The sequence below is a fragment of the Lachnellula hyalina genome (genome assembly GCF_007821495.1).
Source record: "Lachnellula hyalina strain CBS 185.66 chromosome Unknown contig00086, whole genome shotgun sequence".
In the NCBI taxonomy this organism is placed as follows: Eukaryota; Fungi; Ascomycota; class Leotiomycetes; order Helotiales; family Lachnaceae; genus Lachnellula; species Lachnellula hyalina.
The window spans coordinates 1-127,784 of record NW_022157200.1 but is presented as its reverse complement, the minus strand read 5'-3'; the positions used below and the strand labels follow the sequence as shown (position 1 = coordinate 127,784).

At 48.2% G+C, this 127,784-nt stretch overlaps 42 protein-coding genes across 42 annotated transcripts; 19 read left to right on the top strand and 23 right to left on the bottom strand.

The window, feature by feature from the left end:
• Positions 1-507, top strand: SPAC644.09 (Pyridoxal phosphate homeostasis protein; the record flags this gene model as incomplete). Its single annotated transcript, XM_031150291.1, has 1 exon — positions 1-507. A coding segment is annotated over one exon (507 nt), but the record flags the coding sequence as incomplete, so codon positions are not given.
• Positions 508-7,491: 6,984 nt separating this feature from the next.
• On the bottom strand, positions 7,492-9,844 carry LHYA1_G005342 (uncharacterized protein; the record flags this gene model as incomplete). Its single annotated transcript, XM_031150290.1, has 2 exons — positions 7,492-9,312; positions 9,392-9,844. 2 exons carry the CDS (start codon positions 9,842-9,844, stop codon positions 7,492-7,494), a joined length of 2,274 nt encoding a protein of 757 aa, XP_031004544.1.
• A 4,998-nt stretch (positions 9,845-14,842) lies between these two features.
• Positions 14,843-16,407, bottom strand: aac (ADP,ATP carrier protein; the record flags this gene model as incomplete). The annotated part of the gene is made up of 5 exons (XM_031150289.1): positions 14,843-15,391; positions 15,447-15,692; positions 15,886-15,962; positions 16,080-16,105; positions 16,367-16,407. The coding sequence occupies 5 exons, from the start codon at positions 16,405-16,407 to the stop codon at positions 14,843-14,845; spliced, it is 939 nt and encodes a 312-aa protein (XP_031004543.1).
• Positions 16,408-17,878: 1,471 nt separating this feature from the next.
• rps-5 (40S ribosomal protein) lies at positions 17,879-18,691 on the bottom strand (the record flags this gene model as incomplete). Its single annotated transcript, XM_031150288.1, has 3 exons — positions 17,879-18,196; positions 18,243-18,426; positions 18,495-18,691. The coding sequence occupies 3 exons, from the start codon at positions 18,689-18,691 to the stop codon at positions 17,879-17,881; spliced, it is 699 nt and encodes a 232-aa protein (XP_031004542.1).
• A 253-nt stretch (positions 18,692-18,944) lies between these two features.
• On the top strand, positions 18,945-20,013 carry rps-25 (40S ribosomal protein; the record flags this gene model as incomplete). The annotated part of the gene is made up of 4 exons (XM_031150287.1): positions 18,945-18,975; positions 19,161-19,282; positions 19,507-19,717; positions 19,766-20,013. The coding sequence occupies 4 exons, from the start codon at positions 18,945-18,947 to the stop codon at positions 20,011-20,013; spliced, it is 612 nt and encodes a 203-aa protein (XP_031004522.1).
• Positions 20,014-20,569: 556 nt separating this feature from the next.
• dap1 (Cytochrome P450 regulator) lies at positions 20,570-21,583 on the top strand (the record flags this gene model as incomplete). The annotated part of the gene is made up of 3 exons (XM_031150286.1): positions 20,570-20,869; positions 20,971-21,258; positions 21,368-21,583. Coding segments are annotated over 3 exons (804 nt in total), but the record flags the coding sequence as incomplete, so codon positions are not given.
• A 498-nt stretch (positions 21,584-22,081) lies between these two features.
• LHYA1_G005337 (putative GPI-anchored cupredoxin) lies at positions 22,082-22,940 on the bottom strand (the record flags this gene model as incomplete). Its single annotated transcript, XM_031150285.1, has 3 exons — positions 22,082-22,400; positions 22,481-22,823; positions 22,889-22,940. 3 exons carry the CDS (start codon positions 22,938-22,940, stop codon positions 22,082-22,084), a joined length of 714 nt encoding a protein of 237 aa, XP_031004530.1.
• A 1,280-nt stretch (positions 22,941-24,220) lies between these two features.
• On the bottom strand, positions 24,221-25,273 carry LHYA1_G005336 (putative oxidoreductase; the record flags this gene model as incomplete). Its single annotated transcript, XM_031150284.1, has 5 exons — positions 24,221-24,447; positions 24,487-24,803; positions 24,863-24,969; positions 25,023-25,181; positions 25,232-25,273. 5 exons carry the CDS (start codon positions 25,271-25,273, stop codon positions 24,221-24,223), a joined length of 852 nt encoding a protein of 283 aa, XP_031004531.1.
• A 2,993-nt stretch (positions 25,274-28,266) lies between these two features.
• pip_2 (Proline iminopeptidase) lies at positions 28,267-29,737 on the top strand (the record flags this gene model as incomplete). The annotated part of the gene is made up of 2 exons (XM_031150283.1): positions 28,267-28,333; positions 28,395-29,737. Coding segments are annotated over 2 exons (1,410 nt in total), but the record flags the coding sequence as incomplete, so codon positions are not given.
• A 1,484-nt stretch (positions 29,738-31,221) lies between these two features.
• Positions 31,222-31,939, bottom strand: Cenpx (Centromere protein X; the record flags this gene model as incomplete). Its single annotated transcript, XM_031150282.1, has 2 exons — positions 31,222-31,269; positions 31,337-31,939. 2 exons carry the CDS (start codon positions 31,937-31,939, stop codon positions 31,222-31,224), a joined length of 651 nt encoding a protein of 216 aa, XP_031004529.1.
• A 1,461-nt stretch (positions 31,940-33,400) lies between these two features.
• Positions 33,401-35,141, bottom strand: LHYA1_G005333 (uncharacterized protein; the record flags this gene model as incomplete). Its single annotated transcript, XM_031150281.1, has 2 exons — positions 33,401-34,627; positions 34,677-35,141. Coding segments are annotated over 2 exons (1,692 nt in total), but the record flags the coding sequence as incomplete, so codon positions are not given.
• An 864-nt stretch (positions 35,142-36,005) lies between these two features.
• SAP2 (Candidapepsin-2) lies at positions 36,006-38,071 on the top strand (the record flags this gene model as incomplete). Its single annotated transcript, XM_031150280.1, has 3 exons — positions 36,006-36,133; positions 36,184-36,458; positions 36,510-38,071. 3 exons carry the CDS (start codon positions 36,006-36,008, stop codon positions 38,069-38,071), a joined length of 1,965 nt encoding a protein of 654 aa, XP_031004527.1.
• Positions 38,072-48,671: 10,600 nt separating this feature from the next.
• SNF4 (5'-AMP-activated protein kinase subunit gamma) lies at positions 48,672-50,168 on the bottom strand (the record flags this gene model as incomplete). Its single annotated transcript, XM_031150279.1, has 4 exons — positions 48,672-49,318; positions 49,375-49,524; positions 49,579-49,702; positions 49,986-50,168. The coding sequence occupies 4 exons, from the start codon at positions 50,166-50,168 to the stop codon at positions 48,672-48,674; spliced, it is 1,104 nt and encodes a 367-aa protein (XP_031004524.1).
• A 1,750-nt stretch (positions 50,169-51,918) lies between these two features.
• On the top strand, positions 51,919-54,035 carry vac8 (Vacuolar protein; the record flags this gene model as incomplete). Its single annotated transcript, XM_031150278.1, has 7 exons — positions 51,919-51,949; positions 52,005-52,090; positions 52,142-52,262; positions 52,450-52,563; positions 52,611-52,856; positions 52,906-53,655; positions 53,704-54,035. 7 exons carry the CDS (start codon positions 51,919-51,921, stop codon positions 54,033-54,035), a joined length of 1,680 nt encoding a protein of 559 aa, XP_031004525.1.
• A 408-nt stretch (positions 54,036-54,443) lies between these two features.
• On the bottom strand, positions 54,444-55,039 carry imp1 (Mitochondrial inner membrane protease subunit; the record flags this gene model as incomplete). Its single annotated transcript, XM_031150277.1, has 2 exons — positions 54,444-54,617; positions 54,698-55,039. 2 exons carry the CDS (start codon positions 55,037-55,039, stop codon positions 54,444-54,446), a joined length of 516 nt encoding a protein of 171 aa, XP_031004547.1.
• On the top strand, positions 55,013-56,104 carry infC (Translation initiation factor IF-3; the record flags this gene model as incomplete). Its single annotated transcript, XM_031150276.1, has 2 exons — positions 55,013-55,064; positions 55,281-56,104. The coding sequence occupies 2 exons, from the start codon at positions 55,013-55,015 to the stop codon at positions 56,102-56,104; spliced, it is 876 nt and encodes a 291-aa protein (XP_031004546.1).
• Positions 56,105-56,890: 786 nt separating this feature from the next.
• On the bottom strand, positions 56,891-57,307 carry LHYA1_G005327 (uncharacterized protein; the record flags this gene model as incomplete). The annotated part of the gene is made up of 2 exons (XM_031150275.1): positions 56,891-57,069; positions 57,172-57,307. The coding sequence occupies 2 exons, from the start codon at positions 57,305-57,307 to the stop codon at positions 56,891-56,893; spliced, it is 315 nt and encodes a 104-aa protein (XP_031004552.1).
• A 4,451-nt stretch (positions 57,308-61,758) lies between these two features.
• Positions 61,759-62,470, bottom strand: Exosc1 (Exosome complex component; the record flags this gene model as incomplete). Its single annotated transcript, XM_031150274.1, has 2 exons — positions 61,759-61,929; positions 61,991-62,470. The coding sequence occupies 2 exons, from the start codon at positions 62,468-62,470 to the stop codon at positions 61,759-61,761; spliced, it is 651 nt and encodes a 216-aa protein (XP_031004551.1).
• A 302-nt stretch (positions 62,471-62,772) lies between these two features.
• dak1_0 (Dihydroxyacetone kinase) lies at positions 62,773-64,600 on the top strand (the record flags this gene model as incomplete). Its single annotated transcript, XM_031150273.1, has 2 exons — positions 62,773-64,048; positions 64,101-64,600. The coding sequence occupies 2 exons, from the start codon at positions 62,773-62,775 to the stop codon at positions 64,598-64,600; spliced, it is 1,776 nt and encodes a 591-aa protein (XP_031004554.1).
• A 433-nt stretch (positions 64,601-65,033) lies between these two features.
• On the bottom strand, positions 65,034-65,682 carry smd2 (Small nuclear ribonucleoprotein Sm D2; the record flags this gene model as incomplete). Its single annotated transcript, XM_031150272.1, has 4 exons — positions 65,034-65,097; positions 65,236-65,493; positions 65,573-65,605; positions 65,663-65,682. 4 exons carry the CDS (start codon positions 65,680-65,682, stop codon positions 65,034-65,036), a joined length of 375 nt encoding a protein of 124 aa, XP_031004553.1.
• Positions 65,683-66,021: 339 nt separating this feature from the next.
• On the top strand, positions 66,022-67,516 carry hibch (3-hydroxyisobutyryl-CoA hydrolase, mitochondrial; the record flags this gene model as incomplete). Its single annotated transcript, XM_031150271.1, has 2 exons — positions 66,022-66,078; positions 66,134-67,516. The coding sequence occupies 2 exons, from the start codon at positions 66,022-66,024 to the stop codon at positions 67,514-67,516; spliced, it is 1,440 nt and encodes a 479-aa protein (XP_031004549.1).
• An 845-nt stretch (positions 67,517-68,361) lies between these two features.
• Positions 68,362-72,326, top strand: ams2 (CENP-A multicopy suppressor protein; the record flags this gene model as incomplete). The annotated part of the gene is made up of 4 exons (XM_031150270.1): positions 68,362-68,488; positions 68,550-69,137; positions 69,158-71,032; positions 71,083-72,326. 4 exons carry the CDS (start codon positions 68,362-68,364, stop codon positions 72,324-72,326), a joined length of 3,834 nt encoding a protein of 1,277 aa, XP_031004548.1.
• Positions 72,327-72,802: 476 nt separating this feature from the next.
• On the bottom strand, positions 72,803-73,212 carry ssb3 (Replication factor A protein; the record flags this gene model as incomplete). Its single annotated transcript, XM_031150269.1, has 2 exons — positions 72,803-72,870; positions 72,951-73,212. The coding sequence occupies 2 exons, from the start codon at positions 73,210-73,212 to the stop codon at positions 72,803-72,805; spliced, it is 330 nt and encodes a 109-aa protein (XP_031004563.1).
• Positions 73,213-74,399: 1,187 nt separating this feature from the next.
• yml6 (54S ribosomal protein, mitochondrial) lies at positions 74,400-75,383 on the bottom strand (the record flags this gene model as incomplete). Its single annotated transcript, XM_031150268.1, has 3 exons — positions 74,400-75,079; positions 75,132-75,252; positions 75,303-75,383. The coding sequence occupies 3 exons, from the start codon at positions 75,381-75,383 to the stop codon at positions 74,400-74,402; spliced, it is 882 nt and encodes a 293-aa protein (XP_031004550.1).
• Positions 75,384-75,542: 159 nt separating this feature from the next.
• Positions 75,543-76,871, top strand: MRPL35 (54S ribosomal protein, mitochondrial; the record flags this gene model as incomplete). Its single annotated transcript, XM_031150267.1, has 2 exons — positions 75,543-76,068; positions 76,117-76,871. The coding sequence occupies 2 exons, from the start codon at positions 75,543-75,545 to the stop codon at positions 76,869-76,871; spliced, it is 1,281 nt and encodes a 426-aa protein (XP_031004540.1).
• A 1,143-nt stretch (positions 76,872-78,014) lies between these two features.
• LHYA1_G005318 (putative sugar phosphate/phosphate translocator) lies at positions 78,015-79,125 on the bottom strand (the record flags this gene model as incomplete). The annotated part of the gene is made up of 3 exons (XM_031150266.1): positions 78,015-78,374; positions 78,502-78,909; positions 79,006-79,125. The coding sequence occupies 3 exons, from the start codon at positions 79,123-79,125 to the stop codon at positions 78,015-78,017; spliced, it is 888 nt and encodes a 295-aa protein (XP_031004541.1).
• A 999-nt stretch (positions 79,126-80,124) lies between these two features.
• LHYA1_G005317 (uncharacterized protein) lies at positions 80,125-82,436 on the bottom strand (the record flags this gene model as incomplete). The annotated part of the gene is made up of 2 exons (XM_031150265.1): positions 80,125-82,020; positions 82,095-82,436. The coding sequence occupies 2 exons, from the start codon at positions 82,434-82,436 to the stop codon at positions 80,125-80,127; spliced, it is 2,238 nt and encodes a 745-aa protein (XP_031004532.1).
• A 251-nt stretch (positions 82,437-82,687) lies between these two features.
• Positions 82,688-83,068, top strand: LHYA1_G005316 (uncharacterized protein; the record flags this gene model as incomplete). The annotated part of the gene is made up of 2 exons (XM_031150264.1): positions 82,688-82,721; positions 82,845-83,068. The coding sequence occupies 2 exons, from the start codon at positions 82,688-82,690 to the stop codon at positions 83,066-83,068; spliced, it is 258 nt and encodes an 85-aa protein (XP_031004533.1).
• Positions 83,069-83,741: 673 nt separating this feature from the next.
• tif224 (putative translation initiation factor eIF-2B subunit delta) lies at positions 83,742-88,007 on the bottom strand (the record flags this gene model as incomplete). The annotated part of the gene is made up of 2 exons (XM_031150263.1): positions 83,742-85,039; positions 85,781-88,007. The coding sequence occupies 2 exons, from the start codon at positions 88,005-88,007 to the stop codon at positions 83,742-83,744; spliced, it is 3,525 nt and encodes a 1,174-aa protein (XP_031004534.1).
• A 258-nt stretch (positions 88,008-88,265) lies between these two features.
• On the top strand, positions 88,266-88,845 carry LHYA1_G005314 (uncharacterized protein; the record flags this gene model as incomplete). The annotated part of the gene is made up of 2 exons (XM_031150262.1): positions 88,266-88,299; positions 88,349-88,845. The coding sequence occupies 2 exons, from the start codon at positions 88,266-88,268 to the stop codon at positions 88,843-88,845; spliced, it is 531 nt and encodes a 176-aa protein (XP_031004535.1).
• A 1,336-nt stretch (positions 88,846-90,181) lies between these two features.
• On the top strand, positions 90,182-91,579 carry LHYA1_G005313 (Uncharacterized protein; the record flags this gene model as incomplete). The annotated part of the gene is made up of 1 exon (XM_031150261.1): positions 90,182-91,579. One exon carries the CDS (start codon positions 90,182-90,184, stop codon positions 91,577-91,579), a length of 1,398 nt encoding a protein of 465 aa, XP_031004536.1.
• A 230-nt stretch (positions 91,580-91,809) lies between these two features.
• On the bottom strand, positions 91,810-93,969 carry pol12 (DNA polymerase alpha subunit B; the record flags this gene model as incomplete). Its single annotated transcript, XM_031150260.1, has 4 exons — positions 91,810-91,986; positions 92,065-93,385; positions 93,435-93,599; positions 93,647-93,969. The coding sequence occupies 4 exons, from the start codon at positions 93,967-93,969 to the stop codon at positions 91,810-91,812; spliced, it is 1,986 nt and encodes a 661-aa protein (XP_031004537.1).
• Positions 93,970-98,624: 4,655 nt separating this feature from the next.
• On the bottom strand, positions 98,625-100,384 carry HNM1_4 (Choline transport protein; the record flags this gene model as incomplete). Its single annotated transcript, XM_031150259.1, has 6 exons — positions 98,625-99,249; positions 99,273-99,353; positions 99,409-99,904; positions 99,954-100,033; positions 100,090-100,136; positions 100,187-100,384. The coding sequence occupies 6 exons, from the start codon at positions 100,382-100,384 to the stop codon at positions 98,625-98,627; spliced, it is 1,527 nt and encodes a 508-aa protein (XP_031004538.1).
• A 958-nt stretch (positions 100,385-101,342) lies between these two features.
• On the top strand, positions 101,343-102,826 carry YER152C_0 (Uncharacterized protein; the record flags this gene model as incomplete). The annotated part of the gene is made up of 2 exons (XM_031150258.1): positions 101,343-101,810; positions 101,891-102,826. The coding sequence occupies 2 exons, from the start codon at positions 101,343-101,345 to the stop codon at positions 102,824-102,826; spliced, it is 1,404 nt and encodes a 467-aa protein (XP_031004539.1).
• Positions 102,827-102,903: 77 nt separating this feature from the next.
• Positions 102,904-104,743, bottom strand: ARG81_0 (Arginine metabolism regulation protein II; the record flags this gene model as incomplete). The annotated part of the gene is made up of 3 exons (XM_031150257.1): positions 102,904-103,734; positions 103,788-104,686; positions 104,731-104,743. 3 exons carry the CDS (start codon positions 104,741-104,743, stop codon positions 102,904-102,906), a joined length of 1,743 nt encoding a protein of 580 aa, XP_031004562.1.
• Positions 104,744-105,993: 1,250 nt separating this feature from the next.
• Positions 105,994-110,260, bottom strand: LHYA1_G005308 (uncharacterized protein; the record flags this gene model as incomplete). The annotated part of the gene is made up of 4 exons (XM_031150256.1): positions 105,994-106,028; positions 106,086-109,862; positions 109,922-110,109; positions 110,187-110,260. The coding sequence occupies 4 exons, from the start codon at positions 110,258-110,260 to the stop codon at positions 105,994-105,996; spliced, it is 4,074 nt and encodes a 1,357-aa protein (XP_031004561.1).
• Positions 110,261-111,482: 1,222 nt separating this feature from the next.
• Positions 111,483-112,919, bottom strand: LHYA1_G005307 (uncharacterized protein; the record flags this gene model as incomplete). Its single annotated transcript, XM_031150255.1, is given in 3 exon segments — positions 111,483-111,685; positions 111,713-112,643; positions 112,662-112,919. The coding sequence occupies 3 exon segments, from the start codon at positions 112,917-112,919 to the stop codon at positions 111,483-111,485; spliced, it is 1,392 nt and encodes a 463-aa protein (XP_031004560.1).
• A 477-nt stretch (positions 112,920-113,396) lies between these two features.
• tom22 (Mitochondrial import receptor subunit) lies at positions 113,397-113,988 on the top strand (the record flags this gene model as incomplete). Its single annotated transcript, XM_031150254.1, has 3 exons — positions 113,397-113,484; positions 113,541-113,833; positions 113,905-113,988. 3 exons carry the CDS (start codon positions 113,397-113,399, stop codon positions 113,986-113,988), a joined length of 465 nt encoding a protein of 154 aa, XP_031004559.1.
• A 594-nt stretch (positions 113,989-114,582) lies between these two features.
• Positions 114,583-116,291, top strand: LHYA1_G005305 (UPF0187 protein; the record flags this gene model as incomplete). The annotated part of the gene is made up of 6 exons (XM_031150253.1): positions 114,583-114,710; positions 114,764-114,807; positions 114,858-114,955; positions 115,011-115,525; positions 115,575-115,688; positions 115,754-116,291. The coding sequence occupies 6 exons, from the start codon at positions 114,583-114,585 to the stop codon at positions 116,289-116,291; spliced, it is 1,437 nt and encodes a 478-aa protein (XP_031004558.1).
• A 340-nt stretch (positions 116,292-116,631) lies between these two features.
• Positions 116,632-118,076, top strand: TUF1 (Elongation factor Tu, mitochondrial; the record flags this gene model as incomplete). Its single annotated transcript, XM_031150252.1, has 3 exons — positions 116,632-116,812; positions 116,864-116,892; positions 116,943-118,076. The coding sequence occupies 3 exons, from the start codon at positions 116,632-116,634 to the stop codon at positions 118,074-118,076; spliced, it is 1,344 nt and encodes a 447-aa protein (XP_031004557.1).
• A 568-nt stretch (positions 118,077-118,644) lies between these two features.
• Positions 118,645-120,293, bottom strand: LHYA1_G005303 (uncharacterized protein; the record flags this gene model as incomplete). The annotated part of the gene is made up of 4 exons (XM_031150251.1): positions 118,645-118,902; positions 118,959-119,557; positions 119,616-119,718; positions 119,766-120,293. The coding sequence occupies 4 exons, from the start codon at positions 120,291-120,293 to the stop codon at positions 118,645-118,647; spliced, it is 1,488 nt and encodes a 495-aa protein (XP_031004556.1).
• Positions 120,294-121,198: 905 nt separating this feature from the next.
• On the top strand, positions 121,199-123,492 carry tap_1 (Tripeptidyl aminopeptidase; the record flags this gene model as incomplete). Its single annotated transcript, XM_031150250.1, has 4 exons — positions 121,199-121,447; positions 121,500-122,222; positions 122,273-122,812; positions 122,863-123,492. The coding sequence occupies 4 exons, from the start codon at positions 121,199-121,201 to the stop codon at positions 123,490-123,492; spliced, it is 2,142 nt and encodes a 713-aa protein (XP_031004555.1).
• Positions 123,493-127,784: the final 4,292 nt, after the last annotated feature.

Below are 127,784 nucleotides of genomic sequence, written 5' to 3'. Positions count from 1 at the left end.
CCAAACCTCCACACAGTCTCCTCAGTCGACTCCTCCAAAAAAGCAACCCAGTTAAACCTCGGCCGCTCTACCTTCCCCGCCTCGCCCCCCCTACACATCCACATCCAACTCAACACGTCCGGCGAAGCCTCGAAATCCGGCGTCGCCCCCGGCCCTGACACCAGCTCGCTAGCCCGACACATCGTGAACGAATGTCCGCATCTCAAGCTCGCGGGCCTCATGACCATCGGCGCTATTGCGAGGAGTAAGGCGACGGGGGAGGGGGAGGAGAATGAGGATTTTAGGGTCTTGAAAGAAGAGAGGGATAGGCTGGTAGAGGAACTGGGGTTGGGACGGGGAAGGGAGGGGGAAGGCGGATTGGAGTTGAGTATGGGTATGAGTGAGGATTTTGAGGGCGCGATTGCTATGGGGAGTGATGAGGTCAGGGTTGGGAGTACGATTTTTGGGACGAGGCCTGCGAAGGAGGATTTTAAGGTTAGTGGGGAGGGGAAGGAGGAGAAGGCGTAGTAGAGCGATGATAAGTGATGCGTGATGAAAGGGGTTTGATGTTTGCAAATTACATAACTGGCTCCCCTTTTGTCATTTCTTGCCCTAATCCCACTCTCTCTCAAAAGAATAGTATGCGTATGCTGGAATTCGAGCCTAAAGCTATCATCTGGTAGCAGTATTCACTAAATGCCAATATCTCGCTGGTCCGTGGCTAGAGAATGTTGAATGACAACTGTTATGGCACGGTAGTCTGTAGAGGACTTTTTGGCACTACCTGGTTTGGGGAAACTAGATGCGTGCGATGTTGTTGATGAAGAGATGGATGGGGAGAAGTGTTCATTGCCCTTGTCTACCTTGGGGCCTTTACATATGCTGACCTCTGGGACTTGGCCATGGATACTCTGGAGGCGGGCGGTCTATCGATGAATCCTTCTGCCACATTCGCTACCTTGAGTATGATTTGCCTCGCCGACCTCGCACACATTCTCTTAACAGCTACAAACTCCGTCCCAAAGCTGAACCACACATCATGTCCACCTCGGACGATGTGTCTCAAGTGGCGGGGAGTTTGGATGCCCTCCAAATCGACCAACCCATTGATCTCTACCAAACAATCCCTGAGCGTGTCAAATCATGCGTTTCCCTCAAGGTTGCCGCTTCCGACATTCCCGGGGCAGGGAGAGGAGTCTTTGTTCCTCAAGCTATTAAAGCGAGAGACTTGATTTTCAGCATTGCAAGCCTCTGATATGCATTGTCAATGACGGCGAGGAAGTGCTCTGCACCACTTGCGACAATTGCTTTGCCAACCGCTCTGATGGATTTCAAACGGTTTCAGACAATAACCTCCAGTTTTCGGCCTGTGCGGGTTGTGAAATACTACATTACTATAGCAAAGTACGTCATATTCATATATTGTAAAATTACCTCGACGAGTTTTGACTTGGCTGCGTGTAGGAATGCCAGGCCGAAGCTTGGGACAATCATCACAAATACGAGTGTGAGAGTATTGCGGAACTCAAATCCATAGCTATTGACGCAGATATTGGGGAGGATCCAAAGTACATCTCCACCCGTAGCTTCCGCTACGCACTACGTATCTTGTGTTTGCGAGCCAAGCAGATCTCAGACGAAGCCTGGGCTAAATTCTGCTCCTTAGAAACGCATGCTTTGCTCCAGTCACAGAAAAGCAATTATAGCATTTGGGCCAATAGTTGTGCAGAGACATTCATCGACTACAATATCACAGACCTTGGGGTGGAGGAAATCGTCTCCCTGATATATGCCGTACGTCTTCTTACTCGATGTCATTTTCGGTTTCTTAACAGGTTGGATTCAGATCAACAACAATGAGTTGAGCATGTCTCTCCCGATTCTCTGGAGAACACGCGCCTTTGACATTTACCAATACGACATCAGTGGGGGCTGCACACTCAAACCTTTTGCAGCACTGATAAACCACGCTTGCCAGCCGAACTGCTGGTGGGTTAATGAAGGCACCGAATTACGCGTCAGGGCTCTCAAAGATATACCAGCAGGCGGAGAGCTGACTTTCAACTATCTTTCCACAAATGCCTCCGAGTTCCATGCGCGCCGAGCAAGTCTGCAATACACCTGGAACTTCAACTGCACATGCTCCTTATGTTCTTCCGGTCCCGACCATCTCCAACCCGCAGAACCTTTACTAAGCGAATTGTCTCGGACCATCGACCAAGCAACCCCAGAATCCATCTTATGGACCCCGAAAGACAAGAAAGCGAAATTCTAGACTGCCATCCAATCCCTCGCAGCTACGAACCCAGGTCTCGGTGTCTGGCCCACGGAAAAGCTCTACGCGATTTTATGCGCTACTCGTATGTCTCTGCTCGATTACCCAGGGATTCTGAAAACATATCTCAAGATCTACTTTGACATCCAACCCGTCCCAAACCCCCCCGCTATGTCATACCAGCGCCTCGGCTCTCTGCGCATCTTCACTACTTTGGTCAGCACTAAACTCGCCGTTCACTTCCCAAAGAATGTCCAAAAACTCATGCCGTCCATCTACGTTCCCCTTAGGGAAAGCTGGTGAGAGATACTATTAAGTGCTGGGGTGAGGATTCGGAGGTCGCGAGATTTGAGCAGGTGGTATATGGGGAGTAGTTTGGCGGGGTGGAGGGCAAGGCTTTGGGTGAGATGAATAGGAGTGTGAAAAGGCAGTTTGGGAGGGATGTGAATAAGTTGCTGGAGTGGGCGGGGTTGAAGGCGAGGAAGGTTGAAGAGCTGGTTTGAGTGGACAGGGAACTCCTGAACGAACTGGAATGTGGGAGGAGTACTAGGCTACGTAGCACTGAGATCAGGCTTAAGACTCCTAATTCTGACCTAAGACTCATAAGCAAGTTCATCGGGAGTATCAACGACATGCTTCTTCATACCAAGAGGAAGCTGTTGAGCATGGGTATTGCACTTGACGAATGGGTGGGCTGGAGACCTGGTTCTGGCAGGAGGATAATGGAGGAACCTTGCAGATTGCATCGGAATAAAGACTGGCGCGTGGAAGGAAATATATGCTTTTCGACCTGTGGATGCATTGTGGTGGCAGGGGTTTCAACCAACCAAGACGGGGATGAGAAGAAATGCAACTCAAGGATCTAAAAGATGTACGTTATATATCCTCTGGCGTTTCCTTCATCTTGAGATTTCGGGGAGTTAGCTTTACTCTTAGGAATGCGGGTCTGCCCACTTTGGACAAATTTACAAACTGTCACTTCTAAATCAGGGACGACTTGAGAATTACTTCATAAAAAGCACTATTGTATGAGTACAGCTTTATATTACTGACTATTGTCCTGCATTATGTGATGATTTTCGTAAACAAATATAATATTTGCCTCCTAAAGTGCCTATGCTAATAATCCTTAAATGCTCCGACCTGTTCACAGTATAGTGTAAAGAGCTGAAACAAGCGAATCGATAACAAGTCTTTCCAAAGCCAAATACCCCAAGTAAAGAAAGTACATGTGTGTAGTAATAACCAAATGTTAATAGGGGGTGTAATCCACCCCATTGTCCCAAACTTCTGTATCGTAAGCGTAACTGTTCGGGTGAATATCGCCTAAAGGAAAACCTTTCGCATCAAAACCTTCCACTGTAGAGCCGTCCATGCTAGAACGGTCCATACCAGAATATCCGACAGAAAAACCTGGTGTAACATGTTTCTCTGTACTATGACTTGTTGTTTCAAATCTATCGTTCCTTCTTTCGGAATATTCTGTCGAAAAAGATCGGTCGGCGTCCGTCTGGCTCAGGCAATCCAAATCAAACACCACATTCTTTGAAACATGTTCATCATGCTCATTGAAATAGATGGCTCCCTTATTCAAAACATGATCCAAGACCTTAGCTTCCAAAAGAGCCTGAGTCTCCCCAAGTTCCCGGTTAACAATAGCGTAATGAATAAACGGGTCCTTTAGATTCATAACACTCCACGCATCCATGCCGCGAAAGCCGTCTGGTTGACTTTCATCCAAGAACCTCTTGGAAAAGTCAACTCGTTCCGCGTTATGACCGCCCTGTGCTTTATACCCATCCGGTCTATGTTTCGGCTCCGCGTATTCCCACACCCGAGGCATGATGTTCATGCTTCCGATAAGCAGGACATGCCATTTGATATCCCGATACACTTTCGCCTCTTCCATAACATGTGCGTGTAACTCGGCACGGAACTCGTGGCAAGTCTTCTCGACCGTGCCCATTTCCTGGATGACTTCTTCCTCGTAATTCATCCCTCTGAGCACCATCGGGTCGAGCGCAATGTATCTCTCGCGCTCCTCATCCATCCAAACATCAATAAACTGTTCGAGAACAGCACCACCTGCTTCCTGGGCCGCGATAACATCAACTGTTCTCGGGCCCTGGAAAACAAGATCGTGGAAGCCCTCGCGGCGCGGAACGTCCGGGAAGAAACAGTTCATGATCATCATGTTCCAGCTCTCGGTCTGGAGCTGAAGGACTAGGAATCGTCCCTCGACATCCCACTGTCGCTGGCCGGTACCCTCGGCCACAACGCAGGCGCTCCAGTCCTGGCGAACGAGCGTGCAGACACCGGCCCACTCGCTTGAGATTTCCTTTTTCGGCTGGTAGGAGGATGGTTTATAGACATAGCCATCGGCCTCGCGAAGCTCGTACTTGAAATGCTCGGCGGCAGCTCCTCGCAATGAGAAGAACACTTCGTAGTTTGGACCGTCGCCGGCGTCGACTGCGTTCTTGATCGCGGTCATGATCTTCTCATCGGATCGATGGATGCGCAGGTCTTGGAGGCAGATGATGGGCGGGTAGGCGTGGTCTCTGATGAAGTGCTTGAGAGGGGTTAAGCGGTCAACAGGGCCACGAGGTCGGCGAGGAGTGTTGATTAGGTGCCGGATGTTGTTCACGTGCCAGGTTACGACTTCGAATTTCTTGTCGCCTGGGGTCAAATAGCAGCGCTGCTCGAATTCTGGATCGTTGAGATTTTGCTCCTTGGAAGGGATGATCTTCTTTTTGAGGCTAGGCATTTTGTGTGCTGTAGGCAATACTTGCATCTATCTCTGCCCTGAATAGTCGTATGCTTTTTTAGGAGTAGTGACAATAGTCTGTGATGGCAGTTTAGTGTTGGTTATGTCAAGTGTTCTAGGGGGGGTGGGTTATTCGATGATTTAAATACGGAATCCGCTTTTGGCTGAAGGACGATGGAGGAGTGATTGGTCAGGATTCGGCTGCAGTTGCTTTGCGATCATTTGCCACTCGACCTGACCTGATAATGACGGAGCTAGAAAGGTTGTTCGCTAGCCAACGACTATATCAAATTGAAGTTTTCGGGTTGTTTGGTTATTGTTATATGCTAAGCGAGCAAAAAGGAGAGTGGAAAGGGGCTTAGTTGGCGTCGTTTGGCAAGTCGACCCGAATTCACACTTAGCTAGAGTTTTGTGAGACTTACTCGGAAGTAGTAATCTTTGCTCCTTCTTTGGGCAAGTCAAGGACGTCTAGCTTTCTAGACGGAAGTCCTATACTAATTATAGCTATATGTAAACAGATCAACAATAAATAAAGTGTTATATTCGCTTAGTGTATGTTATAAAGAACTCGTGTAAAATGAATCGAAGTTTGTTTACGTGGAAGGTCTAAGTGATAGTGAATAATGAGTATATATGACCTCTTATACGACGCCCTATCATGGAACAACCAGGAAAGGTGGTTCAATCGGATTCAATCCTGATAAAGAAGCAAGAGCCAAAGGAGCCTTAGCCTTTTCATATATGCTACACATCCTAGAAGAGCTAGTTTGACAAGCAGTTTATTTAATATTCTTCCAAAACTGATAATCAAATCATCTAGTAGCTCTACTAAGAGATGAACTAAAACATTTTACAGCGACTGGGATTTGTTATACCACTGAAAACTGCAGGATGGTTCTACAATAGCTTCTCTGCTATTATATTCGTCTGCCTCGTATTATATGCCTCACCTTAACTCTAGATTTATAAGTAGTAATACAGGAAGGTTAAGAGGCTGACAAGCTAGGATTTTCCGAGACTTAGTGAATTTTTAGGGGTGCTTCCCTTTAGGTAAAAGAATAATTGAAATATGATCCCGTGAAGCGGCCGACCTGTCTACACACGATTATGCAGATAAGCCTATGAAGTCACCATTTACTATTGAATTAATAAGTGTTAGTAAAGTCTCACGAGATTCATTAGCGATTAGTAGTTTTCGTCACTATGGGCTTTTCTGAACGCTTTCAGCGGTCTTGGTCTTTCCAAGGATAAAGACTCAAGGTAAATGTAATAATGTCTTAGTCAAAGGATGGGTGAGATGTCCTGGTCACGTAAACAAATATATCCTATCGTGCCGTCTATTAACAACCAAGCCTAAAGGGGCTGAACATATCGGCTCACCGGTTGAGAAAATTAGAAAGCACACCCCATCCCTTCCACAACCTTTCTACAAATCTCACCTAAGGCGGCTGCCCGAACGACCCATGAAATTGCCTATAGACTAGTCATCCAGACAACCCCCCCCCCCCCCCCCCCTCGAATTCTTCCATCCCTTGACTTAGTAACACTTTCTGCGCAACTAAAACAGTGGCAACAATTCATTTCAAAAGCCACTTCAAAAGCATATACAATTAAACTAAAATCGAGTCACCTGAGGTGACCCCCAAAGTCCTATTATTAATGCCACTTTTCGCAGGACATGCATCTACCTCCCTGTGATGCTTGAAGAATATAAGAGTTGATGAATTTTAGAATTCAAATTTTGATACACCAACATGCATATGACTTAACTCGTCGAGCAAAAAAAAAAACAGCAATTCCTTCCAGGTTGGAGATGAGCAGTCTAGGCATTGCAATGCAGCCATAGCTTCACAGCGTACCTTATACAGCAATACTTTCTACCTAATCACAAATACTATCCCAAACATTCCCATAAAGACCTTCACATTATCCCATCACATGCCCCCAATCTTAAATTCCAAATTCCAAAAATCAATACCATAATAACCTATACACCCCGCTCCAAGTACTTAGGCTGCTTTGATGTGCAGACGCCCTCTGCTCACTTCAAGCTGTCGCCACTCAAGGCCGTGAATGAATAATGAACGAATGTTCTTACCGACAACAATTGACCAGGACCCAGATCCCTCTTCAGAGTCGTATCACGCAAGAAGCAACTACGCGCTACTGGACGGAGGGTTTTGAAACTCAGTAGTTAATCTTGAGAGTATGTATGCAATGCAATGCAATAGGAAAATCACTGATGTTGTGTTATTATTGCTTCAATCTTGCAGTTGATAGGCAACTAAAGCCGTTCACCTGCGCTTTATAACGCTGGCTAACAGATGAGCTTGGGAAAATCACATTTCATGACGCGGTCACTTGCTCATATCTAGGGAACAGGAGGAAACGAGAGTTCCTCAACGATGATGTTCACCAAACCAAACACACTCCATCCGAAGGCTCAAGATAGACCAAAAATACTTTATCCCGCTCACAAATACAACCTCCCACCCCTCACCCTCTCAACCCCCCACTCCCTTCCATCCCCATCTCCACCCCAATCCCCCACCGCCATCCTCCCAACCGACACCGCGACCCCCGTGCCGACCCTCCACCCAGCAGCTACATCCCCCACATCCCCCAATTGAACCTTCAACGCCCTACAATCCCGACTTCTCGCCAACCCAGCACGCCGCACGCCTCCGCGGGGCATGGAGCTGAATTGCGATTCCCGCAGCAGGGAGGAGACGTAGGGCAGGTAATCGCGCGCGAGCGTGAGGCGGGAGAGGAGAGCGGCGGCGATGGCGGAGAGGAGAAGGATCGTGTTTGAGAGGAGGAAAATGAGGAGCCATGGGTAGGAGGTGGAGTATACTTGGATGAGCTGTGTGGTGTTAGCCGGGACTGTGATGGTTGGGCTTTTGACTTGGGATGCCAATTCTGCAGACGTTGTGGCGATCATCGTGGAGGGAGGAAGTGCGGAGCCTGTGAGGTAGGTCGTGGAGTTCTGAATGCTGCCTTGGAGATACGTGTTGAGGATTTGGGAAAGCCGGACGGAGAAATCTTCGAGTGGCACGTCGAGGAGTCGCGATTCTGTCGCTGGAGATGAGATGTATGAGGTTGCGGGAGTTATTGTGTTGCGCGACATCTGTGCGGATTCGATATATTTATTGTCAAGGGGTGAAATAATATAGTTTTGCATGGTGTCTACCCCAGAAAGCTTTGGTATGGAAAGGGGAAGAAGTTCCGAGAGACTGTTAACAATTGAGCTGAAGCTCAAAGAGGTAATTGTCGATGGGGTATGGAACAGCAAGGAGGGACGCTGGACGATAGTCGTGCAGGATTGATCGGTTGGTGTTTGGGTGCAAAAGATAGTAGATTCGATGTATGCTTGTGATGGTGTGCAGTAGATGGATGTGACATTATGAGCGCCTTCGAAGTCTTGGTAAAGTAGGAATCCTGGCAGCGTAGATGGCGCCGTGAGATTCGTCGGAAGGCAGTCGAGGCACTGGTCTGTAGTATTTTTCGATGAAGGGAGCAGTGACTCCAGATCCGTACCTAGATATCCGATTGCCCAAGCTGTGTCCGAGTTGATATTGACCCCACTTCGAAAGGGACCATAGGTGGATATTAAACCAGGATTGTAGAAGACACCTCCTTGTGTGGAATTGGGGGCATAAAGTCGAGTGACTGTGGAACTTCTGTTAGAACAAGCCAATTCCAAGTATGTGGACTCGACGTTGAATGTCGTATTACCGGCAGGGAGACTTGATATTGGAATTCCGAATAGGGATGCGTAGGTGAGAGAGTGATTGTTCTGTGGGACCTTTTGCCACCCATTTTCATCCTGAGGAATGCCAGAGAGGCTGGACAAAAGAGGAATTTTGACGTTTCCCCACAGATCCATGGCACTAGTCTTGACTGCTACAGGTGCAAGTAAAGCTGCACCAAACAGGCTTGCAAAACCAGGAAGCCAGGTGTTTTGAGGTTGAAGATCAGCGGAGTAAATTGCTTGCCGTGTACTAGCATACCCTACATTTGAAGAAGCAGAATTAAGTCTGTCGGTCGTAGACAACATTCGAAGTATACCCTGAGAACCTAAAGGAGACATACACCACAAAGCAATAAGCCCGAGACCGAGAAATGTCAAGGGCCATAGTTGTAGCTGGGTGACGATAGCCCCTATTACCGTTCGACTCCCCATCAAGCTTTCCAATTTTCCAAGAGTGCTTCCCCGCTCCAAGGTCCAAGAAGCGAGTTTGATGATAGCTCTTCCCACGATGAAGGAGAACAATAGGGGAAAGAGTGTAGCAGCCTTGAAAGAGTTAGAATTTTCATGCCGAATTAAAGGTGTAGAGGTTGGGCTTGTTGAACTGCTCGAAGAAACCACTCACGCATTTGATACATTGGTCCAAAGCATTCGAAGGGTGCAAGTCGACATTCTCCCCATCCATCACGATTACCACACCAGCGAGCACAAAGAATGGAATCGAAATCGCTATCAAGATCACATCCAGAACAAGCAATTTCACATGCTCCGTCCTATTCTTTCCAAGAGAGTCTGGTACACTGGCCCAATCAGGTACATGAATTGGCTTCTTCTTCTCCGTGTTCGGATTGTCAATAATTGGGGGAGCAAGGTTTTTATAATTTGCGGTGGCATCGTATTCGAATTGGCTCCTGGGACCTTGAAGTAATCCATGGATTTCTGTCAAAAGCCTCGAGTTCGTCCTTGTATGAGAATGTCCCCTGGCACTTGGATTCGGAGATCGAATTCCAACCGCCCTATCCGTAGTGACAGCCTCACCGATACCGTCCCCATCCCGGGGCACGCCTCGAAAGGCCATAAGTTATTACACTTGAACCGACGAGAGTTTCATAGTCATATTTCCATTCCAAAGAGAACCCAGGACAATAGAACGACTTCAGTAGCACCAATTGCAAAGCGATAGGGAAAGTCCCATCGAAGCATGATATTCATATAGGGCCTCATCGGAACGGAGGCATTGGGAGGTCCCAAGTAAGCATGATATGGGTGCTCAAAGTGTGTTGTGGTGGAAAGGGTAGCTCAAAGGTTAATCGATCTATTTTAGGACGCGTGGTCCAAGCGGGTGAGAATCGACACAGCGGGGGAGAAGCCGTTTCGCATAGACCACGGTTAAAATTCCACATTGCTCTCCCTCGCTTTGCATCTCCATGTCCAGCCAGCTGAAGCTTATCCGTAGTCAGACAAAGAGGGGTCGCATGTGGTGTGGCAGGGTATGGACCGTGTTGGTGGGACATGGAAGACAGCTGTCCAGCTTCGGGTGGAGTAATGCAACGCCACGGATTGAAGGTGTGCCTCGAGGTAAGTTTGCGATCTCAGCTGGTTAGACGTTGGGAGAATACCCATCACTGATTCGCTAGTTATTGTCAGTGAAACTGATGGCTGATGGTGGGAGGCAGTACGGTATCTCGGGATCGAAGATAGGAAACAAAACATAATACGGCGAAGCTGTTTGGCGCAGCCTGAGCCTGTTGGGGACATTTTCCACGATAGATATTGGAACTGTCTCGAGCTCCGAATATCGTGGATTATTCGAGGCTGGTGCTCGGCGTTCCATGCACGCGATGTCACAGGTTGCTTGAGGAAGAGGCGCGTTGAAGCGCGAAGGAAGGCACTACTCCCCATACGGCAGAACCAACGACACACCGTCCCTTTGCAGGTTTGAAAACTTCAAAACAAATAAAATCCTTTAGATGCAAATGCTGCACAGTCAAGCAAATCCATTCTGGTATATACGTAAGTTTGACCAAGCAACAACGCAGCGACGAATACTCCTGCAATGACTTGTTTGAGAAACTGTCAGAATACGAAGTCAACCAATCATTCAATACCCAGCCCCTTCCTGCAGTCCTTGCACCGGCAACACAATCCGACCTTCGTTCTAATCGTTTTGAACTTCTCTTGATCCGGGAAATCCGTGGGTTGCAATATCCTCAAGCCGTTGAGACAGCCTTTGGAGACCTCTTTCTCAAATGACTTACGCATTCCTTCATTGGGTAGAACTGTACCTATCGTTAACCGTCAAATATTACGAAGTGAAGCCGCCCAGGACAATGCCTCACGGACTCGCAATGTGGGAGTCTTACCTGCGTCAGCCTTTGCTTCCCATCCATGCAAATAACCACGAGCCACCGTCTGTCTCTCAAGTGCCGTCTGTACGAGTTGCACCGAATGTGACCCATCCAAGGACCCATCCCTAGTGATTGCCTCATCAAAAGCAGCATTGCAGCTACTGAGAAAGGTCGGAAGACTGCGATATTCGAGGATGGCAATATCAAGACCGAGTTGAAGAAAAGCCTTCTTGACTGAGAGAATTGTGGCCGGAGCGATCTGCATACCTTGTTTGAACACTAGCGCGTCAATAATTGCCTGTGCCTCGCTCTCTCCCAATTCGTTCGTGCCAAATAGGAAGGTATAAAGCTGTCGATGGACTTTGAACATGTTAGAGACGCTGCTGATTTCGATCCTGTACGCGTTGTTCAGCGTGCGGAGGTAGCCAGCTGTGTGTCGGCTCAATTCATCGCACATTACCCCAAACGATGTAAGTGAATTTGTTTCGGAAGTATACCTGGGCAGAAGCTGAGCTCCATTGACGATGTCCTCTGGCTTTTCCTCAGGCTTGATGCCAGATGTAGACCTCGAGACACTGAAGTTGGTAATAGCAAAGGTGAGCTCCTTGATCGTATCCTCTCTAGCTTTGAGAACAGCGGCCTCGAGCTCGACGCGTGCTTCTTCTTTTGCTTGGGCCAGAGCTGTATTGTATGTAATGCGATCGTCCTCCTGATTCTTCATGATGGTGTCGCTGAGCTCTTTGATCGCGAACTCCTTGCCTTTGTCGAAAGCTCCATCAACCTCCTTCTGTGCGTCCTCCTTGTTCTTCAGGCTGAGCGCGTTGAGGTGTTTGAGGGCGTCTTCGGCGGCGAGTATGTTGTTCTCAATCTTCGTGACTTCGCTTACCATGTTGTTTAAGGTGCCTGCAACTTGTTGAATGGCGCTGCCAGTGAGCTTGACATTGTCCTTGATCAAATGCAAGGCGTTGTCAACGTCCCTGATCTTGCTCTCCATGTCGAGGTCTACGTTGTCAGAAGGTTCAACTCAAGTCGGATGTACGGGAGCATACCGTTATTGGATTGCTCGAACTTCATCGTTGTGGTATGCGCGAGGTGTTCTGTTTGTGTGAATTGTTGCTGTCGAAGATGTTTAGGTGTGCGCGCGGAGCGAAGAGGAAGAAGAAGCTCTCTCGCTTACGGACAATACCACCAAGCAGTCAAGGAGAGTGAACTCTTAAGTGAATACCACACTCCAAAATTCTCTACTATGATTGGTTGATTCCGAAGAGGTTGAGAGGCAATGGCTAGCGGCGGACGTGAGCTCCAAATAGTTCTGTGAGACTTGGGTCTTTTGTATCTAAAAATATATTCTTATGGTGAACTGCGTGTCGTAATACTCAAGTGACTTTTCTGCTAGTCTCTTGAAGCCGTTCTGGAAAGAGTCGAGTAAGAGTGATACTCGAGAGCTCTTGCTTATCTCTGGGGCCAAGAAAGTGGCCTCTCTTGAGGGACATTGGTATGGCTGTAGTTGTGTGTTCCCGTTAGAGCTTTCTTATTGAAGTTCCCTTCGCTCGCTCCGCAGTCAGCTTGATGGTAAAGAATAGGAATGCTCTCAGTTTGGGCGGGGGCGGTTATGCTAGACATGTCCATGATCTCTTCACGATAGCTGGAATTCAGAGGGTTGTTCTAGAGTATAGTTTTGTTGGCAGAGGAAAGGCAATTCATGGGATGCCCTTATCAAATTTACTTGGCCCAAGGTCTCAGTTAGGAACTTTCATATTGTCACAGTGAGCTTCTAGGATCTTTGTGGTATTCGCATTAAAAGGGCCTGGAAAGAGCCTTGGTCTATGGAAGCGTTTCGATCTTGTTCAAGTGAGAAGTTTGGGATTTGCAAGAAACCATATTTCAAGTTCTCCTCTCTCAACTGTAGTCCATTCAAACTTACCGCCAACAATCCCCAAGTCAATCCTCGCCATAGAGTTCTCTTGCCCCACAAGGAAGGAAGTCTTAGATATTACAATCTAATTAACAGCAGCCCCCACTCGCTAACGGATACTCTTCCGCTATAGTACTATCTTCGTTAGCCATCAGGTGTCCGCCCCTATCAGAGACATGCGTGAATGAAAAGCCTAATACATAATAATTCATGCTTGTCATTCTTCCTTCTCCCTTTTCACATCCTGGAAAGTTGCACTTGCGGCTGAGCCGAAATCGAGAAACTCGTCTGCGAGAATCTAGGCAACCAGGTGTCAAGAGCGTTGTGTGACGAGCTAATCAGGTTTACGCGGATGAGTCATAGGAGTTCTATACACTAGGAGGAGAGCAAGCTAGAGTCTCGTAGAGAGTGCTGCGATATTGCCAATCACTCATCGGGGGCGTCTTAACGTAGATTTCCATTCACCTCACGATTGAATGGCATATCTGCATAAACCAAAATAAGCCAATAACCACTCAAAGTAAAAAAATAACTCAAAATAACCTAGTTGCTAGCAACTTCCCAATTAATTGCTAAAAACTAACACTCGAAGGCCCACCGTCCGGGAACAGACGCTAAACGATCAAACCTCCATAACCACTTGCACACATACTAGTCACTTTAACTTTCCTTGCCAAATCTCAAGTCGAACGGAGTAATTAGCTAGGCCTTAACCATCAAGGAGTCTAGAGTGATAGAGAGTCAGGCTCCAAGTACCATAGTCGGAGAGTTACTTGGAGGAGGATGTAGTCTGAGTTTAAGGTGCTATTAGGAGAAATCCGAACGTAAACTAAACTAGGCGAACCTTTCTTCTCTTTTGTTGACTCTAAACTTAGAAGGGTAATCATACTTTTCGTTTTTTGACTAGCGGGTTGCAGAAGCTAAGGAAGTATTTTTTAAATAGTTTGCTAAGTAAATATCTGTCGTTTGTTCTAATAGATCGCTAACGATATATGCTCATTTGTTTGATTTAGTAATATGTCATGCCTCTTCAAGAGGGGCTATGACACTAACCCATGAGATTTTGTGCTCCAGTACATTCATAAACCTTGTTCATTCCCGTCTGATACTTTTATCTAAAGAGTAACAAACTCCTAACAACACCTACAAGCACTCACCCGCATAACGAAGTACGATAGCTCCGCATTCCCAACTCCCGCCTTTCAGACATAGATACGCTACATCGCGAGACGAAAGAAGAAGAGGAAGAGATAATGGGGTTCATGTTTTCCGCAAAGAGAAGCCAGGAGAATTGGAGAGGCGTAGCGTCTGCAGAATAGAAGTGAGCGATTTGCGTTTGAGGGTTGTTTGTAAATAAGGTCGACAGTCATGGGAGGTTTCCTGATACAAGTACAAATGATAACTTTCCTTCTACCTAAGTATGTCTAAGCTCACGAGTCACGAGTCACAAAGAGAGTAAATAGATTGAATGTTTCCATTCCATTTTTATGACCACCCCCTTCCCATCTTCCATAATCTATCGACGTATGCATGAGAAAGACCAAGAGAAGAAAGAAGGAACCCAGCGAAGACGCAAGCCAGCAAGGAAGGCAAAGAGGAACACATCAGGGAATTGCCTGGTAATAAAGTACAGCAGCGACTTTGACAGAAGATCCAAAGTACAAACTGCAAGTTGCTCCAACACCATAAGCAATGGATGTTGGTTAACTTCTGCCTGCCGCGCCCACTTCCACCATCCACCACAGCGCTACACCACCACTAGCACAAATTACCCACCCCATCACCAATTTCTACAACTACACAAGAGAAGCATCTACTTGAAGGCCTTTCCGAACATAAGGACCTGCATTTGATCGTAGATGGACAGGACACCGGCACCGGCGACACCACGGAGAATGTTGGCTCCAGCACCCTTGAAGAGAGACTTGACACCCTCCTTGGCGATGATCTGGCGGGCAGCATCGAGGGAAGACTTGTACTTGACGGCCTCACCAGACGTCATCATCATACGACGACGGACGGTATCGAGAGGGTATGAGGCAATACCGGCACCGGTGGTGACACCCCATCCGAGAGCGAAGGAGGCAAGGAAGTTGCCCTCAAGAGGACCAACCAGGAGAACGGGCTTGATGGAATCGTAAAGACCGAAGTACAGACCACGGTAAACGACTATACCAAGAACGGAAGGACCGAAACCACGGTAAAGACCGGCGATACCATCGGTGGCAAGAGTCTTCTTGTAGACATCTAACAGGCCGTTGAATTGACGGTCACCACCAGTCTTTCCCTTGGCGTCGTTGGCGAGACGGGTACGGGCGTAGTCGAGGGAGTAGACGAACAGGAGGGAAGTAGCACCGGCAGCCTATTTATATTGTTAGGATTTGGGTTTCAGGTTGGGAGTATTCAGGGAAACTTACACCACCGGATGCCAAGTTACCGGCCATCCACTTGGCGTATCCATCACGCTCCTTCTTGAAAGCGAACATGGACTTGTAGGTGTCACGGAACGCAAAGTTCAGGGCTTGGGTAGGGAAGTATCGGATAACGTTGGCGGTGTTACCACGCCACAGCGAAACAACACCCTCGTTGGCAATGGTTCTCTTGAAGCAGTCTCCAATACCCTCGAACTTCCGGTCCAGACGGCCAGACTTCAACATCTCTTCCTGATATGGTATTAGTTTGTGTTACATTGAGCTGGCAGGACGATGGATAGGCAGATGTCAAGATGTGCAATGCAGATAAGATCTATCGTCATTCTACGCATGTGTTGACAATCTTGGCCAGGGGTTGGCCCAATGCGCATAACCGCAAAGGCTGAAAAAAAGATTGAAACGGAGTTAAGGGCTCTATACATACCTGATTTTGGATCAACAGCTTGACACGCTCAATGGGAGCTGCGGCAGTCTTTGAGACGGCGGCGGATACACCACCCACTGTTATCGCGGGTTAGCACTGCTGCACGTGAAATTCCCTCACAAGGCTTTTATCTATCGATGTCGATGGAATTCGACGGCGATAGCGATACGAAGTAGCAGCAGAGGTATACATACTCAAGAAGTCGATAACGAAAGGAGGACTGCGGGTGAGAACGTCAGCTTGATGATGCTAGAGGTTGGGTGGAAGACCGAGGAAAAATTGATCGCAGTGCCATTGAGTATCGACAAAGGTGTCAACTTTATGATAAAGCGCACAGCGCACATCTATGACATTGCAGGAGACCAATTGAGCTCCATTGATGCTGAATGGCGATGGCCAAACTTCGTATAGGAAGAGTTGGTCGCGATCATGATGATTCGGCTGCGAGGGAGGGAAGAGAAGAAAACAGGATTAAACGTACACGCCCATGACGGACTGCTTGACTGGAGGTTCGTTGCTCATGATTGCGACGGAGGATCAAACGATCTAGGACTGAGGGGAGATGTATGAAGTAGGAGACTTGAGGACTGGGGAGAGAAGAGAAGAGGATGTGATTGTGGATGTAGAAGTTGAAGAGATGCGAGGTCTCGACAAAGTTTTTGTATGCGGGAAAAGGGATCCTGGAGGAAATTTGAAGGCCAGCTTGAGCTAACGAGCCGAGATTCCCCGAGGCTATGGTCACGTGGTGTAATTTACGGTGCAAAGATGACGGAAAATGGAAACCCCAAAAGAGAGCAAATGCTTGATATTTCACATATATACATTTAAATTTCTATAGGAGATATGTACGATTAAATTGCTCAACTTTTAATAAATAGTTCTCTTTCTTCCCTCTTTTACTCTTTTTCTTCCAGCATACAAACCGTAGAAGCCGGTTCACGACTCGGTACAAACACCGATCGCCAAGACCAGGGGGTATCTCTGGCGGAGCAACGACTGTGGAAAGGGGATGGAAATTTTCAACCCTGTAAAACATTCAATATTTGAGGCTCTTGTATTTCAATTTGCAGGTGGATTCGGTCAATCCACCACATCTGTCAATCTGTGTACGCTACCGGTTTGCAAGACAAGCTCCGCATGTCCGGCTCAGCAAGGAAGCCGTGGCCTATTGGGTCAAGACAGCGACCTTTCACATTCTGTTCTATAATGTCCCTTTCGCTTTGAGAAAATGTATATTTTGACTTGACTCTTCAAGGAACCAATATAGTATGCTTTCTTCTTTTCCCTCTTTTTCCCCCTGGAATTAAGCCGTCTATTGAGAGCTCGGAACTAAGCAAAAAGACTTCAATTGTGCATTTTCCTTGCGAGTGTGTTTATTGTGCATACATAGAATAGATTTCACTCCACATTTGCAGTCGTCCCGGGTTTTCGGATATGACATTGAGACATTCTAGTCCATAGATAGGTATGGGTATGGGTAGGGTTGGGGCTTCATTCGCTGGTAACATTTGCATCTTGTTGGGTATCGGACCTGGGATCTCCCCTTTCTAAATAAGGTATTTAGGAAGCAGTTTCAATCTTCAATTGATTGTAGGAAATTCAAGTCTCAAGGCGGTTACAACACGTAAGCGAAAGTCGGATTGAACAAGCAAGTATAAAGATAGCCTGCACTGGGTGAAAACACTGTGAAGGGGATTTAGTAATTCAAGGGCAGAATGTGCGGTACGGAATGAGACAGTGAAGTTTGAACTGAGCAAATTCAGGTTTCTCAACCTTGCAAAACCCCAGGTTTCGGTTTGTCGGAAGCATCTCATCGGTTATCCGTAAGGAAGTTCCCAACGTTCAATACATCACATACACCAAACTCAGCATTCCAAACATACAATTTGTCAAGGGCATTTTGGATTCAATAGTCATTTATGTGACAAACGCAACCTTATCGCCCATCCAGCAAATCGAAACCCCATACCATGCAAAGAACCATAATAACCCTTTACCGATTGGACTTGGCCACACGCTCCAGCTCATCCTTCTTCTTGATGGCATACGAGTTACTGCTTCCCTTGGCAGCGTTGATCAACTCTTCCGCCAGGCACTCAGCAACAGACTTGACGTTTCGGAACGCAGCCTCACGGGCACCGATGGTGAGGAGAGCGATGGCTTGGTTGACACGGCGGAGAGGAGAGACATCGACGGCTTGACGACGGACGGTACCAGCTGAACCAATTCGGGTGGAATCTTCGCGGGGTCCGCAGTTGACGATGGCATCGACGGCGACTTGGATAGGGTTTTGGTCAGTCATGATGTGAATCTGCGGTTTGTTAGTTGTGTTCCTCCTGCTTGTAGGCTCAACATACAATCTCGAAGGAGTGGGCAACGATGCGGACTGCCATGAGCTTCTTTCCGTTGTTACGACCGTTCATCATCAGGGAGTTCGTAAGACGCTCGATGATGGGGCATTGTGCCTTGCGGAATCGCTTCTGTGCGTATCGACCGGCGGAGTGGGAGATGTAGACTGGGGCGCGGATTTGGATGTAGTCGCTGCGAAATGTTAGTCCTCCATCTGCCAATGCGCCATTCCCAGTATATGATTGTTATGGGATCCTTACGTCAAGGAGATATCACGGATTTCGACATCCTCGTAGCTCCTGTATTCTCTAGTTAGCAATTGTCCTTTTCCCCCGCGATTTATTTGTACGAACCACTTGTTGAAGAGCTTGACGCTGCCGATCTCAGCGGTCACCTCCTTTGGTAGTACTTCATATCCAGAAGGGGTAACTTCGACGGACTCTTCTGCTTCAGACATTTTGGCGGGATGTTGAGGCAAAGGAATGGATTGTCGGGTGTTCTCACGGAGTCTTCGAGATTTGAGGTTCGAATATTGGGCGCGCGGAAAAATCGATGTGCGAATGGATCGCAGCGCTAACGTCTGGTTGGTCAGACAAGCGAAAACCTTTGCACACTCTGAAAAGGCATCGCAGAACGACTCAACCTCCTTCTAAACTTCACGACACCACCCTCTACGAATAACGTCAAAGTAAATTCGTATCACCGCAGCCATGGCTCCAGCAAACACCGGAGCTAAGAAACGTAAGAATCCCCTCTGAGAATTTCCGACTCGATGTGGCACAAAGTTGAAGGTCTCAAGCGGGGCATTTTCCATGAAAATACCAAAAATATCCCCAGAACGTCAAAATTGAGCCTGCAGCAATGTTCACCCTAGTTGTATATCCAGAGAATCAAATAAATAGAAAGCTAACATTATTGTTCTACAGAAAAGAAGAAGGTTAGTCCCATCAACAGGTTTATCTCCAACCCGACCACATTTTTCTATAAAGCGCCGTCATCCAATCCGTTTCAATGCGATAATGATGATTGGGATGATGTTCTCCTCGAAGTGGGACATTCACAAATGATGGCTATAAGGCTCGGGGCGGGGTTTTTTGGGGGTGACCGTCTGTTTACAGATCCGGCACCGACTTCACCTTCAACTTTCCGCGAGTCGCCACATGGATGAGATTGAATCAGAATTATGGCCTTCATTACACAAAGCCTGCTAAGCAGTGGGCTTGATATTTCGGGAGGTGTTGCTTCTTCGGTGTCGGCTTTGATGGAATCTAGAAGCGCTTATCCTCCATCTTGTATCAACATTATGGAGGACAAGGATTTCAGAACATCAAGCACACATCCAGTAAAGGTCATTGCCAAGTAGCAGGCCTAGACTTAGAAGTCAATTACCGCAAAAGCTCTGAATTCATCTCCTATGCTTTCAAATACGGAACATCAATGCTAATTTGCGTTACAAACTGCAGTGGTCTAAGGGAAAGGGTTTGTCTACCTCGTTCTATATTTCATGGCTTCAAATCTAACACATATATAGTCAAGGACAAGGCCCAACACGCCGTCATCCTCGACAAAGCCACCTCCGACAAACTCTACAAAGATGTTCAATCATACCGTCTCATCACAGTTGCCACCCTTGTCGACAGATTGAAGATCAACGGCTCCCTCGCGCGGAGATGCCTGGCGGACTTGGAGGAGAAGGGACAAATCAAGAAGGTTGTTGGTCACAGCAAGTTGCAGATCTACAGTAAGTCTTTTCCCGTCACAAACTCTTTATTCCTGTAGATACTAACAGCGGTATAGCTCGTGAGATCACTGCGGAATAGGCTTTCAATCACCTGTTAAGATAACGATGTCATGACCACCTTACCTCGAGATCAACCATGGGGTAGATACGGCGAGTGAAGGGCATGGTATTGGGCATTTGCAATGGGCATGGGTCTTTCTCCGGTGTAGCATATCCAATCGAATTGCTTCTTGACGACACAAATTTTCTCGCATGCTTTTCTTGTGTGATACCGTGACTGTGATCATGACGGTGATACGTGAATCTAATGCAACCTTTCCTTTCACCATCTAAAGTGGTTCGACACGGAAACATTGGCATGGGACATGATTGGGCATTGAGATTTCTTTTAAAAAGAATTGTCAGCCTCTACATAACCCCACTCCACCCATCTCTTCTCCAGCAGATCCCCTCCTAAACAAGAAGCCCAAGATCCCGACTTCCAGAACCCCAATTTCGGTAGAGTTTACCCCTTCAAAAACAGGCTAAACGGAACCCTCAACCTCACCAATAACCACCAGCCTAAAGTAAACACCTACAACACCAGATCATAGCACATCTCCCTCTTCCCTCTTCCTCCTCTCTCCACCCATCCTCCACCTCCATCCGAAAATGCCAGATATACGCCAACGCAAACCAGCGCCCTCAAATGACAACGACAAACCCAAACCCATCCCCAAAGAAGTCCTCGAGAAAGAAGACGGCAGCGGCTTCCCGCTCCTCGATATCCTGCGCGCGCTCGTCTTCGTGCTGCTGGCTAGCTCGGCGCTGAGCTATTTCGTTACGGGGGAGAGCTTTTTCTGGGGTGTACAGAGACCGAAGTGGTCGAGGTTAGATGTCGTGAAGGCTTATATGGTAATCTCCCCCCTTCCCTTTCTCCCCTCGCCCCTTGATCCAAACTACAATTTCCAATTTCCAACTCCAATAATATCTTGCTAACCACGCCCACCACACAGGCCGGACCTAAACAGTACACAGACGCCGACCTCGCCTTGTACGACGGCACGAACCCCGAGCTCCCCATCCTCCTCGCCATCAACGGCACAATCTACGACGTCTCAGCAGGCCGCAAATTCTACGGCCCCGGTGGCAGCTACAGCTTCTTCGCGGGCGCGGACGCCAGTCGTGCGTTTGTGACGAATTGCTTTACGGAGGATCGGAATCCTGATCTCAGGGGTGCGGAATGGGCGTTTATACCGAGGGATGATGCCGAGGTTGATGGGCTGTATAAGAGTGGTGAACTGGTACGTTGCTACATTACATTACATTCCCTCCTTTGCGCGGGTTGTATATGTTTGCTTGCTTGCTTGCTTGCTTGATTGATAGATTATTTGCTAATACCAAACGCAATAGAAAAACATCAAGGCGCTCGAGAAACGCAACGCGAAGCTCGAAGTCCACAAAGCGCTGAAGCACTGGGTTGATTTCTTCGAGAACAGCCCGAAATATACGAAGATTGGACGCGTAAAGAGGGAGCCGGGGTGGGAGACCAAGGGGCCGTTGCAGACGCTGTGTGCGAAGGCTGAGGCGGCGAGGCCGAGTGCTAGGGCCAGGCCGGAGGGGAAGTGAGGGGATGGGTATTTGCTTAGAAGATAGATGTGGATGTTGACGTGGAAGAGGAGGCTATTACTTCATCTATATACCTAATTGTATCACCTTTACAGGAACGGATGGAAGTGGTTCTCGTGGAGATGGAATGGGAAGAGGGCTGGGGTTGTAAGAATATTGTGTTTCTATACATGTACGGATATGAAAAGGAAGAACGGAAAGGTACAGGCAGGCTGGCGCAGTGTAGGTAGAGCAAGAAATGTATATATGGCACGGCATCAGTATGCATGCATGGTATTCCAACGTCTAGGTAATCAATCTCCATCGCGTCATCAAGCGCGGATTTAATAATAACAAATCAACCAAAAACCAACCATGCTTCTCTTTTCCTCGCCCCAATATACGCAGATATCCCCAACTCTAGAATTACTACTCCCGCCCACATGTTGACACGCCCGAACTGTATATCACATATATGTATGCCATCTCCCCCCCTTTCTTTCCCTCCATCACTCACATCTAAAACAAAACCGCAAACCCCAGCGCAACCAACCCTCCCAACGACATGGCCTCCACGGACCTCGGTCTCATAGCGGTAGCAAACGACGTCCCGTTCTTTGTATTCGCCGCTGCTGCTGCGCTGGAAGAGCTGCTTGATGACGAGCTAGTCGAGGAGCCGGAACTAGAACCGGAATTGCTTGTTCCTGAGCTGGAGGAGGAAGAGGAGGATGAGGAGTTTACGCCTGAGACGCCGCCGGAGACTCCGCCGGGGGCGAGGTTGGCGGTTGCGGCTTTGGCGAGCGTGTTGTAGGCTGCTAGGGTGGAGTTTCCTGTTGCGCTGTGGGAGGGAGGATGTCAGGATTTGGGTTGTTATATTGGGAGAGATACAAGGTAGATGGGTGGGGAGGGATAACATACGCAACATTGATAACCATAGTCATGCCGCTCTGACAATGCTTCCCCTGACTACAATATAGCCAAATTGGCTTCGTATCATTGACCATGATGGTATACGTCGGCGTATTAGTATCAGCCGCCTTGACGGGCATGAAGCCAGAGTAGATGCCCGTCACGTTGCTGGTCTGGGAGATGGGCACGCAGGGCTTAGCAAAGGTCGATTGCGTGACCGTGTGGTTGTTGGGCGCGAATTGGAATTGTACCATGTCGCCCGCCGGGACCTTGATGTCGTTGGGCGCGAATGTTAGGGAGCCGTTGGCACTGCCGACTTTGACGACGTGGACTGTTGTTCCTGCTGTTTGGGCTGGTGGGGTTGTTAGATTTCTATCTATGTATGCTGAGGATGGTTTGGTAGGAGAGGGAGCTTACCCAAGGCGCCGGCAACGCTCATGGCGGCTAAAGCAACGGTGGTGAATTGCATTTTGAAGTATTGTTTTGTTTTTTTGGTAAAAGATCCAGATCTCAAATAACGAGTGTGAGGGTTAGGATTGAAAGTTGAAAGTTGAAAGTAACGGCGTCTAGCGCTTTGGTGTCGTACTGGCCGACAATTAAGGTATAAAGAATGAAGGTGTTTGAATGTTACTACTATGAGATAAAATCAAAGAAGAGAAAAATAAAACAAGTGGGAAAAGAGTAGGTCGGGAGGTTGGAATGAATGGAAGAGCCAAGAACATATGATCAGATGGGAGGCAGCGAAGGCATAAATAAGATGCAGCTCAGCTTGCATGATCTCCAAACTCTGAAGCCGCACCAGAGACCCTGTGCTGTTCCATCTCCCACACCAGGGAGGCAGGGACCAAATAGGGGAGAGTGGTACGGAGAACAGTACTGTGCTGTAGAATCGAAACGTGTTTTGACCCCGCGCCTCTCAAACGGCTCGTGGGCTTCCCGATCAGCTTGACCTGGTACTGAACCGCTTAGACGTGACATTGGACGAGCATGCAGCTCATCAGTCGGCGTTTGAACCTCCTTTCTGTTCTCCTGCGGCCTCAAGTTTGACCCTATTCTCATCGCACTGGCGCGTAGGCTCGGGATCACTTGAGCTGCTTCCTTCCCTCGCTTTCCAAGCAGAACAACAATCTCTTCGGATTCGCATAGCAGCAATTACAAGCATTGCGATAAATTCAAGCTCCTGCTCCATATTTCCCCAATAACCTTAATCTTCCGTCCCCTCCCCTCGCCATGCTGCCGTATGCTCGGATGTTCTCTTGACCGCATGAAGCGCTGTTCCGGCGAAGCGAGGTCGATGAAGCACCGAAGTGTGTCGTGCGCGACACCACTGGTTTCATGCACGGCTGGACCAAGCTAAAGCAACATTTCTCGTGACTTTGATGACAGCGCCGCAGCGGTAAGATTACTCTTGCAGTAAGCTTGTTTAGGAGGGTCGTGATTTTGCGGGCGATTGGATCTGCTTCGGGGATGGAGAAACCTTCACACAGCAGTTTCTGGATTACTGTACATTACAGGACCAAGATTATTTCGAGGTTAGCAGCAGGCAGTTGTTTGTTCTCGACGAATGAAGGCATCTCACAATACTCTACTCTCCAGTTCCTGTATCACGTGATAGGTTGGATATTCTTCCTCATGGGACATAGAGTCTGGCCATGGTGGATAGATTGCTAACGTTCTGATGCTACAGCTAAGTTGTAAGATACAACGGGAACGGGCCTCATAAGTAGCACTATTTCTCCTCCTCCCTCCTCAAAGCCACTGCTTATTCCCAAAATGAGATACCAGCTGACCACCATTAGCCTCCATCGTGGCCTTCTGAACGATATTCAACACATCGCGCGCCGAATCCCTAGGAGTAGCCCAGCCTTTAAACCCCGGCGCATAGCCAGCAAATTTCCCACCCATAGCTATATTCCTCTGCAAATCCTCAGGAGACACTGCCAACAATCTCCAATCAGCATACGCATTCTCGCGAGCTTCACAAAACAAACAGTGGAGCAATTAATTGTACGTACGGTTGTCATAATGCCCCGTATCAACACTACCAGGACACACACCCATGAAGATAATGCCCTCTTTCTTGAACTCGGCCTGGAACTTGGCATTCACCATGTTCATGGCCGCTTTGCTGATCGAGTACGGACCAGCCTCGAAGAGTCCGATTTCCAGTGTGAGTTTCTCATCAGACATGCCCGAGGAGATGGTTACGATTTTCTTGGCCTGGCCGTTTTTGATGAGGGGTAGAAAGATGTTGAAGAGGTGGATGTTGCCCACTACGTTTACTTGGAACAGCTGGTTCAGGTCCGCGTCTAGAGCTTTAGTATCTGAGCCCCTGTTGAGTGGACAGGAATTAGTGGAAAGGCATGTTTGGCTGGGTTGATGCGTACGTACAGTTCGCTGAGTGGAAGGAAACCAGAGTAGTCAGAGATGTATCCCGCATTGGCGATCAGGACATCGAGACTATCTCCAAGAAGCTTCTTGGTCTCGGTAAAAGCATTCTGATATAGTAAGTGAGAAACGTCTTCAATTTCCAAGATGAAGAGCAGCTTACTTTAATAGATTCCACGTCGGTGAGATCACCTTGCAGGACGAAGATGTTTTTTCTTCCTGGGAGCTCCGTGGTGATTTTACTTTCGGTCGCAGCCTTGTTGCGAACAATAGTAACTACAACATTGTTTGCATCTTCGGATAGTTGGTCAAGTAGCGCGAACTGGTTGATGTGATTAGCGAAGAAATCAAGGTGAGTTGAAAGTTCCTCACGCCGATTCCACGGGATGCTCCTGTGATGACGTATGAAGGCATGGTTATTCTGTGAAGAGTCTGGGAAGATGAAGCGGTTGAAAGAGGTACTGATGAGAGTTGTTGGTTGACCAGAGATATAACGCGGACTTCCAGATCATTTTATACACTTCTGCACCGCTCACTCTTGATTGAAAAGCATTCGGCAACTTTCTTCCATTTGTAATATTGGCATTCCATCGCTCTGCTAAGAGCATGTTCATCTCTGAAGATCCGAAGTTTAATGCTATTCAACCGTCGAGGCTTCTCGCGATTTCGCCGCATTATGCAGGCAAGGGTTGTGATTTTCCATTTCGGGCCTAGTTGCAATGCCGTACCGTGCCGTGTCACAACGCCGAATACTAGACTGGACAATGTCAGCATGGTCCGTCTTCTGGGGGGCTGATTAGTGAAAGGGTTTTGATGAGAGAGTTTACCTTGATCGAACGATGCAAGTAGGGATCTGTGATATTCCGTTTTGGGACTAGTTGTGATCTAGCATGCGAATGTCGAAGGCAGTACTGTATTGCTGCTACGGAGCGCTGTGTTCCCATAAATGGACTGTCGACAGCTTAAACAAATCTCTGGCTCTGTCGCTCTTGCTTCTGAAAGTTTCTTCCATCCATAATATGCTCCTCGCCACTTCCACACCCTCATCCCACCCCGAAATCCCCATTTGCACCATGGTGTCTTTGATCTGCACAATATACCATGAAAGATCATCATCCTCAGCAGCTAGACATGCAGTAAACAGCATCCACAAGCGTAGCTCTAGGAAAGCCGACCAGTCAACTGGGTTCTGAAGCAGAAGCTCTTTCACTCCATTTCGGTGCTGCTCGATCCCGCTCGGAACGACTGAGAATTTGTCTCTCAACAATGCAAACAGAGTAATGAAAGCTCGACGCATTGCTTCCCGTATTACTAGCTCTGGTGAAAGACCTTTCTTTAGCTCTTCAGTGTGTCGAGGCAATGATAAAAGTTGGTAAATAACTTTGTTGAATGTCCTGCCTATAAACATATCGTCTCTCCATATTTCAGCACTGATGGAAGCACGCTCATCAATGTGTTTCGACAGGCTTGCTGCTTGGCACATAAAGATAGTGATATCAGAAAGCTCTGGAAAAGCTACATTCCACTTTTGCAGAACATAGCTCGTTGGAGCTTTCTGCACAACTTGCGTGACGAGGTGGTGGGGTAAAGGGAAGCATGGCAAGCCATCAAATATAAAGGAGCCTGAAATATCGATCCTGAGATCTTAGTCAGAGACCGAGTTCTTGGCAATGGGGAATGGAGGTTGAGACCAGAAGGTAAGGAGAGTGATCGCTTCAGATGAATATAAAGTCTGAATCCCACCTCTTCGCTGAATGATCTTAACGAGACCACCCATATGGACCTTCCAGCGTGGGAGATCTTGCCCGAGAAACTTGACAATCAGTTAACACCCTTCTCAACACATGGGGAAATGTATCTAAGCTTTCTCACATCGTGATACGCAAATTCAAGAACGGATATGACGACCCCTTGGCTCAATCCGTCCACGGGCATCTGAAGTCTCTTCTGCAGTGACTGAATTGAATGGGTGTATAACGTGATAGATTCACGGCTCTCTTTAGGTTCCGAGGGATGATGCATTATGCTGAGTGCTCGCGATGCATTTGCGAGCGTGACAAAGAAGGCCGTGGTATCCAATTGCGCTATGCTCCACCAAAAGTCCAAGAGGGGACAGAAGTTTCCATCAGCTCCTTGGCGCACTTTGAATGTGATATGTCAGACACTGCCTTGTTCTATATTTGGTTCATTGATTCTGGTCTTGGGAGGAGGGGCAAAGAAGGAGAAGAATCAAAATGCATTCCTTACTGAAGTCGACGAGTTGTGAAATCCGATGATTCATATTAGACAGAGACGAAGGAATGAATCCATGATTGGTGTTAGTATAACGCAAGATATCAAACGAAGAAAGCCCGGCATTTAGTTGTGGATGCTCATATACTATTGGAGGGGTGTAATGCCCCACCTTCAGCTGCAACTGTTCAGGGCCAGCGTGAACATCAACGACTGGGAGGTCGAAAGTTAGCTTAAAATGCTTCAAATTCGAGGCATTAGCCCTGCGTCTTGCCTGCCGACGTATTGCTTTTTGTCTCGCTGGGTCTTTGATCTCATCTGGGTTCGTGATCGTTACAAATTGGAGGGCTTGGCGCGATTGCTTTATAGACATGCTAATCTTCTTGAGCCGTGTTTCTGTCTTTTTGGTATTCTGGGATTTGAAGAGTTTGAGAGTGTAAAAGATAATGGAAATAGATTCCCAAGGAGATTGTAAGATTTAGTTGTAAACGTTGAAGTCCTTGGTGGTTGGATGGTTTGTAATAGCGGGTGTGGCCGTGCAGTTGACCTCAGACAACACAGCCACAGCTCAGGGTACTTGCTCTTGCTTCCCAGGAATTTCCATGGTACTCTAAATATCAAATTTGAGATATGATATCAATGATTTCAGCTTCATCAGATATTTCTAATGATCTGTTAGTTGTTAGTCTAACTGTATTTCATCCAGTCCAAGTCAAACAATGTATCGGTACTTCGATTCAGTTTCCCATCCCACTTCACCAAGTGCTCCGCAACAACCTCCATCTTTTGATTGGCAGCGAGCAGACATCCCGTGAAAGTTTCGTCAATCGCAACGTGTGCTGCTGCCGTGAGAAGCCTAGGCTGTCTCACTGGTGCGCTTCATCATCTATTGCATTTTGCTATACCAGCTACATGTTACGTTTTGCTCCGTGTCACTGAGTGGGGGGATAATTGGACCACTACTCCCATAGGGCATGGGGACAATGAGGGATTTATGGACTCCGTTCCTCGCTCCAAGTTACCTAAATAAGAAGACGGAGTTGCTAATACGACCGGCCCATTTTCGCATTGCCGCCTCCGGATATACCTTCTTTGCATCATAAAAGAATATCATCACCGTACTTTGAATTCTGCCCAGATGATATATTGTTCTCATATACACTGACCTTCTAGTGAAAGATAACAAATCGACTATCATAACCATGGCAACCCTTCTCGATAGCAAATCCCATCTGATCCCCGGTCAGCATTATCAGTCTATCATTCCTCTTTACTTGAGAAGTTGTTAACTGAATTATACCAGGGAAACTCCAAGTCACCGAGCTCGTCTTTCAGGTGCCAAAAGATTACTCAAATCCTTCTCTGGGGACCCTACGAGTTTTTGCTCGTAGTGTAACCAAGCATGAACGACCCGCAGGATCTGTTAATGAAAAGGGGGAACCCCTGCAAAAGCCATGGCTTCTTTGGCTCCAAGGCGGTCCAGGGAAAGGATGCCAACCCCCCCAAGCATCCGGCATTACCAAACTCATTTTAGATCGGGGATACCAGATGCTCTATATGGACCAGCGAGGGACAGGGCTTAGCAGTCCAATAACCGCGGAAACTCTGGCGCTGCAGGGTGATACCCAAGAGCAAGCTGATTACCTCAAGCTATTCCGTGCTGATAGTATCGTTGCGGATTGTGAGGCAATACGGCATGTACTTACTCAGAATTACCCGGCTGAACTCAAGAAATGGAGCATCTGGGGGCAGAGCTTTGGCGGTTTTTGCGCCTTGACGTATCTTTCCAAATATCCTCAGGGTCTTCAAGAAGCGTTCATTTCTGCCGGCATGACGGCGATAGGAAAGGGACCAGATGAGGCATACGGAAAGGACTTCAAAAAGATGATAGAGCGAAACGAGGCGTACTATGAAAAGTTCCCGGAAGACATCGAAACCATCCATGATTTAGTAGCTCATATCGACTCCAAGGGTGGCTTGCAAATGCCAGCAGGCGGAGTTTTGACGGTACAGAGATTCCTGACACTCGGCATGGTGTTTGGCCTGTCCGGCGGATTTGACACAGTCCATGATATTGTGCTTCGCATGCGTTTGGAGCTTAGATCATTCAACTTGATCACTCGTCCGACATTGTCAAAAATCGAGGCGATTGGAGGCTACGATGACAATGTCATCCATTTCATTCTCCGCGAATCCATCTACAACCCCCGCGGACCTTCAAACTGGGCGGCTGAACGCGTCTCTACGTCCTTGGAGGAATACCGTTGGGTGCTTGACACGACCTCGGCGACAAAATCAAGCCGCAAGGCCCCATTATGCTTTGCTGGCGCAATGATATTCCCATTCATGTTCGAGACATTTGCCGAGCTCCGAAAGCTTCGCAAGGTAGCCGAGATCATTGCCCAGTACGGGGAATGGCCGGACTTGTTCGACGAGCGCCAACTCGCGAAGAATGAAGTTCCGGTGTACGCGGCTGTATATGTGGACGATGCACAGGTGAATTTCGAGTTGGCGCAAGAGTCTATAAAGAAGGTGAGGAACTGCAAGCAGTTTATTACGAATACCATGTATCACGATGCCGTTAGAACCAAGACAGAGCAGGTGGTTGAGGCGTTGTTCGCGTTGAGGGATGATGTGATGGATTGAAGAGAAGCTGGGAGATTGCCTAGCTCTACAGATTTACCAAGGTGGTCAGCGTTCCTGTCATCGCTGTTCTTGTTTTTTACGGACAAACAAGTACTTGGGTACATTTCACAGTGTTTATACATCAAATGCCATTTTGCGACTGCGGCTTATGACTGGACTGCTATGTGAATGTTTGAAGACCAGTGTTACTAACAAGATAGGATGTATATTGTACAATCGACTATAGTAGCAATGCTGTTTGGCCATTTCGAGGTTTGTGAACTTGTATATAGACCAGCATGCCATCCTTTACAGCATGGTAACTAAACATCCACTTTCTTCAAATTGCCTCTTCCCTCTCACATTTCTCCCAACTCCCCCAAACACGTCTTATCACTCTTCAAGAAATCTGGAAAGTATCAACACTCAACACTTTCGCCTGCTTCTACACCAGCAGAGTCTTAATATAAATTCCCGTGAAGATAAAAGCTGTGCCTCTAACTTCCAGACATGCACACATACAACCTCTATTGCAATTCCAAATCCCGTATATCAATCCCATATATTAGAACCAAGACATACCTACCTACCTACCTAAGAATCTCGAAACTGTCCGGGCATCCTCAATTATCATGTGAAGTCCTTGACAAGAATTCCCCAATCCGTACAAAGTATCCACCCACCACTCCCCATCCAGCCCACCCCCAAATCGTTTGTTGCACATCGCGACTCTCAAACCTATTCTCCTCATCCTCCCGTTTTCTCCCCATCCTCCTCTCTTTCAGCCATTGCATGTACATATTTCTAGTTTCGGCCTGAGCATGCATCCTCCTACCACGAGCTATCCACCACGGCCACGACCACCAACCACACCAAAAAAACATCCTTGCACTCCGCATCCCTCGAACCTATCCTCCTCATCCTCCTGCTTTTCAGCACATGTATATATGTCGTAGATGGGAGTTGGGAATGCCCTCAAAAGTAGCACTGGGATTTGCGAAGTGCAACAAAAGTTGGGGGGATGGCTGGATGGGGAAGGGGATATGGGATGAGAGGATATGAGATGATATTATGTATTCACTGGTGGGATGTTGGGGGGTCCGGCTTCTGCTTTGGACTTGAACAGTGGTGTTTGGGATTTTTTATTATTAGTAGATATAGGAAGGCGGTGACATACAAGTGCGTGCAGCAGTGCATGAATTCTCACTCGAGATGAATGCCTGGCAGAGATATTCATAAGCAGCTTTGCTTCCTAGTATTACTGCAGGAATCTGCACTTGAGGGTATCTATCAACAGTGCGGAAACGTCAACACATGACATGAACACCCCTGATCATACGTATCACCCAAAGCAATCCATATACATATCCCTGTAAGCTTTCCCGCCCACACCGTAAACATAACCCTCCAAATCCGTATACATGCGCCGTCCAAAGCAATCGTAAACTTGAGTGATGCCCATGCCCATTCCCTAATCAAACCCATCCATAACCCACCTCCCGTCTCTAGAAATCAAGCAAAAGCTGCGGCGCCAATTTCTCCAAATCCTCAACCTGAAAAAGCGACACATATTAGCAATCCCACTCCTTCCCTTCACCCTCCATCCCACTCAAAACTCACCTCAACGACTCCCCCCTCCCCCCTCCTCTCCGCCCCCGCCCACACACACCTAGCAACACCCTCCCTAACAAACGTCTCCATATACTTTCCCACCGCCGCATTCGCCCCTTTACTCATCCTCGTCCCTTCCTTGCGGAACATCTGATGCAATAATACACTCAACAAGTCCGGCGGTATTCCCTCCCTCCTCTCGTCTCCCTCCTCACCATCAGCATCTTCATCAATCCCCACTACATCCCTATTCCTCCCCCCATCCATATCCATATCCATATCCACTCCCTTACCACCACTCTGCCGTTTCTTGCTTTTCGGCACAACAGGTTGCGACGCAAACGGATCGTCGGATTCTTCTGCTGTTTGTGAGTGCGAGGGCGAGGCACTAGACGGATCGTCTGAGTCGGGGGACAGGGACGGGAGTCCGATATCGCGCGCACTGAGGCGTTTGGAGGTAGAGGATTTGGATTTCGAGATGCCGGTGGACGTTGTTTTTGCTTTCGATGTCGACGGGATCGATGTGCCGGATTTGCGTGGTCGGCCGTTGGACGGGGTTGTGCCTAAGCCTGATCCTGAGGGGCGAGGGGGTTTGAAGGGTTTGGGGGGCATGTTTGCAGCTTGTTGTCTGTAGCGAGCGCTTTGCAACACAAGGGCGTTGAGCAATTGATTTGTGCTGAGGTTGTGGAGTTTGACGTTGCATGTGGGTGATGTTTGGCGACGCGTTCGAGAGATGAGGCGCGACGCGACTTTCGCGGCTACACGTGATATTCCTATACTTTACAAACTGTGAGTTTTGGAATGATTCTGATATTTGTATACAAGTACGATCTAGAACTAAAATGTGGATATTCAGATTTATAAGGTAACTTGAGCGTCGTATGGTGGTATGTGAGACTCCATACCTCAACAAGAACAACCAGTAGAAAGCTTTCATACAATTATCCCCCCAGACTAAACCGACAATAAGAAATTGTACTTTGCTTCTTGATCTGACTGCACTAGGTTGCTGTCATATATTATACTCAGTCGAAAGCTACGAGGATATCCAGAAAAGTCACTCACAGTGAAGTAACTATCTACCCATGTGTGCTCGAAACCAGAGAAGCTAAGAGGAAGAGCTTTTGTGTTCTATAGTAGGCAGGAACAGAGGCAACATAAGTGCCAAGGGCCTCTATGTAGCATTGCCACCAAGTATTGTTATCCCCTTACTCTAACTTTCTTAGGACCGGTGAAACAATATATATGTATAGATTCTCTATAGGCAGATCAAACGGCAAGCGTCCTTCACGCAAGTAAAGAAAAATCGGCAAGTTATGCTAATAGATCAGATGACGCGGCTTCCACTTCTCCACTTGTTACTTTATTCAATATTTGCACCCGGCGGGGTAAGATGTATATATACTTCCAAGGGGAACATGAAACAACGCCAACAAATTATCAAGGAAGATATCTGCCTCATCTCATCAGGAACCTGAGAACTGCCAACTTCATTCACAACGATTACTTTACTGAAGTCTAGCAATGGAGTCGGTTACAAAAGCGTTTCACTACAAATACACAGCTGTTCCGTTCACACGAGGTAAGATTACTTTGCTGTCATCTGCAAAATTCGGTCAGAAGTACCAATGATATGGAATGTCAAGTCACTAGGTCAAGGAACTTGATACAACCTGAGAGAAAAAAAAGAATAATTTCGCAGTAGATCATGAGTAATTTCTGAATCGTAACAATAGAAGGAAGCTAAGAAAAACGTCAAGTCCACCCCCAGTGTGAACCAAGGCTTCTCGTAATGTCTGTAATTACTTTGGGATTCTGTGGAAGGGTCATTTATATATGCAAGAACCAACAAATCACGCGTGACGCAATGCTAGAAAACCGAAAATACTCAAACGATTCATATTATAAAGGCTAATTACACTCTAAACAAACGCATTTCATGATATACAGCTGTAACACGGCCCCGGATGAAAACGCCAGGTGCTATGCTGCTTTTTCCCGAAAAGAAACTCCCCGCCAGTCCCCTATCCAAAAATCCATTCGACGCAGGGAATAATCAAACGCACTTTTCGCTCATGCTCTGGCCTGACTCCTGCCGCGGGTGTTACCACTCCGAATAGCAGGTGCACTGATATCTCGACGAACTCCTCCCTCAACCATCTGCTTCCTCGGCGTCAGTGTTCCCTGTGCTAGGCTTCTTGCTCGGCCTCTGCGCTCGCGGATCTGTGCTAATGCTTCTTCGCGGGACATGGTCGGGCTCAGGGCCGGGTTCGAGGATATTGCCGGTAGGACTGTTTGGGGAGTGACGTCTACGGGGGAGGCGAGGGGGATGCGGGTTGTTGTTGTAATTGTCTGAATGACTGTGTGGTTTGATTCATCGTATTCCTCTGGTTCTTCTTTAATGGTTGGGCCTGGGCTCTCTGGCTCTTCTTCTGTGCTGTGGGCTGGGCCTTGGGGTGCATCAAATAGGGAGAGTAAAGAGGTGTTGCCGTCTGAGATCATGGATGGTCCAGGGGGCTCGCACGAAGGTGTTCTGGCGTAGCTTAACTGTGTTGGCTGAGGCTCAGGCTGCTCCAAGACTGGGATTGTCTTCTTTGCAGGTGAGATCCAAGGGGACTCCTCTGGTGGTGGAGAGACGGTTCTGAAGACTCCTTCGGCGGCTATGAATACTGTGCTCGGTCTGGATTTCTGGCTCGGCGCAGGCATGCGCTCCGTATTTCGCTCTTTTCTTGATGCGCAGCAGTTGAGACGGCACTCCATCTCCAAGAACTCAACCCGATCATGCGCCCGTTCTGCCCTCTGTTGCTCCCATTCCAATTGCATCCGGATCTCCTCGAGCTCCTCCTCACTGGCAGCCGACGATGTAATCGTAATAGGGTCCAGAGACTTCCTCTGCTTCTTCGGTGAAGCAAACTCATCGCCTTCGAATGACTTGGGCAATGGGATTCGTCCCTCGGCAGCAATTCTAGCAATCTCCTCGTTCTTTGCAATCGTCCTCAAGGCATCCCGTTCTTGCTCCACGAGCTTAACCTTCTCCTGCATTTGGGAGAGTTCTTCTTGGACGCCGACAAGCTGGTATCTCGCCGCGAAAGCCTCTTGCTCTCTCCTCGTGCTGCGCTCTTTCTCCTGCTCGTAATCCGCTTGCGCAGCCTTCATGAGGTTGCGAGACGACTTGAGCTCTTCCTGTAGCTTGACCATGACGGACTGTGACTTAAACGATTCCTTCCTAGCACGCCGGATCTCCTTCTCCCATAATGTTTGTGTATGCGCGTGGGTCTCTTTCGCTCGTCCGTAATTCTCCTGCGGAATCATCAGCAGCTGTCAATATGCGCCAGAAGGGCAAACGTACCATGACAGTCTCCAACCTCTCTCCTACCTTGCGTTCTCTCTCCTTTCCCTCCTCAATATGCCTCCTTAGGGATCTTGTCTCGTCTCTATATCTCCTCATCTCGCTCTCAGCCTCCTCCCGCCCCAACATTGCACGCTTGAGCGCCGCATCATTCGTTTTGCGCTCCAACTGCTTCCCTTGAAATGCCAAGGTATTGAACTGTGATATCTTGTCATGCACCGAGCTATCTCTCGAATGCGAGTGGCCCTTCACTTCAGAAAAGCGTATGCCGGCGGACTCTGAATCGGGCTCAAACATTGATATTGGGCGTTGCTGGTTGACGCGCTCGGGAGAGACTTGGTGGAGTGGTGTCCCGGGCGAGCCGGGGAACTTGTAGGACGTATCCATCTGTTTGGTCAAAGATGGAAGTAATAACAAGCTTGTATTATGAATTAAATGTAGTTTGATGGTGTTCAAGGTGCAGATTCTGGTGCAGTACGGATAAGGATTCGAATTGTGGTTGTATTGTGTTTACGGCCCCAATCGCTAGTGTCGCCTATGGTTACCATCGATAGTGCACGTGGGTGAAAATCTTCCCCTCTACGGTATCTACCTTCTTTGGTATTGTAAGAGGAGCCTCATTCTCTGAAATACTTATACAAGATTATATCTTCTCATTTTCTTCCTATAAAGCTGGCCAGGCTCATTGAATTGCACTGTCAAAGTGAAGTTGGGCTGGAAGTACCAGTCTACCCTCGGCAGCTTTAGACTACCCAATGGGGGCAATATTCTGTCTTCATGACCGGCACGCACTTTCTTCGCAGCAGTGTTTCTCTCTCTCTCTTCAGTGGCATCTCTACCGGCATCAGTCCTCTACCTGAACAGACTTGGACGGATCAACAGTCGGGCTTATCCTCATCCAGAACCGAAGATCATAAAAAGCCTGAATATGCGAATATGCCTCGGTTACAGACGTTGAAATGCTTGTTTGGCGAGGCGAACTGGGGTTGTGACTTCAACCGCACCATTTTCACTGGCTGCCAAGCTTTGAACTCTCAATTGCAAGAATTCTCTCCCCTGAGCAGACCAACGTCATTGCAACGGCTCTCCCAATGAAGCCGCATTGTCCTGCATTGTAACCTCCCAGTCAGGAATTGCGGTTCATGATCCGTCTGTTCCTGGCTTTTGATTGCTGCGTTTGGTAGGTCGTTAGTTCTTCTCTATGCTACTCTACTGTACCAGTACTTTATCAGTCTCCTCTTCTGTACTTTTTATGTCTTCTTCCACAGATCCAGGGCGACTTGTGATATGTCTTTCTTTTCTCCGCGCCGGCCAAGTAATTAATCAATCATGCGTACGCTACTAGAATGTGTTGCAATTTTCATTTCTCTGAAGATTGTTATTGCACAGGAGCCAGAATTGGTGAAGAGAAATAGTACGCTCTTAGCGCCTATCATCGCGGAGCCGAGTCAGCATTGGTAAGTCGCAGACCCAGAGGCATCTCCTAGAGATATTGATTGTTGCCCAGGGAAGGTGTTGATGGAAGCTGGTCTACATTCGAAATCCACGTTGGAACACCCGCGCAAACCGTTCGCGTATTACCAGCGACATCGTGGCAGGAAGTTTGGGTTATATACGGCGCAGCTGCCAATGTTTGCAATACTAGTGTAGGGGTTCCTTCAGACTGCAGTGATTCACGAGGTGTTTTTTACGATTCGTCGAAATCCTCATCATGGGAAAGCAATACACAGAATTTTCTCGGTCTGGATGAGGCGCAAGGCTACTCCGGGGAGGGGCAATATGGTATGCTCTGCGATTGATAACGTCGGTTGGCTGCTGTACTTATGATTGCAGGCTTTGATACGGTTGGCTTGGGCTACACAGCTTCCGATGGACCTGCCCTTAAACACCAAATTCTTTCTGAAATCGTTTCCGATACTTGGTGGTTTGGTATGCTGGGGCTTGGTTTTCAACCCACGAATTTCTCGACTTACGGCAACCCGCAGGACAGCTTCTCTGGTACGTTGTCGTCAAATGGCTCAATATCAAGTATGAGTTGGAGTTATACAGCTGGGGCATATTACCGGCTGAAAAGTGTTTACGGAAGCTTGATATTCGGTGGCTATGATGCGTCTAAATTTACGCCAAACGATGTTATATTCAACATGGCTCCCGATAACCTTCGAGATATCGTGGTCACAATTCGCTCAATAACGTCAACCACGGCTTCAGGGAATACTTCTTTGATGCTTACACCCCAATTGGCCCTCATCGACTCGGCCGTACCCGAAATATGGTTGCCCACAGAAGCATGCCAACAGTTTGAAAAAGCCTTTGGGCTTACCCTAGACCAAACAAGTCAACGATACCTTATCAACGCTTCCACCCACGCCAGTCTACAAAACCTGAACCCAAACATTACCTTCACACTAGCCAACCAAAAGACAGGCGGTCCAACGACCGACATTGTTCTTCCTTATGCTTCCTTCGACCTTAATCTCACAGCTCCTATCCTTACAAACAAGAGTTCCCTCTACTTTCCCCTCCGCCAAACAAATGAAGCTGGTTTATACACATTAGGACGGACCTTCCTTCAAGAAGCATACGTCACAACCCACTACAACAGCCGCACCTTCAATGTATCCCAATGCATATTCGACGAAAACGCCGAAGCCCACGTTGTAGCACTCCCTCCCGACCTTCCAACCCCCACATCCAGCTCCTCGCCCACAAACTCTAATATCTCCAAACACTCCAAGAAGAAAAACGTCTCCACCGGTACAATCATAGGTATCGTCCTCGGCTGTCTCCTAGGAATCGCCTGCGTCTCCCTAGTCGCGGCCCTAATCATCATCCGACGCCGCCGCAAGCTCAAAGCCACCAATCTCCATGTCCCCGGTCCAGACGTCGCCGAAATCGACACAGGAAAACGAATCGAGCATCCAGATTCCAGCGCATATTCCGCGCAAGCTTCTGCATACACAAGTGAAATCAGTGGGCAGGATGCCAAGGTTGAGATTCAGGGCAATCCGATAATGCATCCGCAGGAATTGGAAGCTGAGGTGCCGATCCCGTCGCGTAGGATCGAGAGTGAGGGAGTTGTTGGACCGAACGATGGCTCAAGAGGAGCTAATGTCAATAGTCTGAGCCCTGTAGCGGAACATGAACGGACGGCAGTAGATGGACATGGTTCTGAGGAGAGGGGACTGGGGGAAGAATATGAATATGGGCGTTCGAGAGATGCCGAGGATGACCATATTGTCAGTCCAAATTCTGATACGATGCCGAGTATAATGGAAAGGGGGAGGGGCGCGGCCGATACTAGGATCAGTAGTCCGAGCGCGAGTGAGGCCGGGACGTGGAGTCCGAGTACGCCGGTTGAGCGCAGGGGAAGTAGGTTTCACGAGCGTATATAAACGAGAAGAAGAGGCGCGTGTAATCAGGGTGAGGGCTTGGATTTGCAGAGATATATTCGAGGACTTCACGTACACGCTGATATCCATTGTTGCGGCTTGAAGGACTTGCTCTAATTTAATGTTTTATACACAGGACTCGGTTCAAAAGGAATGTTCGAGTGAACTTGATATATACATCCTCTTTTCGGTGTTTTTATAATGGAACATCGGCTTTTTGTTGACTTTCGTCTTGTATTCATTGGTCCAGTAGTCGGATAGCTCTAGTCTGAACTGCTGAGCAGGGATTGGCGTGGTGGGGAATTTGGGGTGTACAGTAGCAACTTCTCGGGGGGCGAGGAGGAGATGGCTGTCACTAATGTAGAGTGTGTAGAGTATATCTGGTCTAGTGAAGCTGCTTTGATATTCGTTTCCTTCAATTGAGATGATATTAATTTAATAAGTGAGAATGAATAACAAAGCATGTGTTTGTTAACTTACATGTAGGTCCATAGTTGATGGTACTGGTGGTTTCATTGATGTTTGGTCGAGTAAGTCACCTGACTAGAAAGGCTCACTCAATATTCCCCATACAGTCACTATGATGAGTATTCCTCTTGGGTACTTATAGGTGATTGGGCTTCTTTCTGAATGGAAGATGTAATAACTGTTGCGTCTTCTAATTTCTACCTTTTCATAGCGCTCATTTCATGTTTTGGTAACTTATATTTGAAATGGTCACGCCTGGTACAGTCTTCCAAGCTTTTAAGGAAAGAAGGGATAAGAAGAGGAATATTTCGTTTCCGGAAAAACACTAGCTTCCCGACCTGAAGGTATTAGTAGGTACGCTACGACTCCGAATGACTCGAGCGAGACTTCATAATCTAGATGCACTGCGCCACAACGCCACAGCTGCACGGTACCATTTCATTCCATGACACCTGCACAGACTGCGGGGCAGCCGCATGCAGGAGAAACTTTCTCCTGCAGGCGAGCCTCATGATTGACGATCTCTCCTAAAGGTCTCTTCACAGCGTGAAAAGATCCATTGAACTGATGGAAAGGTCAAGGCGGTCACAAGTTGCCATAAATTATTCTGTACAGACTGTATGGCTATTGGCATTGTAAAAGGCGGGGTCGTCACCTTGACCTGTCTTGTCACGTTCTTCGCACACAATAGTACTAAAGGCACCTACTACAGAATCTCGGCCTACCGGTACAAGTATTCTACTCTGCCTCCAACAGGTTTTGCTATGGTCAAACTCTAACAACCATGAGCTAAAGAGCTCGTGAGGAGACCGGACTGTTGACATCCAATATAGCTTAAGCCACACACGACATCATCGTTTACCGTCTACCCCTCCCTCTGCTACACTTGTTGATATATATTGACGTGGGACCACCCTTCTTTTCCATTTATTTCAATCACATCATACCTACAGACCATTCTACTATTCAAATCTAATTATACCCCACAAACCGTCATTTCGTCATCTACTTCATCATACCCACCTGCCCTCTCGTAGACTTTGTGAATACCTTCATATATAAGGACAGCTCAACCCCAAGCGTCTGCTTTGATATCTAAACATTGCAAGCTTGACATACAAACCTGGCAATTATGTTAAAACTCAAGAGCTTGATGTAAGTAAAAATAATCCAGTCCCAATCATCCACCAGCTCGAGGACCTTTCAATATACTGACATTTACCCAGCAGTTCACACAAAACCCACGATAAGACGACCATTGGCGCCAGTTCGTCAAGCAAAACCCATGGTTCCCAGTCCACCGGCACCGGACAGACTAAAAGCCCCACTGGCGGTCTTGCAGGTGAAGGATCACACCTGGGAAACGCCCGCGATACGACTGCGGGAAATGCGTCTCGTATCTCCGGTGCCTATCCATCAGGAACTGATAATACCACCGGCACTCAAGGTCTAGGCTCAAGCAATACAAGCTCTGGCTATGAAAACACACGTACTAGTGGTATATCCTCTGCAACAGGACTACATTCATCAAACGTCGCAAACAAAGTGGACCCACGAGTCGACTCCGGGAACCCAAAACTTGGGAACTCTGGAAGCTCTGCAATCTCAGGAACCCCAAGCACTGGTCTGGGCACCACAGGTACTGCAGGTGGTCTAGGAACTTCCAATACGAGTGGAATCTCGTCAGGCACTGGGCAAGGCTCTCAGTCCTCTCGCGAGAACGAGCGGAACTTCGGTTCGGATTCAGGTTACGCTGGGTCCGGATCAGGTCTGACTAGCACAAACCAGAGTTCTGGCCAACACTTAGGCCGTGATGCGGGTGTAGTTGGCACCCCTGGTGGAGTAGGGGAGGGAAACCTGGGTTCAAGCACTACACAAACTGGTCAAGGACTTACAGGTCAAAGTCTACCCTTTCGCTCAGGCTCTGGTGTGACTGGATCCAATCAAGTCTCTAGTCTTGGCCGAGATGCAACTGCCATCGGCGGAGTAAGTAGTGACATGGATTCCTTTTTACAATATACTGGCTTACATATCGAACAGCCACATACCACATCAGTCGCAAACCGTCTTGACCCTTCTGTCAACACACAAGATATCTCAAATGTTGGTCTTGAAGATTCCCACCACCATTCGTCGGTACACGGGGGCGGAGCAGAGGAGGCTGACAGACACCACGGAAGCGCACCATCATCCCCAGTCGGAGTTGCCTCAACTCCTGCCTACAACAGCCCCTCGGGTCATCAGCTTGGTGGAGATGCAGGTGTAGCAGGTGGCGTTGGTGGTGCAGCTTATGAGGCTGAAAAGCACCATAACAGCCACGAAACAGGCACTGGCACCAGCAACGGCCTTCCAACAGCATCAGGAAATCACGGCATTGGTACTGGAACGGGTACAGGAAATGCAGTTGCCGGTGAGACTGGACGCCAGGGCCTTGGCCACGGTGCTACTCCCCTCGATGAGAAGACTCGTGGATCGGATCTTGGAGACAAGCTCCACGGCGCTGATCGCAACAGAGGCGTTGCGGGAAGCTCCGGGTTCCCTAGTACTGAGGGGTACGGTTCTGGTACCTCCGGAACAGTTGGTGAGATGATATTCCCTGCAATAGAACTTGTTGCAAAAAATTAACTTCCCGCTCTATAGCAGGTCAACACTCTGGCGTCATTGGAGGCAGCCGCACTGCAGGACAGCAATCAGGTGGGGCCCAAGACTTTGCAGGCTCTGGTCAGGACTCCAACTTGAGAGACACCACCAGTAAAAACTCTAACCTCACAGGCATTGGTCAACAATCCGGCACCACCGGGAAAACACCCAACCACCAGCGAAAACAAAGCTTCAGCGACAGAATCCTCCACCCCCGACGTTCAGGTAGCTCAGGTACAGGTACCAGCGAGGCAGCGACGGGCCAAGAAGGCCACCGAAAACAAAGTCTCAGCGACAGAATCCTGCACCCGCGAGGCTCCGCTGTCAGCGAGGCAACGACCGACCAAGCAGGCCACAATGTCGGGAGCCATGGTACGAAATAGTGAGATGTGGTTATGTATGATTTGGGATTCGTTTGTTTTACTAGGGATTGGGTTTGGAGGGGTAAGGTATCAATTAGTTATTCTGTATGCGATGGACTTATGAATCTTTTTTTCTTTCTTTGAATATGGGTATGCCTGCCTGCTTGCTTTGTGAATATATGTTTCGTGACTGGTTGATATTTATGAGCAACACCCCACGAAATAAATCTCTCGTCTCCCGGAACATATAGTTCATAACATCTAGTATAATCCTTGTCTGATCCATCATTCTTCAGCCAAAAGAAGTTCCAAATCACCACTTTGACGAGCCCAGTGGCTGCCACGAACGAATACGAACCTCTGGAAGCTGACCCCCAAAGAAGGCCTTATTCAGTTCCATGAATGCCGCCATATGTTCCCGGAAAGCCTTCATGGCTTCGGCGTTATGAAGGCGACAACCTGGAAACTGGCACGGATGCCCTGGATTAGTAGGGGCCGGTTTTGGAAAATGTGTTGTGAGATATAGGACTCTCAGCCCCTTCAAGTACATCAGGCATTGGGCAACGAGGTAGTAAAATCCCCTCTCGGTCGGACCCCAAACCACCTGGCGGATTTCCAGTTGCCTGACATTGGAAAACCCATCTTCATATTCATCCAACCTCGGATAAGTCCACTGGTACTCGGCCCGGTCCATGCTCGTACTTATGGCATAGGATATGTAAGGCATGTCGCTGACGGGATCTAGACACAGGCGAGTACATGTATTTATGTAAGGCGGCCCTTTGTTATTCCATTCCAAAACTGTGTATTGCCGCAGTGTTTCCATGCGGCTTTCATGGTTGATTCTCAAGGTAATGGGGGCTTGCCTCTGTGGGATACGCACCGGTGAATTGTATTCCTTACACACACGATAGACCGGATTCACGTTGACAGAGGCCGGTGCGGGAAAGGCCAGCTTCCAGACCATCAATCTTAACTCCATGGGGAGTTTAGGGAAGCATGTGAAGGCGTTCGGGGTGTCGTATGCTTGAAGGGATAGGACCCGGGAAGGGTCTGGAAGCTCATATTCGAAGATGGCTTTCAACTCCACGGTTCGTGTATCTGGTGGTTGGGTGCTGAGATGAGAGGTTAGCAAGTCATCTAGTTTGTAGTCTTCAGAAATCGAAAAGAAAGGTCACCCACCAAAGCATACTGGTCTGCATATCTCATTCAAGCCTTGCCTTCGGAGGACAAGTGCTTGCACTGACAACGTCGAGAGTACGGATGTTGGAAGATTGGAATATGATGGCCGAAGTAAATTTGGAGAGCCAAGGTTGTTTTGTATGCAGAAATTCAATGCTAGTCTGTGTTATAGCAGCCTATATGTGAATTGGACTTGTTGCCATTACGTGGCACTTTCTCCCCAACAAACTGGAGGGGGGGATCAAAGGCTCATTTTATGCTGTAAGGGTGTAGGGTTCTGCAAGCTTGGAGACTGATAGCGAGTCAGAAGCATCCAACATAGTCATACTTGTTGGCAGGCGGTGATTTACTGCAGTACAGTGAAATCTGATCTGAGGGATCCTGTATAACATTTCACTCACCAAGAGGAGAACAAGGAGTGAATCACTGAACAAGAAAGATCTCACTAGGAATCACTGCTTATAAGCCTACTTGCTAAGACGCGTTGAGCAGTAGAATGAAATCAAACAATAAAGCATACTGACACGTGATACCTCCCCCTATTCCAACAACACCCACCTAAGTAACCATTACTATCAATGTTATTATCCTAATAATTCTCCTCACTCCGGCTCTTGGTGACTCAAACCATTCATTGTCTGGTCCCATAACGCAATGTACTCGCTTTCCGAATCCTTTCTCTCACGAATAACAGTCCCATTACTTTCCTCGGATTTCTCTCCCGACCCACCAGCACCATCCATGCCATGCATAACGTTGCATATTCTCTCCGAACCGTTGGAGGGATCATCATAATCGTCGCTGAATTGTAGCATGCTAGGTAGAATACCAATTAGTGGCCGATCCGAATTAGGCCTTGAATCGGCCAGAGCCTCGTAGAGCTGTTCTAGTTTATTCTCGGCAGCCTCGGCTCTCTTTTTCCATGTACGGAGCTCCTTTTTGGTATTCTTGAGCTCCTTACTGAGGGTATCGACATCCACACTATCTCTAGAAATCAAGTGTTGGTTCGATTGGTGTGATTTTTCGTTCTTCCGGGAAACATGACCCTGCAATGTCATAGATTGCGGGTGCAATCTCGGATTATAATGGCTCAGGATTGGGTCATTTTCTAGGGGTTGTGACGTGATTGAAAGGACTTGTTCAAGAGATTCGGGGTGCTGGAGGGGCGAATCTTGGGTTGCACCTATTGCTTGAGAAGGAATCTGAGATGCGGATCGAGCATATTGCTGATCCGAAGGACTCTCAGGCATGTCAAGATACCCATCAATACTCGGCGTACTAGAATTTGTAGAAGTCAGCCACGAGGCTTGAGCTCGCTGTGATCTCTGAGGACGCCCAGAAACAGAACGAGTAATGTTCAGCGGCTCAGGATGTAGACCTTCGGTAGAGTGTTCTCCTCGGCGAGTGCGCTGCGATGGATCAGCATGCTGCGCTTCTGGAGGACCCCCAGAAGCAATGTGACTTCCGCCAATCATCAATGTACTAGAAGGGCCATCATATAGACCATCCTGTGGCCCGTCTGCCTGAGGTGCAGGAGTGACGGATCTTAGGGGAACTGCAAATGGATTTGTTGCGTTTACAGTGAAAGAAGAAGTTCTGCTTGTTGACTCAAAAGACCTATCAACACGTCGAAGTGGGGTCGAATCGTGAATAGACGTTTTCAGAATCCGGCGTGGACTGGGATTTTTTGCAGTGCTCGACCTGGTTTCTACAATTGGCTTGCACCCAAACTGAATGTGTTTTTGGGCTTGAACGGTAGGAATCGATACCGGTGTATTATCCGATCTGGCGGACTTATGCGACTTTCCAGGCGAGGGGGTATTTCTCATATATTGAGCGACCATACTATTCCTGCGTGGCGACTGATTGCTTGGAGTGTTTGAAATTGTCGACTTTGCAAGAGACTTTGCTGGGGACGAAATAATTGTCGGTGGCGACTCCGGTTTATTGAATTTAGCTGCAAGAGCCTTGACACTACTACCTCGGGATCTGATAGCCGGTCTACTGAGAACATTTCTATGGGCTCTTGGTATCTTTGATGGAGATGATGTGCTGGGATCATCAGAGGGCATTTGTGAGCCTAAAATTGGACACACAGGAGCTTTAGAGTTATCAGCCGTTGTCATATGCATTAGAAATGAAGTCGTAGGGGGGCCTGTAGGAGTTTGTATAGCTGTAGGTATGGACGATGAAGTGGTCTGAACATTGTATGGATCACCACTTCCTGTTGAAGACTCTGAGTAAGTCAGGGCCGGTGCAGTTGAAGAAGACAGCTGTTGCTCATGAGAAATATGTGAGGCGGCATCCTTCTTGCTTGTAGATTTGCCTTCAGACTGCATTGTTTGCGCGACCGTGGCTTCAGAAGCACTATTTTCTTCTTGTTCGTGTTTGGAGTGATGATTCTTCTCGGCTGGTGATTCGTTCACGTTCGTTGAAGTTTCTTCGGATTTCATTGCTCGAGCAAGGGCAGCCAAAGAAGCCTCATCTTCTACATGTGAGATACTGGATAGAGGATCCTTATTGACAAGATGCTGAGGGTTTGCCCAATCATTTCGAGTTGTATCGCCATAAGTAGTTTTTGACAGCCTACGAACATCTGGAATCCGCAGCCCCGAAGGGATCTGGCCTGGCTCGCTGGCGGCAAATCGCTTGATTCGTGCAGACACCGTTCCCTCTGGGACAACTACAGTATCTTTACTGACTCTAGTGTCAGAATTTTGAGGTTGTAGGTTTGAACTCGGAGGTTTTGGAGGTTTAGCACTTTGTCCAGTTGGCGAATGGAAATAATCATCGTGGCCTCTTTGCGTATTCTGTGCCAAATGACTATGTTCCACAGTCTTCACTGGTGTCTCCGCCGACTTCCCGACGACCTTTCGAGCTGAAGCAGTCATCTGGTTTCGAATGATCACACCTAAGCTTTCACTAGACTTCTCGCTAGACTTCGAATGCTCTTTGTGCTGCTTGGTTAGGCTCTTAGGAGACTTTGTCAATTTACCCTTTTTGTGATGTGAAGAATCACTCTGAGTGTTTCCTACCGGTTTCTCGGGATTTCGAAAAGATGAGTTTTCTTTTATACGCTCGTTGTATGCGGGTGGAGTCTTGCTAAGTGGGAATGGCGGGGACGGAGGAGGGAGGAGGCTAATGATGCTCTCTATTGCGGTTGAGCTGACCGGATTAAACTTATTTTCTGTCCATCTCGCATGCTTCTCGGGACTGTCCACTGATTTTTCACTCAATCGTTCTTCAGCGGTGGGGGAAAGAGCACCCATGGTCTTTTGGCCTGAGAGTATTTGACTTGATTTGGGACATGGCCTCGATCGCTGCTTCCTGACCACCAGTGAATCATGCGGCGACTCCGTATTTGATCCATGACGGCTTTCGGTATTGTTACTGATGGTGACACTAACACCTGTTTGAAAACCCAAGGTTAGCGAAATAGACCAATGAGATTTACATTGAAGACTTACGACGAATGGGAGTTGGAGAATCACTTCTCTCCATTCTTCTGATAGGCGGATTTGAATCATCCCAGTCTGGTGGTTTTCGCAAAGAAAATGTATCCGAGGCCGACGGACGTAGAAAAGGTGGCTTGGGAATCTTGAACCCTACCGATCTGTGCCCTCCAATGACCCTTGAAGCACCAATGTTCTTGATATGTCGAACGACATCACGCCAGTGCGTAATGACCATTTCGGTAATGCTGTTTGCAACCTTAATCTTATCAACATGAGTATTAAAGTAAATCCCCTCGTCAATACTAGACGGCTTCTTGTGTTTTTCCTTGCGTGACTTTGGTGGACTAATTGGGAGCAAGACGAGTCCTCCATGTGGATTTGCTAGGTGCATAGAAGAATTCTCGAGTAATTCTCCAACGAGAAGGGGACCAAAAACGATGCCCAGGGCAGTATAGCCCATAAGGTCAGACGTAGGCAAGGGCCTCCCGCGTTCATTTTCTCGGCGGGTGGTCTCAGCTGCTCGACCAACCATACAGAGAAGTCCGAACACTGCGCATATCAGGTCTCGCCGGTATTGTGACCGTGAAGTTGATATGGCCAAGGCTATGAGCCTTGCTCGAACTTTGGTTTGCCTTGTTCTCATCAATTCGGGATCGCCTTGCAGTTGACTTTGGATTGCGACTAAGGCGTCAAAGAGCGCCAGTGAGCCCAGGATTCCGCCTGGTAGGCCAGAGAGGAACTTCTTGAAGGCCGATGCCACATCATGTACGTCGCATTTGATATGTCCCGGGATCGAAGGACAATGTACAGTGCCTGAGATTATATCGCCGTCGAAATCTTTGTTGCAATAATGGGCGTAAAGTGCGGCGACAACGCTGTGGGACCCTGGAATACGGAAGATACCTCTCGCAGAAGGTGCTAAACTGTGTTAGTATAAGTTCCACACATTAGATATTGTTGCCTCACCATGCTGAACGAGATACTGCGCTGTGGCACGGAAGCACGTCGGAACAGCCAAGCTCCCAGGCACGTACTCTGCAGGCAGATATAGCAGACTCAATCCGCAAAGCCGAACAAGTTCCTGCAAATCCTTGTCCTTCAAGGTATCTTTCTTCGCATATTTCAATCGTAGGGAGAGGTCACTTATACTGCGTCTGTGCTTTATGTGTCTTTCTGGCTTTGCGCTCTGGTTCGATGATGTTCTTCGGAGGACCTTTCTGGTGAACCAACTAGACTTCGCAGAGACATTAAAAGTATCGTCCTATCACATGTTTTTAGCGATGGGGGCTAGATGATAATTATTCTCCTTACATTGACATCGTGATCTTCTGGAACTATTGCCCGAATGCCATGCTATTCCGCAACGTCAGTATGGAACCAGAACGGTCTATAGAAAATAGTACCTTCTGCGCAAGCCGGTTGTATTCCGCAACAAAGAGCGTGCGATCTTCGATATCGTCGTGATCTGAAAGAATATCTCCTCCACTGGATGAGGTCCAAGTGTTGCTGCTTTGTAATTCTCTTCTAGATTGCTTCTCTTCGTTCGACCCATCATACTCCAACTGATTGCGTGGTACTTGAAGCTCGAGTGAATTACTGAAAATGCCTGCTAGTGATGCCTGCTTCCGTAAAGCCTTGGGTTGGTTCAGCAGCTCCTGGGCAATAACCATATCTTCAAAGGTGCCATCGAGAACGTTGTCTTGTGGAAGCGACGCTGACAATGTTGCTGATGATGAACGGGTAATAAGACCATGATGGAAGGATGGCATTTTGACGCGTCATTTACTTTAAATAACTTGTGAAGAAAGTTGACAAGTCGTTGGAGAAGTTGATTTTGAAAGGTCGGCGTCAACATACCCAGCTTTCGAGTTTCCTCAGGAAGGCGCTTTCCTCGACGGAACCTGCTAGTCCTACTATCACAACGCGCCATCCCGCATTTTATGTTTTACCATGGATGTTCTCGGCTGCAAAGATCAATGCAGTCATTCCAGGAAGCACTATTCATACCTAGGTAGCCTTTGACCTGCTCGAAGCTCAACGACCATCTAGCGACATCAGCATCCCATTCATCTGGAATTTGATACGGCATTCCGCATGGTGAAATTTTTGGTTTCCCATTGTGCAGAAGAGGCTGGAGATATCATAGACATCTTATGCGCAGAATGCCGCTGTTTTGCGATACTAGAGAACTATGTTATTAAGGCACGCATGATTGCAGCAGTATTGAAGCTTACCTGAAGCCCCGAGGATTAATGGAATGTACTGATTCCTTGCCCCAAATCATATGTCACTTTCTGTCTCACGTTAAAGTAGGACAGCAAAGGGTAAGGTGAAAAACGGCTTGATTTAAAATGAGGAACTTATTGGTATTATTGAAATCAAGACAACCCAAAATCTAACCGGACCTGGCATCATCCTATGCTCGAGTCTTCCTGACGCCAGATCGCTATGCAACGCCCCCAGTCATTATATTTTTCGTAATCCAACGATCCGTCCCTATTCATCCTCTGCGCCATGTAGAAGAACGTATTTCAAGATGTCCGAAAGAGATATCACGCCCTTCAAGCGGTTCTCCTCGTCAATTACAACCAATCGATGAACCCTAGATTTCCGAATAGTGTCGAAGAGCGAATCTAGTCTGTCATCCTCAGAACATGTGTAAATACCTGCAAAATCCTCTGCTCGCTTGGACAGAGCATCACCAACGCTTGTCCCGAGATCATCGTAGACGCCGCCCTTAATGATAGAAATCACATCAACAGCTTCAAAAACATTCAAGACGTGCTTTTCATCGTCAAGAATTGGCACGCTCGAGATGCTGTGGTCAACCATCATGTGGATCACGTCGATTACCGTGGTATCCATGTTTGCTGTCTGCAAGTGCCCGTATGTGCCAAGGCCGAGTTCCGAGACACTTTTCTTCAGCATCTCCGTCTCGACCACATTAACAGCTATGAACTTCAAGATTCTGTATTGTGTGATTACGCTGACAACCATCTCTCGTCCAGTCTCGTCGTCGATGTCTACGAGGGGGATACGTCGAGCTCGGGTCTTAAGCATTTGTGTACATGCTTCGTAAAGAGGGCGTGCGGGATGGACGGACAATGTCTCGAGTGGGAGAACATTGATAGCTTTCTCAACATCTACATCAATGTATTAGCCTAGTGCTTGTATGCTGTGTGCTATAATCCGGCTCTACCTCTCAAGCTGCTCAGGCGGAACTGATCTATCGCATTCAGCGCATCTGGATTTTGCCAGTAGTATTGTACAACGTTGATATAATCAGAGGTGGTTAGAAGGCCCGCGAAGCTCGAGGTGTGAGAATCCCATAGCGGAGCAGAGACGATTCCTACAAACAGTCCTTATCAGCACTCTGCGATCCAAGAGCGAGGAGGAGTATTACCATTTTGGAGGAGGATAGTGAGGCTCTTCTTCACGAGAAGATCGGTATTGAGAATAATTAAGCGGAAGGAGAGCGGGAGAACATCATAGCTGGTACGGATCTTGAGGAAATCTCGAATAGCTTTCTGTAAGATCAGAGTATGTCAGCCTTGTAAGTCTTTGCCCCTCCAAGCTTTAGAAGCTTATCAGTGCGATCACCGCATGTCTTGGGCCCGCGACAAGACAAGGTCCTTGTCTGAGTGAATGATTCCAGAGCTCTCAATCGGCTTTAGCTTTAAGCAAGGTGGGGTGAAGCATGCTTAGTCCTGTGAAAGCTCGTCGATCGTCCGTTCACAGATGGACATGAATCCCACGTCCCGGACCCGATATCGCGGCATATTATGCGCGTGGGGGAAGGGGTGCACTCACCAAGCCACTCAGCTGGTCCTTGTCCACGGCACTCAACGGTTTGTCCTTGTCCTGCATCGCGAGATTTGGGCCTCGGGGAAGAAGGAAAGTCGAAGGTTGGGCAATCAGTGACGACTCGTGACCAAGTATGACAGTTGGTGGATGAGGCCAAACTGGCCGAGGGTCTTCAGCCGTCTCAGACATGGATGCGAGGGGGGCTGAAGTCTGTGGCGCGAGACCTCGGGTTCTTTTGGGTTTGGATTTGAAGATTCACTATGTCCTTCCCGACTTCTGCAGAAGAAGAAGAAGAAGAAGAAGAAGAAGAAGAAGAAGAAGAAGAAGACAGTTCCAGCAGCTCAACGAATCGATTTAAGGAGCATGGGTAAGCTTTGCTTGGTAGGGTAGATGCGCGAACGCAGGGTCAAAATTTCTGGGGTTGAGGATTTAGAGGGAGGTGGGTACGGTACGTGGGGTTGGATTTCACGTGCATGACGAGCGAGTTACTAGGAAATTACCCCAAAATGTGGAGTTTATCGTTAACCGTACTGTACGGTCTGTACCTCGCATTTTTGGAGGGGAATTGAGGCGATCCATTTCTCCGTGCCGATATGAAGGATACGAAACAATACAACTAGTGCAATATATGGAGATAGGGAGACGTTTCAGGTGTATACGTTAATCAATAGATATGGTTACATATCCTGGATTATTACTTCCCTCCACCGTATTACTCGCCCAAGGACATTTTGTGTCTGGAGATTATGCATCCCATACATTTCATATATTTATACTAATCCGTTGTCTTGAGAATTCTTTGGAGATGTAGAGGGAAGAATACGCTACGCCTTGATTCATCACCTAGCCCTCTTTGTCCTTGTACCGTCTAACTCTATTATACCAACGTAATTGGGGGAGAACTTCGAAATGGAGAAAGGAAACCTCGAGCTTCACACGTTTGCCAAGAAACTGTTTGCTCTTTGGCACAACACAATCAATGTATAAGGTTGGGTAGATGCAATACGGTTCTATGTAAATAGAAGCGCCTCAAACAACACAATACGAAAAGCATCAAAGCTAAGCCTCGAATTACTCAAGGGAAGCCTGCAAGCATCACATGACAACATGACAATACGACGCCCCCCTCGGAGAATTCGTATATTGCCCTACTTGCCTCCTAATCCTTCCTGTGCTTCACGAGACAGCAAACAGCAAGATCGAGTAACCATGGTAGAGCAAAGTTCGGGCGGTAAATGTCTTGCTGGGGGCAGGCAGGCGAGCACGGCTTGCAGCATCTGTCGTGACAAACCCTCTAATTACTAATTACTAATTACTAATTACTATGTTCCTCTCCTTGCACAGAATGCGAAAGGATTCTTAGGCATTGAGGATTCGGGCACTCTTGAATTCCCTTTGGTGCTTTGGATGTCGCTTGACCACAGCCTATCCGTAAAGACATGCACGCACGCAAGTCTCCTGATACATCATCGCCCTCGAGTGAACAACAATGCATGTGATCATAACTGGAGTGAAGGTGTGGTGTTTTGGTAGAGAGAGACAGGGGCTCGAGGGGCTCAAAAATAAACGGCAAGCGAGAGATTGACATGGTTGCAGGGTTGCGTTGCTTGGCGACTTCCGCGCGCCGACTGCAACCCAAGCTACGGTATCTTCACTCAGCCAGGCAAGCTCGATCAATCCAAAGAGTTCACTCAACCGTTACCGCCATCATCTCCAACTTCCTTCACTTCCCTTTCCCTTCTTTTCCATTCACACCGCAGTGAATGGCCGTAGCGGCTCTACTTTCTGTGTTTGTATTACCACAGCCCTGTTGAAACCTCCGCTCCACCTGCCGGTCCTTGCTCTTGCTTTGCTTTGTTCAACCTCCGGCTCGCGTTCCAACAACAATTGACTTCGAAAAAGAGACACACCACCAGTCCTTCGGGACCAACATCTGGAGATGGGCGCCTGTGGATCTTCGTGTTGTGGAGGTATGCACTTGTTTTTTGGCCAGGTGTGGGAGGCTTTTGCTGATGTTGGATCCAGGCAAATCCCGCGATGGGTTATACGAACCAGTTCTGGCCGAGAGCGAGAGAGAAGCGGTGGCAGACTTGCTGCAATATCTAGAAAACGTATGCAGAGCTCCTTTAGCACACCATGCACCCTCACTGATGTCTTCATAGCGGGGCGAGACCGACTTCTTCTCTGGCGAACCCTTACAAGCCTTGAGCACCCTCGTGTTCTCCGATAACGTCGACCTACAACGCAGCGCAAGTTTGACATTTGCTGAAATCACCGAGAGAGGTACGTTTACAATTTTATGGATGGATAGTCATGTTTTTGGATCACGGCCAGGGTTGAGAACGATTTGGCTTCTGTTGAAATATTGTCTCCCTCAGCAGGCTACCCCGCCGAAATAATCAAGACAGACTGGCGACTGTCTAGTCGAGCTGGGCAGTGTCTGTTAATGACCGTACTGACACGCATATAGATGTCCGTGAAGTTGACCGTGATACCCTGGAACCCATTCTGTTCCTCCTACAAAGCCCGGATATCGAAGTACAGCGGGCAGCTAGCGCGGCACTCGGGAATCTCGCTGTAAACAGTACGTAAATATACCGCCGATAGGAAGCAATTGCTAACCCTTTCTAGCTGAGAACAAAGTCGCAATCGTACTTCTCGGTGGTCTAACACCCCTCATTCGCCAAATGATGTCCCCGAATGTCGAAGTCCAATGTAACGCGGTCGGCTGCATCACAAATTTAGCTACGCATGAAGACAACAAGGCAAAGATTGCGAGGTCAGGAGCATTGGGACCTCTGACTCGGTTGGCAAAGTCGAAGGATATGCGGGTGCAAAGGAATGCTACAGGAGCACTTTTGAATATGACACATTCTGGTGAGTGATCATGTCCGATTACCTCAATTTTGAGCTAAAAAGGTCGCAGATGAAAATCGACAACAACTTGTAAATGCCGGTGCTATACCGGTCCTTGTACAACTTCTCTCTTCTTCCGATGTGGACGTCCAATATTATTGCACAACTGCTCTGAGCAACATAGCCGTGGATGCGAACAACCGGAAGAAGCTTGCGCAGAGTGAGAATAGGCTCATCCAATCATTGGTCAATCTTATGGACTCGTCATCACCAAAGGTCCAATGCCAAGCTGCGCTGGCTCTACGAAACCTTGCCTCCGATGAGAAATACCAACTCGAGATAGTCCGCGCTCGTGGACTAGCTCCATTACTTCGACTTCTGCAATCATCATACTTGCCCCTTATACTCTCTGCAGTCGCCTGCATTCGCAACATCTCTATCCACCCTCTGAACGAATCACCAATTATCGATGCAGGCTTCTTAAAGCCATTGGTTGACCTCTTGGGTTCAACGGATAACGAGGAAATACAGTGCCATGCTATCTCAACACTGCGAAATCTAGCTGCCAGTTCCGATCGCAACAAGGCTCTTGTATTGGAAGCTGGGGCTGTCCAAAAGTGCAAGCAGCTAGTTCTCGATGTTCCCTTAAGCGTACAATCCGAAATGACTGCAGCTATCGCAGTATTGGCTCTGAGCGACGAGCTAAAGACTCACTTGTTAAACCTAGGTGTCTTTGACGTTCTTATTCCCTTGACCGACTCTCAAAGCATTGAGGTGCAGGGTAATAGTGCTGCTGCTCTCGGCAATCTTTCCTCGAAAGGTATGACTCCATAATCTTTCTCTGCTAATTTTACTAACCGGTTCGTAGTTGGCGATTATTCGATCTTCATTCAGGACTGGACAGAACCCAACGGAGGTATTCATGGTTACCTGAAGCGTTTCCTCGCCAGTGGAGATGCAACATTCCAGCACATTGCAATCTGGACCTTACTACAGCTCCTGGAATCCGAAGATAAGAAGTTAATTAATCTCATTGGGAAATCCGAGGAGATAGTACAAATGATCAAGACGATAGCAGATACGCAAATCGACTCTGACGATGACGGCGAGGAAGATGGCGAAGGAGAAGTTGTACAACTGGCTCAACGCTCTCTCCAACTACTCGGGCAAGGTTCCAAGACCTCGCACATTGAAGGATGAAATTGTCTGAAAATAGATGTTTCCTTAGTTTTGCATCTGGGTGTGGAATGGCAAGGTGTTTAGGCGTATACAGCCATGGATTCATTTTAGTAGCGAGCATTAGTGGAGTGATAGTTAGGGCGACCTTTTTATTTTATGGTTATGGCGAGGCATACGGGGGAACCGCCTTGTTTGCCATAGTTCCATACACATTTCTTTCCAGACGTTTTGAAACGTTCTCCTTGAACTTGATACGATTCATACAGAACTACACGTAGTATTCTTGTAATTAGATAGGAGTTTATGATATCCAACTAACTTCCACTTTGGAAGAGATAATCTCATAGTGACCCGTGGTGATGATAGAATACATTAAAATGTACATTTTTGTATACAGCTCTCGCAAACGCATACACCTAATGCACCCATCTAATACGTCTCCACCAGCCTCAACCCATCAGCCATCCACCTCCTCTCACTCCAAGGAAACACCTTAGCAACAACCTTCCCTTTAATAACTGCCATCGGCATGGGTCCAAAATGCCTCGAATCCCTCGAAGCCGACAAGTTATCCCCCACAACCCAACAGTGACCTTCAGGCACCTGTTCATCCACAATCAGCCCATATCCCTCGACGCTTCATCTTCAAACCCCACAAACAAAAAACAATAAAACAAACTCACCTGGAGCATCTTCTCCCCCCTCCCCGCCTCATCCTGCAAAACGACAAAATCCCCCTGCATCCCTACCACCCTCTTGATCACCTCCTCCCCAGCCACCACCACGCTATCAAACGACACCACGTCCCCGACCTTCACATCGCGGCCCCGCCGAAAATACCGCGATATCAACACGCTGTCGCCGAATACTTCGAGGGTGGGTAGCATGGAAGGCCCGCGCGTGGCCTTGAGCGTATAGATGTGTGTTAGGAAGAGGTGAGTGAAGAAGAAGGTTTTTAGCGTTGTGCTTAGGATGAGGAGGGGCGCGGATGCGTGGCGATGCTTGAGAAATTGGGGGAGGGGCATGGTTTGGTTTTGCTTGCGAGGGTTGGTGAGTGAGGTGGTGGGAGGTCACGGGAATGAGAGGGAGGGAGGTTCAGCCTTGTGGATGAGCTACCGTCTGTCGGTTGAGCTGGGCCGAGCGCTGCTTTGGCGAGAGGTGGACCTAGGCCAGGGGTGGAACTAAAAATCTCGAGTCTTGAATTGATGCTCCATGATACATAACAACACTACACGATATCCACAGCGAGACAACAAAACAAGACAGATAGAATGAGGCCGAAACACTTCTCCAGTACGGCAACAGCTCTGCACCGCGTCTTCATCGCGCCCATTGAGCTGCAACCGCGTCTCTTCCGCCCCATCCCCTTCCCCCCAACCCTCTCCCCCCAGATCCAGCGCCGAACCTACGCAGCCCCAAAGCCCAAACCTGCGGTTGAGAAATCCCGTCTACCCATCAACGAAGAAATCACCGCCAGGTTCATCACGGTCGTTAGCCCGGATGGCAAGCTCTCCGGGCCGCAAAATACGCGTTCCGTGCTCGCCGGACTGGATAAGAAGACCCACGTCCTGACCATGGTCAACGAGGGCTCTGAGGGCGGGCCGCCCCTCTGCAAGATCCTGAACCGCGCGGAGCTCTATGCGGCGGAGAAGGAGAAGAAGAAGAAGAAGCGGGATTCGGCCAAGGAGGGGAAGGTCAAGGAGCTCGAGATGAATTGGGAGATTGATAAGGGGGATGAGCGCACGAAGATGAAGAAGTTGGGGGAGTTTTTAGCGAAAGGCTGGAAGGTGGAGTATACGATTTCGAAGAAGAGGAGGGGGAGGCAGGCGGAGGAAGATGAGTGCGAGGCGCTGGTGAAGCGGTTGAGGGAAACGCTGGCGGAGGGGGGTTGGAAGGAGTATAAGCCTGCGGAGGGCAAGGTGGGTGGGGTATTAGTGATTTATTGTGAGGGGAAGAAGAGTAAGAGTACGGTGGAGAAGGAGAAGGGAACACAGATCCCATTGGATTCAGAGCCTCTTCAAGATGAGGAGACGATCCAGGACGAGGATGATACGGAAAAGTTGGCTGCGGTGGGCGGGACGGCGAAATAGGCTTATGAATACAGGTGTCAAAACTCCTGTTTATATGTATCTTTTCACGGATATACATATCTACATGGGACTATGTATAATAGGAAAATATAGCAGAGCTAGATTCGGAACGCTGTGCAGATAATACATGAAGCTTCTTGAATCGCTTTCAGAAATGCTCTTGGCCTTTATATTGCTCAGGCACCAGATTACTCCAGCCCCAATACAGCCAATGGCTTGCTTGTAATGCCATCCCCATTGCCAAGCGGCATTATTTCGCTTCTCTATGCCTTAATTCCTATCCTACAATGTTTTATGTACGGCCTTCTCTATAAAAAGGCCGCGGCTACTTCTTGAGGAAGTCTACCGCGGAAAATCGGACCCAATTGATAATGTGCTAGGTTGCGTGGGACATTGAAAATCGTGAAGCCTCGGGCCGCGGCCGGCTATTGCGACATGCAACAAATAAAACATTCTCCACTTTCCCATAAATGGGATTACTTAGTTGGGTAGAGCTTTATCTGCTTGCTAGTCTGCTCTATTTATGATTTGAGATTGGACTTTTGATTGGGTCAAGTGCTGGTATTTGCAATGCTATATCTGTTGAACAAGCGCACTTGAATCATCGTTTGAAGAGAGGAGATCATTTTACTATATTATATGCGATGCAAGTCCAAACGTGCCGGAATGAGTCCGACTTGTGCTTAGTCGTACTGTAGTCGTCAACGGCGTCATGAAGTAAATGCCACCTGATCTTATCCTACGAAAGACCGGAAATTTCGCTACTATCCTCGGTCTGTGCAGCGTTCAATCTACTGGTGTATTCAGCCACCGAAGAATTTTTGGAACTGCCAGCTGCCTCGAGGCATACACTGTTACGCCATTGACAGATTTCCGAGGAAAAGGATGGCTCATCTCCGCTTCAGTAAATGCATCGAGGATGGATTCATCTTCAATTTGGGAAAGTAAATTGTCGGCTTTGATGTCTGTAAGAAATTATCAGCAAAGTATTGGAAGGTTTCAACGCAGTAGTTGATCTCAAATTTAGATGTACACTTCTTAGGGGGTAATGGCGGATTTTCTCGCACCTGTATGAACAAGTTTACACTCTGTATGCAGGTAGTCTAGTGCCGAGAATAGTTGTATGAGGGAGATCTTAAAAAGTTCCTCTGTGAAGAGACCGTCCGGAAGGAGATATCTGATGTCCCTAAAGCTTTCCCACATTAGCTTTTGGACGAGACAGATGTGGTCACCACCAGGACGGGGTATTGTCAAGGTTTCTAAAGTGGTCCTGAGATTGGAAGAGCCAGAATGCGAGTAATTGCCTTTGGCCAAGCACTGACAAATTTGAAATTCTGCCTTTCGATCTCCGTCGTGGGTATAGACTTTCAGTGCGACGTGCCCATGCGCTCTAATTTGTTAGTCTTTGAATTATATGATGTGTCGGGTGGCGTGGGACATTAAAAGCTAGGAATGAGTGCCGCTTTCTAAATCCAGCACGAGGAAGCGTGAAGTGATAAAGAGTTTGAAGGTGCATATTTGGCAGGCATTTGATGGGGAAGGCTGTAAAGTTATATAGGAGTTAAAAAAAAACTTAAGTCTAAGAGCTTTATGTAACATCCTAAATCACAAACTCTGTTTTCGAGTTTGAAGCTGCCGCTGTTTCAAGGCCCCCAAAGGTAAATGTGTCAAAGAACCATATCCAGTGGGACGTTATAAGTTCGCCTTTTTTCCCCCCTGTGTTGCCCCTCAGCTTCTACTGCCATTTCAGCCTGCTGCCCAGAGTAAATATGCTGTTCAATCCAGCGACCATGTCCCCGAAAGTTTCATAGAGCTCAAAATGTGTGGACAGAAATCCCCATCATTCAACCAGCGGAGGAGCCTCCTTTTCAAATTAGAATCCGCGGGCAACTGGTTCCAATAGCCGATCGCTGGAATAATGCCATTCGCGTACCTCACCAGGTCTGCCAATAATCTTATAATATCCATGATGCGGCCCCTGCACCCAGGACAAGGGCGGAAACTCTGATGCTCGTTGTTACATGGAACCCGACAGAGACATTGGCCCGAAAATAGAGTTGCAACTATTCGTATCAAATCAATATTCCTCTCGCAGCATGAGGGGAGATATCGGCGCAACGTCCTGTCAAGAGCTCGATATCTATCTTCATAGTGACATTCCAGCAGTTCCAGGAACTCGAGTAGGTGATGACACGTATCGCGTGGATATATGCAGCACCAATCGGAAACACATATGTTCTCCTCATTCCAGAGCCGTCTTGATTCCCACTCCTTCATCTGAGACAGACGGTCTAGAGAGACGAATCTTATCAGAAGGTTCTTTGTAGGGCGGATAAATCCCCAAGCGCAAATCTCAAGCTCCTCCCAGGCTTCTAATAATTCATGACCCATCGCCGATAGCTGTGTAGGGGAAGAATACGACCATTTATCTGCCAATCCCCTTTCGCATATCTCCCACGCCTGAAACTCCCCTGGGTTCTGGTCAACTTCTCCAAGAAAGACGTCGAAGTTGTTCAGTGTATCGATGACGGTGATAGATTCTAACCCAGGAAACCTTAGAAGTGCGTGAGTCGAGGGCAGAGGTATCAATGTTCTTCTCCCCTCGTCGGTTCCAGCATCATTCTCATTATCCTCATTATCCTCGCCGTCATCCGTGGTTGTACTAGATGCCTATGTACAGAACTGATCAGCATCACTTGTCTTTAACTTCTAATTCGTGTCGTGAAAATGGACGATGCGAAGGATGAGTTCTCTACTCAACTTACACTCTCGCTACTTGAGTCGGACTCGTACATGGGGTCCGGCATATAGATGAGGTTTTTATAAAAAGCCAGGTTATGGTCTGATGCCAAGTGCTTGACTTTTTGGGTATCTTGAATACCAAGTGCCGTGAAAAGATACCCGGGATTGCAACACTCGACATTTCCGGCCCCAATATACAAGGTATCTATTTTGAAGTCGAAGTATATCAATGGTTCACAATTGTCGTCACCAAAAGCTAATTGATAATGCTTGAGGGCAAAATATCTTGCTTCCTGATTGAGGTGGAGCAGAACCGGGATTGGTGTTGTCGAACGGCAGACCCCAGTTCTACGGTTGAAGAGGATCTCTACAACGCGAGGTGGGATACAAAGGTTCCAAACCATAAGCCGGAGGTCGAAGGGAAGTTTGTTGAATAGTGTGAATCCTTGAATATGCGGGTTGGCAAGCTCTTGGGTACGTGGGGTATATGTCTCACAGAGCATATGGTGCATTCCGTTGGGGAGAGTTTTGTAGGGCGATCTGCTCTTTGCTATTCGAAGTATCAGCAATCCTTATTTTCCTGAGTAGATATTCAATGCCACAAGAGGGATGAAATTAAAAAGAAACTAACTAGTGGGAAGGCAAAGTCCACCATGTTTGGAAACCCATTTGGGCACAAATGGCTTACGCTCTCGAGGCGATGAATTTGCCATGGAGGAAATTTGGGTCTTTCTCAAAATGTAGATGCGTTTGATCCTTGAAGAACAACGTTGTCTCCCAAAAAAAAATGGGGATTGTCTGATAGAGAGAAATGTCGTGCTTTCCTCGAATTATCCTGGTGATGATGTGGGCTCAAGATGCTTAGTTGCTGTATTTTGAAATGAGTTTGTGGGTTTGAAATAGATAGGTTGGATGTAATGCAGTTTTGTATTATTCGCAAGCGTGTTCGCCGTTCCTTCTTTGGTAGCGAGGCGGATAGGGGGAGCGAGCCTCGCCTAATTTGTATTAGCTCCAAACGCAACTACAAGATACCTGGGTACCTAGGACAGAAAAAGAGGCACTACTTGTAATCAGCTTTTAGTGTACCATGTCACCTGTAGTATAAATGAGTGCTGCTTCTAGTACGAGGAAGGATAATGAAGAGTTTAAGGGTTTATAATTGGCGGGCCTTCCCCGGGGAAAGAGGCCTTAAAACACTATAGGAGTTCAGAAAGCTTCGAGTAAGACAAAGGGTTTATAGAGATGTGATTATGCGCGCTACTACAGGCTCATTGCAAGGTAGACTTGCAAGGTTTGTGCGAGACAACGGGCTAAATATTTGCTATTAGTGCTGTCCGAATACTGGACCACACCAAGGGCCTGCTTGGTAGCTTGCGTAGCGTATATGTAAATGCTGCCTCTCCTATGAAGACCCTGTATCTGGGGAGCTAGAGATTTTAGTTGGTGGGTGGTGCTGCTTTAGGTGATTTCCCGAGTATGTCTGTATCATGGTTTGGAAAGGGTCGTGCTCGGAGGTTGGGAATTTCGAGGCCATGAGCGAGGACTTGGCGATGATTGGGAGTATATGGGAATCCTAGGAAATCAAACTTCCCATGAGGTCTAGGACCGTTTGAGGTGGTATGTTGGGGGGTACAGGGTGCGGGGTGCGTCCTTCTTGTTCTGGGGTCAAGTCCCCACTCAACATTTTCTCCCTCCATATGGATAATAAGCCGAGGGGAATAACCCATACCGGTATATGTAAGTGTACTCCCAAAAGGCAAAAACTATATAAAGAAACGTCCCATAGTACGGCTGAATCTACTTGCGGACCAAGAAATAATAAAACATCAAGCGCGCGACAGTATTAGATAAATGCAAAAAAAAAAAAAAATTAGGTTAGGATACCCCTAAGCAAGCTTAACGATTAGATTTTTCAAAACCCTAAACCAGTACACCATTACACATTTGATGTATTTTGCGTTACGTTAATTCAATTATATATACCTACTACCTTACCCTCGGCCCGGCTGCTTGGTGAATAGACGGAGGACAACCAATCCGCGGCCGCTCTTTTTAGTAAAAGTGGTTTTTGACGCGAAGTGCAACAAAACATTCCAGTTTCCTCTCTAAGGCGTCTTTTTGTAATTCACTGTGAAGGAAAGCGCTGTGAGCCTGTGGATGACTATTTCCTCATGGATTGGGGGTTATGACCCAGTTATGGAAGCGCAGGTTTCTTTTTTGTCTCGATAGTGGATAGTGGAGTGACCTACCTAGTGCTGGCATGTATGGAATGTTTGTTCTTGCGGCGATATTGGCAATGGTCACCTAGATGTAATTTATGTTACTGATTTCTGTTGGGTGGAAAGAAAGGGTGCGGGAATTGTAACTCCCTTTAGATCACTACCTTAGGTATACCTGTCTACCTTCCGCAGCTTCAGCTTCGCGCTAGGACCTGTAGATCTTTCCCTCCTACTTAGTGGTTTGGCGTGGGCTAGATACGAGGCCCGCTGGCCTGAATCCAAAATGAGAAGTTGAGGATAAAATCTAAACACTTTAGGTAGCATCTGAATTATATCCAAAACTAGAATTTCGTGCAGAATACGTAATTGAGCACACTAGAAGACTTTGAAACCCATAGAAACAAAGCAGCAATACAAGCATTGAGAAACCCGCGGATTATTTGCAAATACTGAAAGAGGGAAGTCGTTATTATCCCAACTAGGGCACCTCAGAACAGATTTCGAGAATAAAAGCTGATGAAAAAGTCTCAAAGTGCCATCATACGAGTAGAAGGTGATACCTAACTCTAAGTGTCCGACCTTTCAGACCTAAAAAACCCTCACAACTATCAGTACAACGTGTGATATCCGACCATTCGACGTGGTATATTTCCCAGCCCCAACTCCATGCGCTATGCAATTTATAGTCTTCTATCAAAATGGTTTCGCAACCTTCCGGCTCTCACTTGCTCCCGTTTCAGGGTCCTTGTACTCTTTCCAGCTAACCGGATACATCGAATTGCCAGCCTCACTGGTCGCCATGATAACACCCAGATTATTGCTTGCTGTCGAAAGATAGTAATTGGATTGATCGCCCAGTGAGATCTACCAAGCATTAGCATCCACCACCACCTTTTAAATAAACAAAACCGTGAAAAAGACTTACCACAACAGCCCTCACAATATCCCCCGGCCTAAAACTCTCAAAAACCTTCACCTTATCCTTCTCCGTCGCCCTAACATCCTGCGCGCGTATCAAGCCCTGCCACTCCCCATCCAGCACCGTCTCACCCACAACCAATATCGCGACGCTCGCCTGTTTCGGCGTGATTCTCGTAACTCTACACAAGACCGTGCTGTTCACTTCAGGCAGAATCTCTTTCCCTTTACTTCCCCCATCTTTATCTTTCGCCGATGTTATGTCGCGCTCGATCGAGATGGTGGGCAGGGGTACTGGAGCTGCGGAGGTGATTTTCGTAGGGCGTTTCTGCGGACCTGCTGGTTTGGAGGGCGCGGTGGTGGTGATGGGTCCAAGGATTGAGGCGTACAGGGAGGCGTGGAGGATATGTGTGCCGGGGCCGGGGAGGTATTCAGAGATTGCTCCTAGGAGCTGGCCTGGGACGGCGATGGGGAGAATTTCAGACATTGTGCTTTGTGGTGGGGGAAGGGGGTCAATGAAGTACCTAGGTAGGTATTGGAGGTGGAGTGAGGTTGAAAAATAAAGTGAGCTTTTGGGGTAAACAAGGAAGGTTGGCCGATGTGGGGCACTACGGTTTGACAGCGGGGTAGCACGTGGGATTACAGTACATGCACATGCTGGCATGGCCTGACGCTCATGCATTATAACAGGAGACGCTGACGTTACTGATAATATAAAAAGACAAGTTAAGTCTGCAGTTTTCACATCTTCAATTCTCAATATTCTACCAACAAATACACACCGCCATCATGTCAGCCAAACACTTCATCAACGACCCCGCCCACTTACTCTCTTCAGCTCTCCAAGCACTTACCTTTACAAACCCCTCTATCGCCCTTGACGTCACCAACAAAATCATATACAGACGCCCCGGGTATGCTTCCCAAGTCTCCATCATTTCCGGTGGAGGAAGCGGCCATGAACCTAGTTTCGGAGCGTTTGTTGGGGATGGGTTACTCTCTGCAGCAGTCGCGGGGACGATCTTCGCTTCTCCGTCGGCAGAGCAAATCAGGAGAGCTATCATGTCACGAGTTGATGGCGAGAAGGGGATCTTGGTAACGGTTATGAATTATACGGGCGATGTGCTTAATTTCGGCATGGGGGTGGAAAAAGCCAAGGCGGCAGGACTACAAGTTGAGATGGTGGTAGTTGGTGACGATGTTGGGGTTGGAAGAAAAGCAGCTGGGAAGGTTGGACGGAGAGGAATCGCTGGAACAGTGCTGGTTCATAAGATTTCTGGTGCGTTGGCTGCACAGGGGGCGAGTTTGGAAGATGTGTATAAGGTGGCGAAGTTGACGGCGGATAATATTGTTAGTGTTGGGGCAAGTCTTGATCATGTCCACGTACCAGGAAGAGCATCCCCCGATCCGAATTCGGAGGAAGTTTTGGCGGATGAGGAGGTTGAGATTGGGATGGGCATTCATAATGAGCCGGGCAGTGGAAGGGCGAAGGTTGATCTTCCTGAGATGGTCAAGAGGATGCTTCTACAGATGCTCGACCAGAAAGACCAGGATCGTGCTTTTTTGAACGTCAATTCAAACGAAATTGTCTTATTGATCAACAACCTTGGAGGCGTCAGTGTCCTAGAGCTCGGAGGCATCACAGCAGAGGTTGTTAATCAACTGGAAAAGACCTACAACATCAAGCCTGTGCGAATCTTAGCCGGAACATACATGACAAGTCTTAACGGCCTCGGCTTCAGCATATCTATCCTTAACGTTGTTAACACGAATATTGGCGGACCAAGCATGTTGCAGCTACTAGATGCTCCATCCGAAGCAGCAGGCTGGGCAGCACCAATCCGGAAAGAGAGCTGGGAAGCAAAGTCGAGCCAAACAAGAGAAGATTCAGCTTCAAGTAGCGAGGAAACTAAGCCAAGTGGGCTGAAACTCAACCCCGAGACGATGAAGACGGTCTTAGTAGCAGCGTTAGAAAGAGTCATTGCAGCTGAGCCAGATGTTACAAAATACGATACGATTGTCGGTGATGGCGACTGTGGTATTGGCTTAAAGAGAGGCGCCGAAGGTTTGTTTCCTTCCCCAAATTGCAGTTGGCATTACTAACAGACTGAAAACAGCTGTTCTAAAACTGATCTCAGACACGAAGCTTTCCGGCGACGCAGTTCTCGATCTCTCCAAGATCATCTATGTTGTGGAGAACACAATGGACGGGACCTCAGGAGCACTCTACGCCATTTACCTCAACGCCCTAGTCCACTCACTCCGGCAAGCCTCAGCAGGAGACGCAACTCCCAAGGTCTGGGGTGCAGCACTAAAGCAGGCCTCAGAAGCTTTCTCCAAGTACACACCTGCACAGCCTGGAGACCGAACGCTGGTCGATGCGCTGCATCCATTTGTGGAGACTCTGAACAGCACTGGGGACGTGAAGAAGGCTGCAGAGGCTGCGAGGAAAGGTGCCGAGGGGACCAAGGGAATGAAGGCTAGTTTGGGCAGGACGGTTTACATTGGTGGATCGGGGTTTGAACAGGTGCCTGATCCTGGAGCCTGGGGACTCAGCGAGTTCTTCCTTGGGCTGGCTGAAATTAAAACGTCGGAGCCTGGATATGAGATGATTTGAGAGGTGAGTAGTTTCATGAGAAAATGATGAGCTTGTAGTATGACGAAAACTCTAGTGTAACAAATAATATGAGGCATGATTTACAGCGTTGTGGGACCTTCATACATCTTCTAGCAAAATGGACGACAAGGAAAGTATTCGGAACGAGAACTCAGATACATTCCCTCACATCAGAACAGAGAGCAATACGACGTTCATTACCCGCACAATTCCCTTGAATCACCAGGTCACCACTAGACACACGAAGCCGGGGGGCAGGTTTAGCTTTTATTCCGGCGTAGCTAGCAATCAAAACGTAGCTACTAGACTCTCTCGATCCATCACTCCCTGTAAAGCATCCCAGATTCATAGACAAAGTGATATTCTTATTCAACCACCAACTCTTTTCAACGCCGTTGTCTTTCTTGCCATTTATTTCCAGAGAAACCCACTGCTAACCCTCATAAACCTTCCAAGTTACCTCAAATCGACCGTTCAGCTCAGAAGTACCAAGATGACTGAATCACCTCTCAAGAACCTATTCACACCAAAGTCAGCCCAAATCCTCAACATTTCCCTTCACAGCAACACCCAAGAGTTCATATCCCCCATCTCAAACCCGATTTTCGTTTTCTGGGCAGTGTCGGTGTACTCACATCTTACTAATAAACCGATCCTTATTGACCGCCCTACCCTTCTTTCCCCCGCTTCCCCGCGGCGTCTCCGTCCACATCTCCTTCACATTCTCCAATACCATATTGCAATGCCGATCAAACGCCTTGACTCGCGCCAACAACTTCCTGTTGTTACGGCAGCTGATCAGCACTTGTGTGTGCGAGCGTACTGCGGTTTGCAGGATAGAGAGGGGCCCAGAAGTGAATTCGTGTTCTTCGAGTTGGGCGACTTCGAACTCGCTGTAGGGGTAGGGTTAGCTAGGTAGATTGGGGAAAGGAGGGGTGGTGGAATTGGAGGGGCGGGGAGGGCATGGCGTACGTGAGTTCGTTGCGGGGTTTGTTGAGAAGTTCGCTGGGATGAATATGTTAGCATTTGAGAGTGTATGCATTTATTGGGAGGGGAGCATACGTGATCTTTGCGTCCGCCATTTTGTCGTTGTCTTTGCGTTGTCCTTGACACGCGCGCTTCAACTTTTCGTGCAGCCTTCTACTCAAAAGTTAAGCTTGTCGTTATGCTACCTCACCTAACATGGTTTAGCGCCAACCTTAAATTCTCAAGTCTCAATTGAGCCTTACCGACTCAGGCCGAAACTTGACCCGAGGTCGACTGATAAAATAGCTTAAGCTCGGTATTTACTCCGCACTCTTTTGTATTACTCACCGCACCTTTTCTTTGGGGTCTTTTCTTGTACTTGATTCTTTTTCTTGATGTTTGCAAGGTCATTTGTGGGTAGAACGGCGGCGGTACGCTGTGCTTGTTCGAGAAAGATGCCGCTCACAGCTAAGGTTATGAATCCTGCTTTTACTGGCAGCACCAAAGCGAAGGTTCATGAGCTTCCTACTCTGAAACTGTCGTACCGGAAAACTGATGAACTGGCAGATGTCTACCTCAGAAGCACCCGAGCAGATCAAAGAGCTACCCGGCGACGAGAAAGAAGACGTGCTTTTCGATACCCTGTTCGGTCTGCGGACAATCGAGCTCAACCGGCCCACAGCACTGAACGCCCTTAACGGATCGATGGTGCGGAAGATCGTGCCCCGGTTGCAGGAATGGGCGAAATCGGATATGGCGAATGTGGTGGTCATCAAGGGGGCTGGCGAGAAGGCATTGTGTGCCGGTGGAGATGTGACAAGTCTCGCAAAGGACAATAAGCTTGGGGAAGAAGGACAGCAGCGGTCAATCGATTACTTTGCGCAGGAATACAAGCTCGATCACCTTATTGCTACATATACCAAGCCGTATGTTGCTATTATGGATGGGATTACGATGGGCGGAGGAGTTGGGTTGAGTCTGCATGCGCCGTTTAGGATAGCGACCGAGAAGACGCTTTTCGCTATGCCAGAGACTACGATTGGATTCTTCCCGGACGTGGGAGCTTCGTTTTTCTTGCCGCGGATGGCGGGCTCTACCGGGACGTATCTTGCTCTTACGAGTGAGAGGCTGAAGGGCGTTGATGTCTACTATGCTGGAGTTGCGACACATTACATCCACTCGACTTCCTTGCCTGCTCTGGAACGCCGTCTCGCTGAACTGAGGTTCAAGGATTACCATTCGTTGGATGAGCGGTTGGGCCTCATTGATTCTACCATTGAGGAATACACGACCGGGCTGCCACACGACCAGCCAATGCTTCTCAGTGGCCCATTACGAAAGTCTATCGATGCTTGTTTTAGCGCAGATACCGTCGAGGAGCTTATTAAAAGACTCAGCAAACAGGCGGCGAATAATAGGTCTAACGCACAATGGGCCGAAAAGACTCTCCTCGCTTTGAAGTTGCGATCACCAACGAGTCTACATGTGACATTTCAACAGATGAAGCTGGGTCGGAAATGGTCCATCAAGGAGGCTTTCCAGCGAGAACACCAAATTGCGTCCAAATTCATGCGTCATCCCGATTTCACCGAAGGAGTGCATGCGTTGCTCATCAGGAAAGATAAATCACCAGCTTGGGCGGAGCCATCCAAGCTCGAGGACGTGAAGGATCCTGCTGCTCTCACGACACCATTTTTCGAAGTCGAGGAAGGTAAAAGGTTGAAATTGCTTACCGAGGGAAACTATAATGAGTATCCTCATTGGCGTTTCGGCCTGCCCCATGAGAGCCAAATCGAGGAAGTCGTCAAGAAAGGAAGTAGGACTATTCCGGAGGTGGTAAGCTATTTTGTCAGGGAGAAGCGAGGCAAGCAAGGCGTAAAAGAAGTTGTGGAGGAAGTGTTGGCAAGACGTGCCTACTCTGCCGAGGGTGGCAAAGCTGCTTGGTTGTGATCGAGGGGCATTGATTGTACGATACTGTAGTAAAGTGGCAATACGGAGTATCGGATCTTGACGGAGATAGTCGATGTTGATATGTTGCCGGTCGCAAAAAGATAATATGAACAACTAAGGGGAAAGACATCATGTGATTTAAGGGGGTTTGAGGCATCAGTCTAAAGCGGGGCTGAGTCATGGGAAGCGGGGGATTATCCGTGTTATGCCTGCCGAAACTATATAAAGGGAAGCCGCCCCCGCCCGAATATGATTCATTTTCATCGAGCTGGTGTGCTGCCTTTTCGTTCTCACATCAAGATTCTGTTTACGGAAGACGAAAGCGACCTTTAGCGCCAATATAAAACGTGGTTGCCTCATTGCATCCTGAGGCATTAGCTAGCAAAGAACCTCGGCGCTAAAACGGGATACGCTAATCCGTTTGGCGATCCTCCCCTCCTGCGCGACGATTGGTCAATTTTGATCTTTAATCAACAGACATACAGACAACTCAGCAATCGTAAACGCCCTTACTTCGATACAACTAATCATTGTGTTTCGATCTTCCTTTAACAGGCCCTTTCAGCTTTAGTCCTCGGAAAGGGTAGAAACTCATTACAGTACAGTCTCTGGATCCATTCTTCTGCTGTCCCGTCGCGTAACCTGCGCGAAAACGCGAGGGCCATGTACATTTACTAGCTAGCCACCGCATTTCAAGGTTCTCTTTCACTTTGACCCTCTTTCAACGACTCCACCGCGCCAAACTTCCTTTCAATGACTTTACATATTTTTCCATAACAACGAAGGAGCTTCACGACATCTCTAAATCTTTCAATTCTGGCATTGCGGTCAGTGAAAGGCTCGCGATGTCGTCTCCAGCGGGGATGCCCCAGGGATTTGCTCCTCAATTGCCAAGTGCAGAGTCTCAAGGGTCTACGGCGAACATGAACAGCAGTGCTAATGAAGATGGGGTTTCCGTCAAACCGATGAGGCGTACGTGTTATCACTTGAAATAATGTGGAGGTCCAAGTACTAATCCATTCTAATTCTACAGTCAAAGTCCTATACACCTTCGACGACCAGAACAAGACCAATTGCTTGGCACGATGGCCTCCTGTTTTGCAGGTCCAAACTGTCGCCATGGACGAGACAACCTCAATCGGAGTCATCGAGCTAAAGACCTGTATACAAGCAATTGTTACTTGCAGTCCAGAGCTGGTAGCTAGACTAGGCCAGGACTACACCGTTTACGCGTACGATTACTCCGAATATGATAACCCTCTCGTGGGACAAGGCATGTTATCTTGGGCTCTAGCGGCAGCGTCTACATCCCCAGATGTGCCTGCTCACCAGTCGACCAAGCTTGTTACTGGACGCGTTTGCAAGAATATCATGGGGCTTTTTTCGAATGGTGTGAAGGAGACTTTGGAGGTCAAATTACGGCTTGTACCGGTTCCTACGGTGCTACAGAGCGAATATATCTCGACTATGGAGAAATATAGGGAGTTGAGCAAGGTCATGCCAGCCGGGTTTGACCCCAATGAATGGACCTCCTTCCTACAGTCGAATCCGAGTCTTGGTCAGCTGGCAAAGGCCACACCAGCACCAAATCAACCAACGCAAAGTCAAAGAGATGGTTCTAGTATGGATCTCTTCAATCAGCTTCTCAGTCCAAGTCTAGAGCAACAATCGAATCCGAACGTGTACGACCAACCCCCCAAATGGTGAATACAGGGAATGAGAGCCAAAATGAAAGTGCCGGGCCAGCCAAGAAGGGATCACGGCCTTCGTCGAGAGCTGCTGTCAAGAGGCCGAGAAAGCCGCGTCAGCCTAAAAACATTGTGTCAAAGGGTGGAAACACTTCTGGGTATGAAGAGGGTACAGATGGAGATGATGGGCCACAACCCAAGAAGAGGGCAAAAATCACCAAGACGGACTGGAATAGTAAATCAACCATCGGAGCAGCACCAGACTCCCTTCGAGTGGCCGCTAGCACTGCCGGATCCTTACGGCTCTTCAGACCTATTGCGATGAGCCCCGTACCCGGTGTAGGCAGCCATCTCCAGGAAATACCCCGAGCACCTACCCCAGTACCCAGAATGGCGAATCAGCACTCACATCGTGATCCTGATAAACCTCCCCCGCAGAGTTCTCTCCGCCGTAACTCATTTCTTGAGCATTCCCAAATAGAGGCGCCACGTCGGCATGTGTCGCCATATCCACCTCTCGAAAACCCAGAAGATCAACCTAGATATTCTATCGAATCGGCAAATGTTTCACCTGAACGAAACCCAAGCCCTTCGGATACGCCTCCTGATATCGGTTCCTCACCACCTGTAATGAGAACTAGAGCCCCTTCTATGCGATCTAGTCCGCCCTGTCCTTCTAGTCCTGTTCTACCTCAAATGCCACGAACGGACTCTGGATTCATGAGTGGATCGCTGGAAGACCTCTTTGGAGAAGATTACGGTGCGCCAATGCACCCTGTGAATGAAGACCTGCCTGGACATGCCGTTCCCGATTTCCATAAGCATCAAGCTCCTACCCAAATGGCACCGCATGAAGACTCTGGGTTCTTTATTGAATGGGAAGAGCCTGGTCCGATGGAGTTATTGCCTACTAAGATGCACATCCATCCTGCTCCAGTCCGGAAGTCTACACCCAAACCGAGAGCCTCGTCGAAAGCACCTAAACCTCGAGCTGGGAGCGTCATGTCAGAGGATGGACAGCAGTCTCTTCCGCCATTAAGAAAAGATAGCTGTGCTATCTCTCGTCCTCCATCGCAGCCGCAGCAGAATCCACAGCCCTCAGTTCTGTCTCGCCCAGTTTCTAGGGGCTCACAAACTAAAAGTCCCGCGCCGCAGCAGAGAGATCCTCGCCCAGACCAGGAACCCAGAATTCAATCTCGACCAGGCTCACGGGACTCTCAAGGCAAGACTCCAGTATTGCAGGATCGAACTTCTCAGCCACCTGAGTCTAAAGCCCTTGCCCAGAATCAAGACCAGGCTACTAAACCTCCTTCAGTGCCTCGAGCACGGGCCGGAAGAACAATGAGTCGTACAGCTTCGATGGGAAGCCTCCATCTTCCAATAGTTCCCGCAAGTGATCCAGCAATACCTCCCTCCGGACTTCAGCGGTCTCAAACATGGTCTGAAGCACCCATAACTTCCATGTCCGCAATAGCACAAACATACCTTCATGACCCTGCATCACAAGATACAGAGTACGACAAAGGTTCTCTGTCCAAAAAAGCGTCAATAAGGCATAAACTAGAGCAGGCAATTGCGAAAGGGGAAATGCCTCCATACTGCAGTAATTGTGGAGCAATCGAGACCCCCACCTGGCGGAAGGCTTGGTATCAGGAACATGACGGAAATCCTGGATATCACGATTATTCAGAAGCTGCAGGCAGGGTGACCTGTATCAACGTACTTAACCGCGATAGCGACGGAAAACCAACGTCTTACCAGCTCATCAAGAAGTCTTTAGGGAAGGATGACAGCGTCGAAGACTACAAAGAATTTCTTCTATGTAACCGTGAGTCTGAAGATCGCATATTATTAAAGATCAACACTGAAAATTTATAGCTTGCGGGATCTGGATGGCTAAATACAAAACACAACGGCCAGAATCGCAATGGGTCTCTTACCAACCCGTTCCAAGAAAGGGTGCAGACCCTCCCCCTAAAAGACAACGACCTCCCAAGAAATCACAACAGAACCCTAGTCATGGGATACTTACCTCGGAAGCCAATTTCCCCACATCAGACGCCAACTTCCCACAATCAGAAGCCAATTTTCCCCCTTCAGATGCGTACCAAGGACAAGGTGCTCCGACAGAGGGTAATTCTCCGACCGAAACGGAGATGCAGACAGAATCAATGGAGCTCTCTGCGGGCAACCACCGCCGGCGATCGACTAGTAATCAACCATTAAAACGAGCGTTGAAGGCAATGACATCTGATGCTGCCTCGGCTGCTTTGGCCCGAGCCATCCAATCGAGCCCGGGGAGATGGCATGGGACCCAACAAAGCCCGATTGATGTTGAAGATCAATTGGGATCTACTAGAAGATTACTCTTCCCGTCACCGAGAAAAGACGGGTCACCGAAAGTTTTGGGAGAGGTGATGACGAATGTCGTACAAATCGCTACTGATTTACGCCCATTGAACAAAGAAGCACTGGTAGCACTTATTGAGGCGACCGACAAGGAGAACTGTCCTCCGGGCATCGAGGTCGCCGATGCTGATGCTGAACTTCTAAGACTTTTTGAAGAGGAAGTTGCTCGACCATCGACGCCTACCCAGAAATCGCCACCAACAAATCCTTTCAAAACCCCGACCCGGAAGACCCCAAGCCACAGACCAATCACACGAAGCGTCTCAAAGTCCTCCCGCTCACAGAAATCGCCCAGAGAACTACTATTTGCACCCACCCCCTCCAAAACGCCCATTTCTCTCCGACGCTCACCGCGCTTTCAAAATAACTTCGAGTCTCCCTTCACAGCCCGACTAAACCAAATGATGTCGGAAACCAATCAATCTCCCTCGCGTGCACTCGAATTTAGCAGTCTCCCCAACCTACCGAACCTGATGGCCAATGGCACGGAAATGAATTTTAATCTGGAGGATTTCTTCTCGACGGATGTCCCGATGCCGAGTTCGCCGCCGAGGATTTTCCAGCTTTATGAGGACCCTATGGTGATGCAGGATATTGATTGGAGTGAGTTGGGAAATTATGATGGGGGTGAGGAGGGGGAGAATAATGGGGTTGTAGTTAAGAAAGAGCTGGAGAGCGAGGTGGAAGGTGCGGAGAAGACTGGGGAGTCTTGAAGTGTTGCAGAGGGCAACAGACAGCAATAGGAGGGCCATGTTTTTCATTGTATTGCATTCCATAGCGTGGTGTTGGATCTGTTTCTGGGTATATCAGGGCATCTTACAACATGGCGTCTGAGCATTTTAGGAGGCGAAGAACGAATTTCAGGCAAATGATAGCTATGATAGGAATGACCTATCTATAAGCAAATATCAAGAAGATATCAACAAGAAGCCTTGGTTATTATAACGTTAATTCTCGTGATTCATTCGTTTTGCAAGTGTTGTATGCCACCCTGCCTAGAAGCCCATATCATATCATAACACGCCCAACAAGTGGTCCACGTCCATTCTACAGCCAAAAGTTATCCATGCCATATCATCTTTATCCATCCAGCTCTCACATCATGTATGTGATATCCCATCGCGCGCCCACTAGACACATATTTTCTTCCCAATTCTCTCTCACACAAGCAAGCCACTCCGCCCTTCCTTCAGTCCGAGTAGAAGATCTCCTTATATCGATGCGTAGCATCGACCAGCGCCTCTGCAGCCGCAAAATCTACATCCCAATCAACATCAGCATTTGTCCTCCCATTTATCCCTTCTTCATCATCTCTCCAGTCAGTTACTTGAACTCACCAAACTCCCTCTCCGCCCCAAAATCCGTACTCTGCAGCACCCGCACACTCAAATCCCCCTGCACCTTCCCCACAATCTCCACCGCGTGTCCGACGCTCAAATGCGCATCCCGGTTCAGGATCGCTGTGACGGTGCCCTGCGCATCTATAGTTGCGGTTTCGCCGCGCAGTTGTGTGACCCGGCCTATGAGGCGGATGGTGCGGTTTTGGAAGGCGTCGAGATGTGGGGCTAGGATGCGGGGCGTGGAGGGGGTGTCTGCCATTTTATCAAGAAGGGGGGGTGTTGGTTTGTTTGGGAGGGGATGGTTGGTGGATGGGCTGGGAAGTGGAAGTGGAAGTGGAGGGGGGGAAGGCAGGAGAGGGGAAATATTCAGAGGAAGACGCGAAGGAGACGCGTCGTTGAGATTGGTCAGGTGCTCAATACGGTACGCTGGGAAGATAGGGGGTGCAGATTCAGGGTTAGCGAAGGCAGGGCGCGCATTAGTTGTTGCGGAAGCAGATTTCTAATTCTTCGAGGTTTTGCCTTCATGAAGATAGGTATATAGTATGTTGAAAGATCTCAATAAGGGGAGATGATTTTTTTTAGGAGGGGGGGGGGGATTCTGAGGTATTGTGAGCTTCTACCTATTCAAGCTCACCGAGGAAAGCTCTGAATGATTGGCCAGTGACTACAATTTATCGCTGATATAGGTAACAGTGTGGAAGAAAAAGAAGTTAACATGGATCGGAGTAAGCATCTAATTGATCTGCTTAAACAACCCTTAGGTAGTTGAATGACCTCAATTACAAACTTTGTCAGATATTCGATACTTGGCACATTAGCACCGAGCAAAAGGGCTAACTGGATGGTTTAGAATTCTCTTCTCTTCTCAATATTCAGATATTTGATCACATATCATAAACCTAAACTATATCGTTGTTCTGCCATGTTTATTTATGCCCAACCTGTTCCAAGTGGCATCCAGGATCTGATTTGGCAATGGAAAGTTTGGAGAATGGAAAGGAATCGGTAGCTGAAGCATCTTTGTCTGAAAAGGTCTTAGAAATGATATGGCCATAAAATAGAATCTGGCAATGTTTAGCTTACGGATTTGAATTTCGAGGTGATGGCCTGCAGAAGATGGGTTATGACTTTTCTGGGTTGTGAACGCGCTGTGCTTTGATTTTCTTGAGATTGTGGGACGTATCCAATCCACTTTACCCCTTTTCGTCCTGGGCAAAAAACGTACCAACGTTCCAGGCTGAGTGGTGCATTCAAAAGCTGCTACGAATGAGTGCCGCTTTTTTCATCCTATCAACCGCGAGCTTCCAACATATGAGATACTAGTGCCCAGAGCATGTGAGAAAGTCAGGCGAGAATGTGAGACTATCGTAATGCAAAATGTAATCAGTAATATTGACATTTTATACAGATCAGTTGTGTCTCTCTAATACAGCTAATATACAATACCTATACAGCAGCTCTAACCTTTGACATCAGATCACTCTGATGATCCTTCAAGAACCTATCCAACGCCCCCTTCTCAATAATAATCCTCCCCAACTCCAACAGATCCTTCACGTCAACCTCATGCTCCATCTTCACCCTCCCATCCTCCCCAGCATTTTCTAGCGCCTTGTACAAATTCTCGCTTTCCCCAGCCGTAATTAACAAGCTCCTTCCATCCTCCTTTCCCCAACGATTATGCTTAAAAATTGACTTCACATACTTTGTACCCGCCTGCTCAAGCTCCATCCCATCCTCGCAAATGATCAAATCTCCCTTCCTGTACCGCCAGCTCAGCGCCGTGCGCCACGCCAGATCATACATCTTGCGCGGCAGCTCAGTGGAGAAGTCGCGAGGGCGAGGACCGAAGACCTTTGCTCCGCCTTTTAACATGGGCGATTGCTTGGTGCCTAGACGCGCCTGACCCGTTCCTTTTTGTGGCCGGATTTTGCGGTGCGAGCCGTGAATTTCCCAGCGGGTTTTCGTGTTGGCTGTTCCTTGGCGTGTGCCATCACCTTCGAAGACTACGGCGCGGTGCAGGATGTCGCGGCGGAGGGGCAGGTAGAGGTGTTTGCTCGAGTATGATTCGAATCGGATGGGCTCCATGGTGGGGAATTTGTAGATGGTGGTTAACACTGTGGGTGCTGTGGAATATATTAGCTACTGGGCAAGAAGAGAGACTAGAGTGGGACATACGTGAGAATGCCTCTGTATTTGCAGCATCTGGGAGGGATGTAATGTCATATTCTGGGGATAGCCTCGATAGTAATGAAGTCTCTGTTGCCATTGACCTCGATAGTCGCGGTGCAAGACATTGCTGCAATAATATATTAGCTTAAATCTTGGATGTCGAGGGCCAATGCATACCGTTAATGGATCTTTAGAGCTTCCAAATGCTCGCAGAGTCTTCGCGCTCCTTGAGAAGCTCTGCAAACCCTTTGACGCCATGATTGCTGTGTTTGGGTTTCTTCTTGGGTCGGAGGTTGTCGTCAAGAAAATGTAGCGGGAAGCGGAGCGGGAAGTGAAGTTCTCGGTGAAACCTTTTTCCGACATTGGACAGCTTCTAAAAGATTTCAGGAAAATCAATCACAACTTCACCATCCAACAATGTCTGCATGTCAGAAGGCCACCAGGCCATTGGCCAGATGTCTGCAGAATACAAAGTCACTGCCCCAAGCTACCAGAGCAGTTCGAACATTTACGAGCTCTACGCGCCAAAATGAGGAGGTTGCCGTCGAGGCCACGAAAGCACCAAAGGTCTGGGATCCGGAGACAGTCACATCTAGAAAGGGAGAGAGGGCATTGATGAGGAGTGGTGTCATGCCAATTGGTTCGAGACGTCGTCGTGCTGCTTTACAATTCTCCGACAACATCCCCTTTGAGCAGTTACCGTACCAATGTTTCCAAGAAGCACTCCAGGTTCTGAGGGAAGATAGGACAGAGAAGCTGGAGCAGATCAAGACCGAAAGGCTACGGATATCGAATCTGATGGCTCAGGATGCATCGAAGATTAAGGGAGGAGAGGTGCAGAAAGAGAAAAGGCTGGATAGTATGAGGAGGTATCTGGAGAAGTTGAAGATAGATGCGGATATCAATGATCCCCTGATCAAGAAACGATTTGAGGACGGAGATGGTACGTGAGATCTGGTGAAGAACTAAATCCAAATGCTGATTCTTGCAGGTGATATGAACAAACCCATCTACCGCTACCTAGCAGACAAACAATGGCGAAAGTACCAACGACTGCTCATCCTCCAGCGTATAAAGCAATTCAGCGTCGTCCCCGACGTCCTCCCCCATTTCGAACCCACGGCCGATGTGCGTCTAGCTTTCAGAACGCGCAGTGTGCAGCACGGGGAATTCGTCGATTCCCGAGTCAGCGAAGTCCCCGCGCGGTTGAAGGTACAAGTCTTCGATAAAGGAGAGAGACTTGTCAGCATCGTAGTGATAGACTCGGATGTACCACTTGCGGAAAGTGAGAACTTTTCATCGCGCTGCCATTATCTTGCCACAAACATCCCGCTTTCTCCCGTCATCAACTCGATACCCCTATCCAAGATCTCAACCGAGTCAGTGGTAGTACCTTGGTTGCCACCTTTTGCACAAAAGGGATCGCCCTATCACCGCTACTCGGTCTTTGTGCTACAGCAAAAGGCAGGCGAGACGCTGAACGTAGCGGAACTTAAAGAGAAGGTCCAACAAGACGGTTTCGCCCTGCGAAGTTTCCGGGACAAGTACAAGCTCGATCCTATTGGGATGAGCATCTTCCGCAGCGAATGGGATGAAGGAACTGCTGGTGTTATGGAGCGGGCAGGCGTTGAAGGTGCGGATATCGAGTTCAAGAGAAAGAAGGTCATAGCTCTCAAGCCAAAGCAGAAGGCGAGGGGTTGGGAGGCAAGACATTCGAGCACGAAGTATAGGCAGTTGTGGAGATGATGTGTATGAAGTATGGGAGGGTGTATCATATTTGTACTATGTAATGCAGCGCCAGTGTTGGACGGATAGAAGACTCTCAATGTACATGTTCCATGTATGCCTGCCAGTGTTGGGTAGCCTGCCCTTCTGTCTCCAGAAAAAGATACCTTCAAGACTATCCCAGTCGGATTTTTCTTATACGTCAAATGTATATATCTGCATTTTGAAATTCTATTCTGCTTCACAATCTTCATAATGCAAGTCTTCATTCAGCCAGATTTCAATACTATAATTACAGGTGGTTATTCTTAGCATGCATCATTAATTCGATGCCTCAGTGAATGCCAGTTACAGCGGAGCGAAAGAAACCAAAAGCCATTCTTTCAATGATCAGTTCATCCATGCGCTGCACCCCCTCAAGGCGAACAATCCAGATAAGAACATCTACACTTAGGTGGTGTTTGCGGTCCAAGTATTCGTCGACACACGTCGTGTTTTTGGAAATGAATAGGGTCAATTAAGACCTCGATGAATTAAGCTCAGGAGCTTCGGAAGTGGGTGTCAGCAGCAGTCTGTCCTGTCTGATCAGACTAGCAATGTCAAGGGGTTCTGCCAAGTCAATTTGGATCAGATGTCTGCGTTGAAGCATGGCAGCGTAGATCGAGTCCACCGCGTCAATGTGAACAAGAATCAGCAAACATCACTCACCTATCGTCATTTCTTTAACCGACCTTGCTTAGTCCGTGTTTTACTCGGGGAAACCTATACTTGACCAAAAATATACTGGTGTCAAATTTTGATCTTAAAAGGAAGACAGAAGAGGTTTCATAGCTTGAGCGAGAGATTTTGAATCACCGAGTGATAGTCTAGTCAGTCTGAGCCACCCAGTATGCGAACGGCGTCTCATTTTAAGATACCTAGGAATAAGTGATAGGGGAGAATGTCCAACCATATGTGGAAAATTGGAAATTCGGCCGTATTTGCATTGAACAAAAAAGGAACTTTTAGCCTAGCTGCTTCTTATACCAAGTATTCGACGTCGTTTTTCATACTTAGATCAAACTCCCAACTCCAGCTATGCGTTGCCATATGCTAAACGCAATCCATCTATCTGTGTAATTACAAACAACACCAGTAAATCAACATCTAGCTTTTGCCTCTCTCTCAATAAGGAGGTAATCGTTCCGTCAAAAACGCCGGCACATTCCAGCTCTTGACCGCGAGACCCGTCACACACAGCGCCAGAACCGCGGTATACATGATAATAATCATCACCTTCCTGACAAACCTCGGACTCGGCAGGATCTCATCCCCATCGCCCCACATCCTCTTGGCGGCCGCGCAATAAGTAACGATGCCATCATACCCAACGCCGAAATAAATAAGTCCAATGGTCGCAATGGCGTAGCCGAAGAGTTGCAGAGGCGTTATGATGGTGCCCCAGAAGATGACAGAGGCGACTACAAGTAGGATGTTTTTGAAGACGCCGCCGAGGATCATTACGAGGCCTGAGGTCTTTCCAATCTGGAGAATGTGTTAGTTGGTTACCTAGTTCGCAGGGAGGAATAATGCAAAACAAAGAACGAAAGTAAAACTCTTGAACTTGAATATTCTTTTCCAAAGCGACGAGTAGAAAGCATTCCATTCTTACCAAAAAAACACTCGCGACATTCAGCAAAAAAGCCACCGCCGCATTACACAACAACACCCCAGCCCCAACCCTCCACACATCCGCCAGCCCAAACTCCCCCGCCTCTGTCGCCGCCGCCACGAGGAAATTCATCGCCGTACACACCGGCGCATAATAATACAGCGACACCAGCGGATCCATATTCTGGCCCTGTCCGCTCAGCAGAATCTGGATCATGATGACTTTGATCGATTCCGAAAACACCCCGCCGGCCTGGTACAGGAAGCCGATCCAGCTAAACCTGATCTCGCCGAAGCTTGCCAGCGCGACACCGAAGCCGATGGCTAGAACGTTGATGAAGGTTTTTAATTGCGGGCTTTCGACACGGAAAGCCCAGGATGTGAGGAGTACGGCGATGGGGGCGCTGGCCTATGGTTGATTATTGGGTTAGCGGGTTTTGGAGAAGTTGGGTGGGGAGGGGGATTCTTGAGTGAAAGGGAGGGAGAGGAAGAGGTAGGTACTTACTTTGAGCATTTGGATAAATGCTACGCTGAGGTATAGGTATGTTTGGTTGCTGCATACTAGACTAGCGCTGTATAGGACGCCTATTGGGACGATAGCGCGCAGGTAGAGTTGCGCGGTCATCTTTACTTTTTTGCGGTTATCTAGCAAGTTGGTGGTACGGGCGAGGACCTGGGTCATTATCGTAGCGAAGAAGAGGTGCCAGCATGTTAGGATTGCAGCTGTGATGTTGTTGGTCAGGTGATGCTGTCTCTAGATGGAGGAGAATGGGAGGGGAGGCGTACGATAGTCTGCATATTGGTTTAGTATGGAAGATATATAAGTGGGAAGGGAGTTACACACGGAATCCTTGATCAGATAACAGATATTTGTTGAATAAGATCGTGATGATACTGAAGAACATCCAGGCTCTAGGCACGTGTATTGGTGAGTGAGGGTTCTATAATCCTCCGCTAAAACGACCAAGGCACAAGCAAAATCTACCTTACTTACCCAAAGTAGAATGCTGGATGAGGACCAGCCTTTACCGGCTTCTCTTTTTCAGTAATTGGCAGCATTATGCCTATTAGTTACCATAAGTAAGTCGAAGAAATCCCCTTCTTGTTGAGAAGATAGGAGGGGACCTCGGTAGAGACACCGGGCTTGGCTAGCAATATTGAGTTGCATGTAGCTTACAAGAGAAACGAAAAGCCAGGCTGGCAAGAAAGCTACAAACAAAGCGAAGATAAGTATGTAAATGGTACAAAATATACAAACGAAGAGCGGTCTGCTAATAAACAAGGAGACAGCACTTGATGTTCCGTAGATGACAGGTTAGCGCTGCCACACGCTAATGTTCGAAGTGGAGAAACGCTAGATAGTTTCAGGTGTAGTGTCCGCATGGGGAACCTGATCGTGTTCGTGATGTTTTAGCGCGATGCCACAGAAATCACTACCTATATAGCACTGCACTCCTGAACGGGAACTACAGGATAACAAATGTTACAGATGATTAATATCTTGTAATAATTCTTGCATGTCGTTTATCGACATTGTCAAGCGTGCCATCTCTGACCTTATGATCTCCTGAGCATGGAGCCAATGCCCCGCTAGTCATACAATTATCGTACATGGCTACCCACGTCAACGTCTTGACTCCCTCCTGCTATCACGGCTTCTGCTTCGCTTCCTATCATGATCACGGTCATCCCGATGTCTGTCCCGATCGTGATCCCGACTTCGGCTCCTTCTGTCACGTCTATCCCTGTCCCGGTCACGATCCCTATCTCGACTCTTATCCCTCCGACGGCTTCTGTCCCTCGAACGAGATCTTTTCCTAGCCTTCGTATCATCATCCCTCGAACGTCTGCTATCCCTGTCCTTGCTCCTCGACCGATCACGACGTCTATCAGTCGTGCTTTCTCGTCGACTTGCACCAGGTACATAGCGATCGATGCCAGGGGGACTGGTAGATCTCTCAGTGCGACTCGGTCTCCTATCAGTAGGGGATCGCGACCTGCTCTTGCCAACTCGCGATGATCTCTCCCGGTCACGCGGCCGAGAAGGCGGCGCATCTCGATCATCATCTCTCCTACTCCTAGGCGTAGAAACAACAGCAGCAGAGCCACTATCCTTTTCCTTCTGCCTATCCCGTTCATTCTTCCACTCATTAAACATTGGAAGCGGAAGCCCCTTATCCTGAGCTTCCTTTCTCGCTGTAGCCCATTCATGAGCTTCCTGCTCACGGTCCTTAATGCCTTGCAATTTGATTGCTTCGGCTTCTTCTCTGCTGAGAATACGAGGACTGTAGGTGCGAACACCTCTATCTCTATCCCGACGATCGCGACTTCGGCTACGTGACCGGTAGCTTCGTCTCCTGTCACGAGAGCGAGAACGACTGTCTCGCCGACGATGATCTCTACTATCGTCGCGTCGGCGACGGTCATCACGGTCTCTGCTGTCCCGCCGATGGTCCCGACTGTCCCTGCTACGATGGCGAGATGATGCTCGATCACGGCTTCGGCTTCTGTAACGGCGTCTATCTCTATCGCGGTCCGCATCGGTTCTTGGTAATGGTGTCTTGAAGCCCTCCGCATCAACTTGTGCTTTTGGTCCAGTAGGTATCTTTTTGACTTCCGTGGATTTATTAGAGATAGGCTTTATTGCAGAGGCGGGCATAGCCTTGCGAGGGGGTGGTGCTAGAGATGCATCGACCTCTGGTTCCAGTTGATATCTTGGTCGTTGATCAACCCTTCTGCTTTCCGTCAAGAGATTCTTCAAGGCTTCCTGCTCCAATCTCTCGATCTCTTCTTTTGTGAGCTCGGTCTTTGGCGTATCCTTGATATCCTTGATGTCCTTGTTGTCCTTAGCTTGACTAACTGAACTCCGGCGGATAGGCTCATCATCATGTCTCCTATAGCGATCATTTCTATCCCTATCACCCCGTCGATCATCGCGGTCCCTCTCTCGCTCACGTTCTCTGGCTCTCTCCCTGTCCCTATCCCTATCCCTATCACGATCACGATCGCGTTCCCTCTCTCTCTCCTTTTCTTCCTCACGCTCACGTTCGGCTTTACGTCTGGCTTCCCGCTCAGCACGCCGTCTTTCCACTTCCGCTTCAATTTTCTTCTCTTCCTCTTTCCGCTTAGCCCTCTCAACCCTCCTCTTTTCATCCGCAGCCTCGCGCTCCTTGGTCCTGAGAGCCTGTCTCTTAGCCTCCCTCATCTCGCGCCTCTCCGTAGCCTCTGCAGTATACTGATCATCCGTCTTGCCACCCCTAGCTTGTTCCTCAGCAGCAGCTTCAGCACCAATATCCTCAGCTCTCAACCCTCTAATCCCCTTTTCAATCTCCGCCAAATGCTTGTCCAACAACGCATCAATTTGCGCCTCGGCATCATGATATGTCCCCGCACGCTCAACAGCCCCTTCAATAAGCAGCGTAGCCTTTCCACGATCGAGCTTCAGCAATTGTTCTGGGTTTCTATCGAGCTCCGCCTCCGCAACTTGTAGTAAATTATCCTTGAATGAAGCTTCGAAATTCTATACATTAGCGCAACCACAAATTAGCACAATTAATCCTTCCTCAAGCCCCATGAAACCTGAAATAAACTTACACTCTTCTCCAGATCCTCCCAAACGCTCTTACGCAGTGAATCATAGCCCCCCTTCTTCTTAAACGTATGCGCCAAACCCTCCACCGCCCCCCTCTGCGCGCTCGTCAGCGGCAGATCGCTCGTCTTCAGTTTTTTGCGCCCCGTCACCGGATCGCGATCGTGCGCGTGCGGCGCCATCTTGTCTGCGAGAGGACTTCGACTCCAAGGAGGAGATGGCAGGTTTGCTGTGAAGGGGTTGAAAGGTGTTCCGTCTTCATTCTTTAGACGTCTACCAAAGGAGTAGCGCACGCGGGCCCCGCTCTTGCCCGTGGGCGAGATGAAGCCTGGTGGAGCGGACGCCATGGCTAGGCGATTGGTCGGAGTGGCGTGGAGTGGAATTCTTGGCGGCACGAGATACTCAAAGAGGAAGTGAGAGGCGCTTAGTCATTAGCGCAGCTTCAAGCTTGAAGCAAGAGCTCCACCTTGAACTTCAACGTCGAGGTAGATATTAAAGAGATACGCATTGCGGACGAACAAAATACCCGCACAGTCCCTACCCCCAATTGCGAGCGCGGAAACTCCCATCTACACATACAAGCGCAAACTCCTTCACAATGGTTCACAAAGTTCTTTTCTGGACCGGCTTCGGTATTTCCCCCATTACATCCGCATCCGCTCCGTTCCTCTCCTCCCTCCCCCTCTTCCACCTCAATTGCAGCTCCCCCAAATGCACTCACACTCGAACCCGCTAATCCATATCCGTAACACCAGGCATAGCCGTCAACTTCTGGCGCCTCGGCATCGAAATGCGACCCTTCTTCAACCGGGGCTCCCTGTGGGCATACCCCCTCTACGGCGGCATCGGCGCGAGCTTCGGGTACTGGCTTACGGGGGTGGAGGGGAGGCAGCAGGCCATCTTGGCTGAGAGACGGCAGAGCTTGCTTGCGAAGAGGGCGAGGAGGGCGGAGAGGGCTTTGGAAGAGGCTGAGGCGTAGAGATGGGGAGATGAGAAGATTACCAATGGCTTGTGTATAAAGATGGGGTTTGGAGGGGAGGGCAAAGAAAGAAAGAATTGAAGAATTATGATATTTTTTTACTGCTGGATTGATGTGTCTGTGATATTGAGAGGGGAGACTATTACTATGGACCGTATAACGTCTCATGTGATGTGGGGTGAGTAATTATCCGCCGCTCCAAAGTTCGAATTGTAACTATTGGGATAATGGGCTGTATCCCGACCTTTGTAATCATGTGATCCAGCTTAGTTATTTGCTTAGTTAGTAAAAGATGCATATTAGCCTTTACCTATAATACTATACTAAGCATTATCTACTAGAATACTAGAATTATACTTACTATGCATAGTAGCAATGTGATTATATATTAACCTGTAATACTAATAGTAACTCTGGGTTCAAGTTCTCTGTTTAAGTCTTGAGAAGGGTTCTCACCCAATTAATAAGAAATTATAGACTGATGCGTGGGTTGCTGTTTTGCTAATGTCTATTGATTTTCTCTTTCTTTTTTATCATTCTTTATTTAAGGTTAGATGAAGTACTTAATCATATTCCTCTTCCACCGAGAATATCTAGTTTATCCTTTTGCTACACAGCTAACTAATCAGAGAGCCAAACTCCAATGCTACCTTTTATACCCTAATACAACCCTCTACTGAATCTCAGGCTCATTCACCAACCTGTGCAACACTGGCACCGACGTTGGCGGAACACATCCTGACTCCGTAACAATCATCTGGATATACTCCGCCGGCGTAACATCATACATCGGATTACACAACTGCAGCTTCTTCGCATCCCTCCATCCCTCCAGTGCACCCCCGGGAATAACCAACTCGTCGGCCGGAGCTAGCTCATTAAGCACAATCGAGTCCAGCGCCACGCGCTCTGTAAATTTAACCGTTTCGCAGAGCACAATCACCGGTTTCTCCGCGTCGTTCGCTTCCATTGCAACAAGAGCAGTGCCTATCCTCGATAACAGTCGTCCGTTACTCATCATTGCGTGAGCTCCCAGCAATACCTTCGTAGCATCTTGGATGTTATGACTTAATCCGTTGATCAAGCAGTATTTGACCTCAATACCTGCATTTGCCAAAGTCTCTGCAAGATTTTTTCCCTCGTGCAACGGTCTTGAGTCCACCGCGATGACGCGGAACTTCTTCCCTTCCTCGTGCGCCTGTAACAGTGATCGCTGAACAATACTGCTTTTCGCATATGTAAGAATCACATCCCCATCCCTAATTTTTTCCGTGGTACTTGCTGCAATGGCTTGGTCCGCGAATGTGACGCGTTCTCGTATATACACATCTATGGCGTCGCATAACATATTCTTGGCTTCGGCATCGGAGAGATCGATCGAGACTTTTGATATCTCTCGCTTAAACCAAGATATCGCATTTCCCATTGATATAGAAAGGGGTCGGAAAGAGATCAGGTAGCCGATATGGGGATTGAGGACATGGGTGGTGAAATGGAGCTTTAAGGTGGTTCGAGGAGGGACGGTATAGGATTGGACGAGTTCTTTGAAAAGTTCCAGAGTTGCTAGTAGCCTCACTGTACTACCGCATATTTCATAGGTGCTGAATTGCATTCCAAGGATTTGAGCGGCTGGGTGTATGTCTTTTGGAGTCCCAGTAATCGTCTTTCTATGAGGCTTTGACAGGTGCCGAAAGAACTCAACTGTCTTGTCTTCCACTGGTGGGGGTTTGGGTGCTGCATTTGACTCGGGCTGTCTGACCGGCAGGTCTCTTGATACTGCAACAGACCCCCGCCTCTTCTGTTGTTTTGGCTCGCCTTTTTGGACTGGTGCCGGTGGTCCTGAAGGTGTGACTTTGCCCTGGACCGCCTGGGCTCTGCGCGCCGCTTTCTCGGCTTGCTTTTGCTTCTTCAACTCGGCGCCAGTCAGCTTCGGAGATGCTTCTGGTTGTTGACTAGGAGTGGCATTTTCAGCTTGAGCCGCAGGGTCAGGTTGATCGGTGGAAGGCATTTTGTTGTGTTGTGTTGTATTCTAGGAAAAGGAGGAGGGGAGGGGTGACTGTTTATCAGGCTGAGGAATTTCTTTAGCGCGAGGCCAGCTGGCGCTAAACCCCCGACAATGTGCCACAACTTCTGGGGCCTTATTTTCCGAGCTTGCGACCTCGCCCAGCTTCATCATCCAGTATTCTGATTGTCAGGCGAAGGCCTGAGTTTTGAGTATGAAGCAAGGTCTAACTAGTAGCTTGCTTATTTTAGAAAATCGGCACTATCTTTTCATGCACAGGGCTTTATATGGCAAGGATCCGGCCTCAATTACCATGGGGGAATGTCACATCTTTCGTGAGTAATTAATTTATGGAGTAGGGCCACCGACACTGGATACCGCATTGACTAGAACACGTTATTTACAGGGGAAATACCCATGTTTTTTTAACCAAGTCAAGCAGCTTCAGATATTGCTTAGGAACCTTGCATTCATTCGCCGTACTCACCAAAATTGAGTTTCTACACTGGCACCTAGGCCAAGTACTGCGCTGTCCTTTCAACATACACATATATATCAATCATTTCTCATAAGGTCCGTTTTGCTAAAGGACAATAAGCCTCACCCTATACACAATATCCCGACATCAAAACCCACCCCGAAACTCCATCGCTATGGAACAATGAATCAAATATAAAGCCAAAAAGAATTGACCTAAACCATTAACAAACTCCCCGTAGACCCTTTTAGACTGCCAGTAGAGCCCTTCTTCCCGCCCATTTGGGGAATATAGGGAGGCACTACGATTGCCTTTGCGGGATGGTAATTATCGTCGTGCCTCTCATCTTCTTCGTCGGTGAACTCGGACACGCTGGTTGCTGGTGCGGCACTCTCCGAGGTAGTGGTTTCGTCCTCGGAGAAGGAAGAGAGCTCGGAGTCGTCTTGGTCGGGAAGGGGGGTGTTGGCTGCGAGGACAACGTCGTTCGAGGATATATGTGGTGTTTTGACAGTCACAGTTGGCTCTGGAAGTGTTGATTCAATGAGTTTGACAGGTTCAGATGTGACGACGCTGGAGAGAACGGCTTTGTCGTCATTATTTAGGAGAACTGTATTGACTTGGGGGTCCGATGCTTCCGGCTCAGCTACCTTGACGCCTTCCGTCGAAACAGGCGCAACTGAGGTTGGAACCCAGGAATTGACAGAGGGAGCCATATCAACAGCGGCAATTTTAGGTAGCGTCGGAATCGCGGGTTCGACTTGATCGTAAAACAACATAAACACCCCACCTTGTCCAAGCACATTTTCCTCGCTGACCTTCATCACGTCGTCATCGCTCATCCTCCACCACTGGTCCCGTTTCTCAGTCTCTTCACCACCTGTCCCTGAAGGATGCTTCCTGTAGCATATGTAATGCCCATTCTCATGCCGTCCATAATGGGTCACCACAGCTCTCAGCTCGTAGATTGGACCTAATAATCTCGAGGGCTGGCTACTGCTAGCAACCATAGGTCTGTCGGGATTTAAAAGCCATTCTTCAATTAGATCGTCTGTAGTGGTGCCTAAGCTCCCTAAACACCACGGCCCAAGGTCAAGAAATTTCGGGAAACGAACTTCTGAGTGATTCTTTCTCAGCTCCCCCGTAAGTTCGTCAAAAAGACTTCGATTGAAGTGCACAGCTAGCGACTTCGGCGGTCGTGCTATAACGGCCTGACGAGATTTGGTGGAAGATACTCGGCTTTTGCTTGAGATGTTACACTTTTTGAGCGTCTTCTCCTCGTAATCATCATCCTCTAATGCCTCCGTGACCATTTCTAGTCTCTCTCTAGTTTGTTGGTATGCGTGGGTTTTCTCAACTACAGAGGTCTCGGCTCGTTCTTTAAGCAATGTGAGCAGTCTTTGGACCTTGAGTAGTGTGCACTTCCCACATTCGACACCTTCGATCTGTTCCAGTTTGGTGTATTCGTCTAGACACTCGGATATGTCATGCGCATATGCTCCGCCCAAAGGTACCGTTAAGCAATTAAATGGAATCATGGACAGCCCCTCTGAGTGACCACATTTCGTACACCCAACTCGCTGGGCTATTAATCCTTCAAGTGGATTTCGATATATCGAAAGAGGAGTTTCGGAAACTTCTGGACTGGAGGAATCAGAACCTTCCGATTCAAAACCCTTCAACCTCCTTGTCACCTTTGCGGCCTGCCCAACCTCCTTATCTATTTCATCTAGAACCTTCGAAAAGTACTCCTGCGCATCCTGCTGCTGCCAACTACTCATACTCTTCAGCGTCGCGGGGGTCCATATCCTCTTCCCATTATTCTCCGGATCATTAAGCGTAGAGATCAAGCTCCTCAACGCCTCTGCCATGTTCATATTCGATTCCTCGGGTCCTTTTTTCTCAAAAGCCGGATGGGTGAGATATCCTGAAAGCGAGTTCAGCGACGCCAGCCCTTGGAGGACGCTGTTCTGATAACATGAATTATCCCAATTTCCCAATCCCGCAGGCCGTCCATCCGACCCACCAGATACGATATTAATACCGGGCAACGTGGATAAACGCCTTCTCGAAGCCTGTGCTACGGTTCCGATGATCCCGCCTGGTACATCCAGCCCCAGTATGCGCCGCATGGCTTCGCTCTTTGCGGCATGAGTCCGGGGAATGTGTTTCAGCGCCGGATTCGAGATTCGCAGCGGGTTTTGGTAGTTCTCGATAGCATCAAGAAATCGTGTGGGTGTGAGGTATACGATGCAGTTCCAGAGCAGCTCCGGGAGAGGCAGGAGATCGTAGTCGAGGATCTGGAGAACTTGATACACGATAGGGATACAGCACAGTAGGATGGGGAGTATGACGCCTATGCGTGTGTACGAAGGCGATATGCCTGCTTGGTAGTCTTGATGGTATTCGATGCCCGGATCACCGTCGAACAGATCCTGTATTTGTTTTCCGTGAGACTTCATAGTAATAACCCATATAGACGACTATCCTTGTGGCAGAAATTACAGGTATGAAAGCGTTTTGTAACGAGGTACATGAAGATGTTTTTGCTGAGATCAGAACTTGGAATGAGGTTGGTTTTATGTACCCTTGTGCTTGTCCTGTACTTGTCTTATCTCATACACATGATTATACCGAGGTTTTGCCATTTAGAACAAATTTATTTAGAAACCCCCACCACACTCAGACAAGAAACAGCATAATTTCTCACAACATCCACAATGGGAAAAACAGCGCCCAATAAGAAAAAGACTCGTAAGTACTGCATCAAGTTATTGTTCAAACCAGATCCTAATATAAAAAGCGGCATCAATCCACTCCCGCGCCGCCAAACGAGCATCCTCCCCTGGCATTGACCTCGACAAGTCCCTCAAAGACCTCAAACCCCCAGAAAACGCTAAAACCTCTCGTCCCTCCGTCCTCGCCGTCCATCAAGGAGCAGGCATATCGAAGAAGTCCAAAAATGGCCGGAAATCAGTATTGAGCTCAAAGGCGCGGAAGCGACAAGAGAAAGGACTCGATCGCGCAGAGGCGTTCATGGATAAGAAGGAGTTGAAGGTTGAGAAGAGTAAGGATCGGGCGAGAACGGTGCAGGAAAGGAGCAAGGCGTGGGAGGATCTGAATAAGAAGATTCTAGCGAAGAAGGAGGCCGAGGAGGCGGAACGGTTGAATAAGGAGAATGGGGATTGGGAGGATGAGGATGAGATGGTGGACGAGGAGGTGGTGGTCGAGAAGGAGATGAGCGATGATATTCCGGAATCAGTTCCATTGCCAGAGGAAGATCAGGATGAGATATTATAGAGGTCAGGATTCCTCTGTTGCATTTACGTGGGCGTATGGAGTTGTGGATATATCATGATGGCAGGGCTATGATACCATGTGAAGGCATATTAGACCTGTAGAGTATACAGAAGTTTCGTTTTTGTACTTTGCTCTTTTCCGTTTCGTCCTAAATTCTGTGAATGATTCTTTTTCTCTTTACGCCGTATATAAGATGCGATTTCTGTCCTTTGTGTCCTTTATAGCATTATTATTTGCGGGCATCTCCGCCCAGGTAATACTTCATTAGCTGTTATTTACTCATTGCTGTCGGTCTTGCTGGAAAGGACAAGCGGAGAATGGATATCGATGCTTTCCCTCGAGCTTCCTCTGCCAGTCTACCAACAGTACCTCTACTCCTAAAGATCCATTCCGTATTACTATGCTACAGCTCTTCTTCACCCAGCCATCCAACAAGTGTTTTAGGCACCCAAATACAGAGCATTCAGATCTCAACATACGAACATCTCTTCTCATTCCATCGTCTGGCAAATTCTGCCCCTCTTCCGTCCCATAGAACGTAACATTACAGTCATCTTCTCTTCTTCCTCTAGTATGAGTTTCTCGGTCTTTTCTTCGGAGGTGTCTATTTTCCGACAGGATTGAGCTTCGATACAGTAGCCTGCAGTTATGATATTGCATATTGTATAGTAATCCAGAAGCAATAGAGGTGTTGCTTCGGCCAGAGTGTAAGAGTCTGGTGGGAGGCCATACTCTGTCCAAGATATGAGCTAATCTGTAGGAGTTGCGGAAGTGGCAGTTGACTGAAACTGTATAGTTCCTTGTCGACTCTTTCTACAACTACGACATGGTGCTCGAGTCGCGCCATAAACTAGTCAAAAGCGGTATGTCTAAGGTCATATTGTCCAACAGCCAGTAAAGTAAGGGCTGTGAGGCGGAAAGCTGGGAGAAGTGCGAATCCAATTGCGTCCTGTAACTCATCACTTTTTGGGTACAAAGAAAGCCTTGCAATGAGTGATGGTTCAATCTGAATATGTCCACGAACATATCCAGAAATATCATCAAAACATTAGTTTGGGGTCGATTGTCTACTGAGTAAACCAATAAAGTCCAAGGCCGCCTTAACTTTCAACGGATTCAGGAAGTTCCAAAAATGAAGAAAGTAGAGTTTTATTCAAATATGAGCATATTTAAAAGTGATCTTGAGTGAGAGTTGAACACATGAATCAGCCTGCATTAGCGCATCTGCCAAGGCTAGTGCTAAACCTTATTTTCTCAGCCTCGTCAGATACAAAACTTGCGGCTCCATCAATTCAACCTCTCTCAATCTCCATATCCAATATACCCAACCGCCAAAATGCCTCCCAAACGTATGACCGCGAATCCCGTCAAGGCACCCCGCTATCGCCCTGGGAAAGCAGTTCAAGAAGAAAATTCCTCCTCCGAAGACTCAGACGACGAAGCACCCGCACCCCCCACCACAAAAGCACCTCCCAAAGCATCCACAGCAGCAGGTATAACCAGCAATCTCAATAAAGTCGACCTCGCCGCAGGCCGTAAACTTGCCGCCGCGAAAGAAGCTTCTCGCATCGCGGAAGAAAAAGCCCTAAAAGAAAAAGAAGAAGAAGGCTTCGTGACTGAAAGCGAAGAAGAGGGCGCGAGCGGTAGTGGTAGCGGAGAGGAGAGTAGTAGCGGCGAAGAAGAAAGCAGTGAAGAAGAAGCGCCTCGACGCCTCTTGATACGACCAAAATTCATCAAGAAGCAAAACCGCGCCGCGGTGCCCGAGCAGAAAACCGAAGAAGAGTTATACGAGGCCGAAGAAGCTAGGAAGAGACAGCTCGCGGATGAGATAGTAGAAGAGCAGATTGCGCGGGATATAGCGGCTAAGCAGGCGGGGAAGAAGAATTGGGATGATGATGATGATGAGGAGGGGGATGAGGTTGATGACACAGATGATGTTGATCCGGAGGCTGAGTATGCGGCATGGAAACTTAGGGAGCTGAAGAGGATTAAGAGGGAGAGGGTCAAGATTGAGGAGCGCGAAAAGGAGCTCGAGGAAGTGGAGAGACGGAAGAATTTAAGTGAAGAGGAGAGGAAAGCGGAGGATGACGAGTTTTTGAAAGGGCAGAAGGAGGAGAAGGACGGCAAGGGGAAGATGGGGTTCATGCAGAAGTATTATCATAAGGGTGCCTTCTTCCAGGACGACGCAAAAGCGGAGGGGCTCGATCGTAGGGATATTATGGGATCCAGATTTGCGGATGATGTGCAGAATCGGGAACTGTTGCCACAGGCGTTGCAGATGAGGGATATGACGAAATTAGGAAAGAAGGGCGCCACGAAGTATAGGGATTTGAAGTCTGAGGATACGGGAAGATGGGGTGATTTTGATGATAGGAAAAAGGGAGGGAGGGGCGGCTTTGGAGGAGGCTTCGGTGGTGATGAAAGATATGCACCTGATCGAGATCGGGGAGGTGCTGAAAGAAGCGGTGCGAATTCCATGCCCGTTGGTGACCGCAAGAGGGAGCAAGTAGTCGGCACACCTGATGGTCCGAGAGCCATGCGTGAAGGTGGCGACAGGGAACAGAGAGATGGCGGTAGTGATACATATCGTCCTAGCAGACGTTCACGATCGAGATCTAGGTCACCGAGACGGGATAGGGACCGGTATCAAGATGACAGACGGCGGAAGAGGAGTACGTCGAGGGATATGGACCGGTATGAGGGTGACAAGAGGCGGCGAGTAGACTCTAGATAGTCTCGCCCAATACACTCAATTCAACTGTAAGAGCAGGTGCATCACACATGTTCCAGACACTCACCAGTCCTCTTGTCTGTAATTCAGGGTTGCATTGTTCCCAGGTTTTGACGGCAACAATTCATAATGTCTCGTATAAGTGACCACCATAGCCCTTATAAACATTATCCAACCCCCCCCCGAACGCCATCCATAAACCATTTAAAACACAGCATAATCATATCCATAGCTCATATCCGCAACACATCAACCCTAGCGCGTTCAAACAGCTTATGCCCAACCATCAAACCCGAGCTTCTCTCCTCATCCGTAACAGTAGCTGGATATACGGTCAACCGTACATAAGTACCCGCCGCCCTCCTTTTCGACAAATACCCCGGATTGACAACCAAGACACTTTCTACGACCTAACGCCACGTCAGTACAGTTCAGAAATCTCTTGACACACGTGATGAGGAAAGCCAAAGGGCTTCAATCAAACGTACCTTAGCAAAAGCCGGCAGCGCACTGGGAACAACCAGAAGATCCGGCCTCACGTTAACCATCTCCCCCAGTCTCAAAAAACTAACATCAAGCATACTCCCCGCCGGCTTCCCCTCCCTCGTCCCCGTCTTCGGCAAAGCCTCCCTATCAACACTCGGAAACAGGGGGAAGAAATTCCGCTGCTCGATCATATATTTCGGTAACCTGGCTAGCATGGATGCGTCTTGAATTTTCCCGCCCGTGACTTCAGATGTACGGAGCTCGGTGAGGATGTCTTGGGAGGAAATCCCGATTGCGATCTCGTTGAGGGATAACGTCATGGGGTTACCGATGATTTTTACGGATTTGGGAAGCCCGAGATCTTTTCTGGGGAAGGGCTCTTGGGGCCAGGAAACATGTTTGCTGATTATGTCTTTCACGGATGGGACGAGGATGATGGTGATATGTGGGTTTGCTGATACTAATGAGACGAATGCGGGCGAGATTAGGTATTTGAAGACTGTGTTCATGGTAGCGGTATCTGGTTCTGGCACTGCGTCTTCGGGGAGGTCGAAGTCGCCAGAGGCGATGAGCGGGTGGTCGATGTCGAGGAAAGGGCCGGTGAGGATGAGAGCGTCGGCATATGAGTCTGCTGCTTGGCTGCAGAGGGCGTGGAGGGGCTCGAAGTCGAGATTGTCGTCGGCGGTGTAGGGACCGGAGGCGATGAGAATGTTTAGGGGGGCTGGGGGGCTGTCCGAGTCCATGGCGTCTGGGCCACCACGGAGGCGCTGGACGTGTTCTTCGAGGCGGGTTGTTGAGGATGCTGCGCTTCCTAAGAGGGGCATTTCCAGTATCTCGCTGACTGTGAAGTTGTCACCTGAAGCGTTGATTCCTTTCAATGCCACAATTTGACCGGGGAAAAATTGGAAGCCGGGTAGAGCGTCGAGTTTCAAGGGTACTCGTAGACCTGCGCCCATTCGTCGTGATGTCTCAAGCACAATAGATGAGGCGTTGAGTTTCCCTTCCAAAGAATCTGATGCTATCCTTCCAACTGCCACAATCTCATTGGCTCCCTGGCTTGCAGCACTTCCAAACGCAGCGTCCTCGAGGTTGTGGTGTGCTTGAACGAAAGTCATGAACTCATCTATCCGATCATCCAAAATCTCAGACGCCTCAGACGACTTCATAGCCAATGGCTTGTATGATAGCTTCTTGATATCCGAATTCCCTACAAGTTTAATCCGGGTTTCGGAAAACGGAGCAAATGGTGGATCTGGAACTTGTAGATAATCATTCAGAACTTCGACCGCTTGTCCAGCATTTGGTCGGTCGTGAAAGGAAACTCTGTTTAACATTAGCCAGCCGCCACATGTATAGGGAACTGGTAGCATACGCTGAACCACTCTGATCACCCGGTTTATATGGTGTCTTGAAATCTGGTGGACTGCTTGCAGGTTCGGCCTTCACTCTCGACATCGTAGGTGTTTCCAGCTTCCGCTTTCCATTCAGTCGACTCACAGATCCAGCTTTCGGAGTATTAGGCACGAGGCCGTCCAGCCTGTCAAACAATCAGTCTTGATCATATTACCCTCAAAACACACTCACATCCCAAAAACATCCCCACTGTTCGAGACATTTCGCGGTGTAGCCCCCCCACGTTTATTTGTCTGCAGATGCGTCTTGCTCCTACTTTCGCGCTCCAATCCATCTTGCACGTCCTTCTTCAAAGCCCTCGCAGTGTCGATATTTAACTTCATGTCGTCCGCGCCCATTTTCATGCTGTAAGATTCCCATTTGTACCATAATTCCTGCACGTCGATCGAGTGAAGGCGCATGATAGATTGGAGCTCGGAGAGGACATCGTCCTCCAGTTCCGGGCATGCAGCGGGAACAAAACGCTCTCTTATAGCTTCTGCAGAGTCTGCCATGGTGTGTGAGAGTTCTGAGGGAGGCTTCAAGAAGTGTTGTTGCGGTTGATTTGATTTTCTGCTCACAATATTTTGGGGAAGACGCGTCGCGCGTAGAGAGGTTCGCGTCGGATTTCGCGTCAAGAAATTTATTTTGCCCCACCTTCACCTTGATTCAACGACAATCTTCACTTGCCGTCCGGTGCGATCCCAGCATATACTTACTACAGGAGATTATAATGATCGACTACACATGAGTAACTATGAGGCATCTAGGACAAGGTTCAAAAGACTTTTTACCCTACATCTATAAAGTTACTGTTAGCTTTGTTCCCTTTCACTTCCCTTTTTCCTCTTTCACAATAGCATTTTCTATATTTCTATGCCGTATCAAAATGTCCTATGGTCTGTGGAAGATTTAAAAGTCTGGAAAGGACCCAATGCCTATAGATCTTCATTGGGCTTTGAAATGCTTACCTATTGAAAATCGAACCTTAGGAAGTCCGTCCTTTAGCTTCCCCTCTAGTTGTTAGATCGGCCACGACTCGCAGAATTGGACATCGATGTTTGTTTTTTTTTCAGTCAAAATGAGATCTCTATTTGTATAAAACCTGAAAACTCCAATAGTTCTCGATTGTGTTCGGCTAGAGTTGTTACACATCCATGATAAATTTCATGCAAAGAGCCAAGAGACTATTCTGACAAAATATCAAGAACCCTTCGTTCAATATTAGTTCATAGCCATAAGTGTGCCAGATATTGCCATATTGGAGATGCAGGTTGAGGGAGAATGTCTGACCCTAGTAGGACACATCTTCAGCGAGCTGAGACCGAACTTATCTTGAATCGCTGGTATTTCTTGGTTCTTTGGAACGTTGTATTGTGCTATTAATACTAATGCTTTTTACAAAATTCTACTTGCGTTGTTCTTGCTTTGCGCCTTCCGACCTCGTTTTGGGTGGTTCTGCATCCGTTCCTTTTTCCAAACTTGTTTTTATATCACAATCCTGCGCTTCTTCGGTGGCTGATGTTCAGCACACTCACTATAATTAGGGACGATACTGTCAGCTTCTCTCCCGTTTCTTCGTTTCCTTTTCTCGGCCATCTAAACCATCCTACGTACCGTTACACTCTTCATCCGGGCTACTCTTGCCGTTGCCTTCCTCCTCCACCGAATAGTGTTGTTGGCGGGGGTTCTGTTCTTTGTAATCCTTTCTAGGGGCGCCTTTTTCTGTGCCGTTGAACAAAAAGATTCGTCGAGTAGTTTGCTTTGGAGGCTAACTTGCACACCTAATTTAACAAGCGTGTAATGATATATGTAAAATTCGACTTCCAGCGCATCGAGAGTTCTCCAACCCGAGTGTCGTCGATTCCGTAATGCTTTGAACACTGGTTCATCGGGCGGCGTGTACATTGCAATTGGCTCTCTACAGAAAGTGTTAGCTATCTCCTCCAGATGTCAATGTCGACTGGTGCAACTTACCCTTTTGTCTTAGTTAGGTCCTCTGTCTTAATTCCCTCTTCGAATTTCTCGGTCTTGACCGCGACCAGGATCTCAGTCGATTTCTCTACCTCATTGGCCTCTTCAATCTCAACTATCCCTTCTTCCTCTCTTTTCCCTCGCCCGTCTGCCTGCGTGTCTTCACTTATATCGATACCAGCCAGCGCTGCCCCCAGAGTATACATACTCTTCAGCAAACTCTGCGCCTGATCCTGCAAATTCTCCGGCAAACTCTGCGCCTTCTGCGTCTCCTCCTCCTTCTGTGTCTCCCGCATACTCTTCAGCAATCCCTGCGCCTGATCCTGTATATCCTCCGGCAATCTCTGCGCCTTCTGCGCCTCCTTCTCTCGCAATTCCTTTAGATATTCCTTCGGCTTCTTCATCTCTTTCTCCCCCATCTCGTCGAGCAATTTCTGCGCCGTCTGCGCCTGTATCTCACGCACATCCTTTATATATTCCTTCGCCTTATCCATTGCTTCCAGCAGTTCCTGATCCTTCTGCTTCTTTTTTTGTTGCATATCCTCCACCATTCTCTGCGCCATCTGCGCCGCCGTCTCTTGCACATCCTCCGTATATCCCTTCGCCTTCTGCATCTCTTCCTCTTGTATTTTGTCCAGCAATCCCTGCACCTCATCCTTTTCCTTCTCCCGTATGTCTTCCAAAAATCCCTGCCCCTTCTCCTTCCCATAGAAATTCTCCAATGCTGTCCCTAGAAGTTCCCAATCCCTTTCCGTCCGAACAAGCATCGTGGGGGAAGGAATTATATTGTCGCAGAATTGCTTGTAGCTCGCACGAAATACTATGCTCCAGGGAGTCTCGGGTTTCGGTGCTGGCTTGGGAGACGGTTCGTCTTTCGTTGATGCATCGGTATCATGTTTGATGGGGTGAATTGGTGCATTTTCGGTGGAGGTTAAGATGTCTGCTGATGGGCCTGAAGGATCTGTAGGGCGACTGGGACGACCCATCTTGAAGATTCGTGCGTTGGGCTTAGTAAGGCTGAGATGCAATTTGTGGAATGTTCTGGCTGCGGATGGGAGTTGAAGTTGTAGAGATGTGGCAGAGCAACGTCTTGATCGCACCTTCCGTTTTTAACTCCGTACATTCACTGCAGCCGTGGCTTCCCAAACATCAATGTCCGCATTATTGCAGTAGTAAGAGGTAATTAAGCTATCTGGACTATCTGTCTCATCCAAAGTTGGAGGCATTATACAATCTCAGCAGCCCACCCTGCTTCGCTTTTGAATGGCCCAACTTCGCACTTCGCGAACATGAAGTCTTCCTGCTCTCCATTAATGCTTTTTGGATTTCTTGACTTTCCTCGCGCGTCTCACTCCAGTCTCCCCTTCAAGTCCTGAATCGACTCCCATGTCATCAGCGCCTCTCTTTGTTCCCTTATTCTTCCCCCGTACCTCAGAAGAAACGAGATCCATAGCCATTAAATCCAAGGCAGCAAGCCCGGAAGAGAGAGATGCATCATCAGCCTTCTCGACTCTCTTGAACAAGTCCAACATCTCCTGTCTCTGCGCCTCCTCTTTGGGGTCATCCATCGGCATCGTCTTCTCCACCTCGAACTTCTGGCTGGCCACAGCGACAGTATCTTCCTCGTCTCCAGACAGCACAAAATCCGAAAGGTCATCTTCGCCGACGCGGAACTCGGATGCCAGCTGGGGCGTGGTCGTCGATCCATGCAGAATGTTCGCATCAATATCATCACCCTCGATCAAACCAGAGAATTCGATATCGAAGGAGTTCGTGTTGAAGAAGTCGTCCTAGATTTGGCAAACATGAATCTAATATAGGCAACCAGCGGATAATGGAATGCTTACCTGAATGCAATCAGTTCCAACATCTTCACCCTCATTTTGCTCTGCCGGCTCTGTCAAATACTTGTCGCCGTGGCCGCCATTCACTGCCGCGCTAAAAAGAGCCATGGCAAGGTATCTCTCTCGCTCCTCCAACGGCTTCTTTGTTTGCCATTTTGGCCATAGTTCGTGAAGCTTGCGGGACCACAGACGCACCATGGTTGGACGATCAATGTCAACCCCCGGGTTGGCGTGCTTGGTGTCCTGACAGAAGCCACGAAACTTGATTACGAAGCCGAGGATCCAGAACTTGTATTTGCCGACCTTGAGGTTATCAGACATGGTGATGGTATGAAGTAGAATGTGAGTACTCGGTGAGTGTAGGTATGTATAGTTGTTTGTGAAATGTGACGGAAGAATTAGACCTCGGTTTAGCGTAAAGTTTCTGGCTGTGGTGTCAGTTTGACATTCTGGGAAATGGAAAGGAAGGGAAGGAAGGGAATAACAAACCTTCCGGTCGCGGAGGAAGGTCTGTCGGCGGTACAAACTTTATGTGAATGTCATCATGCAGACTAAGCGATGCTATTCACACACGGTCGAGTGACCAAGTACTACCTAGGTAAATAGCGCCAAAGTTTGTAGAGATGGTATATAAACCAAATAGGAGCTTTACCTGACAAAAACAAACACTGCCTGTTTGGCGCAGGCTGCTCGCTATACTTCACATCGCGGTATAACTTGTGGTTCCGCCCAAACATAGGCCAGTCCGTCACCAGTGGCTTTGGGGGCTCATCCTTGTAGGAATGTTGTGGGCAGCTTTAGCATTGATCTCTGAAAGCTGGCGCCATCTCGTCCAAGAAGGCATTGATCAAGGTCCTCTGATTCAACATCATGGCTGGTCAATGGCATCTACAATGAGTTCGAATTGGGGTACAAGAGAACGTCTAATCTTGCAGGCTTAATACCTGCCTAGGATTCATCCTAGAGAAGGGCCATTGGTGACCCCCTTGCAGACATTCTTTTTGCTGTTTTTTTCTTCGCCTTCTGCTTGTTTTGTGGTTTTGTTATGCTTGAATTTCTTGTTGATATATATTTTTACCCCTGGTGCCCCTCTTTTTTTGTTTTGATTTTGGCTCGGCTAGTTTAAGCGAGTCGGTCAGTCGATCGGGAAAGGGGCGGGTAAATATTTGCCTACCTGAGGCACGAGCGAGTAACTTATAAATGAATCAATAGTATTGCGATAGGTTCGTGCGTGTATGTATGAGCCAGTAAGTAAAGAGAGATTAACTTCGTATTAACTATAATATATGCTCTTATAAGCTTCTACAGGTATGGAGCGTACAAGCAGTCAAAGAAAGCGAGCTGATCATCGCTCATTCAAGGACTACCTGAGGGCCAACATATTTAGATCTCCCATGAACAAACCACCAAATCGCAACCAGAACCGCAAGCCCAACCGTAATGACACTCGTATAGTTCATCTCATCCGCCTTTACAGGCAGCGCATATGGAAAACAATAGATGACGTTAAAGACAACGATATAAATGCACGAGATCGCATTCACGACAAATCCATACCGGCCCATCCAGAACGGCCCCGGTTTGATGCTCTTGCGGCCGGACAGAAGATGTGGCCCGATGGCGAGGAGGAAGGAGGTCGTAGTGAGCAACACGAAGGAGCCGACGAAGGAGTTGAACGCTTCTGTGGAGCCGACGTAAATGGCGCCCATGCATGTCGATATGATGCCGCAGGCGAACGTTGCGTACAGAGGGCTCTTGAAGCGTGGGCTGATGGCGCCTAGGTGGTTGATGAATGGCGCGGCGTCGTCTCGGGCCAAGGAGTAGAGAGTGCGGCCCGCTACTATGTAGCAGCCGACTGTTGCGGCGACAATGGGGAGCAGGATGACGATGAGCAGGCCGAGACTGCGCCGGCGGATCCGGTTGCTTGTCGATAGATGTCTCCTAATGGGCAGATGGAGTCGAGGGCGAAGATGGCGTCTAAATCGTTGATGGCGTAGAACATGGCAATCATGTAGAAGATGGCTGTGAAGAAGCCGATGGCAACTTGGCACAGGATGACTTTAGGAAGGTTCTTCCCGGCTCTGTAGAGCGTGTTAGCAATTATTTCAAATTCCTGTTGAGTGGATTGGTACCTACTGGGGGATCTCTTCCGCAATATGAGTGACACAGTCAGGCGTACCCACCGCAAAAGCACCATTAAGCATACCAGCCAAGAAGACGAAGCCATCACTTGAGTAACCCTCGAGGTTCTGCCACTCTCCCCAAACAAAGCTATTTGTAGCATAGCCTTTACCATTCTTGCTCGGCATCACGGCGCACACAACAATGGTGACAAACACGCCACCAAGGATCAAGAAGGAACCAATCCTATTGATCCAAGGGAGAATTCGGTTGGCGAACATGACAACAAAGCATGTTCCCCAGCAAATGATAACGTATGCAGCAAAGACGTGCGATCTCTCGACTTCATAGTCTGGGTGGAACATGCCCCATGAATAGACGATCATACCGGCGATGATGTTGCAGTTGGCTGATATGCCAAACGTCCAGGCGAAGAAGTTGAGCCATCCTGCAAACCATCCGCAGATACGACCATATTTTGGTCCGCCGGTGACGGTAGCCCAATGATATACTTTGCAAGTCAGACAAGAACCGGGAGCTGAAGTCAGGATGCAACTTACCTCCACCTGAAGCAGGTATAGCAGAAGCAAGTTCCGCAATAGACGCCGCAATAAACCAATAAAATACAGAGGCCGCGATACTATCAGAAATTAGTGCCAAGAAATGCGACTCTAGATTGGGGGGGGGGGATCTTACAATTCGTAGATAATACCAGGAGGCCCTCCATTATAAAATGCCACGACCTTCATTTTGTCAATGAATGAACAAAACTAAAACAGCGTTGTATACTCACAATAGCTCCACCTAATGCAGTCCATGTGTTGCCCGTCGTGACTCCAGTAGCGCACGCACTCAGTAGGTTGAACTTTTTCTCCAGAACAGGGACATGTCCGGAGACATTAACTTCCTTATGAATATCCGCACCGGAAAGCACTTCACTAGCAGATGGAGATACGATATGCTCCTCGTCTCTTTTCTCCATAGTCGACATTGTATTTTAAGAAGTCAACACCCAAATTATAGGAGAGATGTAGTTATGAATAAGAAGCGCGGGAAATAAGCGAACAAGAAAGCAAAGAGAGGCCAAACGGAAGTTATATAGTGAAGATACTTAAAGTGCATAGCTGCCTCGTGCATAAATTGCCATCAAATAATCATTCCCTTATCTATCGCAAGACTTCAAGAAGATAGTTCGAGGTTCGAGGCCCCAAGGAGGGATGCAGATAGATAGATAGGCAGCTGTATCCGATGATAGATAGAACTAGGGAAGTAAAGTAATGCTACTTCGAAGTTACGGCTAAAGACTCGGAAGCTTTGACAAGCAAGATTGACATCGTGCAAGCCTTACCATGAAAAAGCGCGTACTTATTTTTTTATCGTGGCAAAACTTATCGCGACTTATGAATGTAGTTTAGTGCTTCTCTAGTGCGCGCTCCTCGCTGACTATTGCCTGCCATTCAAATTTCATCTGGGATATTTCGCTCGCTGACTACTTCCTTTTTCTTTCCCCTGTGGATTCGTGTTGATCGACGCTAATTCGCCCGACTCCTTCCTGACCCCATTTCTAGCGAACGTCGCTGACTCTTTCCGATCAATTCGTTGACGACCCGTTGTAGCAGTTCACGGTTCTCGCTGATTCTCTCCATATACGAAGTATCATCGTTCTTTTTCTCAATTGTGCTTCTGTTATTTTTAGACGTCTCTTTCATTACGTTTCAAATTAGCTTTGATCAGCATTTTCATTTCCCTTGGGTAATAGGCCGGTCAAACAAAATGCAAGAGAAATCAGTAGGAAATTTATGCTCAGGATTCCCGTATATATCGTTGCTCTGCACTAGCTATCACTTTAATTATAGAACAAAACTCACGTTCGATACCCTCTCTTTCTCCCCCCATCAAATCTAAGAGAATTCGGTGAACTCGTGTTTGTTCGTGCCAATCTCAATCCAATGCCATCACCCAATATACTTGATCTTTCTCGAGGATGGCCAGCCCCAAGCCTCCTCCCAGCAGCAGCCCTCCTGCGTGCTTCCCAGACCGTCCTCACAGATCCAAACCTCTTCGTGCCAGCCCTGCAATACGGCGATGATGCTGGCTACGAGCTCCTACGCATCGCGATCGCCGAGTGGTTGCAGGAGTTCTTTTCTACACCGTGGACTACCGTGGGTCGTATATGTATCAGTGGTGGCGCTAGCATGGCCTTGGCTTGCATCCTACAGGTGTTTACAGACCCAGTGTATACGCAGAATGTGTTTCTAGTTACCCCGACATACTTTTTGGCCTTTAAGGTTTTTGAAGATAATGGATTTACTGGGAAACTGAAGGGTGTTCCTGAAGACGCTGAAGGGATCGATATCGAGTACCTCGAGCAATGCTTATTGGCACAGGATATTGCGAGCAGAAATGGGTTTTCTCAGGTATGTCATTCGTTGATCTGCTTTCATGGGCATAGCGATCAAAATAAGAAAATATAGTGACATACTTATAGCTGCCTTAGCCGCCAACGGGCATCAGCAGAACACCACAGCGCAAACTATTTCGCAATATCATATACTGCGTACCCACCTTCTCCAATCCATCCACAAAGAGTATGTCCATACGCCGACGCCAGCAACTGGTGCAAATCGCACGCGACCACGATTCCCTGGTCATCGCCGACGATGTCTACGACCACTTGCGCTGGGCGCCTCACACGAGCTCCCGAAATGAGAGTGCCCCTCCAGTCCTTCCACGCCTCGTAGACATCGACCATGAAATGGGCGGCGGAACCCAGCGACCAGGGGCAGATGGTTTCGGGAATGTAGTCAGTAACGGCAGTTTCAGCAAGATCATCGGGCCGGGCTGCAGGACTGGCTGGACGGAGGCGACGGATAGTTTCACGGTGGAGCTTTCGCAGTGCGGCTCGACGCTTAGTGGGGGCTCGCCGTCGCAATTGACGGGGGTCATAGTCTGTCAGATGCTCAAGGAGGGGGCTTTGTTGCGGCAGCTGAATGAGGTTATGATTCCATCGCTGCAGAGGAGGCATTGGCTTATGAGGATTGCTGTACAGAAATACCTCATACCTCAGGGTGCGAGTATGTCGGACAGCAATGGTGGATACTTCATCTGGATTACACTCCCAACTCCCATTTCAGCTAAAGATTTCACCATCCGAGCGGCATCCGACGAGGATGTGATCGTTGCGCCTGGAGATATCTTCGAAGTCTCTTCCGACAAAGGAGGATTTCGCTTTGACCGCGAAATCCGCCTTTGCTTTGCTTGGGAACTGGAGGAGGCTCTCGCTGTTGGGGTCAAAAGTTTGGGTCGTGTTCTTGAATCCATGCTACGAGACTGCCAAGAGCTCGAAGAGCATGCAAAAGTTACCGATGTGGAAATTGTAGACTTTGCCCCAGCGCACTTTTCGGGGAATCGTATCCGTACCACACATCTGTAGACCAGAGTACGCTCTCGACGAGGGGTAGTGACGAAGGGTAGTATTGGCTAGGTCGCTCCAATTCAATGCCCCGGCTCTCAGATCGCAAGAATCCTCTGCTCACTGGTCCTCAGCACGCCGATCCACCCCGGCGTCTCCAAACTCCCCTTTCTCCTCGCCTCCCACACATCCTGCACAACACGCCACAAAGTCGCGATATTCCCGATCCGGTATTCCAGCATGCGCTGCCAATAAGCCCGCCATTCCGCATGCTGCTCAGGCCGCGCTTCGCATGCAGCCACGAAGCCTGGCCACATAATCGAAGCTGTGAGCGGCAATTCGTGTGACGCTTTCAGATCTTCAATCTGAATGAGATGAGACACTACAGTGTCGACATAACTTGCCATCCGTGCTGCCGGACATGGAGTAACTCGTGCGTAGAAGTATATTTTTAGGGCGTGGTAGAAAGCTTCAACGTGTAATTTGATTACCGAGCGTGCTAGATGGTCGCCTTCGGCTACGTGGGGCAGCAGCACACTCTCGATTGACCATGCTAGGATCTTGGATTCAACTTCGCGGAGGGTGGTTTCGAGAGTTTGGGGAAATGTATGATCTTCAGATACGTAGTATGCCAAGTGTTGTGACATGGTTGTAGTGAGGCGCATGAGAAACACGAGCTCAGATGTAATCCCATAGGTAGACTCTAGAAAACAGTCGTCTTCTATGGATGCTCCTGTGTATGTATAACTACGTTCCAGGTCCTTTTTCGATGGTGGCCATGGGAGAGCTGGGAGATTGTATATGGTCGTATCAGATACTGTTGATAGAAAAGCACATAACGTATGCAGACGTCCCCAGGGTATCTGCCGCTGTCGCCTCATAGCGCCATCAATATGTACCCAGAACTCTCCCATGCTTCCCTCCATTACCTGTGATTTACCAGTAAGCAAACGTTAAACGGTTGTGAACGCGGAACACTTACATCAGTCGTGACTAGCGTGAGCATAGCTCCCATAATACAATCGGCATAAGAAGTCGAAGCATTCCCTGGTTCTAGATAAGAATGCTTTTCCTTTCCCGCATCAAGTAATGACTTCCTCAAATACTGAAACGCCTTATCTCTAAAGAAACGGCCAAGGACATCAAACTGACTATAATTCCCCTCGTCCCTCACACCGCGCAGATGGAACGACGACGTAGCCAAGAGAGCGTAGAACATTGCTACATTTCCAAGTGGCGTGTGATGATCCACGGCGGTGGTGTTTTCGAGGATATCTCGAGCTCCGATTAACGCGTTGGGAATGTAGATTGAGCTGTAGGGGTTGTCCTGTAGGTAATATGGGAGCAATAACGGTGCAACGTTCTGTCGGTAGTTGTCTATCAATGCCGTAGCCAAAGGGCTTTGCCGTAGGGTTTGATTCATCCCTGCGGGGATATAAGGTAGAAATCGCTGGCCTTCTGCCCACGGAGAGCTCGTATTTTCAGAGGTGGGACTTCTTACTTCGGATTTTACTCTTGACAAAACTCTACAACTACCATTACTGGCAACAGAGTTTTCTCTGGAGATTGGTTCCGTGGTGAAGTCGAAAGGGTACTCCAAGGAATTGGACCATTCCATGTTTGGAAAAGGCGTCGAGATGGGCTCAATGCCAGACTTGGTCTCCCTCGCGTCAGCAAACAAAGCTCCCTCGCCATTAAAACTTTCTTGGTCTAATTGAGTGATATTCACAGAATGGCTTTGGAATATGGCGAAAGGTCCAAAAGCAATTGTCTCAGACGTTGTCGTAGACGGGTCAATTGCATCAACCGCAGCAACTAATTTGTCGATCTCTTTGATATCTCTAAGATGCAGAGCCGAATGACCTAACTGCGTAAGTTTTACTGTAGTATACTGTTCCATTCGCCTCACCTGGTAGGAGATTTACCTGGTACTATCATGGCTTTACGTTTAATAGCCGAGGGGCGGACTGTATCATCGTCCGTGACCCAGTACAGCTCAACATTATATCCTTCACATTGTATACGCGATTTGACACATCGATCGCAATCTGGTCGGCCGCTGTCGCACTTTACTTTTCGTCTTCGACATGTCCAGCAGCTATTCAGAGGGCGTTAGCTTTCATCTTCACCGGGTTTGCGAAGTGGGCAGACCCTTTGAAAGTCTTTGTTTTTGGCGCAGAACTATGTCGCATTGTAGTCTGTAGTTGTATACTATTATCTTTGACACCTGCTTTTATTATGACATTTACAGTTCCAGGTTGTCGAGAGAGTGAAATTGAAAAGGTAAGCATGTCCTAAACATACTTAGCTCACCACGCTCAACAGGGCTGGTGGGCTCAGTCCAGCAGATTAGTCAGCCGGCTCGGGATTTCTTAAAAGTGGGACACAGACACACTCCTCTACTCAGGGGTACAGTTGTGTTAGTTTGTAGTTTGGCAGTAGTCAGCGAGATCTTTCAAGAGTGGCGAATGCTTATCACGGACATTTCATTCAAAGTTTCACTTGAGTATCGATATGAGGGTCAACATGCTACCTCCCGGAGCTGTGTTGAGAATATGCAGGCCACAGCGGAATTATAGAATGGCGCTACATATACTGCCTTCAATGCAAACGAGATCTGGAATTCAAGATATAAATCCCACGTAATCGCATCTTGCACGATTCCTCGACAACTTTCAATGATATATCTCGAGCCATGGACATACCTCCGTGTATAAGCAATCCGGGAATTACCCAAAACAGACCGGGTGTCGCCAACGCGGCCCACCTGGATAAATACCATCATAAATAGATCTCAAAAACATCACATCATCGCAAAATTCAAAGGTCTTCAAATCTCTCTTCAATTCAAATTCTTCCTCCTCCATTCTTTTACCTAACCATCGATCCTAAAACACCGCGCAATGCGATGCGATGCTATAAGACCTAGCTAGCGTATACTATTCACACACATTAAAAACAACATAACGTCTAGATACATAGATACAAAAGAGAAGTTGATCTGCCAAGATCTGGTATCGATTTTCCTACTGCTCGCTTTTAAATGCAAGAAAAAATGTCTGTGCCATGTAGGTGTAGGCATTCATAGACGGCGTAAAACGTGTTCGGACCTCGGAGGGAATGTACAGAAATGAACGAAGATTGAGGATCGGTATATTAAAAGTGTATGAGGGCAAAATGTATTAATCTCAAGAGGCGTGAGTCTGGTAGGCTTCTTGGAGTACTATCCGTAACTCTCGTTAGTATGGTCGTTATGTTCGTTAGGAGAAGCAAAACATACCTTCAAGTATACGCCCCTGCCCCAATCGATCCTCACACGCAATCTGCAACCCCCCCGCTCCACCCTCCACAAAATCTAGAACAACACTATTCGGCAGCTCCTCCATCTCCACATCCGGAATAGACGGCATTCTAAACTCGCTAAGATGGAATTTCCTGGTCGCGCCAACGCTCGCTTTTCCCTTTCCGTTTCCGCTAGCTGTGAGCGCGGGAGACAGAATGAGGTAGCCTGAGGAATCGAGGAGCGTGGACCGGCGTTTCCAGAGTAGAGTATCAGGGAATTGGACGTTGACGTCACCGATGTTGATGCTTGGCGTAGGAGGTGTTGTGGAAGGGTCTGAAGAGATCAGAGAGCGCGAATCATTGCCGTTAAGCGGCTCGGATTCTTCGCGTACGGTGGGAGATACGGCGTGAGAGATGGCTTTGCGACCTGAAGAGAGCGAAGAAGACATACGACGCAGCATGCGGCTTGTTCTGTTCGACTTCTTTTCTTTTTCGTCACTGGAAGAATTGGCGGTTGGGGGAGGTGATAGCGAGTCATTGGGGGTACGGCTGCCTGTGGAAAGACGACTGCTTACGGACTCGGATCGTTTGTGAACAGGCGACGCGGCGTGCGTGGAAGGTGGGCGTGAAGGAGACATTACCGATGGAGGACGAGATGAGGAGCGGGCGCTCGGCGACGATATCGAAGATACGAACTCGATTGACCGGCGTCGGTCTGCGAAGGATTGCCTGCCCTCACTAATCAGATCTTTAACGATCGAGATAGATGATCGTCGATTCTTAGCTGTCGTATTGGTAGTATTAGAGGAAGAGGAGAGTCTTCTCTCTCTGGAAAGTCTTCTCTCTTGAATCGTCTCGATTTCTTTAGGATGTTCCGGAATAGCTTTCTGATGGTCGATGACTAAAGGAGATTGCTTCAAGTCTAAAGGAGCATATTCCGAAGCGGGTTTACCATTTCCTGGTGGAAAAGGCGAAGCTGGATCGCGAATGATTCGAGCTGTGACTGAGATGGACTCCGGCCGTGACCGTACCGGCGGCATCATGGGAACAGGACTGACTTCAAAAGTATTAACCCGATTCTTAATCGACTTAGATCTATCTCGTAGTGTGAATGCTTCCGGTGAAGACTCGCGAGACGCATCTGTAAAATCGCCTGGTGAAGGTGTATTCTTGTTCAACGAGTTTGTTCGATCAGCGATGGATGGGGACGTGCCTCGACCATTGCTTTTCCGTACGGAGAAGAAGGCAGGAGCTGCTCCTAGCGGAGGACCAGTTGTAGGGGCCGCAGCTGTTCCTGGAGTTGTGGTAGCCTTTTCTAGGGCTTTTATTCTTTGAGAAATTCCTGAGCCAAGGTTGACCTTCTTGATTACTGGCTTGCTGGCTTCTTGGTTGATCTTGTTCAAGAACGCAGCCGACGCAGATACAGCACGTGAAGTCTCGAATTTTGGAGGAACTCCCAATGATGAAGAATCCTCCTTTCTGCCCGTCGGATTCGATACAACACGAGAAACCCTGTTGCGCCAGCTTTCCCTTTTCTTGGGACTTGTCGTTGGGAATACGGGATTAACAGGTGATTTTGAAACGGAAATTGGCTGCGCTTCCTGTACCACTGCTGAATCTAGCTCATCCATAAGGTCGTCATCTGAAGAAAAGTTCGCCTCGGTGGTGTGGCCGCTTTGGTCTGTAAAATCAAGATCTGTCCGAATGTGCTCAATGCTTTTGCGCTTCTTTCGTTTCTTCGACGGCGTCCCATCATTCTCCTGGTCATTATCCGTAAACGATCTTTTGGTATCAACAGAAAATGTGCTTCCAACAGGCGACTTTTGAGAAGCTATAACAGTTGAGTTATCTGACACATCTGACAGAGGGAGTGGTTCCGTTGGTATCTCGTGAGCCTTGTTGTCGCTCTTGAGGTTGGTCATGCTGAACTTGGATCTTGGAATATTATCCGTCTCGCGAACTTCGTCGCTACCTTTGAACATGCCCATACCAAAATTGGGTCCTGGGATGTTATTTGTCTCGGGAGCCTTGTTGTCGCTATTGAGGTTGTCCATACTAAACTTGGATCTTGGGATGTTGGCCTTCGAATCTGATTTCGTAGGAGGCAATGGCTCTTGTACGTTTTCGGGAGCTTCGGTTCCGGCTTTCTCTGCTTCGACGACTGTGAAACTGTCTGGGGCAGTCTCGTCCGCAAAAAAGTGCTGAATGAACTTGGATCTTGGTATGTTCACATCCTTAACCTCCAACTGGGTGGGAAACTCTGGCGCCGATATGCTGTCATCAGGAACTTCAGTTCTTGGCTCGTCCGCCATAGTTTCAATCACAGACGAATCAACTGGTGCAATCTCTTGCATGATCGGATCATCTAATCTTGCAAGTGTCGCAACTGGGGTAGTCTCTTCGGATTCTTCCGCCTCTTCTGTAGGCTTCACTGAGACTACAGCTCTAGAAGGTGGCTGATATGTCATCGGCAGCAGTTGTTCTGCATCGGCGGGAACTGCCTCTTTTTCCTCAACTTTTACAAACTCAGGAAGCTTCGCTTCCAACGGCGATTCCTCAATTATAGATACCGGTTTCACGGTGCTTGTTTCCTGAACAGTTTCATCCGTAGATTCCGAAATCGACGAAGCTCTCGTTGAAGCTGTCTGTTCGGAAGGTCCAACAGGTGAAACGGGGTATGAATCCGATCTCGTAGCATCCGACTCGTCGGTTTTCAACGTTGAACTAGCATCAAAAGAAATTCCAGAGTCATCTTCCTTGGCCATATCATTCAGCATGGCCAATGTATCATGAACCTCTTTCGGTGCACCAGAACCCCTGTTCCCCCCGTTTGTCGCGAATGCAGGACTTGTGAGACCCTCGGGTGAGGTTGGCGATAGTGGCTCTACAGGGGCGGCTGCGCTCTTTTGCCGTTTCCGCATTTCTAGAGCTTTCATTAATCGTGCCTTTTCGGGCGTAATTCTTGGAGTGAGTGGAGTAGATGATATGGCTTTGATCGAAGGGTTAGGGCTCGTTGGCGGCCTTCCACCGCTGGTGTGTGGCCGCATTGGGGTTGAGTGGGACATGCCAGGAATAGGTGGAGGAGAAATCGTCATACTTGGAGTCTCGGTGCCGTAGACTGAAGTAGGCCTAGGTGATCGCCCTCCTCTCTTTGATCCTTTTGAAGCAACCTTAAGACCAGCTGGAAGTGTAGAGACTGGTCGGTAAGAGCCTGCGCCAGACGTATGCGACGTATGTGGCCTTGACCCTCCCACATCCAGTGAAGGTCGAGGTCCCAACTTTACCTTCGGCTTTCCATTGGAGCCGTAAGAGTTAAAACTGTATATATCTGGTCTTGTCGATTGAGAAGATTTTCGCGGTGGTGCTTCATCAACTGTCTGCGTAGGGGAGCGTGGGGGAGGAGGTTCTGTATGGAGCGCGTCATCTGTGATTGTTGATCGGTAGGCCGTTGTAGATGGTAGTGTATCAGGCGGGGCACTATTCTGTGCAGATTCTGGAGCCCCGGAAACCGAGCCTAGCTTTGTAGTCGACGGATGCTCTTCCATCACTGTCGACTGTCTCTTGCGATTGTCTTCCTCTTCGTCCTCAGCAATCTCCATCAACCTTCGTCTCCGCAGAGAACTAGTTGAGGATGATGTAGAGCCAGATGCGGTATGTAGGGAGCACGCGGCTGAAAGCTTGGTGTCTCGAAGCTCTTTGGGGTGGTTTATTTCGAATATAGTATCGTGGGGGGAGAATCGGTCTGTAACGGCAGTAAAGTGGACGGAAACGCGTGCTAGATATTTATTAGATCCCATCCAAGGTATATCATATTGATAAGGGCAAGATACTCACCCTGCACAAGTCTCGAGCAATCCTCGGGCACATATTTGATGATCACATTCCTTCGTCTATACCGTAGAAACCCAAACAGAGGAGAGGGTTCCTCGTAACTCGCTATGGCGTTTCGGATCTCCACAATCCCTCCATTGCCCCGTCCCAGCAGCTCGATCTCATCGCGGGCGGTATACTTGAGGAGGAACCTGTGAAAAGACCAGTAAGTTCTCTGTGCATCAATCTCCTGGGCGCCAGTTCCAGTTGCAAGGGCAAGGTAGCTTACCATCCTCCAGGTTCCGCTGCAGCAATATCATGCGCCTCTTTGACCTTCACATCATCCAACCCATTCAGCGACATTGCCCCCTCCTTCTGCCTATCCAACAATTGTTTTCGTGGTGGTTTGTCGTCTCTATCATGCGCTGATATGATGCTTTAATTCGAGATTCGCAATTTCAGGGGTAAGAACATTGACACGCCGGGTGCAACTGATCTGCCGCCGTGGGCAGTATCAAGCCATTTCCCAACGAACTGTATTGCTATGCGATTGCAATTAAAAGCCAGCTTCATGTATGGAATAGCAACAAAAGTGTGAGCGCTGTTGTTCTGAAGGACTCCCAAGAATTGTGCAGTCTCTCTCTCTCTTGCAGTAGTTTCCTAATGGGGCCCTAGCGCCACGGCAATATGTTACTTTAGCTCCGGTTGACACCGCCTTTGAATTATCGACGCTATTCCAGGGCCAGGTAGCTAAGCTGTTGATCTATTGATCGCCGCGGAGAGGGAGAAAAGGAGTCGTTCTGATAATGTTATTTGAAAAAGAAACTTCGTTCGGGACAGCCGTCTGAAAATTGTTCCGCATATGTACTTTGTTGCTTACGATCTGATCATTCATGCACTACTATCTCTTTCACGCACAACATGCAACAGCGTTCGGAGAATCATCCGCTTTGACCTCGAACCCCAATCCATTCATTCAGTACGCACGGAGCTTTTTCACAAAATGACTGGATGAGTTAGCCAATGATAGGTAGTGTTTGGACTTCCAACGGTTTGGAGGCTGTCTATATCCCCATGTTTTTGGCAATGGAAGGGCCGAGATCGATCAAGTACTGTAGGGTGTTGTCTGCTGGTTGGATCTGAAACTGGATCCTGGATTTCTTGCTCTGCAGGGTCCACTGGTGGACGTGAAGATACGCAATGGGGATGCATTACCAAAATGAATGTTCTTTCATATCAGCTCCTAGAACACCGGATCCTCTACTAATGTTGTATGCAAATGTGATAGCCTTCTCCGAGCCGTAGGTTGTGGAGAAGAAGCAGTTGCCGCAGCAGCTGCAATCACATAGCGACATCTGGGGATGCCATAGAATCCACTCATAGTTTGATCATTGATGTCATGTACAGTCTTGTGTTTTGCCAAATGTAAAACCATATATCACAATACAATCAAACGCAAATTGAGCCCAGCGCGAATCCACTGGTACTAACATAACATATCCTCGTCATATCCAAATTGTTTCCAGAAGTGTTTACATGATCAAACTCCAGTAGAAGTACCTTCACAATAGCTCTACCAACCAGATCATCCCCACCTGGCGCGACTCGCATAGTCATAAGCATCTTCACTGCGGTTTGCCCACTGTTCTTCAGGGTCTACGCGAGAACCCCATGCCTGCTCGGATGTCTTTACACCAGTGAAGTGGCACTCGCCGATGAAATCACACTTGAAAGTCCCTGATAACTCATTACCTTCGTTACTGAAGGTAATCTGTCCCAAAGTTTCGTCTCATCCTAGTTGTATCTCTCCTTCACCAGTCTCCTCGCCCCGCCATCGATACCGCCAGGTAGGCCGCCGCGTAGTCGGGTTATCGCTGAGTGCAAGGTAAAAATCGCTGGTAGTATATTTCTCACTGGATTCAGTTTCCCCCGAGTATGAGGGCAAATAAGCCATGTCGACATCGCCATCAGCATCTTCGTCCCGCTTCCTTTTATTTGAAGTTCCGGATTTCTCTGACTTCGGGATGGGAATTGGTTTTTCAAATCTCATAACACCTGTGACAATTCTGAAGTGAAAGATGGCGTACATCTGGTGGTGACCATTCTTTTTCTCCAAGTAGATGTCCAATGTTAGAGAGGGGTCATCACCTTCGTATCCCCAGCCATTCTCGATCTCAGGACAACTGATAATCCATGATCCTCGTACGTCCCAAGCGTGTTTGCCCTTAGCAACTTTGCTGGATGATGGTTCAGCTTGTATAGATTCTGTAGATGGGGGTGGGGATTGGAAGACCGATTTTCTAGCAGTTTGCTTTGGCCGAGATTTCGGAGCCGCAGATGGATGTTCATATTCACTGAGTGATGATTCTGGGAATGCATTCTTCCTTGCGGTCTGCTTCTTCCGGGGCCCTTCAGCACCGCGCGGCTCGCTTGGCTTTGGCTTTTGTGTGACTGGAGCTTTTGGTGTTGAACTCGAAGCTGAATTGAGCGTTTTGGACTTCACCGCCGATTCTCCAACGCCGTTTGAGACCTTTGCTTTCTTGGTCTTCGGCTCCCCGCCGCCAGTATTTGGCCCAGCTGCTCCCTTCTCAATCTCCCGCATCTGATTCCAAACAGCATCCCTAGTCCTCCCAATGATCATCCATCTATCAGGACTGGGCTTCTTGCCACCTGTCCAAGGCGCATCAACAGATACCGTTTCCAGGTTCAAATTTCCCGCTGCTTTAGCTAAGGCAAGCCGAACATCCTAAGGGCTCTTGAGCACTACGATATCAAGATTCACAGGCCTGCCAGTAGCCCCTTTAGGGAATGCGTCAGCCAAGTACTTAGAGGGGTTGGCCTTGGCTTTTTGCTCAGCCTTCAACGAGTTCCATTTGCTGTCCTGCGCAGCCTTGTTCTTTTTCTTGAAGTCCTTATTCAACTCTATCTCTGCAATTTTCAGTTCCGGCAGGATCTTCTTTGCTTCTCGCGGACGGAGCTGTAGATCACTAATTGCACCTAATTTAATCCTCGAAAAGCGCATTGTGCTTTCCAATATGAAACTGGTTTCCTGTCGACTTCTTTTGGCTGTGGATTCGCTTTGGTAGCTTTTGGAGGCAGGAATCTTTCGGGGTGAGGATCGTAGGGGATGCCGTCTTTTAAAAGACCCTCGCCGGAGCAGCTGAATTTGAGGAACTTGTGCACATGTTCGAGTGGTGGGATGACGATTGCATGAAGGTCTACCATTGAGAGTGAGTCTAGGGTAATTGATTAATTTATGATGAAAATGTTGCTTGATATCTCCCTCTGCTTACTTGTTTTGTATCGTAGGGGACGCGAAGCTAGGACGTTGTAGTACGTGTCCCCGTGATCTGAGCAGGGATTGACATTTAGCGTGCTTTTTAGGATTGAAAAAGTTGTACTTGAAAGCTCGCCGTCACAAGCTCAACCACTAGAAGCTCATTCACGCCCCGAACCACCCAACACTTCATACCTCGCACTCTATCGCAAATAACTCAAAATGGTCGAATTAGTAGAAGTCGAGGACGAGTCCTTCGAGAATAAGCAGGCCGGCCCCGAGTACGACGACGACGACTACTCTGATACCGGTACTTTACATATACCTGTCCTCATCTGCCAGCCTCATTACTAACAATCAACACAGACTCTGAAATCTCTACAGACGACGAAGACGAAGTTCCCGAAGAAGAAACTCTCGCCGATAGACTCCTGGCCCTTCGCGACATAATCCCCCCTACTACCCGAACCTACATCTCCAACACGGTCGAGACAACAACCAGTTGGGTCAAATCAGGGCTCTTGCTGAGCGGCAAGACACTATGGATTGTGAGCACGAGTGCGCTGTTATTAGGCGTGCCCTATGCATTGGCTTTTGCCGAGGAGCAGGGCGTGATGGATTACGAGAATGAGCAGAAGGCGAGGGAACAGGGGGCTTCGGTATGTATACACTTTGCTGGGCTTTACATGAGGCGTCTTGGACATGAAGGATGTGCTAACATTGAATTCAGGTTTTTAACGCTGACCCTGCAGCGACTGGGCAGTTGGGACAGTTGAACGCCCAACTTAATGGCCAAGCGAAGCCGGCGTTGTAATGATGGAACGAAGGGTGGACTACGAGAACCGAAGTCTCAAGAGATTTGTATGAACCCTGGACGGGGAAGGGTCGCTTTGTAATAATATCCGTGTTAGATTGAAGGAATGGTTGCACGATATGCATTTGGGGATAAGCCTTTGTTGTATTTTAGGGATCTTCTCTCATCTTAGGGACAATACTGTTCTATACCAAACTATGCCTTCCTTGCATGTGATCAATCGGCTTGTAAAATGTCTTAATACCAGTATATCTGAATTCGTGCGGAATGCTATCTACCATTCTCGCGTTTTAGTGGACTAGCCTAACCTTTACCATCTCTACTAGAATATATAAGCTCAAAAGCGACATCGGATGAACTTCTAATCATATATTCCCTCCTATTCATAAACGGCGGACTCAATTGCCCCTCTTAAAAAGGCTACATACATAACCTCGGACGTTTCACATAATTTATGCAAGGCTACGACTACAACTTTCTGAGGTCAAACCCTTGCTTGATATTGAGTACAACACTGCCACCAACACAATCCTTCAAAAGACACCAACACTCTTTATTGTGACATGCTTTCTACATACATCTCAAGAATCCGAGATGCCGCTTTCCTTCTCTCGTCGCTCTCTCCTGCCTATTCGCGGCCTTGGAACCAAAGATAAGAAACCGCGAAGGACGCATAACAATACATACCCGTTAGCAAATAGTTCAAGGAAGAAGGACCGGAGGTACGTGATGCTTTTGAGACCGGAAGAACGAATAAACACTGACATTCGAGCAGATGGCCTCTCGTATTAAGATTCTCCAAGGGCTCCGTTCACGGCGGTAACTTGGCATATCAGCATCTAGAGTCGACTCCTACTGACGTTCAACAGCCATTCTCTTTCCCGTTTTCATCCATTCGCTCCTAGCAGGCGTTATAGTCTTCATAAACCAGCACATCAACAGCAACTTCAACCTCCCATCCAGCATTGTAAGCAACGTTCCCTAATTTCATACCATCACGTGACAGCTCACTCATTCTTTAGATCCCTTCACTGTCCATAGTAGTAGGTCTGATGCTGGTGTTCAGAAACCAAACAGCCTACTCCCGCTTCTGGGGCGGACGAATGCACTTGAATGAAGTAACGACCGCAATCCGTTGTCTAGCCCGACAGTTCCTAGTTCTCGTCCCTGCCCCGTCCATGGGTGGCTTAGGAGGCCTACACAATGTTCTCTCAACCGACAGTTTCCTGCCTCAAAACATACGGACAAATCAAAATCGAGCAACAGAAGGATTAAGTAAAGCCGATGAGCTAAAAACCATTGAAACGGTCAAGATCCTCATCGCGATGTTGTATACGGTAAAAAATCATCTCAGAGCGGAATGGGGTGTCGCGTTGAGTCCCGGGACTAGCTTGACGGCGGATGGGCAGGAGGCAAATACAGAGGAATATAAGGATCTATTGCCGCCAGGCATGAAGGGGTATGAGCACAGGGGTTTGGGGTTGACGCTTGAGCTAGCTACGTTTGTGGAGATGTTTGTGAGGGATGGAGTTAAGAGGTGAGGTTTGATTTTGTTGCGGAAGAAAGTGATGCTGATATGAGTATAGGGATTGGTTCCATAACGCCGCTTCTTCGAATATGCTCGCACAGCTAAATCAACTTACTCATGCGTACGGGAGTATGGAAGTCATTCGTCTGGTACCCATTCCAGTTGCACATTTGTAAGTTTTTCTGATTTTCCTTTTCTCGCTTCAGACTCAGGAATTATAACTAACAAGTAGTACAGGATTCATCATAAACAAACCCTGGCTCTGTTCTGTGGCATTCTCCCCTTCGCCATGGCCTCCGAAATGGACTGGTGGGCCGTCCCCCTCGTGGCCTTCGTAGCCTTCACCCTCTACGGCATCGAAGGCATAGCACAAACCTACGAGGACCCATTTGGCGTTCACAAAATCGACATCAACATGGATGACATCGTCGAAGACGCGCGCCGCGAAGTCGAAGTAATGCTTACAGCCTGGCAAACTCAAGGGCCTACCAACAAAGGAATATTCCGTCCGAGGGTTGGTGAGAATACTGCGCCGAGTTCTCCAAGGTCGGAGTATGGCGGGGAGTTCTTTAGTGATATTGTGGAGTCCGGTGAGCAAGCTTCGCCGGGGACTACAAGTGGGGTCAAGTTTGTGGTTAGTGATGCGAATGAGTCTTCATCGTTTAAAGATGAGGAGAGAATAAGGGAACGGCCGAAGAGATTTTCGACCTCCTCGAACACGGATTTAACGATGCAGAGAGGCGAGAGAAGTACAAATACACACTTTGAGACTTAGACTGGAGCGATGTTTAGAGTATAGCAGATTGATAGATAGATACCCAGACTCTGGTGTTGGGAGCTTTGAGTAGTAGACTTGCATTATAAAAGAATTTAGATTGCTTTTCGAGAACGTAGATATCATAAAGTGTATACGGACTTATCAGAAATTTCACTGCAATCTAATATCCAGATTTCACATGTCTTACGCCGTGATTCCAGAGAGAAAATGGAAAGGGGTACATATGCACGTGACCCGATTAATTTCGCGCTAACATCCCAAAAAAATAGTAGACCCTGACAGCATCATTCCACGTTCTTCATCTCTTTTTCTACCATTCGCCATCCTTTCATCCACCATGCCGGCGTTTGCGCGTTCAGTTACTCCCTTCCTACGGGCCTCTCGCTCTGCATTGTGTCAAAGCAATGCCATCAACCCTCTGCAATTTGCTCTACGAGGGCAAAAGGGCGCCGCGGTGTTGAACACCGCTCGCACATATGCTACAGCGTTTGAGCGGACAAAGCCGCACGTTAATATTGGTAAGAATGCTCAATGAGAAGCTTGGTCAAGTTTGTTCTGACTGTATATAGGTACAATTGGCCACGTCGATCATGGAAAAGTACGTCAGGCGATTTCGAGGACATGAGAATCTACTAACAGCATTCATAGACAACATTGACAGCCGCAATCACGAAGAGACAAGCAGAGAAGGGACTGGCAAGCTTTTTAGATTACGGATCCATCGACAAGGCTCCCGAAGAGCGAAAGCGTGGTATCACGATTTCCACAGCACACATCGAGTATGCGACTGACGCCAGACATTACTCGCATGTCGACTGTCCCGGTCACGCCGATTACATTAAGAACATGATTACAGGAGCCGCCAATATGGATGGAGCCGTTATCGTCGTGGCAGCTTCAGACGGACAGATGCCTCAAACCAGAGAACATCTTTTGCTCGCTCGCCAAGTCGGTGTGCAGAAGATTGTGGTCTTTGTTAACAAGGTTGATGCTCTTGAGGACCCTGAGATGTTGGAGTTGGTCGAGATGGAGATGCGTGAGCTTTTGAGCACGTATGGATTCGAGGGTGACGAGACACCAATCATTCTTGGATCTGCTCTTTGCGCTTTGGAGGGACGGAGACCCGAGATCGGTGAATCGAAAATCGACGAGCTTCTCAAGGCTGTTGACGAGTGGATCCCGACGCCCGTGCGTGATCTCGACAAGCCTTTTCTCATGTCCGTCGAGGATACCTTCTCCATTCCAGGACGTGGTACTGTTGTCTCTGGCCGAGTTGAGCGTGGTACTTTGAAGAGAGATGCCGAAGTCGAACTTATCGGAAAGGGAGAGCACCCCATCAAAACCAAGGTCACCGATATCGAGACGTTCAAAAAATCCTGCGAGGAATCCCGCGCAGGAGACAATTCCGGTCTTCTCCTCCGAGGCGTAAAGCGTGAAGATGTCAAGCGAGGAATGGTCATCTGCAAGCCAGGAAGCTGCAAAGCCCACAGCGAATTCCTCGTTTCCATGTACGTCCTGACCAAGGAAGAAGGAGGCCGTCACACCGGATTCATGAACAATTATCGCCCCCAAGTCTACCTCCGTACCGCTGACGAAGCTTGTGCGCTCTGGTGGCCAGAGGGAACAGAAGATGCGGACTCCAAGATGGTCATGCCAGGTGACAACGTCGAGATGAGATGCGAGATCCACCACCCGATTGCCATCGAAGTCGGTCAACGCTTCAACGTCCGTGAAGGAGGCCGAACCGTAGCTACTGGCTTGGTGACTCGCATCATCAAGTAAGCTTCCGATACCAAAATAATAGACCGACGGAATTGAGCACCTTCAATTTTGGGATCAGCTTCGTATGTATACTTGGCTTTGATACGATATGTACGCTGGGGGCATGGAAAAGGAGTTGATCTTCGTTTGTAATTTGTTGTAGATTATTGATGAAAGACCCCCTTTTTAACTCTCCTCTCTACTTCGAGCATGTCTTTTAGAAAGAACTACACCCTGTACCATAGGAGGCTGGATGAAATATGAAGAATTGTACAAATCACTTTGTTAGTCAAATTATACCGTGATAATTGTAAGACTCTTAGGCTGCCATTCATGAAGGCTTTTCCTCCAGCGTGGAATGAGGCCTCGCCCATCTTTCCTCTTGCTCAGTTCTTCCTTCCAGAGTTTGTTGCAACCCACGATTTGAATCGCATTCCTAAGAGCCCAAAAAGGAATAATTCTGCCCCCCCGAAGCCCTCATTCATATACCAAAATGAGCAATAAACCACCACTCGCAAACAAGCAAGTGCGTGTTTGATGCTTTGGTTTCTTTTCAACGCTAACTATTCAGAAGTAAATAAAATCCATTTTAAACTCCAGCTTCTTTATTTTCCGGACTTCGATCTTTCTCTCCTACAGACAGCCCCTGAACGCCTTCCTCCAAATTTCTCTTCGAGAATGGTGGAACATCGACTAGGATGGCCGCGAACGAGTACCACCACCCCGTCTCATGTTCATTCCCACACCACGCCTGAAACGCCATGGCGACCTCGTTATTCTTCTTATCTCCCTGATCCACCCATTTCACATGCTCGAAAATATCATACTTTCCCCAGTGTCTAGCAAGCTACCACTCATATCAGTATCGCATGTGGTAAAATCCAAAGATAGGGAGGGCCGTACCTCGAAATCTTCAGGTTCAAACCCCGCCTCTTCCCCTAGAATCACAATTTCCTTGAACTCCGGTAAAGCACGCGTGAGATTCTTAGCTGACCTCTGATACTCCTCTTCATCAAATTCGACATCATTATAATCACGCTCCCCTTCATTGAACTCCTGGTCCAACACAGGCCTAACCTGTGTTTTCAAGCCCAGACTTCTGAAGATGGTGAAGATTACCACATCGATTCCCTTGAGCGCATGGGGCAGTCTCTGGTTCGCGGTATTGTTCGTATGGGCGTACTGGTGCGCGCAGTGAAAACCAAGCATGCCGCCTTTCTTCATAAATGCAGGGGACTCGAGCATTTCTTTCAGGGATTGGTAGAGAGGGTACAGCTTCGGATCTGCGGTGGGGAAGGTTGGATGCACGACTCCGCCGAGATGCTCGGAGACGTAGAGTTGGTAGGTTAGGGTTATGCGGTGTCCTGAGGTGACAGGGAGAACTTCGTGCTCACAGTCCGAGTAGAAAGCTGCCCAGTGGATCGTTGAGGAGGTCTTGGAATCATTGCTGCCGAGATCGAAGAAGCGCTCGACGCCTTTGTGTGCTACGCGAAGGATACCTCCTGTTTCTTCTTAGCAGGCATTTATGACCGATTAAGACGGAGGGAGGGATATGCTTACCTCCATGCGGATTTGGCAGGCTCACGACCAAAGAGCCGAATTGTGTGAAGCCTCTTGGAGTATCAACATGTGGCTTGAACTTGTCCGATGGGGCAGAATATGCCTGAATTCCTCGTTAATAGGCCCTTGCTCAAAGGAAACTGAACACACATTCAACTTGTAGAGTTCCGCCACAACACCCCAATGCTGAGCATTGGCACCATTCTCCGCCCTGTCAATGCCCTCTGGCCTTGCAATCCCAGGCAGTAAAGCCTGAGCAACCGCATCCACAATCCCATAATCATAAGGATTGAAACTCGTCGAGAACTCACTCGCTTCTAACTTCCCCGCCTTTCGTATCCGCTCATCGAGCACATTGCCTCCTCCAAACCCAAATGTTGCTGGCTGACAACTCTTGACAAGCTTCTCCAGAACAGCTTCCTTTCCAGCTGGGACGGGAAATTGGATTTTGCCTGCGATATCGCCGGCTTGATCGTCCCAGCGAATGGTCACGGGAGGGGACGTGATGGGTGTTTTTGCACTGGTGAAATCACCGTATCGAGTAGTGCTTCGGATGTCAATTGGGACTGCTCCGCCGCAGGAAAAGGCAGCGGTGGAATTGTATCCCTTTATGGCGTCTAAGAGCTGTTCCATAATTTTGTCCTCTGCTACCTCGAGAAGAGACTTTGCCCCTGACATGGTGAGTGCTGAGAAGAGAAAGGAGGGTTGAATAGTTGGCTTCCTCGAAAACAAAGACTGCGATCTGCAGTGGAGAGAGTTTATATTTGGCAGGAAATAGTGTGAGTGTCAGTGACAAAAGAAGCCGAGACGACGGACTGAGTCACGCGGCGGGCCTACCTAGCATGCAAATTCAATGGAAGGAATAATGATGCTAAAGAGGACGGTCAACTTGATCGGGTTCTAGTTTAGGACTTTCACTTTGTGCCTTCCGTTTCCATTGGCGGTGAAGTGGTGATTGCTTTCTTACACAGGTCAGGATGGAAGGATGTTGGATTTAAGCGCGAACTCGGGCATGTGAGCGGTCTTTGCCAAATCCACACAGGTTTTACAATTGCTTGATATATTCAAATACCGTGTATATTCAATGGGAATTATCTATTTAATTTTGACCAATCATTTATCATAACAGAAAGTGATATACTGGGAGTCTCGGATGGTTGTAAAACATAGGGGCCAAAATTATCACGGCTATTAAGTGGTTGCGAAGTCAAGTGACTAGGATTCTGAACAACCTTTTTTTTTCGCGGGATTGGCATTCGGTATACATTTGTGGTAAACAACAGGTTCTAGAATTAGTGTCTGTACTGGTATTACGTCAAATATAGATCTCACTTTGATTATGGGCTCTACCCAAACCCGATCACGTGCGTATTGACTTCAACTTTTGCACGGTTCGCCAGGCAGCGAGAAAAGAACAACTCGCAGTTGCAAATCCGGTAGGATCAATCAACCATCTCCTCGCAAACGAATCCCGTCGCTCTCGATACTCTAGAACATCCTGGGATCTCCCAGCTGTTTCCCTCAAAGAATGGTTGAAGCTGGACTTCGCAACTTCAAGCGACATGAAAATAAAAATCAACAAAATGGAGCAACGCGGTAATCAAAATATCCAAGCCGACGAGAAAAGTGGCCTTCTCGCCAAAGAGCGACAGATAGAGGCCCCAGTGGAACCTTTACGAAAGCGGCAGTACGTCGTAAGAGGATTGGTTGCCGTCCTCGTTGCTTTTGCCTGGCTGTCAGTAGTCGGAATTGAGAACCTTCTCAGTCGACAACCAAAGGGATCGGAGCTTGACAAAGTTGAAGGAAATAGAAAACATGTGGATTACGAAGACGTAATTCCCTAAATGAATGTCGCATTTGGAATTCAGGGCTGACCTACTCCAGATCATTCCAAGTGAGACGCTGGAATGGCATACATGCTATGAGGATTTCAAGTGTGCCCGACTCACTGTGGCTATGGACTACCATCGTCCGTTAAATGCATCAAAAGATAATCCCAAAGTCCATATTGCCCTTATTTTGATTCCGGGTACCCATGAGAAGCCCGAGTCCTATTCTCCTTCGCCTCTGCTGATCAACCCCGGTGGTCCTGGCGGTTCTGGAGTTCAGACTGCTCGTGGATTGGGCGGTTATCTGCAAGCTATTCTGGGTGAAGGCCAGGACATTATCGGATTTGACCCTCGTGGCATCGGTGCGACTACACCACGAACTGATTGCTTCTCTTTTCCGGGTGGACCTTCTGGAGAAGATGATTATGTGCAAGGACAGTTTCACCGTATGCTCTGGCAGACTTCTGGAAGGGAGATTGGTCTCGTAAACTCAAGCGAGGTTGCCTTGCACAAGATTGATGCTAGGTCTCGGGGTCTGGGTAAGCTTTGTGGAGAGAAAGACTATTTGAATGGAAACGATAGCATTTTCAAGTACGTTAGCACGCCGAATGTTGCTAGAGATATGGTGAGCATTGTTGACGCCTGGGATGAATGGAACGCCGCTCTGAGTGGTCCTTCAGCTCCTTTGGCCGAGGAAACAGACGAAACCAACGATTTTGAGGAAGTTTCCGGCCTGGATACAAAGGGCAAACTTGTTTACTGGGGATTCTCTTATGGAGTAAGCAAAACCAAATCGCTAAAACACTCCTACAACTTACAAAAATATAGACTCTTCTTGGAGCCACGTTCGCGGCAATGTTCCCAGATCACGTCGGTCGGGTTGTACTTGATGGCGTGGTAGATGCGGATTACTACGTGTCGCCGATCTGGGCGGAGTCAATCCGTGATGCTGACGCTATTGCTGAATTATTTTACACATACTGCCATGAAGCAGGTAATAAATGCGACCTCTATAAAAAGGATGATACGCCTGCCGACATCAAAACTCGATTCGAAGGAGTTCTTGCTAGGATCAGGAAAGAACCTATCGTATTGGTGAATGATTTGACAAAGCTGCCTCAAGTCATCTACGAGAGCGATATTAGGAGTCTTCTGTTCAGTACACTATATTCGCCAACATTGTTTTCCCCGATAACTGCTACGATCTTTGACCGGCTGGATAGCGGAGACTACGATGCGCTCAAACGCTTGCTGGGTGGTTTCACTCCCGAACCTGACCTGCCATCTTTCTGTAACCCACCTCCATCACCGCAATATCTAACAGATGAGGCAAACTTTGCTATCATGTGCAGTGATAAACGTTATCCCGTTAGTGATACTTCTCCTTCCGGCCATGTGCTCTACTAACCACAAAATAGCTCAATGGAACTCTCTCTGAGTTAAATACCACATTTGAGAAAATGGCCAACACATCCTCTTTCGCTGATGTTTGGATGACTCTGATGATCGGATGCGATGGATGGCCTGTGGAATCAAAAGACCCACCAATGAGGTGGGACGACCACCCAGCGCATAACCCCAAGCCAATCAAGACTTCTTTTCCGCTTCTCTTCATCAGCAACACTAGAGACCCCGTCACGCCCCTCTATGCCGGTGTCAAAATGGCCCAAAAGTTCGTTGATGCAGGACTTATCGAGCAAAAGTCTGAGGGACATTGCAGCTTGTCGGCTGTTTCATCATGCACGGCCAAAAAGATCGTAGCATATTTCCGTGAGGGCAAAGTGCCACCTCATCCAGTGAAGTCGGACAAAGGTCTGTTTGATGGAAAGTGGGACAAATGCGAGGCCGAGTCCTGGCCCTGGCATCCCTATGATCCCGAAATGTCGATTGCAGACAAAGGTGAGGAAGGAAAGGCCGAGGTGAAAATGATGAAGGCATTGGAGGGCATGCAACGCGAGTTTGCCAAACAAGTCAAGCCTTGGAAAAGTACAGGCGCTTTGAGTACTGAGAGACTGGTCGAACTTAGCTTACAACAGTTGGATAAATGATTAGCCAATGGCTAATTCTCAGTCATTTCGGGTGGGTATGTCCTTCACGAAGGGAATGAAACCAATTTAGTGGACTTTCCATTCTAAATGTTTCACAGGGGACAGTCTTTTTGATCACGGTCACTAGAAGGTTTTCAAGTCTCGCAATTTGCGATCGAAGAAGAGGGATTGGTCCTCTCCATTCCTCCTGGTGTCTAGGCAATCCACTGGAGTAAACATTCCCGAAAGATAATCTCACATTTAACATCAATGCCTTCAAGTTTTGCAAATATCGATTACTTTAATCAGCGGTTCTTCAAACTTATACTTACACGGACTCATTACGTACGATACAACTAACGCCGCCTGGCATGGTGCCTCTGATATCGAAACAATTCGGTATTTTAGACCGCAATGAGATGCACGAAATTATCTGGGACGATGATCCGGACCGGAAAACAACGACAACTACATTATGGGGTACTATGGCTATGGGTTGCTGCATCATTCTTGCTCATACGTTTCAGCTCTCCCCATATTGCTAATGGGAATTGTTCCCAACCTTGTGGGCTTTCCATCAGTCGACCGGTTTGTGTTGGAGGGCAATTGCATTTATCTGTACAATTGAGAGTTGACCGTTTTGATAAAAGTGAATTTTATTCTTATAGAAGAAGCATGCCGTCCAAATACTAATCCTATACTCGGGGGATGGTCTTTCTAATACATACCCATATAGAAAAATACTTTAGAACAAAACATCACATAACATTTCTTCAGCAACTGCACAATCCCTCACATCGTCCACCTCACTTTTTCCTCATCCCCCTTCGCGGAAGAAGCAGAAAATCACGTGCCGTCGCATCGTCAAAAATCGCGTCACCTTCAACGCGTGCTCGAGCGTCTTGCTCTCCATAATCGCATCACAGCACAACCCCTCCATCCACCATGCCTTCAAACCTCGAGCGCAAAGCGCGGCGCAAGCAACAGACCAAATTGGTATTCGAACCTAGCAGCAGCTCGCCAGCACCAGCGCCAGAACAAGTGAATATGCGATCACCTGCAAAGGTGAGGTATTCGTTGCGCGGGGAGAAGAGGAGAGATTATAGGGGGAGTGGGGTTAGTGGTAAGGGTGTGGGTAAGGGTGAGGTGCAGATGAAGTTGAAGGGGGGAAATGGGAAGGTGGGGGATGTGGTGGGTTTGCCGGTTGGTATGTCTTGATTCTCTTGATATTATGGGTTTGCTTGTATATGGGCTGACAATCTATGTGCAGAAAACCTTGAAAGCGAAAACGAAGACGAAGAAACAGATTCCGCTGACGCTGGGGCTTCTGTGAGGAGTAAAATACCATCGAAGGAGAAAAGATCTCTCGCGAAGAAGAGGAAGGTTTCTCGAGAGATTAGTCTTTCGGACGCTTCTGATGATGCCAGTGGTCAATTTGCGATGAAGGCCCGCCCGAACATGTTCTCGGGCAGGAAAGGATTAGCTGCGAAATCCGAGAGCGATTGCGATTCGGAGTCGGAGGAAATACTAGCAACAACTCGCAAGACGCAGAGAGGATCCATGGCAGCAAGAGCGAAGCCCATTGTGATTGAAGATAGCGATGAAGACGATATTTATATCACTTCTTCGGTGGTTCAAAAGGGAAAGGCGCCTGCGCAGGTGTCGGATGAGGATAGCGAGGAGCCGATTACTAGTCCGTTGAAGCGTCGAAGACCGATGAATCTACAAGACGATAGGTCATCACCCGATTCCAACGTTAGTCCTACGAAACGGCGGAAAAGAACTTTAATAGAGATAGAGGAGGAATCTGCAGATAGTGATTTACCATCGCCCAGCAGGATTACATCACAAAGCAGGAGGAGCGCGTCTTCTACGCCTACCAGATATACCCGCCAGAAGAAGGAGAAGAAGCGACACCGGTGTGCAACCTCTAAGCATTATATTTGTTATTGATCACGACTGACTTTGGAATTTACAGGTCCGATAGAGAGAAAGCGCTCGAGCTTGCCAAACGACGGCGCGCAGGTGACAAATCCGAACTAACGCCATCTGATTCTGAATTGGAAGATGAATCGGAGGATTCAAACCTTGAACATCTTTCAGATTTCGAGGATGATGATGAGGAAGTCGTTAAAAAGCCAGGATCCGGGTATGTTTTGATATTAATGTCATACTGTCCCAGTCTAACATCTTGATAATAGTAAAACATCTCCCTGGGGCTCAAAGAGTACCCTACAAGTTGTAGACGAAGATGACTTTATAGTCGAGGACGACGAGGGGGACCTAGGCGTTGATATTAGTATCCCCCTTGAATTTACGAGCAAGTACCACCAAAAACCAAAGGAACACTTTCGCTCCGCTATCGAGTGGATGGTTCATAAAAAGCTTAACCCTGGCTTCCAATCCGCGGATGAGATATACCTCCGAGCCTTCCAAGTCTTAGGTAGCAAGCCCTCCACGCTAGCAGAGAGCAAGTTTGGCTCTTCTGCCTGGACTGGCGAATTCTACCGGGCTTTAAATGCACGACCCAAGTTCCGGGAACGTAAATTGTTCGCTGGCGAGGCATTAGCGATTCAGGGCGAGCATAGATGTCAGGTTTGCAACCGGGGCAAGCATCCTTCTACATACGCCGTGCGGTTTGAAGGCAAGGCGTATAGCAAGGCGACGTTGGATGAGGTGGAGCAGGATGACGAAGAGGAGAACGTTTCCGACGAAAATGCAGATGATGGCTCAGAAGCAGATTCCTCATCCGAATCTGATGATTCCTCGTCGGCCTCGCCAAAGAAGAGAGCGGCTAGTGTCGATGCGGGCGGCAATCCCCTTCCCGCCGAAAGCAAAGAATGGTTCTCGGGCCAATTCTGCTTCAGGAAAGCGCAGACTGCACATCTGCTTATCCACTGGAAGTATGAGCTATACCAATGGGTGCTAGATACGCTTGAAAGGGAAGGAGAGCTGAAGGAGAAGAAGATCGTGCGGAGGGATCAGATGAAGGCGCGGGAGCGCAGGGACTATGCTAATGGGGTTGTGGACCGGTGGGCAGTCAAGGGAGGGGAGATTGATGGGTTGTGGAGGGATTATGATGCGCAGATTAAGGCTGCGGAAGAGGCCGTGCTGGATAGGAGGTTTGGGAAGTGAGGAAGTGGGTGGTGGGGGGTTTTATATTTAACAAATGGCCTGGCGTTGCTCTGTCGATATGGAACATGGAGTCGAATTGATACCCCTGATGATTGGAATATGCGATGCACGGGATCTCGTGACATCCACGTGTGGCATATCACGTGTAGTAGCTTACGCCGCATCGTCACTGGAAATTTCAAATGCTGGACGGACGATCGATCCCCACTCAACTCATCACATTCCCTATGGCCACGCCACGGTCTCGATCGCGGTCTTTTCGGTGTGGGGATGAAGTCATCGATATTATTGAAATTGAGACCTGAAAAGTGAAACGTGTCTTTGTTTATTTGGTGAGTTAACTTGGTGAAGGAATGAAAGGAGAGAAGAGAGAGTGCGAGAAGGAGATGGAGGGATTCGATGTGATGTGATTGATGTGCTTGCGCTGTATGATTGAATTGAACTGAATTGAATTGATCGTCGCAGGGATGGATATATAGTACGTCAGAGAAGCATGGGAATCGCGAAATGCCATCCATCATTGGAAATATGAAACCAGGCAAGAACGACGACCAGATCTAGCTTTCCCCATTCCATTTCTACGTTTCCATACCAAGGCGAAAGTTATAATAATTCCAACTATTGTATCATTAGCTGGAAAGCTGAATAGATATTATGGGTTGTGGAGATTAATGCTATGCAGCCTGCAGGGTCTGTTGTCCTGTCTCGCTTGGGGAGAGTGGAGGGATCCCGGGCCCGGGGAAGAGGAAGAAGGGAGGTGAGATCAAGATTCCATTGGGATTATGTCATGGATATTGACTTCACTCCTACACGCGTACTTGTAGAAGTACCTTGTTGAGCTGCATTCTTTCACTCACGTTCCTGATGCGATGCAACAATGACGTAGACGTAATTTCATTTCAACAAACAATAACATAATCCAACCAAACCGTGTGGTGTTGAATGCCACTGAGGCTGAATGCTCTCTCTGCTCCACCTGCCGCGCGCGACTATTTGTTGCTAGGTGACCATGCCATGCTTTATACATTTTAGTTTCTACCCAGGTGGTATTAGTTCTAGCTGTTCTTCTACCACATCCGTACAAGAGTAGTGGTCATCTCAATCGCCCCTTCCCCCTTCCCCTTCCCTTTCCCTGCCTGCCCCTTCCCTCCAAACCTAGTCCCAGACCAGGACAGGAC